Raw genomic sequence first — 134690 nt, 5'->3', positions numbered from 1 at the left:
CTCATTGCAAGAGGCCCCCCCCCCCATGGCGACGTCAGAGGCATCGACCTGGACCACAAAAGGTTTTTCACAATCAGGGTGCGCAAGAACGGGTTCGGACGAAAAAAGCAGCTTGAGCGTATCGAAAGCCTGCTGGCAGTCCGAAGTCCATTGCAACCGAGCAGAGGGCAAGGCGGCTCCCGCCCCTTTCCCTTTCGTGCGCTGGAGCGAAGTGAGGGGGAGCGCTACTTGGGCAAAATTAGGGATGAAGTTTCGGTAAAAGTTAGCAAAGCCCAAAAACTGCTGTAAATGTCTGCGCGTGGTGGGGGGGGTCCCACTCCATTACCGCCCGAACCTTCTCGGGATCCATCTCTAAGCCTTGATGGGAAACCACATACCCCAGGAAGGTGATGGAGGGTTGATGGAAATCACATTTAGAAACCTTAGCAAACAGTTTGTGCTCGCGCAGCCGCTGCAGCACCTCACGCACCAGTTGTACGTGCTCCTTCATGGTTTTCGTATAAATGAGAATATCGTCCAAGAAAACCACCACCCCGCGGAACAATAAATCATGAAGCACTTCATTAATTAATTGCATGAACACACTCGGAGCCCCCGAAAGTCCGAACGGCATCACTAAATACTCAAACATTCCAAAACAACTGGAGAAGGCAGTCTTTGGTTCGTCCCCTTCTCGTATGCGGACTCGGTGGTAAACCTCCACCAAATCCAATTTGGTGAAGATTCGGCCCTCTTTCAATTGTGCGAGAAGGTCTGGAATGAGAGGGAGAGGGTATGCATTAGACTGAGTGACAGCATTCAGTCTACGGAAATCAATACACAGTCTTAAGTCTCCCGTCTTTTTCTTGACAAAGAAGGCGGGGGCCGAGTATGGAGCCTTAGACGGGCGGATAAAGCCCCGCGCCAAATTGGTGTCCAAATAATCTCGCAGCACCGCCTTTTCATTAGGACTCATGGGGTAGACCTTCCCCTTGGACAATTTGCCATCCCCCACTATCTCGATAGCACAGTCCGTTTCCCGGTGGGGGGGCAGTTCGTCGCATTCCCTCACGTCAAACACATCGGCAAACTGGGAATACTCGTTGGGAAGCTGGGGCAGCGGAATCCCGACAGAAGGGGCCCCTACGAGGGCGGCTGCGGGAGTGTGCAGTACTCGGTCTTTATCATGAAGTTCACACGGGTTGCGGGGAAAGGTGAGCGTCCGCTCAACCCAGTCTATGGAGGGATTGTGCCCCAGCAACCAATTCATCCCTAACACAATGGGTGCGGTGATGGGGGCAATGGTAAAATAAAGTCGTTCCCAATGCTCCCCTATAGCCATGACGACCGCGGCGGTGCGGTGAGTTACAGGTCCTTTTTTAAAGTCACTGCCATCCATCTGGGAAAAGCGGATGGGTTCAGGTAGCCGCTTTCGCTTAACGAGCAATTGTTGGGCAGCCTCTTCGCTTATCAGGGTGCGGGCACAACCCGAGTAAACTAGGGCCGTAAATTCTAACGTGGGCCCCCCTTTAGGCAGTGAGAGATTGACCTTTACATACACATTGTCTTCCTGAGCGCTTACCATCAGTGGAGCTCCTTGCACAACGTTCGGAGCGGTCTGCTGAGGAGCCCCCTTTACAGCAGACCGACGGCGTTTTTTGCCGGCATGTCCCAGTCCTCCTCCTTGCTGGAGGAAGCAGCTGCGGTATTTGTAATCCGTGACTCCGATGAGTCAAAGGCTTCATTTGTAATCCGTGGCCCCGATGAGCCAGCAGAGTCCGAGGTTTCGACCTCGGCGCGTGCGTGCAAGGCCGAGGGTGTGCTCCGGCGGCTCGGTGCACTGCTCCGGCGGCGAGGTTGCCCCTCGGGAGGGGGCTTCTCAGGTTCGGTCGTTGCCGGGCGAGACGGTCCCGGACGTCCGGGTCGTGAAGGGCATTGAGAAGCAAAGTGTCCTTTTCCCCCGCAAACGAGACAGACCCTGCTCTCAAAGCGTTTGCGGCGTTCGGTCATTGCAACATGTCTGGTTGTCAGAGGTGAACATATGAGGTTTGACTGTCAAACAAATTTGTGGCAAAATTTGTAGCGTCTCTTCTTTTGGGAGCTCTTTCTCATCTGGCAACCCTCCCCCCCCCCCACAAAAAAACCTGTTACGGCTAGATTGATTGATACACATCTCATTTCCAAGGCACAGTTAAAAGAACAAAGATTTAAACCTCTGAAACTCCTGAATAACAAGGGCTGGGATTTCGAACGTTTGCATAGGTTCTGCTGTAAAAGAGAGGGAGCACGTGCATTGTTTCAAAACATGATTCTGCAGGAGGCAGGTTGCACCAGTCATCTTCTCCACAGGACTATCTTGCCAGAGAGCCATTCCAAAAGAGCCCCCCCCCACCTCCCCCCATGGCAAATATGAATTTCTGGTTGTCTGAGAGGGCTGTGTGTGGCAGCCCCCCACCCACCCTGGATTCTGAATTGGCTTCTTTGCAAGACCTGAACTTGGTTCACCTTTGAGATCTCAGAATGAAATTAGGGCAGTGTTGAAGGTTATGAGGACAGCCCGGGTGTGTCCCGAGACATCATTTCATTCTGAACATGCCCCTCAGGCTCTCCGCCTATTTGTGGGGGAGAGCAGAAGGTAACAAAATGCATGGCAAGTAGGGTTGCCAACTCTGGCTGGAAAAATTCCTGGAGATTCAGAGGCAGTAGCAGGTAGGGTTGCCAATCTCCAGGTGGTACCAACAAAAATCAGGGTGCACGCAGGCTCTTTTTTCTATCTAAACACTTATATTAAACACACAATCAATTCCTATATATACCATATACAAAAGTGAAGCTGGAGTAGTTCAAACCAACATATTTATAACCCATAATACACATACAAATAATACATTCATAAATTGCGTAAACATGCAGGAAACATGCTAGTAACAACAGCCCCGAAGTAACAAGTGGATGCAAAGTTCAACGGAACAAGTCCCAGGTCCGCAACATGGATCCCTTCCAGAAAAGGACAGACACAGATTCTAAATATTCTCCTGCGTTTCGATAATCTTCAGCTGTCCGTTATAAGATGCAATGGTACAAAAAATTGTCTCATATATGAATCCAGTTTATTCAGACCTCCGAAGGTTCCAACTGTTCCTTTCCACAGGAATATAGTGTGTTCCAGGTGGTGGCTGGAGATCTCCTGCTATTACAACTGATCTCCAGCTAATAGAGATCAGTTCACCTGGAGAAAATGGCCAGTTTGGCAATTGGTCTCTATGGCATTGAAGTCCCCCCTCCCCAAACCCCATTTTCCTCAGGCTCCACCCCAAAAACCTCCCGCTGGTGGCGAAGAAGGACCTGGCAACCCTAGTACTGAGGGAGGTGCTTCCATTTCTCCTAGATGCTTTGGTGTACCAGGGAGTACCCTCGGATGCTGCCATTTTCTCCAGGAGAATAGATTTCTGTCATCTAGAGAACTCCAGACCCTACCTGGAGGTTGGCAATGGCAATGGTGAGATACTCCTGAGTCAGACCAGGCTTTCTGGGCCTCCAGCTGCAGGAGGGCTGCCCCAGTAGCCGGAGCAGAAGCTGCCTCTCCACTTTCTCTGGGCAATCTTTGCTGCCATCTCGTGGCCCGATCTGAGCAATTAACCAGGGTTGAGACCAAAATGTGAAAACGGATTGGATTCCATTGTTCTCATTTTGAATTTGTGAAAAACAAACCTTTATTTTATTTTCTGACCAGTTGCTCTTTCCTTCTATTAAACAGTTCCTGTAAGATGTAACATTTTCCAATGTTGTTTCTGAATTTAAAAGGCATAACAATTGTGCTTAAATAGGTGTCTCTGTGTGAAAGAATCCACCAATAGCATCAAAAATGAAGGGTACTGAAATTCCCCTCTCCCAGGCCCAGCTGTGCCACACACACACAGTCAGAACAAAGGGCCACATTCTTTTGTCCCTAATGAAGAAGGAGCTGGAAGGCAGAGAGTAAGGCCCAGTTTGCTGGCTCCTGTTTTTAGGGTAAAAGCAGAATTGGAGGAGGAGCTTTATGTGTACCCCCCCACAAGCTCTCCAATTGTACAAAAGTTCTCCCCCTGACAAGTGTCTGATGAAATGGTTCCCTCAGTCCGTACACTTCAGGGTTACAACAATTTGGCTAATTCTTTAGCTGAAAACCTAACTGAAAGAGTTTTCCCCAACAAGACCTTAAGATCTTGTAGAATAAGAACAAAGTTCAAAGAGTCACTCTCTTCACTGAAAGGTCACGTGTATCTCACTCCCCAACCTAGGAGAAGGCATGTGCTGGTGACAGAAATGACACAACACTCTTATCCTAATTCCATAATTACCTTAGGATAGAGAAGACCAGACACAGAGGGATCCGTCCATACGTTGATTGCAATCAACGGGAGTAGACAGGCACCATTCAGATGCTACCTGGTACTCAACATTTCAGAGGGTTGGTCCCTCTTTTATAACCCTACTAGCCCGAAACGCCAGCCCTCTTCAGCTTCCCATTTGCTGGTCCACCGAAGTTACAGCCTTTCCCGTCCGTCCTACAATCCATACATGGTCATTACATACATTGACATCATTCAGCCACCCACTTCCCATCTAAAAATGGTTACTGTATTGCTGATTTAAACACTTTTGGTTCCCATGTCTCCTTGTTTATGGCCATGTGTGCTTATCTTTGCAAAACATTTTGCTGACAGTACAGGTTATTTCTGATGTTTTATGACCTTGTGATTGTCTGGACCCTTTGCTCACTTCCCCTTTCTCAACTGCCATCTGTTAGATTCTTTGGGTAGAGTCCAGATTCCCCCCTCCCTTCTCTGATCATAACCTGCCCTCCATGTATTAAGTTTGGCTGTACTTCTCTGTGTACCTTCTTATTAATCCTATATGGGACACTGGAATTTTTTAGTGTCCTATTGCTAAGTCCAGAAAACAATAGTTGGTGGTATTTGAAATTGTCTCCTGACCTAATCAATGACACAGCAAGCCTTTTCCAAATTCTGCTCAATCTTACTTTCCTCTCATCCTGATCAATGAGATTCCAGGGCTTAAGCATAATTGTTTTATACCTATTTAGGGTATTGCCAGCCTTTCCTTAATGTAAGCTAGTTTGGTTTCTCTGGGAGTTAGGACAGGGTGGCCAGATCTCACCTCTAGTGATTTCTCTGGCAACCTTTCAGGGTGGTAGTCTTTAATCAAGGTCGAACAACTCCCTTTCCTACATATTCCTAGTGTTTACCCCTTTCCTATACATCCTAATGTTAGTACTTAACCTGCATTTTGTGTAGAAGCCTATTAGTTCAAATCATTCCCCTTCTGCCTTGGCTGATTTTAACTGTCATCTCTGTGAAGCAAACCCCCCCCTTCTTTCCCAAACAGCTCATGCAAAAAGAGGAAATTAACTCTGCTCAGTGACAGTTATCTGCTTTTGGTCTGCCTGTTCCCAACTCCCTATTTCCTATAGAAGTCTTAATATATATAGATCCTAAGTATAATTCTGTATTATCCTTAATGATTGCTAAGCTTATATTTTAGTGAGCTATTAGATTCAATTCCCCTTCTGCCCTTACTCCTGAGTCAGGCTGTGCGTGCTTCTTAACCTTCTGGGTTGGTGGAATCCTGCCGTCTCACGATGAAGACCAGAGACCAGTGGACAGTGACATCTGGGATGAAATGCCCCCGTCCAGTAATTGAACCAGGCCATCCCCCCCACGCCTCTGTTATCTCTACTCTGTTGGCTCTCTAACTCAGTGAGACTTTCCCATGCTTTGCATGTTAACCAGTCAATCCTTTAATAGAAGTCCGCATAGTCTTCAGGCATGGGAAGAGGGGAACCTCGTCTACATTATGTTTTATGCCCTTCCTATATTATTCTTAATCGATATATAAATATATGTAAAGCATTCCCATTAGGTTTGAGTATACTTTAAAGCAGACTAAGTCTAAATATTATTCCTTCCCCCCTCTCCCTATTTTAGATTCCCTTTCTGCTATCATGTGCTCAGAGCAACAGGAAATCTCTAGCTTAACTGCAAAGAAGAACTTTCAAGGGGGCCCAGTCCAGTTTCACAGACTATAGACAATTTCAGCTCTTTGACCTTTTGCCCTCTCTAAAACCTTGGTTCATGTTAAAAGCCATTTTTATATATGCTGCCATAGGTGAACAAGTAACTGTCTCTGTCAGCTGGTAACTGGGGATTCCCTACAGAGAGGGGCAGAAGCTGATGTGTGCCAGCTGGACTTATCGTCAAGAGGTCTACCAGGTACACGAATCCATGTGGGAACAAATTATACTGCCTGGCACTGCCCAGAACATACTAAGAGATTGTGAGGCTCTGGGTAAAAAGGTGAAGGACCTGGGAGCACAGATTATGTTTTCATCATTTCTTCCTGTTGAAGGCTATAGCTTAGATGTGCACAAGATCTTATCTTAAGTAACGTGAGTAATTCTGTTCTTTGTGAGTTACGAGAGGCTGAAACTGCCAAAGAGATGATGAAAATAATTACAGAGATGTTTTCCAAGAAAGGTTGGCCCTATTTTCTCGGCTTGAGGAGAAAATTAGCCTCCCTGGTGTACAAGGACGGAGAAAATATAAGGGAACATATCTACCAACTATAATCTCAATTGGTCTATACATCGACAAAATACTATTAAAGCCACCAGGATTTCCTTAAATCAACCCAAGCAGTTTTTCTACGCGAAGGGGAATCAGTGTGTTCCTGCAGTGATAAAAATCCTGAATTTGAAAATATTCCCCCAACTTCTGTTTGGAGTTCCCTTATGGCTTGGAACTCTTAATCAAGAAGTGGAGAAAATCCAAGCCATATTTCTTAGACAAATATTGGGGATACCTAAATCTGTCTCATATTTCACAATTTGTCATGAAACTGGGCAAAACTTGATTGCCACCAAAGCCTGGATTCAAACAATAAGATATTGGCTCAAATTATATTTTCAAACTGAGCCAGGTTCCCTTTTATATTTCTTGAAAAGTGAACTTCATTATTTCTCATGGGACATATTGATTAGATCTAGACTCTGTCAAATTGGAATTGATTTAGATAATCTTGCTCTGGCCAATGAATCTTACATCTTTAAAAGAATCAAGCAACGTCTCCTTGATGTAGAATTGCAGAATTTTAACCCAGCTCTTCCCCCCATCTGCTCTCCGGCGGCCCTAGGCCTTAATAATGGATCGGGTAAAATGGCTAGGTATCTAGATAACCTAGAGATACCTTCTCAACGCCGCGCTTTTCTGTTAGCTAGGGTTAATGCATTCCCATCTAGGATGCTCTTAGGCCGATACCTCCAGATCCCTAGACATGAACGCCTATGCACATGAGGTTTAAACTTGTTAGATACAATTGACCACATCCTTTTAGATTGCCCCTTCTATGTGACTCTGCGGAATAAACTGCTATCTACTTTGCTCCAGTACAAGACATATAGGAGTAATGAAGCGAAATGCAAATTTCTTTTTAGTGACCATGATCCCAAAATTACTGCTACCGTGGCTGAATTTCTTACAGGAGTTCTTAAAGAACAAGAAAAGTTTTATTAACCCGACTGTAACTTATATGTATTGCCCTTTGGAGGTATTTTGTTGTTGTTTTTTTCTATCTCTGTCTTTGGTATGCCAATAAAGGTTAATGAAATGAAATGAAAAATATCTACCAACTTAAGGAGTTGTTAGCACAAATTGAGATGGCTGGTATGCCTGTCTCCCAAACAGAGAAACTTTGCTCCCTATTTATGAGTCTCCCAGAACAATATATCCCAATGATTGGGGAACTCGAACGCAGACTTGATATAACTTTCAAGGATGCCTGCCATGAGGTTACGATGGAAATTATGAGAAGGGGGCTTTGGAAAGAGAATAGCCGCTCTTTGCCAGAAGAAATGGCGCATAAACCGACTGTGAAGGATGGCCACGTCTCTAAGAGGGCTTCATCTCCCAAATTTCGAAACAAAGGGATGAGCCATGAGGGAAGAAGGGAGGGGCTGAACAGGGAGGCAAACGGCCAATTCAAAGGGAATGGTTTTGGTGCGTGAGCAAAGAGCCCCTCCCCCCAGATGGGATCAAGAAATTCTCCTACAGTAGTATGTTTGGTTGTTCAGAGATTGGCCACAAGGTGTCACACTGTCCCCATAAGCAGCGTGAACAGGAGAGACAAAGAGGCTCAGAGTGGAAGCAATATGATAGCAAACCCAGACATTTTAACTATTCAATTGGAGGAGAAAAATCTTATGAAACTCCATATTTCCTACTAGATTCGGGGTCAACTGTACACATCTCAAATAGAAAAGAATTTTTCATTGACTTAGAATGGATTTCCCCTCAGGAAGTACTAATGGGCAACGGAACTAAGGTAGTAGCCCACCAGAAAGGGACTGGAATCCTACACTGCCAACTAGAAGGTGGCGATGTATGTGAATTCCCCTTGAAAGATGTTTTGTATATACCTGAATTCACAAGTAACCTCATTTCTTGGAGTACATTGGCTAAAGAAGGATATGAGAGTGCTGCAAAGGGCAGTAAATGTACAGTTTCACTGAATGGAAACGTTTGCATGATCACAGAAAACTGCAATGGTTTGCCAGTTGTTCAAGAGGAGAAGGATGCTGACTTCCATGAACTGTGTGCTGATGTTCCCAAACAAGAAATTAATGTGGCAAAGTTCTGTGAGAAAGCAGAATGTGTCAATCTACGGCATTGTCGCCTAGGCCACACTAATTACCAAGCAATTGAGCAAATGACAAAAGAGAATCTAAGTCAAGATTTTTATTTTTCAGACTGTGACTATGATACTGTGTTTGCTGCATTAAATCCAAAGGTGTTAACAGACCCTTTCCAAAGAAGTGAAAGAAGGACCACAGAAGCCCTACAACTAATCCACAGTGATCTCTGTGGACCTCTGGAACCAACACTGGGTAATTTTCGCTATTTTGTGACATTTATTGATGATTTCTCACGATATACTGTCTTGTACTTACTCTCTGAGAAATCCCAGTTTTTTGAAAAGCTGAAGGAGTATGCAGCTCCTGTGCAGAACAAGTTCAGACAGAAATTGCAAGTTCTACGTTCAGATGGTGCTGGGGAAAACACATCTAAGGCGATGGAGCAGTTCCTGAGAGATGAAGGCATCGAGCATCAACTGATGCCACGCAGAATGGCGTGGCAGAGAGGATGAACAGGACACTGATTGAAATGGTGAGATGCATGCTTAATGACGCACAACTTCCAAACAGCTTTTGGGGCGAAGCAATCATGACAGCTACATACACATGAAACAGACTGCCCACAAAAGCTACAGGGAAGACACCTTTTGAGCTTTGGCACGGCCACAAGCCTCCCATGCAGCATCTGCGCGTTTTCGGCAGCAAGGCCTATGACTATGTTCCAAAGGAAAAGCGCAGTAAGCTGGATGACACAACACATGAGGGTATTTTTGTAGGCTATTCAACCAGGAGCAAGGGTTACAGAATCTTAGACCCAGTCACTAAGAGAATCTCTGTTAGTCGAGCAGTCTACTTTGATGAAAGCCAAACACCGCCAGCTTCAGAGGGGGTAAAGGCAGAAGTGGACAGCACACTCAAGTACCCTGGTGACTTCAGCCTTAAAGAGGAAGAAGCTGAGGAGACTGAGGAACCTATGGCGAACCCAGAAAGGGAAGAGGCCACAGATGTCCAACCAAAGAGGGCTGCTGAACTGGAGGAGCCTGACGAAGCAGGAGAGGCCACAGAGTGTGCAGTGAGGAGGTCACAATGCACAAACAGAGGTGTACCACCACCAAGATTGTCCTACCTCGCAAGAGCAGCGGACGAACTTGAGCCAACCTCCTGGAGTGATGTTTCCAAACTGCCTCCAGAACAAGGGCAGCAGTGGAAGCAAGTTGCAAGAGAGGAGATCAACTCTCTAGACAAGAACAAAACATGGACTTTTGAATTGCCTTCTGACAGAAAGGCAATAGGGTGCAAGTGGGTCTTTAAAATCAAACGTGATGCCAATGTGAGGTCCAGCGCTACAAAGCTAGACTAGTGGCAAAAGGATACTCACAGAAATTTGGCGAGGATTATGACCAGACATTTGTGCCTGTGGTTAAACATATCACTATTAGGACTCTCTTGAGTGTTGCAGCAAGCATGTTGAACACATTGATGTGAAGACTGCTTTTCTGCATGGTGAGCTGGAAGAAGAAATCTACATGCAACAATCCCCAGGTTTCATTCAAAAAGGACAAGAGGGACGTGTGCAAGCTGCAGAAAAGCATCTATGGACTAAAGAAGGCTGCCAGAGCGTGGAATGCTAAACTGAATGACATGCTTCTTCAAGCAAACTTCAAGAGAAGTGAGAATGACCAATGCCTGAACACCAGACATGAAAAAGGTAAATGGATTTTTATTTTGGCCTATGTTGATGATTTGATTATTGCATATGAAAACCCAGCTGACTGCAAAGAACTGGTGCATCACATAAGAAAAGAAGTAGAAGTGACGCAGTTGGGACTTGTCAGCCACTACCTAGGAACACAAGTCCAGAGGGAGGGTGATGGGAGTTTCCTGATCAGTCAAGAATAAAGAGCTGATATCATTCCTGAGAACGGACCAAGCTACCCCATCACCAAGTCCAATGGAAGTGAGTTATGTGAAACAGCTAGACAACAGTGCCATGCTGCCACCTGAGAACATGTACCGTGAAGCACTAGGTAAGCTGCTATACATAAGTACACTAACTAGACCAGATATCAGTGCAGCTGTGGGCATATTGTGTAGAAAGGCTGCAGCTCCAACTAACAAGGACTGGAATGCAATAAAGAGGGTTGTGAAATATTTAATTGGCACAGTGAACTATAAACTTAAGCTCCCTGCCAATGAGAGGCCCAAGCTTGTAGCATACGTAGATGCAGACTGGGGTGGAGACTTAGAGGACAGAAAGTCCACCAGTGGCCACATATTTTTCTATGGAGGTGGAGCTATAAGCTGGCTAAGTAGGAAACATGTCACTGTAGCCACATCCAGCACAGAAGCTGAGTACGTCTCCCTTGCACAAGGCTGTCAAGAGATACTATGGCTACGCAGACTTCTGACAGACCTAGGGATGGATGCATCTGACCCCATAGAAGTGAATGAAGATAATCAGAGCTGCATATCCCTAGCAAAACAAGAAGACACAAACAAACGAACCACAGATTGACGTCAAGTACCACTTGGTAAGAGGGATGCACAAAGTTATTGCGCTGAAACACTGTCCCACTGAAGAGATGACTTACCAAGCCACTTGCAAGAGTGAGATTCGAAGATCTCAGAAGAAAGATGAACTTAATAGAGTGAGCCAAGTTACACCGAGAGGGGGTGTTGGAAAATGTGCCCTTCTAGACGGTGTCACTTGCCTGCACATTTAGAGGGGGGGGACTGACCAGAGAGTCAGATAGATAGACAGGACATGGGAGGTCATCTGTAGTTGCAGCTCACCCTCATTTCCTGTCCCCTTTGATGTTTAGAGATATATTGTCAGGGAAACTTCCCCCCTCTCTCTCTTCCCCTTTGCCCTTCATCCAAGGAAGAGCTAGAGCCGGGCGCTCCGCATGTCCAGGCCTTCCCACCCCAAGATGGAGTGGAAGGCAGATACCTTTTTATACCTAGAGAATTAGCAAGGTAAATTAGGATAGGGGACCCTTGTTTGTCCTTTCCTATCCAAAGTGTATTTCCACAATAAATGTTCTTTAGTTTGATTAGAGCAAACGACTGATGCTCCTTTATTTTCACACACGCACGCATGTGTAGGCTTCTGCTGTGAGCTAAACTTAATGCACTCTGCTAAATACTGGAAATATCACTACGATAGATATTCCCAACAGTTTGGTGTAGCAGCTTCAGAAATGCTTCTGGAAGAGGCCTGGCAGATGCAGACAGTGGCTTCGTTGGAACAATGCTGCAAGAAGGAATGGCGATGTTTTCAGTGTGCACAAAAGGGTTTCCTCAAAAAATGGGGGCTCCTTAATACATACCAAAGCTGTATCCGCATGGAAAATATGCACATTTGTTCTACTCACACAAAATTATTACTGTGTGCATCCCATTATGTACAGCTGAATTCCTAACAATCAAACATGTAAAAAAGAAGGTAACGGAAGATGGGGAAGGAGGTGTTACGGACGGATCACAGATCAGTTGAACAAAGGCGGCTAATAGCAAACAGTTTTATTCAGGATACATGACTGCAGTTCATGGAGAGAAAGCACAGGGTGCTGTCTCTGACGTCTGTGACGCGGCACAGCAATATTTATAGTCCCGACGCAGCACTCTCTCTCTTCCCCTTTAGCCAATGACAGGCCTCGCGAAGGGGTTCCATTCTACCTATCACGACGCTTATACAGTTTTTCTGCCTGGATACAGGTTGGCTCCATTTCACTTACATGTAAACTTCACAACTTGAAATGGCGTTGCCTTGTTAAACTTATCTAACATAACATGGTGGCGTTTTTACAGCCAAATACGCATAACTTTCTATGTAATTTCAAAATGTCATTTCTTCCATATCAGAGGCAAATCCTGTTCCCCCATTTTGGGGAACTGGGTTTGGGTTTCCTGAAATGGCTTTATCTGAAGTGCTACAAATATGTGCAAAAGCTGTGACTGGAATTCGTGGTGGGACACACACAAAAAGTGAAGCGCAGAAAAGCTGCAAAATCCTGCTTCCTGAAAATCTCACAGATCAAAGTTTCTACTTCTTAAAGTTTGCAAAGCAGTTTGCATGCCTGGAGAATCTGAGGTACCTCAGTGAAAAACTCCAGGTTCGTTTTTTACCCTGGAATCCATAGAGGATCCAAAGGATCTGTCTGCAGCCCAAACTGCATTTGACCCTGATCTGTCCCATTAATTGTTTTGTTAACACCTATCTTGGAGAGATCTCCCTGAAGCCAGGGCTGATACTTCTTCAGTCCACATCTGCCCCCCCCCCCATGGTCCCAGTGTGCCTAGTCTGCAGCCCCCAGCAGGGCAGATGGAGACCGGCTCACTGCCAGCTTGAGCATTCCTCAGGCAAACTTTGCAGAATGGCCTCCAGATTGAGTCTGTCGCTTTGGATCTCCTCCAGGTCCCTCTCGAAGGCCTCAATCCTCTGCTGCTGCTGCTCGGCCTCCTGCTGCAAGGTGCTCAGTTTCTGCCCCAGGGCTCCGGGCCCAGCCAGGCGCAGTCGCAGACGCTCCAGCTGGAACTCACTCGCATTCAGGGCCTCTTTTTTCTGGCTGGTGGGATCCAGGCTGTCTGCACCAAGCATAATGAGGGTATTGCAGTTTACACAGAGCTGCATCTGAAAATGGCATCCCTGTGTCCAAGCCCCCCTCCCCCGAAATGTGACCACTTTCCATTTTGTTCTAGTTTCACCCTGCCTCCCATTTTCCTGGCTCTGCTCTGTGGTTTGTGTGGAAATAAATGATTCTTCTGTTGGAGTAAGTGACTCAGCATGCCTGGAAATTGGGAGGTGCTACCTCACTCTAAGGGTGCATAAGTGTCCCTCTCTTTGTCTTCTGGGAGCTGCCCTCTGACCCCTCTTCTCTCTCCTTTGGTTTCTCCCACCCTCTGCATGGCTCTGCATAGTCACACGTCTCTCCTGTAGAAACAATGCCTCATCCTTCCAGTCCCATGATGTCGGATTTAGCTGGCCTCTTGTGATAAAGTACTATTTAGATGAGGCTTCTCTCCTTTTGCCTGCAGTGTGAATGGGAACTGAATCTTATTGAAAAAATGTTTTACTTTTTGCAATATACTGCTTTTGAGATTTATTTGTTGCACATAATATCACACTCCTATTACTGATAAAACTGCTATATTAACCAAATATCCCAGTACCTTTATGGCAGCAGCAACATCCAGCCCTATGGCATTTTCCTTCCTAAGAAGACTGAAGCCATCAAACAGAAAGTCTAGAATGTGTTGCAGCTTTGGATAAGGATCCGGCAGCCCACATAAGCCCTGGAACCACCAACTTTGTAACAGCAGTATCGCAGTCAGAAATCAAGCTTGTATTCACACTCCATGACAGAGAAAAAGTCTCCATCTTAATTTCTGCATACCAAGCAAAGGCAGAGGAACAGGGCAGGTGAAGGGAGAGGGGCTGCCTCTTGTAGCATCAGAGGTTGCTGTCTGCATTGTTCCTACAAATGTTCACTCAGATCTAGGCAGAGCAGAGCACGGGCATCGGTCAGAAAAATGCGCTATTCGAAAAGAGGGTGCTGCAACCTAGCGGACATGAATAGTAGTGCTAAGAGTTCTGTGAGAACAGAGGTCGATCCTACCTAGGTAAAGGCCAAACTTCACATTGGTGCAGCTTTTTGAAAACATTTTCTTTTCTTTAAAAAAAAATTACTGTAAATTTGATCAGAGATGCTAGAAAGCCTGCTTGGCTCTGGCCAGTTTTGCAATCACAATCCCCCCCAGCAAATCACTGAATCTTTCTCTGTGTGGGTGGGAAAGAAGCTTTCTGTTCAACTGCTTGCAAACAAGCAATCTTCCTGATGGACTCCTAGAAGCCTCAGTATTCTGGTGTTTTTCTCTTTCACACTGCTGGGGCTCACAGACAACGGGAATGAATGTGGCAGGATATCAGTGGCTCACCTAGGCTGAGGAGCAGGTCATTCAGGGTGGCAACGTCCCTCTCCAAAGAGGTCTGGGCTTCTCGTAGGCTCTTCTCAAGATCACTCATCTCCAAGCCAACCTTGAAATGAGATGCATTTGCACACACTGATGCTCAGCTCCAGAAATTTCCCCATCACCAAATCCAACTAGATTAATCTCACAAACTATTTCTTGACTCTGTCCAAGCACACTCCAAAAGGTGCAGATGTTAGAATTAGAAAATGTTGTTGATATAATTTATTTGTATATTCATTCCTAGTGGAGGTGGGGATTTCTCAGCTTTTGGCTCAATTTGCAGTCATTTGTATTGTGCAAAGCAGATGCTCTCCTACTGAGCCACGGTCTTTCCCCTTCAAACCATCAACCCATAAAGATGTTCTAGAGCTGTCCGGGCATTAGAAACAGACCTCAAGGTGTGAGTGTAAGCATTCCTGGAAGAAGCCAGAGGTGGAAGGAATGGACTGCCACCAGGGAATCCCTGCCCCAAGGTCTGCAAATGGAACTGACCTGGCCAGATGCCTCTTGCTTGCTGCCAACATCCTCAGACACTTGCTCTTGCCCGGAGATTTCTGCCATGGTCAGATCAACATGGGTCTGAAGTTTACTGGCACGCTTCTTCTCTTCCTTGGCATCTCTGAACATGGCCTGGACTTTCTGCACAAAGGATCAGAAGGAGCAGGTGAAGGGGTTTGCATATGGCACAGCTGACCACACTGACTGTTGACCTGTGCCAAAGAGGCTGGGGAAGTCCAAGAAAATCTGCCTCCTGCTTTTGGATCCCCTCATTGCTGAGGCCAGTGGCAGGAAGAACTCCTTGCCCAAGGTCTCCTGAGCCCAAGGGCAGTGCTGCCAGGCTCTGCCTCTTTGAGAGGGGCCAGCATCTTGGGAATATCTGCTTGCTAACAAATAAGCAGCCAATCCTGCATCAGGATGTCCAAGAGAAACTGGACTCCGAGGTAGCTAGAGCTTGAGAAAGCTATGTGAAAAAGTCGCATCTCTCTCCCTCTCCAGATTAAAAGGGTAACTGCTTCTGTTCCTCTTTCCTGCCCTAGGCTCTGAGACTGAGGAACGGTGAGTCAAGAGGAGGTGCTTTATCCTATTCCCCACCAGTCATTTTTCCTCTCCAAATCCTGCCCTCCCAATTTGCTATTCTCCATTCAAGAGATAGAGTGAAGCTATGCAGAACTGCCAATAATGTTTGCTGGGGGAAAGCCCCTTTTACTTTAGAACAGAAATTATAGGGAAAATGTGTGTGTGTGTAAAGTGCCGTCAAGTCGCAGCCAATATAGGGTTTTCAAGGCAAGAGACTATCAGAGGTGCATTGCCATTGCCTTCCTCTGCTTAGCGATCCGGGACTTCCTTGGTGGCCTCCCATCCAAATACTAACCAGGGCCAACCCTGCTTAGCTTCTGAGATCTGACAAGATGGGGCCATACCATGCTGCCTTCCCTGTAGGAAAAATACCCCGACGATAAATAAACCAATAAATAAATGGAAAAAAGGGAGGGAACCCAAAGAAATGGCATTGAGTTCAGGCATGTCTCACAGACCTCTGAATCCTACAGGCTGTTTCTGTTGGGTATTAGATAGCGAGCTTTGTTACATGTCAGACAGTTAAGGGTTAATATTGTAACTGACCAAGTGGTCAGTATGGTGGCCATTGCAGCCGTGCTTAAGGGTCACGTATACAACAATTTGCATGTTTAACTGCTTTCGATATCCTTTGTTAGAAGCGAAAGCAGTTACCCTCTTTCTCTGAACGCCAGCCTGGAAGGATGAGAGGCTTTCTTGCTCTCAAGAATGCCTACTCATGAGAAAGCTTAGCGCCTGCCAGAGGATTCTGGCAAGTCTAGGAAACCTAGAATGTAGACAGAATTTCTTATTTTGCTCCCAGTGAATTTACCCTCTACCCTGAGTTAAAGATTGTTTATTACAAAGACAAACGTCTTGTGTCTTTTGTGCGTGTGTGTGATCAAGCTTTATTCTCAATAGACCAAGAGGAAAGATCCAATCCCTCTGAATGGTAGCAGTAAGTTAAGTTCTCAATGAACTTCAATGAAATCCTTAACAGTTTCCCCAAGTGATGGAGCAAATTGCTTCAGGGGTCCTCAAAAGTACGTTTTGACCCACTGTGAGGAAGCCCAGAGACTCCACCTCCAAAGCCCTGGATTCTGAGGTTCCCATCGAATATCTGGAGTTACTAACTTCGTCAGCCTAGAGTACATTAAACGAAAGTCGGGTTGGCAACATGGCCATTTGCTGCCATAATGCCTGGGTGTCCAACATGCAGCCTGTGGGTCAATGGCTAGCACTGGGCCCTTTGGGATGAATGAAGGTGCTTAAACTGATTTTGGACTGTTTTTATATTAATACCAAAAATCCATCAATCAGAATACCTAGTAGGCTATACTTTACCACTGTTCTCAATTTTTAAAAAGTTCATGTGGCCAGTGCATGTAAGGATTTCTGATCGTGCAGCCCACTGTTGAGAAACTGTGGAACACCCCCCCCCCCCCGCTGGAATGGGGCAGGCCTTATTTTGCCATAACAATGGGATATTGCCTGAAAGTGCATACCTGGTCTTTCTATGGATCTTGTGATATATGCAGCAAAAATTACATTTGGGATATATTGGAAGCCACACTCTTTAGTGAAGTATCTGATTTTTGACGTAACTCACATGTTGTGTCCCTTAAATATATACTTTGGGTGTGTCCAGTCATTTGTTTTTTTTTCTGGAAGTTATTACTCAAATCAATTCTGTATTAGAATATTAATTGTTCTTTAAGGATCCTTATACACTTTTAAACTATCTCTCCTGGAGGCTGATGGACCCTCCATGCTAAAGGACTTCTGTTACAACATTGGGGAGGTAAATATCCACCTCCCCTAAATTAATGGATTGAGGACCTTAACACTTTATCAGTATTTGAACACATGTCATACAGATGACAACTGAGTATGGACTAGTTTTTAGATATTTGGAAACCTTTGGTAGAAACTTATGTATAGATTTGTACAGATCTGCCAACACTGTTGTGATATTTGTATTTCTGCTCTCTCTATAGGTCCTTCCTCCCCTTTTATTAGTTACTGGATTTTGAGTTTTCCCCCTTCTTATTCTTTTTTCCTGGTTTTGGAAATTTAAAAAACAACAACCCAAAGGCCTGCTATTCAAGAGCCACCTGCAGCTGGGCCCTGCGCACCTCAGCATCCTCCTTGGTGAGTGACTCCACTTCTCTGGCAGTTTTCTCAGCCTTAGAAGAGACGGATACAGAATCTCCCAGAATCTTCTGTGCTTGCCTGGCCTTCCTCTGGGCATCCGCTATCCCCCTCTCCCGAATGGCTGTCATTCTCCTCTTCATGAGGCTGCCCTTGTGCCTTTTCATCCCTTATGAGGAAGAAAAAAAGAAGTTGGCCATTCCCATTTGGAACTGTGAACAGGAAAACAGGCACACATTGGGGACTGCACGTGCGCAGGCCTGCCGCTGCAAAGATTACATAGCTTCTAAAGGCTAGAATAAGGGGCGCCAAACGTGCGTCATTTTCCCACCAAAATGGATCCCTCTAGAGGGCGGCGAGGAGCCTCGTGGCACAAAGTGGTAAGCTGCAGTACTGCAGTCAAAAGCTCTGCTCATGACCTGAGTTCGATCCTGACGGAAGTTGGTTTCAGGTAGCCGCCTCAAGGTTGACTCAGCCTTCCATCCTTCCGAGGTCGGTGAAATGAGTACCCAGCTTGCTGGGGGTAAAGGGAAGATGACTGGGGAAGGCACTGGCAAACCACCCCGTAAAACAAAGTCTGCCTAGTAAATGTCGGGAGATGTCACCCCATGGGTCAGGAATGACCCGGTGCTTGCACAGGGGACCTTTACCTTTACCTTCTGTGCAGGCACACATTCCCTCAGTTCTTTCTCCTGCCAAAGATGATCTGAAAGTAAGCAAAAACAATAAGTAGCTCACAGTGGGGCAGGAGGGAGGGAATGTGTGCCTGCACAGAACACCTTGGACGAACAACAGTTACAGGTAAGTGCAACACTGTTTTCGTCTATAGGCTTCTGTGCAGTCCCACATTGGGAGATTAGATAGCTACACAATGGGAGATTAGATAGCTACAATAAATGTAGAACTGTTCTCCCAACTGCAGCATCTTTTCTGCTTTCAAAATCTATGGCATAATGCTGTACGAAGGTGTCCAGGGACGACCACGTGGCTGCTCTACAGATGTCGCTCAATGGCACTCCACTTCGAAACGCAGACGATGATGACTGCGCTCTGGTTGAATGTGCTCTGACCCAGGACACTGCACACCTGCTTGTTGGTAACAGACCTGGATTGTCTGGACTATCCACCTAGATAAAGAAGCAGAAGACGCAGGCCTACCCTTCTTTAAAGCATTTGATTTTCTAAATTCTCTTGTACATTGTGGATAATATAATAAAGCTCTTTTAACATAGTGAACTAACTAGAACATTCAAAACCCTATTAGAAAATTCCTGCTTTAGTGGATCAGCCAAGCTGATTGCCCCCTACTTTAAAACACAGATATTTTTGATGATCAGGATGGATTCCAATATGGAAGTAATAACAGCAAACCACCAATCAGCCAAGACATGTTAACATATGAAACACATGTTAACATATGAAATTTTTTTATTAACCAGGAACTTGTTCAACTTTCTGAAAACAGTCTAGAATAAAAACCAAACCCAAGGGAGAAACCAGTTCTTGTAAAGCTTGCCCCAATGAGGCCACTGGAAGAGGAGAGGGGCATGGTGGGGCCATAACTTGGGGAAACTCAACGAATTCCAAACGGTAACCACATTCAATAGTAGTGTTGTCACACCAGGAGAAAAAAGGTCAGCCAATCTCCAAATTGTGCCAAGCCAGTGCAACCCTCCTTCCCCAGTCAGAAGGCTGACTTTTGGCCTTGCTTGGGAGAAGGTCTGGTTGGTGCAGAACGAGGCTTATTAGGCCTATGTTTATTGTGTTGGTAGGGATGGTAGGGTCTGTTCTACCAATACTGTGGTTTTGGCCTTGTCTGTGCGACTGGCGCTCTCTGTAAGAAAAGCGTGGCCATTGAACTGCTTTAAGGCCTCATCTGTCAAAGCTGCAAACAACATTTTACCATCAAATGGCAAGTCCTCCTTGTGATTCTTTACATCTCATGAGAGGTTAGTGGACCGTAACCATGAGAAATGTCTCAAAGATATAAAGTCCACTGGGCAATCGGATCCATGCCGACCAGCATTCATCTGGTTGCTTGCCAATTTAACTCCCTTGGATAAGTGCTCCATAATGCTGGCCATACGGTTCTATAAGAACCCCTGATAGGCAGCCATAAAAGCTTGTTAGTTCCCTATGAATCATCTGAATAGTCTTTGCGGCTAAGCACATCAATCCTTGTCAACAGGTGTCGAATTGATGCCCTGACGCTGTTTTGCCTGGACCTCCATCACTATCATGGAGGAAGGTGTGCGAACAGGGTGTGTGAACAGGAATTCACATTCTTCAGGCTGAATCTTGTAAACGTTCTCCACTTTCCTAGATGTAGACAGACAAGTAGAAAGCTTTCCCCAAACCTTCCTGTCATTATCCATAAAATCCACCAGTACAGGCAAGGAGACAGTGACAGGGGACTCAGAGTAGATGGGTGCCAAAATCTTGTCCTTGGGCTTCGGGGGCGATGAGGTGATATGAATCTCCAACGACTTGTCCAGCCGAAGCATTTGCTCTGCAAAGCCTCTGACATCCTCATTAGGAGAGCCTGGCAGTAGACTACTAAACACCTCATGGATCCGAAGGGGATCCATGGATCCGAAGGGGCCTCGGAACCAACATCGGACTCTCTATCAGATCCACTCCCTTGGGCTGAAAACTGTAAGTCCCCTGCTGGCCCAGGAACTGGAGGCTGCATGGTGGGCTGACACATAGGAGGTGCCCATGGAACTGACTGTTGCTGGAAATTAGGCGAGACCCATGGCATAAAGTAGGGAGGAGGCGGATTGAGGAGGATTCTGCATAGGCCATTGTTGAGGCCATCACGGTTGTGGAACCTACTGCAATGGTATGCAGTAGGTATCCCAGTAGGTATTCCAGCCTGCCCTGCAGTAGGTATTCCAGAATACCTGCAGTAGGTATTCCAGCTTGCCCTGGAACCGATGGTGTGAAAGTCAGGAGGAATATTGGCTAACTCCAAGTCTGTCATGGAGAAATCTGGAAAAACGACCTGGGAACCAGATTCCGAGCCCAAAGGAAGCGATGTGTAGCGACATCCTCCAAGACAATGGGTTCAGTGGCAGAGGGAGCCAAAGAGCTAGCAATACGTTTACTACTTAACTGTACTTAACTGTTACTTAGTACTTAACTGTTACTTAGTACTTAACACACAGTGGGTAGCCGTGTTAGTCTGGTTGCAGTAGTCAAAAAGGGCAAGAGTCCAGTAGCACCTTAAAGACTAACAAAAATATTTTCTGGTAGGGTATGAGCTTTCGTGAGCCACAGCTCACTTCTTCAGATACAGCTAGAATGTGAATCCATCGGTCTTCAAGTAGAGGAACAGTATGTAAATGTGAATAGCAGGCTTGATGGGATTAGGTGTGATATGCAGAAGAGTCTGTGATGTCCAGGGGAGAGATGGGTGTGGAGAAATCAGCATTGGTAATGGGCCATGAATGCAAGGTCTTTATTCAGCCCAGGTAAATGCATTGACTTTAGTTTGAATATCAACTGTAATTCAGCAGTTTCTCTTTCCGATCTCCCTTTAAAATTCCTTTGTAAGAGAACTGCTACTCTTAAATCTGCAACAGAATGTCCTGGAAGGTTGAAATGTTCTCCCACTGGTTTTTGAATATTGTGGTTTCTGATGTCAGACTTATGTCCATTTAATCTTTGTCTAAGAGACTGACCTGTTTGTCCAATGTAGATTGTGGAAGGGCATTGCTGGCGTATGATGGCATAAATCACATTAGAAGATGAGCAGGAATATGAACCTGAGATAGTATGGCTGACATTGCTACTGGACTCTTGCCCTTTTTGTTTAGTACTTAACAGTACTTAACTGTTTTCTCCAAATGCTTAGACTTAGACTTGAACTTGGCCTTCTTACCAGAAGGTTCAGAAGAACTTTTCTTTTTCTTTTTAGGTTCCAACAACTCGGAACGAGATTTGGAACCAGATGGCGCTGGATCTGAGTGCATGGAACCCACTGGATCCGATGGAACCAATTGCTCACACCTGGCGTCTCTTAGCAGGATAACGCTTTTTCATACAACCAAGCCTTAAGCCTGGCAGTTCTGCCATTCCTGGCACGAGGTGTAAACTGCAGGCAGATATGGCAGGACGCCATATTGTGTGCTTTGGCCAAGCAGCACATGCATAAGGTATGATCATCAGATTTAGGCATTTTTGTATTACATTTCTGACACTTCTTGAATAACGCTGTGTCAGAAGACGACATGACGACAATAACAATAGGAAAACCACCAAAATTCATGTTACTAGCGATCTGCTACAGACTAGAGAAAGAACTGAGGGAATGGTGGCTGAGAAAGAACTGAGGAAATGAGGGAGCGGCGCCCTCTGGAGAGCTTCATTTCAGCGGGAAAACGGACACGTGCAGAGGTCGTGGCACCCCTTATTCTAGCCTTTAGGAGCTATGTAATCTTCCCAACGGCAGGCCTGTGCGTGCACAGTCTCAATGTGGGATGGCACAAAAGCCTGTAGATAATACCTGGCTTGCCCTGTAGGCCAGCAGACCCTGACCAAGAGAAGCAATTGGGGTCTGCAAGCAGGATCTCCTGCTTTTGTTCATCTTAAAGAATCAGCAGTGGCGTATGGTGGCTTTGAAGATGGGGTAGTGGCGAACCCATGAAGATGCCTTGGGCAGAGTCAGACCGGGGTTCCTTTCAGCTTAGTATTGTGTATTCTGACTGGCAGCAACTTTCCAGGGTCCCAGGAGGAAAAAGCACCTGCTTTCCAGCACCTGCTACCTGAGATCCTTCAGGTGGAATGCTGGGCATTGAATTGGGGACTTACTGTGTGCAGAGCAGGTGCTCTCCCACTGAGCCATGGCCCCATCCCATAATTTGTTCTTTCCTCCTCCTGTGGTTCCCCTTCCTGTGGTATAGTATTCATTTAATAATGCAATGGTGCTTTACTTAGGATAGGAAGACAGGTCTCTGCTCCAAAGAGCTTACAATCAAAAATGGAAGGGGGGGGGCAGGAGATGGGAAAGTGTTTGCCTCCACTGCATTAAAGGTGCTTTCGCACATGCCGAATAAGGCACTTTCAATCCACTTTCAAAGTACTTTGCAGCTAGATTTCACTGTGTGAAACAGTGAAATCCACTTGCAAACAATCATTAAAATGCATTGAAAGTGGATTGAAAAAGCATTATTTAGCATATGTGAAAGCGAGAGACCAACAAGAGTTTTGGGGTATAAGCTCTCAAGTGTCAAAGCTCTTTTTGTCAGATACTGGTATCTTCATCAGGTATCTGATGAAGGGAGCTTTGACTCATTAGAGTTTATACCCCAAAACTCTTGTTGGTCGAATCTAGCTCTTCTACTGCAGACCGACACGGCTACCCTCTGAAGCGAGGCGTTATGACTTTTAACGAGACAGGTATGGAGAAACTGCTGTAGGTCAAATTTTGATTGGACCACTGTGATGGAAGGGACCCTGCCTTCCCCCTGTGCTGAAAGAGCCTCAAGGGGCAGGATTTGCATGTGCAAATGGTGCAAATGACGCCACTCCAGGGGCATCTGTGTCTCGGGTCAGCAGCTCTTTCAGTTCCCTGCACCTCCCGTGTGACTGTGGGGAATGCATGTTGGGTCCACGGGTGCATGTTGGGTCCATGTATTAAAGATCACAATGTCTGATTTGAGCCATATAAAACTCAATTTTCCACACAGGAGCAGGGCTAAAGAGTCATGCCCAAGGGTGTGTGTTGGAACAGGGTGAGTGTTGTGGAGGCACTGACAGAAGGTGCCTCCACCCTACAGGGAAGAAAAGGCAGAGATGTTTGAGGGTGGAGAAGGTTCGGGGGGGGAGGGTGCAGCTGGAGGAATGGTGGTCATGAGCACAGAGCCCTGGGGAAATCAGAGCAGCAAATCGCTCCAGGATGCTCTGGAATTCAAACTTGCCTCTCCAAAATTGCAAAGACAAGGACAGCGTATCCCTGTATCCCTACTCCATAGTGTGTGTGTGTGTGTGGGGGGGGATTAATTACATGGGCCTGAAGGCTTAATCAGGTTCCCCCAGCACCACTTTCTCAGTAATTCAAAGAAGCCACTTAGAGCTGCTAACTGGGGGTGGGGGAAGCACACTCCAAAGCACACCCCTCCTTTTCACTGTCTAATTCGAGCCCTAAAAGCAAGAGGGTTGGGGAAACATCTTCTGTGATCTGGCAGATGCAAGCTATCCACCAGCTCTCCCTTGACCAGCCCTGTTCTCATACTCAAGGTAACACACCTCTTGTTTCCTTTCTTTTTTCCAGTTTTTTTTTAAGCCCATCCAAATATGGGCAGTTTTTGATCTAAACTTTCCATTTTTGACAATTTATCCTGGCCAAGATGTAACATGCAAACCCACATAGAAAATATATGCATATTAAGTCACAACTGGATAAACTATACATTAGGGCTGTTGAAAAAAAATTCGGTAAAGTTCAGCTTTGGCAAAATTCGGCCCTTTTAAATTCGGGACGTGCCGAAGTCCGAACTCCCCCGCTTCGGATCCGTGAAATTCGGTGCGAGATCCGGAGTTCGGGGAAAAATTCTGCCAGGTTTTTGAAGAGTCGGGAAGCGGGGGTCTTTAAAGAGCCCCCCCCCCCGTGGGCCTTCACGGGGCTTCCATGAAGGCGCTCGGGAGGCTCTTTAAACAGATATGCACCTTCCAGCTGGAAGGCGCAGATCTGTTTAAAGAGCCCCCCGTGCGCCTTCAGGAAAGCCCCCTGAAGGCGCGCGGGGGGGGGGGGGACAGATCTGCGCCTTCCAGCTGGAAGGCGCCTTCCAGCTGGAGGGCGCAGATCTGTTTAAAGGGCCCGAATTTGCTGAATTTATTTGCGAACACCCCGAACTTGCTGAATTTGGCTCCACGTTTTCCTGCCTATTTTTAGTTCGGTTCAATCCTAACCGAAAAACCACCGAATCGGGGGAAATTCAGCTGTTTTTCAGTTCGGGACGAACCGAATCGACAGCTCTACTACACATCAATCTGAAACCCAAATATAGAATTTTGTTACAGAATCTGCTGTTTTCAGCATCCCATTCCATGCCTCTTGGCTGTCAGTTCTTACCAATAGGAGTTAAATAATTTTTTTAAAGCAAGCCCTAGGGTTGGGTGGGAGTGTTCACTGCTTTGGCTATCTACTTTTACCATCCAGGCTAGCCAGCAAGGTCTTGGCTTCAGAGAAGACAGCCTCTCCATTTGAGAGCGATGAGGCAGCCAGCAGGTCGGCCCTTTTCGCTCTTTGCCATAGCTACAAACAGAGAGAAGACAGGAGTGAGATTCTGCAGGTGGGTAGCCAGAAAGAGATCCCATCCGTGACTTGGTTAACATCTCTGGCCAGCAAGGTCAGTTCTCGTGTTAGAAAGTCCTTGTGTCTGCTGCTGCTCCTGTTTGCAGTTCTGTGCTCAAACCTAATCCCAAACCACCGAAGAGGCTGCAAGATCCTCGACTGGTCCTTCCCAGAGAGTCAATTGCAACTGCAGCCCCCCCCCCCCAATGTAGGTGACAGCTGCAGTGCTGCACAAAAGGGGGCTTAACCCTTCCCCTTGAGTTATTTCACTGATCAAAACTGACCTCTGAAGGCCATTCACAACTCAGAAAGTTATAAAAGGAAAGGGAAGATGCGGTGCTCATCTTTTTTCCTCTTCCACAGGGGAGGAAATGGGTTTTGATCAGTGAAATTGATCAAAGGCGAGAGTGTCAAACTCCAAGATTATTTTCTAAACCCACACAAAAAACAAGAGAGTGCTAGTGGAGTGCATGGTACTGAGACCTCTAGGGGAATCATCCTATCCCACCTGCCAATGTGACTCCTCAATCTCAAGGGAATGGGGTTTTTGGGATGCACTGAGAACCACACTCTTTGCCCCATGCAACATCATGGCTGGATCTTGTGGGGAGGCAGGAATGCAGGCGGGAGTTCCAGAAGGGCCTGGAAGGGAAAGTTGAAGCACTCCTGCTTGGAGAGGCTGAAGGAACACTGGCAAAGCCAGCAGAGAGGCCGAGACTGTGGGGAAATGGTAGGAATGCTGAGGCATGGAGGTGCTCGGGAAGAGTCTGGGGTGCCTTACAGATAAAGGCCTGGATCTGACCTAGATGCCATCCAGAAGCATTTAGAGCCATGCTGTGTGAGGGGCAGCCAATGGGCTGCCAGGCTGGGTGGGATTATGCAGGATCCCAGAAAACCTGCTATTTCTGCCGTCTCTCTGACCTCTTCAAAGGAGCAGTGGAAGCCAGATCAGAAGGGTCCCAGTTCTTCTTGGAAGGAAAAGGAAAAGGGGGACCAGACAGGAGAGCTGCACAAGAGCCAAACCGGTCCTAAAGAAAATGTTCAACCTAAGAAAATGTTCAACTTCAGGATATCTCGGGTCAGGATGACAAAGAGCTGTGCCGGCCGAAGACATGACCTCTAGTGGAATGGAGGGCAATTCCAGCCCTTAATTTTTTTACATTTGCTGCCCGTATTGCAATTCCTGTTTTGCATGTGTGATTTATGAAAATTTGTCCACAAAGACCTGCAAACATGGATGAATCAATATTTAAAACGTCATGTCCAAGTGTTAACTCTGTCCCCAATGTTTGTAATACTTGCTTCAGTTGATGACTGGATAAAGAGCCTTGGACTACTTACCGTGAAGACGCCTTCTGCTTTGGGGTACGGAGGGCATCTTCAGATTGGGTTATTTTCCTTCTCTTGCAGGAACAAAAAACTAAACACTTCCTGTCTCCTGAGGGAAATGACCCCTCCCTCCTCCTTAGCTCCAGTAGTTTTTGAGCTGTGAAAACTAATAAAGACAGGAAGGCAAAAACAGAAAATTCCACAGGTCCAACCAGAAGACCCCAAATGTGCAATAACAGGAGTTTATTAAAACATGCATGACAACATCTAGAGGACTATAAGAACAAGAACTTAGTTGTAAGAGTCAAAGAAGGAATGGGAGGCATGTCATTGCCTCATCCTTCCTGAATACAGTGTAGTCTACTGTAGATGAGTTTTAGATCAATACTGGCTGCTGCGAGTAACTGTAGGGAGGGGAAGATGCTCTCCGTACCCCAGAGCAGAAGGAGCCTTCACCGTAAGTAGTCCAAGGCTCGTTCTTGCTCTGGGTAGGAGGGCATCTTCAGATTGGGATTTACAAGAGCTCCGTCCCATGCCTGGGTGGGTCTAGTTACTCCCTCCTGTCAGGTCTTTGCTACCTTGGAGTAGGAATGGGAGGCATGTCATTGCCTCATCCTTCCTGAATACTGTGTAGTCTACTGTAGATGAGTTTTAGATCAATACTGGCTGCTGCGAGTAACTGTAGGGAGGGGAAGATGCCCTCTGTACTCCAGAGCAGAAGGAGCCTTCACGGTAAGTAGTCCAAGGCTCGTTCTTGCTCTGGGTAGGAGGGCATCTTCAAATTGGGATTTACAAGAGCTCCGTCCCATGCCTGGATGGGTCTAGTTACTCCCTCCTATCAGGTCTTTGCTACCTTGGAGTAGGAGTTTGGCAATTGCAGGCCAGATGTTATGACAGATGTTATTACAGAAGTGTAATTGATTATGGAATTTGTTCCCCCAGAGTTTTACCTTTAGTTAAAGCGGTTAATATTGACTTTCACACAGAGCGCGATCATCTCCCGATTTCAATCTCCTGGCTCTATCCGATGGAAAATTCCTCCCCACAAGAATCGTTTCCCGCACAGCAGGCAAATATGATCTTGAAAAGAATTAAGTTACCTCCCTTTTTAATACTAAGGAAATGCTTGCACTGAAATCAACTATCTTAAACTCTGACTCGCACTCCGATGGCCAGCTGTAGATGTTGAAGAAATTATTGAGCTAATAGGTCATTTGAAGCCCGGCAAAGCCCCTGGTCCTGAAGGTCTCCCTTCCGACTTGTCAGCTCTCTGTCTGATTGAACTACATTGTTTCTCACTGGCTGAACCTATACAGTCTAACCCTAATAAATCTGCCTCATGAGCAAATCCATTTCACCATTGTGCCAGGGATTAGGTACCCAGTGGTACTTGGAGTAAATTGGCTGCAAGGACATAGCCCCACCATCGATTGGGCGGCCAGGACTATTGCTTTCACCCAACCACAGTGTGAGCGCCACCGCAGAGAAGTAGCCATGTGGAAGTGTGTGGCCATGGTTGCGGCACCCAAAAAACCTGTTCCCCCCATACTGCCTGAGGAGTACGCAGCATTTGCTGATGTGCTCAGTGGAAAGGAGTGTGATGTTCTACCACCCCACCACAAGACGGACTGTACTATCAAACTGGTGGGGAGAGCAAGTTGCCCAAGGGAAAATTTTATCCCATGAGTCCAAAAGAAAAGACAGTGTTACGGAAGTTTTTGGACAAGAATTTATCCCATGGTTTCATTCGGCCCTCCACAGCTCCTAGAGGGGCCGAGATTCCCTTTGAGGTGTAGACAGATCAAAAAAACCTGGAGGCTTTAAAGGGGACACATAAGCTAACTGCAAAACAAGTGCGTTGGGCAGACTTTTTCTAGAAGTTCCGTTTTGTGTTAAAACATGTTCCCAGCAAACAAAATGAGTTGGCAGATGCATTGTCTCAACTTCCCCAGTACCAGAGTAAGGTGGAGCGCCCAACCAACTCTCTCTTCAGGTTCGGCAGTACCCTGCCATAAATGGGGGACCAGACGCAGCGAAAGACCCTCCTCCCGGGGATCAACCGCCAGGTGCCTTCTGAGAGAAGTTGCCGGTTTCTCCCGAAAGCGCTCAAGGAGCACCTTCCTTAGAAAGGCTGCCGGACCCGTTCAAAGTTGCCTTAACCCAAGCCTACCAAACAGAAAGCACCACTAATATTCTGCCAGACAAGATGACTTTGAAGGAGGGTTTCTGGTTCAAGAACACCCTGCGGAGGGAGGTGATGGATCGGGCCCATGGTTCTAAACTAGCGGGTCATTTTGGTTTTGTGAAAACTTTGCATTTACTCTGCAGGCAGTTTTGGTGGCCAGGAATAAGAACGGAGTTGGACTCTTTTATTCATAGCTGTCCCACTTGCGCCACTGCGAAACAGGTGATGGGAAAACCACCCAGACTATTGAAACCTTTGGAAATGCCCTCAAGCCCCTGGGAAGTTATTGCCATGGACTTTATAACCGATCTTCCCCCCAGTTGGGGGAAAACAGTACTTTGGGTGGTTACAGATCTGTTCTCCAAACAGGTGCACTTGGTTTCGTGCGCGGGGCTGCCCACAGCCCAAAAGTTGGCCCGGTTGTTTGTGTCACGTTTTCAGATATCACTCGTTTCCGCGCAAGGTGATTTCCGACCGCGGGATCCAATTTGTGGCTAAGTTTGGGAAAGCATTTCTCAAGCTAGTGGGGGTGGAACAGGGTTTATCTAGTGCGTATCATCCCCAAACTGATGGACAAACTGAACGTGTCAATTATGTGTTAGAGTGTTATTTGCGTTGCTATGTAAATTACCACCAGGACGATTGGGTAGATTTACTGCCTTTTGCGGAGTATGCCTACAACAATGTCCACAACACCAGTCCACAGGGTTTCAGCCCGTTTCAAGTGATATGGTAAAGAATTCAAGCACTTTGGTAACGTGGATCTCTCGGGGGAGGAGGGATCCACTGAGATGGTGGACTGGGCGAAAGAGGTACAAGACACCTGGCCGTGGCTACAAAAGAATCTTGAACATGCCAAAAACAAGTACAAAACACAGGCAGATAAGCATCGTTGCCCAGGTTGGAACTTTGAGGTGGGGGACCAGGTCTATCTGTCCACAAAAACCTGCGTTCCTTACGCCCATGCAAAAAACTGACTGAAAAGTACGTGGGACCCTTTCCAATCTCACGGCTCATAAACGAGGTCACAGTGGAACTCAATCTTCCTAAGTCCCTGAGGGGAGTTCATCTGGTTTTCCATGTCAGTCTTTTAAAGAAACATGTACCCTCTCTTGGAGTGGCATCCTGAAGCCCCTCCCGAAGTCCCGGTGCTGGTGGGGGGGGGAAAGACATTTTGAAGTGTCAAAGATCCTCGATTCCCATATCCACAGGGGGGTGCTCTATTATCTGGCCCGGGTCATGACGAGTGGGTGCCTTAGCACCACGTGGCAGCCCCCCCCCGACTGGTTCACCAGTTCCACGCAGCCTACCCTGACAAACCTCACCTGGTTGAGGGAAGCGAGGGGGCCCCTGGTGGGGCAGAATGTCAGGTCTTTGCTACCTTGGAGTAGGAGTTTGGCAATTGCAGGCCAGAGTCTAGCTTCCTGTCAAGGCCAGGTTCTGGCTGCTAGTCAAGGTTTTGTTCCCATGCTGCAAATCCTGTGTACTGTTTATTACAGATGTTATGACTGCGATTCTCTGGGAACCGTTCCCTCATAGTTACTGCACTGTGGTTTCACTTTGTTTTACTTTCTTGCCTAGAATGCTTTTATACTGTAACCTCCCTGCATAGACCCCATTAGCAACCTCTCCTGCGTGAGAGGCAGTCAACTTCTTAAATCTGTCTTTTTGCTCCTAATAAATTAGCATTGCTTCGGTTCACCTGCCTGAGCGTGTCTGTTTATGGGATGCTAGGGATTGACGCCTGAACTGACACCTTCACATGGTGCAGCACTTTTCTTCCAAATGAAGCATCTGCAGACGAAAAGAGGTCAATAAAGAAGTGGTGCACCAACGTCAAAAAGGGGCAACCAAGTAGCTGCACGACATATATCCACGACTGATACATGATGTGGTTGAATACGTCTGAGGTGACTGTGGTTCTAATGGAGTGAGCTGTGATTCCTGACGGAACCAGTGAGCTGCTGGATTTGTAAGCCTGTGCTATGATGTACTTGATATTCTAGCTGATGGAAGCTCTGGACATTCCCTTATTGGGCACCGTGAGTGTGATAAAGTGCCACTGGAGATCTGTGGTCACCTAATATATATACGCAGGTCCCTTCTGAGGTCTGAAGAGTGCCAATCTCTTTCCCGCGCTCACCTTGGGTTTGGAGAAAGGATGGCAACATGATTTCCTGTTCCCAAGAAAGCAGGAATTCACCTCTGTGATGAATGTCAGAGGACCACTTTGTCCCTATGGAACTCACATAAGTTGGGCCTGATGGATAACGCTCCTAATCCTGAGATTCTGTATGTCGGTTATAGCGGTTAAGATTAGGACCTTCATCCTGAGCCACTTGAGGTCTACTGTACAAAGAGGCTCAAATGGTGATCTCTTGAGAGCTGAAAGAACAATATGAAGTTTCCAGGGGAAAACCTATGGACCACTGCTGGGGAAGTGGCCACAGCTCTTAGAAATGCCTTTACATGAGGGTGTTTTGGTAGAGGGTATCCCAAAACAAGAGGAACCAGTGTAACGATGGCCGCCATCTGTCTACGCACTGTTGTGGCTTTTAGGCCCAGTCATTGGTCCTCCTGGAGAAAAGACAGGTTACCCACCTTTGGTTTGAGTGGACCTATCAACCTGCTATGTCACCAGGAACCATGTCTTCCATTGTGGTCCATCAACTGAGGCTTTGTCAAAGGAACCACTGCAGAGATCAAGCATGGAACTGCCAGAATGCAGGAGATCCTAAGAAGGCCATGAGTCAAGCAGCCTTCAAGTCTGTCTGGCTATGGCTACTTTTTCTTGCGGTTGGACAAGGGAGATTTCGTTGTATCTATCAGGACTCCCAGGTGGAGAAGCCTTTGAGAGGGCTCCAGATGACTTTTGTCCCGATTGATTGAGAACCCGTGATCCTCCAGCAGTTGCGTATGCGAGTAACTCTGATCCCGGGATAGGACACATAAGTATGTCCTGTTAGTGAATTAGAGCCACCATCATCACAAGAACAGATCCAGAATGGCATGCCAGCCCCCAGTTCCTCTTGGGGATTGCAGAAGGCACGGAGTATACACCTAAGGAACGTTGAGATGGAATGATGTGTTCAATAGCCTGACTGTTCCCATGCTGTTCCCATAAGGTGTTTGCACTGCAGCGGTGGTGCGAAAAAGCTTGTCTCTTTTGAGAGGTTGGGGAGGGGGCACGAGGCTATCCGGAGGGGTATGGGAGAATTCTATTAGATATCCTTGATATCTGAAGTTCCCAGTGGTCTGCTTGGGCAGCTGTCCAACAAGTGGAGAAGAGGTTCAACCATCCTCCCATTGAAGGTGGGGTGGCATCACTGTTTTGCTGGACAGGAGCTGCTGGCGCATCAATCTGTCTGGAACTGGGTGTAGTGTGATGTTCTAGAAAGTGACCTCTCCTGCAAAAGCATCCTCTGGAAAGCATCCATTGACCCTTTCTTTGGTCATAGCAGAATCGGGGGAGAGAGTGAAAGGAGCGAAAGGAATGAGAGGAGTAACCCTTGTGCTCCCTGTGCACACTTCTGGGCAATGACTTCTTCTTATCCTTAGATTCCATGAGTATGGAATCCAGCAGATCCCCAAAGAGCTTGCTGCCTTGGCAAGGGAACTCCGAAGCTCAGCTTTGGATCATGGGTTGGCTTGCCATGGGCGAAGCCTTCCTGGCTACAGATTGTGTGGCCAATGCCCGTGCTGAGAAGGACACGGTGTAGAGAGTAGAGTCTGCCAGGAAGGGAACCGATCTTAGTACTGTGGAGACTCCTTCTAAAGCCCTATTGCTATCCTCTGAATAAGATGACCCAACATATGTGTCCGCACTAAGGCAGCTCTGGAAATAAGGGTGGAGGTGATGGAGGCGCTAATTGCAGAGGCCTCATGTGCCCTTAGAAAGATGAGTTCCGCAGGTCTTAGATTGTCCCCAGGTCATCTCTGGCAAGGAGACCAAAGGAGTGGAGTGCTGCACAGTCTGCAACAACTGTGTGTTGGTATTGGATAAAGAGTAAAAATTTTCAAGGCCTCCACTAGGGGGGCCTGCAAAAAACTGTGTGTGGAACTTAATTTCCAAGGGCTTCTCCCCTTTCGCCTTTTGCAGAGTAGTGAAAAAATCTGGCACTAGGGTAGACCTTGAAGGAGTGCAGTGCCTAAGAAAAAACTCCTCAGATCCTTATAATTTGTCAGCAGAATGAAGGTTGGAGTCCTCAGAGAAGTCTAGAGGCGGCAAGAGCCTTAGGTTGTAGGGTCTGGAACTCCTCTTGAGCAAATAACCTAGTTTGTTTTCCTCTGTAGGTAGGATGTTTTCCTGAGGAGAAATTTCCCCTCCTCCCTGTCCGAATTATCTGAGGGTGTAGAGGATATGCTAGGCTCTGAGTGTCTGGTGGGGGGGCTTTTGGGGGGGGCTATAGAGGGCTCCCATTAACCCTCACACCCTTGACATTCATGGTGTACCGTACTGCTTTCCACCCTGGGTGCCTGTAGTACAGGACCCATGTACTGAGGAGGCTGAGGAAGAAATTTGAAGGGCTTGAAGCCCGTCTGCAAAGGCACTCCTTACTAATTCAGCCAGCTCTCATCTTAGGGCTGAAAACACCTCCCTCTGTCTGAGGAACCGCCAAGGGGTGTACGTAACCCATCTTCGTATGTTTGAGGTGGGTTGCTCCGACGAGCCTGAGAAGATCTCGTGCATGAGCTCATGGCCGGCCAATAAGCCCTGGATGCCAGCTTGTAAAGGAGGCTTTACCGAAGTATTGGAAGAGGCCCAAGGCGCAAGAGGTGTAAAGCTAGGAGCATAGACGATTGTCTTTGTAGCAGCCTCGCCGCCTGCGGGCCCAAGGCGCAAGGGTGTAAGACTAGGAGCTGCGCCAGTTGTCCTTGTAAGTGCCTTGCCACCTGCCACGCCACCTGATTTTAAAAATGCAGGCACACCGATCGTCTTTGTAGCAACCTCGCCACCTGTGGACCCAAGGCACAAGGTGCTACTGTGAGCTCTTGACCCATCGAACCAGAAATCACCACAGAGACAATCAGAATCCAAGCAGATGGCTTTACTGGTCAAATAGGCAATACAGTGCATTGAAGGCAAGATGACAGCTATGGTTTGTCTTGCCCGTTATTTGGAAATATAAGGCAGAGAAACGGCGGGAGATTACAAAGCATAAACAGAGCATTATTTCCCAGGAGTGGCGTTCCCAGGCTTTGGTATGTGTAGCCGTCCTTGAAGTCTGGACGGTTCAGCAGAGAAACGAAAGGAAACATCTAAACCGAGATAACAGCCTGACAGCTACCTGATTTTAAAAGTGAGGCTAGAAGCCGCAGCACTGCTTTTTGGGCCGCTCGCTACGTTTTGGGCTGCTAGGCTTTGGACCATCAGAAGGTCCCTTTTTCTGTCTGTCTGTCTGCCTGTCTGTCTGTCTGTCTATCTGTTTGTTTTTGGCATCTTTTGATTTTGTCAAGCCGGATCTTACTTTTGGAGCCAGGCTCCTTTCCCCTCATAGTCAAATCGCCTCCATAAGTATAGGAGGGTTGGTCTTGACTCTACGTGGTTGCCACTAGCAAGCCTGGATCTAAATCCACTGGCGAGATATACTCATTGTTGGAGGCCTCCACCATTTTGTTTGGGCGGGAAAAATTAGTTGCCTAGTCTAGGCATGAGGCAAATAGGAGGCGAGAGCCACACCAAACTTACGATGGGATGACAGACTAGATATGAGAGACACAAAGGACGAATCCTAAAACAAGAAGAATAAGCTAAAGTAAATTTCCTAACATCTCTAAACCCAGAAGAGGGCTGTGCAAGCTGCCTCCCAATACAAGGCAGGAAACAAAACTGGAGTTAAGGAGGAGGGATCATTTCCCTCAGGAGACAGGAAGTGATTACTTTTTTGTTCCTGCCTCCCTGAGCAAGAGAAGGAAAATAACTAGGGCTGTCAAAAAAAAAAATTCGGTACAGTTTGGATTCGGCCGAATTTGACCCTTGTGGGTTCGGTACGTGCCGAAGTCCGAACTCCCCCGCTTCGGATCCCCGGTAATTCGGGGGGATCCGGAGTTCGGGGGAAAATTCGGCCCCCGCGCGCCTTCAGAGGGATTCCCTGAAGGCGCGCGGGGGCCCTTTAAACTGATCTGAGCCTCCCAGCTGGGAGGCGCGGGTCAGTTTAAAGGGCAGCCCGCACCTTTCAGCGGGCTCCGCTGGAGAGGCGCGCAGGGCCCCTTTAAACTGACCATCAGTTTAAAGGACAGCCCGCCCCCCTTCAGCGGGCTCCCCTGAAGGCACGCGGGGGCCCTTTAAACTGATCTGAGCCTCCCGGCCGGGAGGCGCAAGTCAGTTTAAAGGGCAGCCCGCACCTTTCAGCGGGCTCCGCTGGAGAGGCGCGGGCTGCCCTTTAAACTGACCTGTGCCTCCCGGCCGGGAGGCACAAATCAGTTTAAAGGACAGCCCGCCCCCCTTCAGAGGGATTCCCTGAAGGCGCGCGGGGTCCCTTTAAACTGATCTGAGCCTCCCAGCTGGGAGGCGCAGGTCAGTTTAAAGGGCAGCCCGCACCTTTCAGCGGGCTCCCCTGAAGGGGGGCGGGCTGTCCTTTAAACTGATGTGCGCCTCCCGGCCGGGAGGCACAGGTCAGTTTAAAGGGCAGCCCGCACCTTTCAGCGGGCTCCGCTGGAGAGGCGCGCGGGGCCCCTTTAAACTGACCTGTGCCTCCCGGCCGGGAGGCACAGATCAGTTTAAAGGACAGCCCGCCCCCCTTCAGCGGGCTCCCCTGAAGGCGCGCGGGGGCCCTTTAAACTGATCTGAGCCTCCCGGCCGGGAGGCACAGGTCAGTTTAAAGGGCAGCCCGCACCTTTCAGCGGGCTCCGCTGGAGAGGCGCGCGGGGCCCCTTTAAACTGACCTGTGCCTCCCGGCCGGGAGGCACAAATCAGTTTAAAGGACAGCCCGCCCCCCTTCAGAGGGATTCCCTGAAGGCGTGCGGGGTCCCTTTAAACTGATCTGAGCCTCCCAGCTGGGAGGCGCAGGTCAGTTTAAAGGGCAGCCCGCACCTTTCAGCGGGCTCCCCTGAAGGGGGGCGGGCTGTCCTTTAAACTGATGTGTGCCTCCCGGCCGGGAGGCACAAGTCAGTTTAAAGGGCAGCCAGCACCTTTCAGCGGGCTCCCCTGAAGGGGGGGCCGAATTTGCCGGATTTATTCGCGAACTCCCGAACTCGCTGAATTCGGCCCCCCCGGTTGCCCGCCAGTTTTGAGTTCGGATCCGTCCGAACAGAAAATCACCGAATCGGGAAATTCGGTTGATTTTCAGTTCGGACCGAACCGAATTGACAGCCCTAAAAATAACCCAATCTGAAGATGCCCTCCTACCCAGAGCAAGAACTTTTGTTTTTATTTAGTTAATGTACATGCCCCCTGCTTGTGATGGCTAGCAATAAAAAACAAATAATTCAAAATGATAATTAAAACAACATAAGAAAACTAACTTCCCAAGCAATAAAAATGTTCCAAGCAGTTACCGGCAGTATACATCTTAACAGCCTGGTCATAAAGGCATCAGTAAACAGGAGATAGACCATAAAATGCGGAAACAGATGGGCTAAGCCTTCAGTTAAAAGATTGCATCTTCAGGTACTCCTGCCTCAAGCCGTTGAGGACTTTAAAAGCTGAATAGTTCCCTGTGATAGACCCTCCCCAAGGCCTGCACCTTTCGATCTCAGCACTCAAGGTCGCTACCTGACCCTAAATCTGTTGCTTGACAGGGCCTGGCTCTGATAAATTACAACTGGATCTTGAAAAACATCAACCTTTTTAAAAGCAAATTTGGCTAATCCCCTTGATCTCTAGCCAGCAAAGGCTCAATTTCAATTCCAACGGGGTAGCCATATTCACAGGAATCTTCTTGTGGCAACTCAAAAACCATTTGACACTTTAGTGGACTAGATCCGGCTGCTTCAGACACATCCAGTTCATAAATGTTTCTAGCACAATAAAATTTTGTTCATGTTTAAAGTGCCACAAGTTTCCAGATTATCAATGTGAAGTTCCAGAATGACTGGACTTTCTACTTTGGTTCAAAACTTTCCTTGGATAAGTGCAGTAGGTCTCCCTTACCTTTCATTTGCCAGAGGAAGCCAGTACACACCAGGAACGTTGTGCAATGTATGCAGTAGGGTTTGTGTTCAGACATAAAACAATTTTAGCAATGAGTCCACTGTGGAAGAGCATCTACCACACTCTGGGTACATGTACTGACTTCTCTAGAGACAGCTCAGGGGAAACTGGCTTTTCAAGTCTGAAATTGTAAGGGCTGTGCCCAGCACTGACTGGCTGATGCTTATGTCAGTCACAAGGCCACTTTCCCTACCCCTTTTCTGAGCAGTTTCTCCTTTATATTTATTTATTATGTATTTTATTTAGTTCATTTATACCCCACCTTTCTCCCTAATGGGGACACCATTCTCTTCCCTTCCATTTTATCCTCACAACAACCTTTGAGGTAGGTTAGATTGAGAGTGTGACTGGCCCAAGGTCACTCAGCAAAGGTCACTCAGCAAAGCTTCCATGGCAGAGTTAGGATTCAAACCTGGGTCTGACACTATACCACTACACTACACTATTCTGCCTTATTATTTTTTTAAAAGTGTTGGGTTTAAAAAAATAATAATAACACAATGACAAGCATACACAGAAGATAACCAGAAACAAATCCTGTCAGCCAGTGATCAACCCTCTTGAAATACGAGGGTAAGGATGACGAGATCAGAATTTGCTTCCTGGGCTGTATTTGGGTCATCTGAGGAGTGATGGCAGAAGGAGGCAGATTTCACTCCCCAGCAGAGAAACCTCCAGCCATTCTTGCTTCCAGCAACAGCTACGGCATCACTGCACTGCCAGGTTTGGTGTGTATGTGTGCGTTGCAGCGGGGAATGGCTTGAAGGCACTTCCAACATACATGGAAGTGGGTCACCATCAGCTTTTATCACTGTTTTTAAAGTTTACAGTTCAAGAAGTCAGCCCATCCCACAAGCTCTACAGGTTCAAAATCAGACTCCTCTCCACTCACATCCCACTGCCCCATCTAGCTTTCAGTGGACTTGCCATTTCATTCTTTGATAAATCATGGCACTAAATTCCCCTCCTTTTAAATTTCAGTCTCACAGAATTTCCAAAATTAATTGCTGAATTGCAGCATGTGCATTTGGCTGTAGCTTTCTTTTCCTTTCATTCACTTTGAATTGTTTTCTATGTTGGCGGTGGTGGTGGAAAGCGGCAGACGACTAATGTTGACCCCGTAGGGTTTTCAAGGCAAGAGACATTCAGAGGTGGTGGTTTGCATTGCATTGCCTGCCTTTGAATAGTGACCCTGGTATTCCTTGGAGGTCTCCAATCCAAGCAATAACCAGGACCATCCAAGCAATAACCAGGACCTGCTTAGCTTCTGAGATCTGATGAGATCAGGCTAGCCTGGGGCTATCCAGGTCAGAGCACTTTTATGTTACTGATGTGCAAATGTGCATTGACTGCAGAAAAGCAATCTCAATACACCTGCACCTGTGGCAAGTGTCTTTCGTTAGGTCTTCTTTTTGTTGCATGTGCACTCCTCCAGCACATTGGTAACATACCACACAAAAAGAATCCTCACCTGTGATTGTCTTTTTGCAAGGTTCGATGATGGCACATTGGTAACATAGAGGAGAGGAAAGGAGCATATAAATTTCAGGAACAGAAATTTGCACACACACACACACACACACACACACACACAATGCTCTGTACAAAATTAGGAAACAAAATTCGGAATAATTCAGGATTCCTAGCACACCGGTTCCATTTTGGAAACAAGAGCTGGATGTTCAGAACTCCAAAAACTGGGAAGAAATTTAGAAAGGGAAAATTTCAGAAGGATTCCTAACCTGTTCCAGCTGCTGCATCATTCGTTGCTCTCCCTCTAGGCCAGCTTGGAGGGCGAGGGATCCATTCACCACCCGCTCTGCCATGGACTCCAGCAGCTGTTCCAGGCTTTTTGTAACTTGAGTAAGATTTTCTGCTTGCTGCAGCAGAGGGCACTGTAGGATCAAACGCCAGAGCATTTTAGCCTCTGCAACTACAGGATTCTAAGTGATGGTTTTTAAAATGGTGCACCAGGCTGCCACAAGTCTTTGATTAGAGCACGTCACTTTTAATAAGCAAAGGAGGATTTCAAACTTCAGGAGACGCTTAGGAGAAGCTGCAGCCAGAGTTAAGCACTCTGAAGCCCACTTGGTTTCTGTGAGAGATATCTCACCATGTGGTTGACACTCTTGTCCAAATAGCGAGGGCTTCAGACTGCTTAGCTTCAGATGGATAACGCCTTTCCGATCAAAATATTGTCGAAGGCTTTCACGGCCAGAGTTCATCAGTTCTTGTAAGTTATCCGGGCTGCGTGACCGTGTTCTTGGTATTTTCAGGAAAGGAAAATACCAAGACCACGGTCACACAGCCCGGATAACCTACAAGAGCCTTTCCGATCCTTTCTCTAGAACAAACAAAGGCTGATTCTGGAAAAAACGCAGCCAATGAATACATTTCTCTTCAAGAATGAAGCCTCCACTGTCTGGCACAGTAGCTACCTAGCCCCTCCCCTTCTCAGAGGGTTGCCATATGCCTGGCAATTGCCCACCAATTAACCAGGCTGCATGTGGAAGCGCTGCTATGCTGCACTTGTGATGTCATTGCGGCTGCATGCGCGAGGTTGCCGCCTCCAGCCCCCCTCTCAAGTGGTAGAGAAAGTTGGCATATAAAAACCAACTCTTCTTCTTCTTCTTCTTCGCAGCAAAAATGGCAGTCAGCACAGTAGGCAGGGGCAGATCGGGATATTAAAACTGTCCTGGAGTAAATGGAACCAAGTGGGCTCTGCAGAGCTGGCAGCACCCCAGTGACCCCTCAAGAAACCAGGCAGGGGCAACAATGACAACATGAACCATGCTTGTTGTGGCATCAGCTTGGCTCTGCTTGACCCTGGCCACTCTTGGCCCTCCAAGGCAGTGGCCCACCGAAAACTCTCCCTGGTAGCAGAAAGGCCAATCCACCCTGTCACAAAAAGGCTGCGAGGTCACTGCCTTCGAGATCTTCTGGAAACAGCCACATTCAACTGGCAGGTGCCTATCCAGTGGCCTATTTTTTGGGAAGGAGGAGAATTTCCCCTGTGGCTGCTGCAACCCCAGCAGACCAATGCCCAGACTGCCACCAAGATTTGAATTTCACAGTAGAATCCCTCTAAAAGGTTTGCACAACCCTACTAAAATTCACCTGTGGGAAAATACATTCTTATTGCCTTTTCTATGCATTGAAATGTTGGTATGTATCAACCACTTACAGTTTGCTCAAGATTAAGAACAACCAGTGAGGAGGGGCAGTGGCTCAGTGATAGAGCAACTGTTTCAATCCCAGGCATCTCCAGTTACAAGGACCAAGTAGGCGGTGATGTGAAAGACCTCTGCCTGACACCCTGGACAGCCACTGCCACTCTGAGTGCACAATACTGACCTTTATGGACCAAGGGTCTGATTCAGTATAAGGCAGGCATCTTCAGAGGAGTAACACTGTTACACAGCTGCTGGTGAAATGTCAGGAAATAAAATACCAAGACCACGGTCACACAGCCCGGATAACCTACAAGAACAAATTAATTTCCAGCTACTTTGGTAAACAAGAAATACGATTGCATGGTCTTTCCGCTGCCTACCAGCTCTGAAGTGGTGATCCATGAAAGGTTCTTTGACATTTCTATGTTGATTTGCTGGACTGAAGTGAAGGTCTTCTTGGCTGTATCCTTTTCCATCTCAGATATGAGCTCTTGCTGCACCTTTTGGATTCTCTGATACCTGCAGGGAGAAGTAGCCGTCTGTGTAGCAAGAGGAGCAGCAAGAGACCATCTCTGCAGCAGGTTCCATGCCCTGGTTCCTCTTCAGAGTCAGGCTCTGAAATTCTGCAAATTCTGCACCCAAAACTGGCTTTGAATAGCATCAACTGGTTAACACCTGTGATATCACTGAGACAACCTCCTTCCCAATTCATGAAGCAGAGTTCACACTGTTTTAAACATTTTCTCTCCCCCTTTTTAAATAAAGCTATAGATGAATGTGTAAACAAAAAATCCATATTCATATCTATGATACTTAATTACTTTTTTAAAATCCATCTGCATCAATGAGGGAAGAGAAAGCCAGACAGCTAACTCAGAACTCATCTACATAATATGTACACCTCTCATTCTAATTGCAAAGCCAGGCTCATACTGCAGCCAAAGAAGCAGCTGTGTTTTCTTCTGAGATATTCTGTCTGACTTCTCCCTGCGGGGTTTTCCAAAAAGATGTTTCTCCAAGGGGATTCCAAGGGGATTCCCATCTCCCTCAAGCTCACCTCTCTTCCATCTGCTTCCTGAATTCCAGCGTCATGTTGTCTGTCAAGATGCTCTGAAGAAGGAAGCTGGCATTGGACATCACCAGAGCTCTCCTTGCAATATCCTCCACCAAAGACACTGCCTCCTCATGGCTGTGGAGAGAAGGCCCCAGTGCAGTTACAGCCCATGTTGCCAGACCCATGTCCTCAAAACAAGGCTGTTTCCAGGTTTTGGAGAGTGCTGGGCAGACAGTGTCCACCACAAGGCGCCCCTTCATTCTCCCCTTTCCACCCCCCGGATCTGCCTGTGCATCCTTGTCCTGCTTGCAATCCCTCTTCTTGCCCATGCTCAGTTTGCCTCTACCACCTGCACACTCTTTCCCTAAGAGGTGTGCAGGTGGTGAGCACCATCCATGTGCCCTTCTTCAATGACGCTGCGCAGCTGGGAGCATGGGCGGTGGAGCCACTGAAGCGAACTGATGGGAAAAGGCAGACAGGTGGCAGGGGAGGTGGCATGGGTGAGGGCCAGCAGCAGTGGGGGCCACTAGGAGCCCTGGGCCCTGGCAGTGATGAAACTGTCTAAGTCTGTGCGCAACCCTGGCCACCAAAATTGCCTGCGCAGAAGGTGCAAAGTTTTTACAAAACCGAAATGCCCGGCCGTCTTAGCTCTTATCCTGAGAAAGTTTATCATGTGTTGTAGCTGCCTGTGTACTTTGCCCTATCCATCTCCAAAGTCTGAACTGTATTTTAACCCTGTATCCTTGCCTTGCTTCCTCATTAGTAGCCTTCTATGCTCGAAGGCAGCCAGCTTCTGACTTTGTCCAATTTTGCTCCTAATAACGTCTAAACTGCTTCAGAGCCTTGCCTGATTAGTTTTGCTTGCAGGAGGCTAAGGACAAACATCTGAGTCTGACAACAATCACCTTCCCTTCCCCTCTCCACAACAGACACCTTGTGAGAGTTAGGAGAGAACGGTGACTAGCCCAAGGTCAACCAGAAGGCGTCATGCGGAGCAGTGGGGAAACCAACCCGGTTCACCAGATTCAAGTCTTAACCACTACACCACGCCGTGAGGGAGGCAGGCGGAGAGAGTGAGACGGGTTGTCAACCAACCCAAGAACCTTTGCTACAACATTTTGTTTAACTGATTACCTGAGAACATTTAAAAGCTTTTGCATATTACTAAAAACCTCAATATGGGCACCAGTTTGAGTTACCATAGAAAGTGTGAGACAGCTTGCAATTTAATAAACAAAAGCTATCTATCATTGGTTGTGAAAGAAAATATCATGATTTTGTTTTGTTTAATTCCCTATCGCCTCCAATAAATAAGTGTGCTTCTAACTTCCAGCCTTGCCCATTAATCAAATATGGCGTTAGTTGATTAATCTGCCACTTAAAACAATTGCCAGCAGCCAAGTTGGAGGAAACAGAGACCACAAACCAGACACCATTCCACTTTGCCCAGATGCACTAAAATTATATTTGAACAGAAATTTGTATTAGTATTTAATTGCTGTAAACTGGTTTAAGAGCCATATATTGAGGCTGAAAAGTGGGGTTAAAAAAACAAATATAGGAAAGTGTGATGCTCTGATAACAGAGCTTCTGAAGTCCAGAGTGAATGTACAGAATGTACCTTCTGGCCAACAACTTAGACTCCAGGGCCTGGCGACTCCAGTTCGTAGGTTCGTGTGAAATCTCAAGAAGAAACTCCTAGAAGGTTGTAAAAAGGAACAAAACAGCAAAATGTGTCTCTTAGGCTCAGACATATGTTTTCCTCTTTGGGAGGCAAGAGAGCTCCCAGAGTTGTATGAAGAGGCTGAATGCTGACTTGAAGGTGATCTAGTGGCAGTGGCTGCTCAAAAGGGGAAACAACTTGGCTTCTCAAGTCCTTCTGTGCTCAGAAACAGGCATGGTAAAATCCATGGTATTTGTCAATATATATAGATTTTTGGCAGGTAGCTCAGTTTCCTTGAGCCCAATTTTGAAGCAAATTCAAAAACAATGCAAAAATTATATAGTAGAATCCTACTTACAGCAAGCTATCCACAGTAATGCAGACCACAGTCCCTAATCATTTACCCAAGTACCTTTGTGAACCATTTTGTACAGGCAACCCTATTACCTGTGTAGAAAAGCCCTCTTGAATAAATGTACCTGGTGAAAGGGTCCCAGGATTCACATCTTTCAGGTATGAGGAAGGAAGCAAATTGGTGTTATGCTTCTTCAGGAACTTGGCTGCCCCCACCCCCACCATTAAATGAGAGAGACAATGCGCCTGGATACCATTGCAGACAGGGTTTCTGTGGCCAGCTGGATCTCTTGCTGTGTGGACCATAGGGCAGAAAAGATGCTGGAGAAGAGGATGCAGGCCTTGGTGCCCCCACTGCCTTGACAGCCCATCACACCACTGACGTTCCTCAGCTGCCTCCATGCACGAGACACGGAGCTCTCCAGCTCTGCAGCCTCTTCTAGGAACACAGCCTTGGCACCTGCAAGCAAGACGCCGACCTTTACACTCATGTCACTGGGCCATAGTTCAAGCATGGATAAAATATGGTTAATGCTGGGTACCCTGAAGGGTTTGGCATGCTTCCTTTTGTAATAGAGGGAGAATGGCCAGGGGGTGAGAGGTTACCTTCATCCTCTGCTGTGTCTCCGGCATGAAATAAACAGCCATAGCAAAAGCAAAACTCCTATTGGTTCAGATGCCCCCAGCATAGGGACTGTTTTTAAGGGCCTGGAGCTCACTCTAGAAGTGATTTACATGTTCAAGTGAGGGAGGTGGTCCATATCTGATGTGGGAGACCTGATCGTACCACTTCATTCGGACTGCAGGTGGGGGAAACCAGACTTTGGAATTCTCCTTTACAGAACAACACCAATTACCCCTTCCCTCGCATATATTTAACTAGCATATCAGTATAATAGTTACTGAATGGTGTGATTTTCCTGGTTTGATTAGCAAGTTGAAGTTTCTTTTAGGGTTTCTCCTAACTTGGAAAAAGAAGTCCAGTCAAACGGATTTTGTGGTGATTCATGTTGTTCCAAAACCCTCCGAAACTGGTTTGATCAGGGAGATGGAAGAAATGCATGCGCGCCCCAAGGAAAATGGTTGCTTCTCCCAAATAATATTTACCTATCTTAAAAAATGATTGCTCGTCTTCATCATTTTGCAAATGCAGCATGTGAAGTATGCAGAGGACCCCACCCAGTGAACACAGGGGTTCCCTGCTGGGTACCAAAGTCCCCCAGATCTCTACTTGGTCCTGATAGGAAGAGAGGCCCCTCCGACTCCCACCATGCTCCGTACCTTTCCTCAAGAAGCGGCTTTGGGTGCTGTCTTCCCATGGTGCCTCTCCCAGCATTGTGTAATTGGCCTTGTGCCAGCCACAGCCCGGTTTCTGCAGCCACAACTCCATTGTGGCCAGCTGGTCCTTCAGCTTGTCTGCCTGAAGGGGAAATGAGTTTAGAGGAGGCAGCTTTGGAGGAAGACAGAAGTTATAGAAAATGTCACAGGGCATCCCTGAGCCCAGCTTTGCAATAGAAATTACAGACAGTGAGTAAGATGCTGGTTCCCTGGCCAGGATGACCACTTCATCTATTGCTTCTGGCAGGCTGTCCCACTTGTGTTCACTGATAAAATTGCCACATTAATATTCTTGCATTTCTCTGTCCATTAATCCTTTAAACGGGTGGGGCGGGCGGGCTCTGGGAATGGGTGGGGAAAGTTCTTGATGACATCATCAGGGGACAGCCAATCCACACCAAACACAGCCAGACTCTTCTTCTAACTACAATGTTATTGTTTTTAAGCTGTACCATTTTGATGCTTTTATGTGATTTTATGCTAGTTTTGATTTTGTAAATTCCACTATAAATGTTTAAAACTGTAATATTAAGCAGGTAGGTTAAGGGTTTCTAAGTTTCATTTTAATTGTAATACCAAACTTGTAGATTGTGAATTTGTAGCAACCTGAATAGCCCAGACGAGTAATTGTAGCCACTGAACATGGTATGTTCATTTGTCATGTTCACAGCATCGCTAGCTGTGACTTTTTGGTGCAAGCCTTAGAAGTGTCAACTTTTTATAATCTCAGAAGCTCAACGCAGCACATGGGAGAGGGTGAATTTAACATAAAAGAGTAATCGACAGCCCATTCCTGAGCTTGGGGGCCGAAAGTGCTTAGGAGGTCTGAGGGGCCTCACGCTGGGGCATTCTGCTGGGGCATTCCCGGGTGCGTTCTTGCGGCTAGGAGGCCTCCTAAGGGCCATTTGGCCTGGGAACGCCCCCTTTTGCCACCAAAAAGTTACACCAGGTCTCGACCTGGCGCAGCCTATAGACCGCCATGCAAACGCTCCGGACCCTCGTCTCGCCGCCGCACCCAAGCACCACCCATCTCTGCCTGGCGCCTCTGGAATTTGCCTAGAGGACGGCCAATGGGGCCAGGGCAGGAAGTGGTGGCACCCCACTGGAGGAGGGGCCTTGGAGCCAGGAAATCCCCCCATAAACGGAACTTCGCAGCTGGCGCTCACTTGACAGGTAAGCCTCGCATGGGCCGGCATGATGCCAGTCTGTGCTGGGGGTTTGGACTTTGCGGTTTTCTTGCTCCAACTCCCCTCTCTGCGGGGACTGTGCATGGTTCTCCCTCCAACTCCCGTCTCTGGGTGGGGAATGATGCTATGGCTCCTCCAGCTCCCCTCTCCGGGAGTGTGTGCTTCTCGGGGGGGGGCACTCGAAGCACTGCCGTTGTCGAGGCGCACACCTGGCCTCACTCAAGAGAGAGCATTCGTGGGAGGCTGGGGCAAGGTCGCCTCTCATCCCTCTCTGTTTTTTTTCTCCAGATGCCACTGCAGTTCTGCCCAGGCCAGGGCCTACATGCCACTCTGCCTCTCCCTCAGCACCAATGGCTGCACCCCGCCCGCTTGCCCGCCACTCACACCGCCCTTGTCCTCAGCTGTGCTCCAGCCTCCACGGACTGCCTTCTGATGAGACTGGCGATGTGTGCTACAGCCATGGCCCAGGACCAACCCCATGCCATTGGAGCTTGACCCTTGGCTGGCCACCATGCCGCCCAGGGGTCAGCTGCCCACAGACCCGCAGACCATTCTTTCTTGCTGCAGGTCTCTCCAATGGCCACCCGGCCACCTTCACCCAACCTTCACCCAACCGACACACAAGGACAGAAGGAGGACTGAAGCCGACACACAAGGACAGAAGCAGGACGGCGAGGGAGCACTGCCGTCGCCTCCAAGCACTGTGGCGACTCTCCAACTTGGTGGCTATACTCTTGGGAGGCTGAGATTCAGCGGCTGGCCAGCTCCCACGGTGGTGCAGAGGCGGAAGGGAGGCAAGAGGGCATGGGCTGGCGTCACTGGACTGGCAGCTCCCAGACCTCTCCGTGGACATTTGCATAGAGTCCCCACTGTCCTTCTCTGGTCGTTCGTGGCCAGCCTTTGACTGCTGGTGCTACCGCCGCCAGCGCTGATATGGCCCCTCGCTTCCCCTGGTGGCCCAGGACCACCATGATAGGTCAGAGTGCCGTTCCCACATAGGTGGCACCGCTGCCGCTCATCCCAGCTTCATGTGATCTGGCAGCCTTCCGAGGCAGGTTCTCTTACGCATTCGCTGCTGGGATCCCCGGGGCCTTCACGGCCACAGGAACGGCCCCTTGTGAAGATGAGCCATTCCCGTGACTCGCCCTGGTGGCTTCAGCTAGTCCAGCGGAATTCTGTCTGCTCTTGCGGTTCACCCCATGGAACGGCAGATAGCTGTGTTCCCCCTCCCCTTTCACCTCCCCCCCTCTCAGGGGGACAACCTTTTCTATGGTGTCAAGAAAGAGCATGTAGCCGCCCCTTCCTGCCGCCCACCCGGATCTCATGGCCTAGAGTTGGCTCCCCAGCCCTTCTTGTGGTGTGTGTGGGGGAATTACTGGCAGTCCCCGGCCAACCCTGGAGCTTGTGTCGATGGAAAGAGTGGTGCTTGGGTGCAACTGGGAGGGTTGTGGGGACCCTTGCAGGTGGCGCTGGTGACTACTCAGAAGTCGTTTCCGGGCCAGCTGCTGCGTGCCATCGCCCTTCTCCCGTCCCCTCCGGGAGCTCTCCAGTCCTCCTGCTCCCGCCCTGCTCTGCTCGCCTCCCTCGTGGCCCCCGCCCTTCTCCCTGCACTCCTCTCCCTGAGGTGGCCTCTCCCCTCTCACGGCCTGCCCCTCCCATCCCCATTCCATGGCCCGCCTCACCGCAGCGAAATCCCTCCCCTGGAAATTGCCCTGTGCACTCCATCGGCCCAGTCCCAGCGAAGCCACCTTGCTCCGCGGCCTCTCGCTATTTTTGAAACTTTTGCCTTTTTCTTGGCGATGCACGCCACCGCGAAGCCCTTTAGGAGGCCTCCCGGCTGCGCCGTTGCTGCACCCAGGCCACCGCAGCCCGCCTGCAGCCCCAGGAATGGGCTGTTAACTGTCTGGATGACGAAAGCAAGCAATGGAGGGCAAGACCCACCTCCTCCTTCACCAGACTATAGCAGATCGGGCATTCTTTGCACTCAGAGCTCTCAGGGTCGAAGAAGTAGTTCTCTTCACACTGGTCACACTTGTAGCCCACAAAGCCCCTCTTGCACATGCATGTGCTGTTCTCGTGGCACTGGAGGGAGACAGAACCTAAAAGGGAGCAGTTGCAGGCTGGAAGGGAAGAACATGCCCATCAAAAGGTGAGCTGCAATTTCTCAGCAACTCATTCATGTAGAATGCTGTATAGTATCCTATTCCAAGTGATGAGAATGCAAGAAGAGTTCTGCAGAATTAGACCAAGGGCCCATGGCATATAGCTTTCTGTTTCTAAGGGGCCAGCCAGCTATTTCTGGGAAGTCAACAGCCCCTTGGTCATTGATTTGTCCCCAGTGCCTGGTGTTCAAAGGTATACTACCTCTGGACATGGAAGCTCTATTTAGGATTGAAGACTCATAGCTACTGCTCCCCTATCCTCTGTGAATTTGTTTAATTCCTTATTAAAGAAATCCAAACTAGTGGCTACCACCATGCCTTGTGGAAGTGAATGTCACACAAGTTAATTCCACATCAGTTGAAGAAGGCTCTCCTCTATCTGTAATTAACTTCTGGCATTCACTGCTACAACAGCCAACCACTAATTAACTTGACCGAGTGAGTGTGGCAAGTTTTAGTATGAAGAGAAAGGGGCAAAGTTTTCTCTCTGTCCCATTTCCGCATCATTTCCATCACGTCCTCTCTTAAGGGCCACTTCACACATCACAAAGTCCTTGTGACTCCCCCATGTCCTGGCAATAGATGTATTCTGGAGTTCCAGGGTTGGTACTCAATTCCCAGGCACGCATAGGCCAGATTCAGACTGAGGTGCCAGAAGAGGAGTTTTAAGCCTTCCCTACATGGCTTTCCTGACCTAAATTTGGACCCAAGGAGCCCCAATTTGCCCTATTGGGAAAACTGACATTGGTCCTCAGGACCCATAATTGAGTATATTGAAATCGAAATGGATGTGTTTAAACGGCTGGAATTGGCTATAAGCCGTCCTGAGCCTTACTTAGTCTGGAAAGGGTGAGCTAGAAGTCAAAAGAATAAATAAACAAGGGGGCTGTGATAGGCAGCTGATTGCAGATGCCTTACACCGGTTTGAGAACCCTGACTTACAGTGGGTTCAAAAACAATTTGACTGTTGACCTGAGGGAGTGGTAGTTACAAACACATGTCGGTAGAACAAAACAGCTACATTTTTATGACAAACTAGTTGTAATAGCAGGAGATCTCCAGCTACTAACTGGAGGTTGGCAACCCTACCTCCAGGCCATGTCATGTTGGGAAAATGTCATGGGGGATGGGAGAGAGAAGGACTAGGCCTACTCTCCCCAAATGCCACAGTTCTGGTCCAGTTTGGGCTCCTGCATGCCTGGAAACTGAGTTCTGAATGTGGATCTCCCAAAAGACTTCTGTCGACAGAACCTGTGCGGACATGTAGGGGACAGGAGGACTTTCTAAATGTTAGCAATCTTCTTTCAAAATTAAAGTGCCCCAAATACTTTAGGCTTCTCTACAGAACTTCTTGAGCACTACGGCTGCCCTTTGCTAGCTCTACAATATTCTTTTTGATGGGATTCTCAAATTCAGCAGCAGCAGCATGCATTTATACAAAGGCATTACAAGATGGCTGATCTCACCTCCAGTCCCTTTCTTAAGAAGACCTATCACAGAATTTTCACCCCTGCTGAATGCTGTCATTTTCCTTCTGTCTGCCACAACCCAAGACCTTTCCCGTAGTCACTGCCACTTCAGACCCCACCAGACAATGGATAAAGTCAGGATTGCTTTTTCCTCCCATTTGCTTTTTCCTTCCTCATATGCCATTTTTGGCTCCATTTGGATAGAGCCAACCCCACCCCCTGCAAGAGTGTGTGTAAATTTCCCCATCACAGATGATCTGACATCTCCTACACAGCTTTGTTGGCACAACAGATCTGTTATGAAAATGGTCCATTGATTCCTCATTGGCTTCCTAATCATTAAATAGTTTGTGATCCATAAGAGGACCTTAGCTCATGGCTGCTCAGTTTACTTCAGAGGTTTTGCAGATGGAACAGCTAGATCTGAGCCTAGTAGCACCTTAGAGACCAACAAGATTTTTGGGGTATGCGCTTTTGAGAGTCAGAGCTCTCTTTATCACAGCTTTGATTCACCAAAGTTCATACCCCGAAAATCTTGCTGGTCTCTTAGGTGCTGTTGGACTTGAATCTCGTTTTACTGCAGACCAATCCGGCTACTCTAAAATGATCTCCTTTAGAAAGGGACTTTTAACTTTGATTTTTACCTAGAGCTGATACTGTATCAAAATAAAACTTGACTTGACTAGAAATGGACTTTGTCAAAAACTTTTGGAAGTTGAAATATATACTATTTCCTCGGTCACTCTTACCCACGTTTGTTGATGTTCTCAAATAATTTAAAAGGTTGGAGAAGCAGGACTTCCTTGGCAGAAGTCATGCTGATTCATCTTCGTCTATGTTTGTTCACCCTAGCATGAATAATGCTTACACCAGTTTACCAGGGACAGGTGAGGCCTGTATTTTCCTACATCACCCCTCAACCCCAGGAAATGGACACCAGAGTCAGCCCTGAGTCTTCCTATGACCCATTATTGATGGATCCTCAGATTCAGTAGCATTACGGAAAAAACTGGCCAAAGGCGCTCCACCTGTGAAGGCCCTGACATTACCTCGGCATCCCTGGAAGGAGAAACCAAAGAATTCCGCCTGGCACCGGTCACAAGACAGTCCTTCTACACCCATTCGGCAGACACATTGCCCCGTGAGCGGGTGGCAGTGGCTGTGCTGGGACCCAACTGGGTGGCAATAGCAACTGAAAGAAAGACAGAGAGGGAACACCCATTTGACATTATTAGGTTAGGGTGAGGGATGGGGTGGAAGGACAACCCAGCTCCAGTTGCTGTCCAGAGGACCAAGAGCTGCTGGGATGTTGGCTTCCCCTTCTTTCCCAGCAAAGGGATAATGAGCCTTGTTTCCCAAGAGGGGAACTTGCTTGCTTGATCTGACCAAGGATCCATCTAGTTCAGCATCTTCATCCTAACAGTGGCCAGCCAGATATTTCCCAGAACCTCAGAAGCAGGACATTGCAGCAAAAACCTTCATTTTGTGCCTCCAGGAATTGGTATTCCTGCCGCTAAACTTGTTCCATTCATCTGTCATGTAATACCTGAACTCTCCCTAGAAGCTAAAATGACTAAACTGCGGCTATTTTACTTTGGTCACATTATGAGAAGACAAGATCACAGGAAAAGACGCTGCTAGGAAAAGTGGAAGGCAGCAGGAAGAGAGGAAGACCCAACAAGTGATGGATTGACACAATCAAGGAAGACACAGTCTTCCGTTTGTAAGATCTAAGCAAGGCTGTTAATGATCAGACATTTTGGAGGTCATTAATTCATAGGGTCAACATAAGTGGGAAAGGACTTGACAGTACATATCACACACACACAATACCCTCTCCAAACCTATCTTCTGTGAATGTAAGGTAAAAGGTAAAGGTAGTCCTCTGTGCACGTACTGGACAAGTACTAACCCATGGGGTGAGGTCACATCCCGACGTTTTCTAGGCAGACTCTGTTTACAGGGTGGTTTGCCCTTGCCTTCCCCAGTCATCTACGCTGGGTAATCATTTTACCGATCTTGGAAGGATGGAAGGCTGAGTCAACTGGCTACCTGAAACCAACTTCTATCAGGATCGAACTCAGGTTGTGAGCAGAGCTTTTGACTCCAGTACTGCAGCTTACCACTCTGTGCCACATATCCTGCATTAATTATTGGTAAAAGAAAGATATTGAAACTTCTCCAAGTACATTCATGGCTTGTGTTGTTCAATTTGTTGTGGAATACAATGGTGGCCTCAAGCCTCTTGAGTCAGCAGAAGGGTCCTTGAACCAGAGAAATGTGTTGCCATTAGTGGAAAAGATCTGCGGGAACCAACCCAGGAAGTTTATCGGCAGAACCAATTGCTCACAATAGAAGAGTGAATAAAATATCCCACTTTGCTCTTCTCCCCAGACTAACCAGCACTATATTCAGGTTTAAAGTTGTGAAACACAATTGCCTCCTTGATCCTTTAGAAACATTCCAGACAAGGATAGCAAAACACCATCTTCGTTAGGAGCAACCCAGAACCTCAACTTAGTACGTGACCTTTCAAGTCCACCACTCTTTGTCAGGATGGATTAAAAGCCAACCAAAAAACACCAAAGTCAGGGGGTGGTAGGGTTGTCAGGTCCCACCGCAACTGGCGAGAGTTCTTTGGGGTGGAGCCTGAGAAGGGTGGGGTTTGGGGAGAGGAGGGACTTCAATGCTATAGAGTTCAACTGGGGAAGGGCTGAGGCTCAGTGGTAGAGCATCTACTTTGAATGCAGAAGGTCCCAGGTTCAATCCCAGTTAAAGGAATCAGGTAGTAGGTGATGTGAAAGACCTCTGCCTGAGACTCTAGAAAGCCCCTGCCAGTCTGAGTTGATCAGGGATCCCCAACCTTTGGGGAGGGGCTGTGGCTCAGTGGTAGAGCATCTGCTTGGCATGCAGAAGGTCCCAGGTTCAATCCCCGGCATCTCCAGTTAAATTTGGGACTAGGCAGGTAGGTGATGTGAAAGACCTCTACCTGGAGAGCCGCTGCTGGTCTGAGTAGACAATACTGATTTTGATGGACCGAGGGTCTGATTCAGTATAAGGCAGCTTCATGTGTTCATGTGCCAAAGTGGCCATTTTCTTCAGATGAACTGATTATTGGCTGGAGATCAGTTGTAATAGCAGGATTTCTCCAGCTAGTACCTGGTTGGCAACCCTAGGGGGGTGGGGGGATGGGAAGAGGAAGAAATTAAAGCCATTAGTGGCTAAGATGGGAGGACCAGCGTTGACTTTGTAACTATCTTAAGATGCAAAGGAGGAGGCATTCCACAGTCGTAATGAGGTTAGGCTGCGTCTGGCCTGCAGAACTTATTAAGTCTGCAAAGAACGCCTCCTGCATTCCATTTGAGGACTGGGGCTTCCATCGTGTTCAGAAACATTCTCCCCTCTTCTTTTTTGCTTAATGTTTTACAACCAGTCTGGAAAAGAGTTTCTAGGGAACTCTCCATGCTAGGTTGCGATTTTTGATTGGCTCAGAGACTTAATTTTGCTTCCCTCGCATGGAAAAAATTTAGATTTGCATCTTTTCTGACGTTTATTTTCATTTAATAACATTCTCTGGCAACTTTAAAACTGTACACCGGTCCATGTGAGGGCATGAGATCTGACTGTTCTGGCCAGCTTGGACACGGTTCCAAAGAATTAGAAACTGACCACAGACATGAAACACTCTTCTGCCTCTGTGGGCTTATTCCACAAAAAGAGCCTTTTCTGTTTTAAAGGATGCCCACAGTGGTGTCACAAGGACAGCACAAAAGTATACCATTTATAATTTTCTGCATATATGGTAACAAGATGAGAAGATTAATTCTCCGTCATCAATCAGCATGAATGTAAAACCTACAGAGATGTAAAGGCTAAGTAGACACTGTGGTACAGAATCAGACTAGGACAGGAGAGACTCAATTCCAAACACTTGGATTTTGTGCAAGTCTTTGCCTTTTCTGTCTTTAGAGACTTGGCTTTAAAATCATAGCTAAGAAACATGTAAAATGATAGCTAAGATAGATGGCCCCCTGAACACATCCAAAATGTCTCTTTATTAATTTTTTAAAAATTATGCCGCCAGAGCATAAAACACTGAGCAGCTTAACATGAATTTAACAGTGTCCAGGCTAAAATCATAGTGTTTAAAAAACAATTTCTAATTAAAAGCAAGATGAAGAAGAAGAGTTGGTTTTTATATGCCAGCTTTCTCTCTCACTTAAGGAAGAATCAAACTGGCTTACAATCACCTTCCCCTCCCCACAACAGACACCGTTAGGTGGGGCTGAGAGAGCTCTAAGAGAGCTGTGATTAGCCCAAGGTCACCTAGCTGGCTTCATGTGTAGGAGTGGGGAAACCAACCCAATTCACCAGATTAGCCTCTGCCACACATGTGGAGGAGTGAGGAATCAAACCCAGTTCTCCAGATCAGAGTCCACTGCTCCAAACCACCACTCTTAACCACTATACCACACTGGCTCTCAGAAATAAACAGAAATGTTTTGGCCTGGTGCCTAAAAGTGAGCAATGTCACAGAAAGGGTATTCCACAATGAGGAGCCACCCCTGAAAAAGCCGTGTCTCTGGTTGCCCCCAGCTTTACTTCTGAAGCTAGGTCTTGGAGGCTGAAATAGCTGGCTAGACAATATGGGAGGAGGCGGTCCTTCACTATCAAGACCCACACCCTGTATTTCTCAGATACCTTTTCTGCAGAGATCCCTCTCCCCCCACCCCACTCCTGTTACCTCTGGCAGCCAATTCCCGTCTGCAGGGCATAATAGCCCTCTTGGCACTGGCTGCAGTCCCTCCCAGTCACGTGTGGGAGGCAGGAGCACTGGCCAGTGACACTGTGACAAGCCTCCGATCCACGGATGGAGCCTCCGGGATGACAGTCACAGGCTGGAAAGCAAGACAAAAACAGCAGGGTATGACTAGCGGGCATAGGGTTGCCAACCTCCTGCTATTACAATTGATCTCCAGCCAACAGAGATCAGTTCGCCTGGAGAAAATGGCGGCTTTGGCCATTGGACTCTATGGCATTGAAGTCCCTCCCCTCCTCAAACCCTGCCCTCCTCAAGCTCCACCCCAAAAACCTCTTGCCAGTGGTGAAGAGGGACCTGGCAACCCTAGAACCAGCCCTGATTAACCCACCACCACCACCACGCCACATGTCCAATGTGTCCAGGGTGACTCTCCAGACGGAGCTGAAAGTCTGTACTCACGTGCACACTTCCTGGCAGGGCTGGCAGCCAGTGGATTCCCATAGAAGCCCTCTTGGCAACTCTCACAGTGCTCCCCTGCTGTGTTGTACAGGCAGCGCAGACACCGGCCCGAGATAGGGTCGCAATTGCCAACGGCATTGGGGTCCACATTGTCGTTGCATGCACAGGGACTGCAAGAGCGGGCTAGTCCGTTCCTTCCCAGGGGGTCTCCGAAAAAGCCATCGTCACATACCTCACAGAGTCTCCCTGGGGAGGAAAAAAAGAGGTTGGTTTTTGACCAGTGCAGCAGTATACATGTGACACTGAATTTCTGTGGCTGGAACTCCAGATATATTATTTTTGCCTAAAATCCATCTGTAGGAGGATGGGCTTGATGTGAATTGGGGCAAAGTAAGGGAAACTGAATGCTTCCCACACATGCCTTTCTCTTTTTCAGAAATACCCCCTCCCAGTTACTTTAAGCGTTGGCAGAGAAAAAGATGGTCACAACAGAGGTATCTGACTTTTCCCCCTCCGCAAGCTTAAAGTATCTTGGGGTGGAATGGATCATTTTCTCTCAGGGAAACAGCTATCCAGTGCCCTGATACATATCCCCCCCACCGGCACTGTTTAAGTCCATATAATACACCTGTCGTTTCAGTCACAGAAACATATCTAAATTAAAAATAAAATATGGATTGTATACAGGTCAGTTGCTAATATTCCCAGAGAAATTTTGCCAGACTCCTGGCCCTGCTCCAAGACGACCAGAATCCCTGCAATATAGTATCTTCGGTCCAGCCCCAGGAGCTCTGAGGAGAAGAGGAGGCAGCAACGGAGCAGCCAGAGGCTGATGGTACATAGATTGTAGCACAGATGCTATAGACACAAGTACGTCAAAACCAGAGCTTAAAGCACTCTGTGGTCCTCCTAATGGATATCTGTACAGAGCTGAAAGCGGTCTGAAAAAGGTTTCCCACATGGTATACTGCTGCCATTACCACTGCTACTCAAAGAGGTGATGCTGGCTTTTTAAAACCATCCCAAAGCCTATTCACCAAAAGGGGAAAGCAAGAACACCTGGCAAGCTGCAATGCCTTCAGTTCTCTGTCTTCAGTTCTCTGGAAAATAATGCTGCCTGCTGCCATATACACCAGCACGCCATTGGCCACTTTCCTGTGTTTCAATGTTTGCAATCATTAAATGGCTCTAGAACTCCCATTCCACTCACAAAGGGGTCACGGTGTATTCTTCCTTCCACCCTGAAAAGCTTTCCCATTCCACAATGCTCTCTAAATCTGGTAATCAAAACATTTAGACAGAGTTGCCTAAATTTCACCCCCAGTCCCCGGAATTTCAGTTTGCCACTGAAAGAGAGGCAGAAGGGGAAAGGCATGGAGAGGTTTCCCAAGAGGACTAGAAACTTAAAGAAGTCTTTTGATTCTTAAGGATTCTGGAAACTTTGGAGCATGGCAGATTTCCTATCTGTACGGCAACATCACACATACAAGTAATATATACAGAAATGCCAACGAGCATGCATTAAAACACTGGTGATGGAGATGTAATTTCTATCCTTTTTTCTCGGGGTAGAACGTACTCTCTGCAGGCAGTTCAACCCACCTCTCTGTCCTGGTGGGCAGTGGGTACAGACCACCTCTCCACTCTCCGGAAGGGCTGTGCAAGGTGTCTGGCCCGGGCAAGGGCAAGGTTTGCAGTCATCAGGGCGGCCTAGTAAGGGATTGCCATGGAAACCCGGAACGCAGCACTCACAGGAAGGCCCCTCTGTGTTGTGCAGGCATTGGCACACTCCTGTGGGAGGGAACAACGAGAAAGGAAGGCAGTTCATGGCTCTCCTGACCCCAGCTAATGTTTCTAGAAAGGACGTAACAGACTGCAGCCATTTTAAGACTGACCAATGGTCCATCCTAGGTCAGTAAATGGCCAATCAGGTATCCCCATCCTGCTCTCTACAGGCAGCCCAGAGAAATGGTAACAGTCCGTAAGTGTATATTCCAGGATTCCTGTGCAAGCCCTCCACACTCTGGCCTACCTGTAGTATACATTTCCTATGTCAGACCTGCCAGGGTTGCCAACCTCCAGGTTGGGTCTGGCTCTCCTGGAGTTACAACTCATCTCCAGACTATGGAGAGATACTTTCCCTGGAGGAAATGGCTGCTTTGGAGGGTGGACACTATGACACTATACACCTCTGAGGTTCCTCCCCTCCCCAAACCCCGCCCTTCCCAGTGCCGCCAAGAGGGGGGACCTGGGGGGACAAAATTCCCCAGGGCCCAAGTCAGCTGGAGGACCCCTGAAGCCAGAGCCAAGCTGCATTCAGAATGCAGCTCCATTTATTTTCCTTCTAATGCAGTTCTGCACTGCAGCCACTAGGGGCACAGGGGAGGCAGAGCACAGCAAACCTCTGCTTTTGGCTTTGGGGCAAAATTTACTACAGGCACTTGCATATCCTGCTCAAACCCATCAACCTATCCAGCACAGCTCATGGCCGCTACCATCACTGCCACTGCTAGGCTGCAGCCTCCTAACAAGGCTGTTGTTTCCAGAAGCCACTCTGTTTACCTCTTCCTTTCCTTCTACTCAGGTTCATCCGTTTGTCTGCTCAGCCAGATCTTCCGTTAGTGGGTTGTAAAAAATAAAACAACCTTTCCTATTTTTGTAACGTCTCTTCCTTTCTTCCACATTTACTCCTTCATTTTGCTCTCTTCTTTGCTCTCATTCTTTTCAGAGCTCCCACTCTCCCCACTTCTAATTCCCTCCCCTCTTAATTTGTCTGTCATGGTCTCAACTCCTGCTCATCCCTTGCTGGCAATTTAGAAAGCCCTTGTTAATATTATGAACAGAAGTGGAGGGGAGTTAATGATGTATCAAAATAGTAAAAGGACACTCCCCTCCCTTTACATCACTGGTTCCCAACCGGGGGTCCGTGGACCCCCAGGGGTCCGTGAGAACTAAATTAAGGTCCGCGAAACAAAGTTATAAACCCATAATAAATTAATATTTTCAATTAAAAGTTCTCTATTATAAAAATATATATTCAAATTTTATTGTAAGTTTAATGTTTAACTAACAGTTATGATTAAAGTTTATTTTCAAATTCTTGGAATTTTTATTTTGAACCTTGGGGTCCCTGCACCGAACAAAAAAGTCCTAGTGGTCCCTGGTCAAAAAAAGGTTGGGAACCACTGCTTTACATGCATGGTAATGGAATCTTAATCTGTCTTAGTGGCTACACGTGTGGAACAGGCTAGAACTCTTTCTCTCCCCCCCCCCAGTAGGTTTAATTACATTGTAAACACTGTTCAGGCCGTGGGTGGTAGTTGTTGTTGTTGTTGTTGTTGTTGTATTGGTGGGACATCTAGTAGTATTTCTTTGTAAATGCTACTTTGCTAGTATAGACATTAAGCTTCATGCTATATGACAAATGGACATAATCTTTTGAGAAAACATGCCAGCAAAACCAGTCCCAATGATCCTAGTTTTCTCATCCAGTACCACTCCAATTTGCCACTGCTTTTGTGCGAGATAGAGGTACAAGGGTAAACTTACAGTACATACATTTCTTACTGATTCACTTACTAAAGATTTCTTGTGATACCAAGTTTTTGTGAACTACAGCCCACTTCATCAGATGTAAAAAATGTGCCCTATATTGGGTACATATATTGGTACACATGTGTGTGTGGACCACAATATAAAATCACAAAATTAGACAGTGGTTTGGATCATGGTCATACAGGTGCCCAGGTAGAATCTTTATCTGGGGGTCCCGGGGGGCTGTCGGCAGCCCTGATAATCTTCCCAAGGGGCTAGTTTTCTACTTGCAGGGAGGAGTTTTTGCTTGCATGACTAGCAGCATCTGACAGCAGACAAGACTAACATGCGAAGGCAGAAGCCCCCTGAGAAATTCTCCTGCCCAAAATCTCAGATATTAAATCAGCAATGTCTGCTGCAAAACAAGCAAGGTTCTTCAATGCCCTCAAAGAGGCTCAACTGTTGAGCCTCTATGGATCTATGGATGCAAAAATTCTGAGCCGTTTGGGCTCCTGCAAACCATCAGCTGTTTCACACTGTCAAACAAAAGAAAAGAGTAAAAAAGAAACAATGCCTTTTTTGAATCAGATGAAAGTCTCAGATGTCAAGTCCCACAAAACCGTGAGACGGGGCCTGTTTTGGTCTGTAGCTTCACAACTCAGGCCTGGCTCCAGACATAGGAAAGCTGTTTTCAATATGAAGTCAAAACTGTATTGGAAATAATCAACAACACATTTTCTGCAGGCGGACAGAAGTGGTGTGTCGCCCAGACAAGATTTCGGAAAGAGTGCAAGGGATATTGATTTTCTTTTTAAATGTAAAAAAAAGACCAAGAATACAACAGGAAGGTCACAGTGAAACAACAAACCCCAAAACATTACATTAAAAATAAATCTGTAAAAATAAATCTGTTCAGAGTGGCTGGGCCGGCACAGAGGGGAGTTCCGGGGTGGGTGGGTGGAGGAAACGCCGGTTAGGTTGTCCTGGCTGCCGCAGGCCCTGGTTGTCCTTGGCTGCCGCAGGCGATAACAAGGCCCATTAAAACAAAACAAAAAAACCCTGCAAGACAGCTTTTTTGGGTTTTCCGGCGTAAGCGAAACGGCTTAGGAAGAGGGGCCGCTGCGCCTCTTCCCCACCGTCTCCGTATGTCGTCAGCTCAGGTTTGGGCTGAGAATGTCGTAAGCCTCTTTGGGCCTCCACTGGGGAGAAAAGCAGGGGATCGATTAAGTAAATAGATTATGTCTGAACCATAAATTCATGTTGGCTCTACCCAGGAAACCAGGGGGAATGCGGGTCTGGAGGGCAGAGAGCAAATCATATTTTGGGCATTATGGAAATCTTTAATTTGGGAGCCATTGAAATGGGGACCTGGCAACCCTAGGGTAAAAGTCTGAGGACCTTTCCAATAGGTTTGTTCCTGTAAAGAGAAGCCATGATTTGGACTTCTAGGTGATGTATTTTAAAGGAATGTATTCAGCCTTGCTTCCTTCCTTCCTGCCTTTCCACGTGGGGTTTTCCCGTATGTGAGAATTCAAATATGGGTTGCCCCCCCAATTCCCTCTGTGGCACAAAGTGGGGCAGTCCAGAATAAGCTAACCACTTGATTTTGAGGAATGTCTAATTGGGCAGAAAAGGAATGGGTGAAAAGAGAGAAAACGTTCTATGGATAACAACTTATTGGTGGTCCCCAGCCCCAGGAGCATGCGGCTGTCCTCGACAAGAGCCGGGACCTTTTAGGCTCTGGCCTGGTGGAACTCCCTTCCTAGTAACATCAGAACCCTGTAGGACCTTAAAGATTTCTGCAGGGCATTGAAGACAGTTATTCCACCAGGCCTATAACTGAGGGCAGCTGCGGGTGTTATCTATGTTGCCCTTCTTACCTTCCCACCATCTTTTACTTTAGTTATTTTTACGATCTATGGGAGGAATGTCTGGCTGTCATTCTTTTCAGCAGCAACTGTTCTCTACTGAGCCCCATCTGTTGTTTTAGTACAGTTATTTATAGTTGATTTTATTGTTTTAATGCATATGTATTATGATTGTAAGATGTTTTAATACTGCTAGCCGCCCTGAGCCTGGCTTCAACTGGAGAGGGCAGGACAGAAATTTAAAATAATAAATAAATAAATAATAAAAGGGAGCATGCCATTTTCTGAAAGATGCAGAACCATTTTATAGCTATATTGAGAGAGGGGTGAACTTGGAGTTCTTGGAGAACTGGTCGCCAATGAGTGGGACAAGAGAACTGAGAAGACAGGAAAAGAGTCAATGAAGATAGCAAATAATAATAATAATAATTGAACATCTGATGGATCTACAGTTTGATTGACAGCCCTCAAACTGGGAGATCAAAGCTCCAGAATTGCATCCGGCGATTATGTGAAACTAGAAAAGGAAACCAGGCGTGGTGAAGTTCCATCATAATAAAACACACTGGGGCAGTGGGGTGGGGAGACTGTGTGGAACATTGTGCCGTTCCCATTTGGCAAAGCTCAGGAACTTGTTAAAGACTTTCCTTTGAAGAAGCCTTTGCCGTCTCAGCTGCTCCCTGGCAAGAGATCCAGATGTTGCAGCTGCAGAACTGAAGAACAAGCAGGATGCTGGCAGCCTCTGGGGATGCTGTGTGCCCTGCCTCCAGAGGGGCCAAAGCAGACGCTCCACCCACGCCAGCCAGCCCTGCCTGGGCCCTCAGAAATGGGATTTCTTCAAGGGCTCATAGCTGGGCTTCTCACAGGCCTCTCTTTTGAGAAAGTAAAGACTGCCCCAGCTCCCTTGACAGTGTTCTGAGAACATAAACCACATTTGACCCTCATACTGGGGCTCCTCCAGAGGAGTAGCTGTGTAAATCTGTTCCAGCAAGAACAAACAAGAGTCTTGAGGCACCTGGAAGAGTCACACGTTTGTATTCTAGCAGAAACTTTCATGGACTAGAGCATACTTAATCAGATGTATGAAGCAGAGAGAGGGCCTATTCAAACTGCCTTTATAGTTCGTTTAAGCAGCAGGTTGCGAATGGATTTTTTTGTGTCAGTTCAGACACAACCAGTTTGGCTCCTGGCTGCTAACAAATCTTTTTACCAGTTCAGACAGCCACTTACGTCTCATTCGCAAAGTAAGGCTGAGCTGGTTTTTATAGAAACTGCTCTCAACCGTTTTTAGGTGATTGTAAACCGGTTTGATTCTCCCTTAAGTGGTAGAGAAAGTCGGCATATAAAAACCAACTCAACTCCTCCTCCTCTTCTTCTTCTCACCTCTGAATTGCTCCAGTGTGGTGTTTGAATTGCCTGGGCCCTGGAGCATTATTTATCCCACCCAACCTCAACTTTATTGCAAGCCCCGCTAACAGCAGGGAGACCCCGGCAGCCACACTTCATCCAGCTCTAACAGGCCAAACACCCGTTCTCTGCTCTGGCTGCCTGGGGCCTGATCCTTTGCCTGCCATGGAGTGTGCTGAGGTAGAGAACATCATAAGAGAGATAGACAGATGATAGATAGATAGATAGATAGATAGATAGATAGATAGATAGATAGATAGATAGATAGATAGATGATAGATAGATGACAGACAGACAGACAGACAGACAGACAGACCGACAGACCGACAGACCGACAGACCGACAGACCGACAGACCGACAGACAGACAGACAGACAGACAGATAGATAGATAGATAGATAGATAGATAGATAGATAGATAGATAGATAGATAGATAGATAGATGCTGGAGTTCTCTCCTGGCCTTGGGGCTCTGAGCCTGAGACCGCTTGGAACTGACCCACAGCAGGCCAGCTGTTCCCACCTCTGTGGCATAGAGAGCACAGCACATGGCTTCCAGTCCCAGACTCCATGGCTCAGGGCCTGGGTCTTTACAGCAGGGCAGAGTCCATGACATTGGTGGAGGAGGACATGACTTGTAGGAGGAAGACTAATGGAAAGGTCTATAAAGGGGAAGGGATGTGTTGTGATAAGTGCTACTGCAACCCCACTAGGGGCAGCCAGGGCTAAACTCCCTATCCCTGAACCTATATTGAGAATTTATTTATTTTAATCTATTTTATTTATCCTACCCAACCTTGGGTACCCAGCTTCTGTTTTTCAGATTGGGTCACACTCCCCTTCCTTTTTTCCCTTGATACAATTGAGGTGCCATCTCTGGGACACACAGATCAACCCACAACTCCTTCGTCAGGTGCAGGAGCCCTAGCAGCTTTGCAATCTCTGCTGTGCTTCAGCGCCCCTGACATGAATGGCCATTGCAGCTACTGGCTCAGTAGGGGTCAGGCGGCATAATGGGCTGATTGGGTTCCAGCTGTTCCTATCCAGCTGTTGATTCTGACTCTTCAGCCTGATCGACTCACACAGTGTCAGGGACAAACAAATGACTCGGGCAGCCCTTCGCAGGCTCGCCTCTGGAGCACCAGCTCATTCCTCCTTCTCCCTTTATAGGCTTATAAAGCACACTTCTGCTGCTATGTTCGTGAATTATTCTCAGCTATTGTTGCCATGATTATAGCTCTGTGATTTTTTTCCTTCGAAAAGAAGAGTGCAATTGCTCCCTCTGTCTCTCACACATACACCCCGCTGCAATTTCCAAGGCGATTAACCTTTTGCACGCTGGGTATTATAGCTTCAAGTACTATTCCCAGCTTCCTCCAAGAAGATAAAATTATGCAGATATATTATGTGCAATTTACAGTGTAATTGTACGGTGATTAGATAGATAATGGGGCTTCCAGAGATGAACCGACGCTGCCTTGCTTCTTTCAGGCAGGAAGGGTTAAGTAGGGATCAGCCAGTGTGGGGATAATACCACCGGACACCAACTGGAGGAGAGTTGGATTCAAATCCCTGCTGGGTTAGCCTGCAGATTGGGTGGTCCTGGAGCAAGACGCTTCCTTCCTCAGTCTCAACTCTTGGCTTTGTGATCCAGAGGATGAGGCTATTTGCAGAATGAATGACAGCTGCGTAGAATGCACAGGGCAGAGGGTTCAACAGGGAGGGAAAGGGGCTTGCAAGGAGAAGACCTTTGGCATGGGCATTGGGATGACACAAGGACCTTTTCATTGGAGCCACCTGGGAGGGCATGGGGCTTTTAGGAGTGTAGAGTAAGATCATCTCGGGTCCTGAGATCCTTGGAGGAAAAGGCAGGGTGCAAACACGAAAGGCAGGCAGCTAGGGATTCTGACCTGTGTTAGGATCGCAAGTGCCATGCTGGTTACAAGAACAAGGGATGCAGCTGGTAAACGGACCGGCAAAGGGAACCTCCCGCTTGAAGTCTGGAGCACAGGCCTCGCAGAACTGTCCCACGTACCCATGCGGGCAGTTGCATTCCTCCACCCAGGAGGCAGGCTGGGAGAGACCTGGGCGAGCAGATGTTAGCTGGACCTCCTTCAAGGAAAGCCTGCCTGTGGAAATGCCAAGGGATCGTCAGAAAGAAAACAGAGCCTTGGTTACTCACTGTGAAGGCTTCTTCTGCTCTGGGATACGGAGGCCATCTTAAGAGTGGGTGTTTCCTCTTCCTCTTGTTCCGGGAGGCAGGACCTAAAACTTTAACTGCCTATCCCTGGAGGGAACGCCCCCGCCCTTTTCAGTCAAAAAACTTTCCGAACAAGGAGCTTAACCGTTAAACATAGAACAGTAAGTAAAGAACAGTAGACAGATATAGTAGTAATGCTTTAGTTGTAACTGTAACTATAACCATGCTAATAAAACTGTACGTAAATCTAACCTGAGATCTGTGTTAAATCATTTCAATTGAGCCAATCAATTTTTTATTTGAGCCAATTTGTGTAGCGTCCTCCTGAATCTACTTAGACGTCTGGACGGGCAAGATGGCCTCCGTATCCCAGAGCAGAAGAAGCCTTCACGGTGAGTAACCAAGGCTCTTTCTCGCTCTGGGAGAGGAGGCCATCTTAAGAGTGGGACTTAAAAGAGCTGTCCCTGCCCGGGTGGGATCAGACGTCGTGGAGAACACTCTGAAGAACCCGCCTGCCAAAGGCAGCATCAGCTAAGGCATAAAAGTTTATTTTGTAATGCCTCACAAACGTAGAGATAGAAGACCACGTAGCGGCCTTACAAATCTCCTCTAACGGAGCTCTGTGGTCGAAGGCTGCTGATGTGGCTGCGCTTCTGACTGAATGGGCTGTTAGACCAGCAGGTACTGGGATTTTTGTTGCTTTGTAAGCTTGAGTAATGCATTGAGTAATAGTGCGACTGATGGAAGTGCGGGACATGGGTTTACCCTTGTTTGGAGCTGTTAAATTAATAAAGAGGGCATCAGACACTCTAACGTGCTCTGTACGGGCAATGTATATGCGCAGGGCTCGTCTGAGATCTAAGGTATGCCAGATTTTCTCTTGCGGAGCTTTAGGATTTGGACAGAATGAGGGAAGAACTACATCTTGGTTTCTGTGAAAATTGGAGTTGACTTTAGGGATAAAGGAAGGGTCAGGAGCAAGGACTACTTTGTCTTTGTGGAATGTGCAAAGACCCGGTCTGATGGATAGGGCCCCTAACTCTGAGACGCACCTGGCTGATGTGACGGCTGTTAGAAATAGAGTTTTCATCCTTAGCCAGCTTTGGGTGACGTGCTTTAGCGGCTCAAAGGGAGGTCGTGTATGGGCCGTTAAGACCGTATGTAGGCTCCAGGTAGGGAATCTGTGTTTAACTGGAGGAGAAACCAAGGTAAGTCCCCTTAAAAAGGCCTTAATATGTGGATGTCTAGTTAAGGTATAGCCTGATATCTTTGGAACAATAGTGGCAATTGCTGACAGCTGACGGCGTAGTGTGGCAGGGGACAGGTTCTGTCTTCGTCCATCTTGCAAAAAGGACAATACTTTGGAGACGTGTGGTTTGATGGGGTCAACGTGCTTCCTCTGGCACCATCTAACGAAGGCCTTCCACGTGGTGTTATAAATTCTTTTTGTAGAAGGTCTTTGAGCAGCAAGGATAGTTTCTGCTATCTCTGTGTTGTATCCCAGCTTTAGGTGGTGACTCCTTTCAATACCCAGGCGGTCAGCTTGTACCAACCTGGATCTGGGTGATGGATCGGTCCCTGGTCGAAGTGGAAGCGTCCATGGTTTTGTGATGGACATTTCTAGCAGAGTGGGGAACCATGGGCGACGCGGCCAATAAGGAGCCACCAGGATGACTGTGGCGTGAAGCAGATTGATTCGCCTGAGGACTCTGGGAAGGAGTGGGAACGGAGGGAAGGCATATAGCAGCCCTGATGGCCATGGCGCCGTGAGCGCGTCCATCTGCTCCGCTCCTGTCTGGACATATCTGGTGTAATATCTTGGGAGCTGATGGTTTTTGTTTGACGCGAAGAGGTCTACCATGGGCGTGCCACACCAAATTGCCAGGAGTTGGAAGACTTCCCGGTTCAGGGACCACTCTGCTTCGTTGAGGTTTTGCCTGCTGAGCCAGTCTGTGTCTACGTTGAGAACTCCCTGAATGTGTTCTGCTGTTATGGAGCATAGGTTGGTCTCCGCCCAGAACAGGATCCATAGAGCTTCTTTGTGCAGCGCAGATGATCGAGAGCCCCCCTGTTTGTTCAGGTGAGCTTTTGCTGCCACATTGTCCGTTCTCACCAGTACGTCCGTCCCTGACAGATGATGCTTGAAGTGCCGGAGGGCATAGTAAACCGCACGGATCTCCAGGGCATTGATGCTCATCTGCTGCTCTTGAGTTGACCAAGTGCCCTGTGCTGGAATACTCTTCAGTGTGGCTCCCCAGCCTTTGAGGGATGCATCCGTGAACAGCTGGATTGGTGTCTGTCATATGTAGTAAACCCCTTTCTGGAGATTTTCTGGGAAGGTCCACCACTTGAGGCTGTGCCTTGTCGCTGAGGAGAGAAGCAGGGATTTGTTCCTCTTTAGCAGGATGTCCTTCTGGTAGATTTTTAAGAACCACTGCAGAGGTCTGGAGTGTAAGCGTGCCCACTGTACCGCAGGGATGAAGGAGATCATCAGACCCTGCAGCTTGGCCAGGGTCATGAGACGGACTGTGGTTGCTTGCATGGTTGTCTTCGCTAGTGCACAGATTTTTTGAATTTTGTCTGGAGGTAAGACGAAGGAGTTGTTGACGGTGTCGATGTACACTCCTAGATGGCGCAGACGTCGAGTGGGTTGAAGATGGCTTTTCTTTTGGTTGACTAGAAAGCCGTGGTTGTGTAATAGTTGTAGTACAATTCTTGTGTGTCGGATGCTTTGTTCTTCTGATGACGAGCAAATTAGAATGTCATCGAGGTAGGGGTGGAATTTTACGCCCTCTTGACATGCTAGGGCAACCAAGGTCACCAGGACCTTGGTGAAGACCTTAGGAGCTGATCCCAATCCGAAGGGAAGTGCCTTGAACTGATAATGATGTCCGTGGTGCTGGAACCTGAGAAATCGTCTGTGGTCCGGATGAATGGCGATGTGTAGATAGGCCTCTGTTAGGTCCACAGAGGTCAGGAAGTCTCCGGGTCTTAAGGCTTCTGCTATGGAGTGTAAGGTCTCCATCCTGAAACGTCTGTACATTACATGTTTGTTCAGGTACTTCAGATCGAGGATGGCCCGCCATCCTCCATCTCTTTTTGGCACTGTAAAGAACACTGAATATATGCCCAACAATTGTTCTGATGGGTCCACATATTCTATTGCCTTTATTTCTAACAGGTGTTGTATTGCTGCCAATGTTCTGAGCCTCTTGTCCGATTGACGGGACACGTGGGACACCACCAGCCGATCTCTTGGTATTTTGGAAAACTGAATTTGGTACCCGTGAGTGACAATCTGTAAAACCCAATGGTCTGGATGGGAGGTAGACCATTGGTTGTGGAATAGACTGAGCCTGCCCCCCACAGGTTCGTGTTTGGCGTCACTGCCTTGGTTGACGAAAGGACTTGTCCCCTCTGTCACTTTGAAAATTGTTAGTTCTGGAGTTCCTAGAGAAGCGCCCTCCTCTACAAAAGGAACCCCTGCTATAGCTCCACTGGCCTCTTCTCTGTTCTGGCCTGTACCTTGAGTACAAAAGGAAAAGGAAAAAAGGAAAAAGGAAGTAGGATTAGAGGATCCCTTTGAATCCTTACGTAGGCTTCTGGGAAGGTACTTTTTCTTATCTTTAGATTCGACCAATATCTCCTCTAATTTCCCCCCGAACAATTTCTTGCCCTGGTGGGGGTATCCCATCAGTACGGATTTGGATCTGTGTTCGGTTTGCCATGGGCGCAACCATAAGCCCCACCTAGCTGAAGTTGCGGTAGCTAGGGCCCGTGCCGAGAAGCACATAGTGTCGAGTGTGGAATCAGCCAAAAAGGATACAGCCTTCAGAATTCTAGAGACTCCTTCCATAGCACTTCTGTCCTCTTCTGGAATGAGCTTTGCTAATTTTCTAGTCCAGACTATAGCTGCCCTAGACACTAAGGTGGATGTGATGGAGGAGCTAATGGCCAGAGCTGAGGCCTCATGGGATTTTTTACAGGCCAGTTGTCTTTCTATCAGCTGGATCTTTTATTGAAACTAGACCCTCTTCTGTGACTGCATCAGAAGAATGTAAGGCAGTAATGGGGCTTTCCTCTAGGGGGAGTTTCAGTAACTCAGAAGCATTAGAGGCCACATTATACAGTTTTTTAGTAACTGGAGGGAACTGTTTTCCCCCCATTGGTTTCTCCCATTCCCCCTGCAACAAGTAATCTGGCACAGGAACCACTCTATCAGTGACGTTATGCATATGAAAAAATTCTTTTGCACCCTTTTTCTTTTCTTGAGAAGGGTTTGAGTCATCAGTCAGGTCAAGAGCTGCTAAGGCTTTTGCTAAGAAGGGTTGAAAATCCTCATCCTCAAAAAGTCTGGTCTGCTTGGAAGGCTGGGGCGTAGGATCTTCCCCTTCAGAGAACTCGCCCTCCTCCCTGTCTGAAACGTCATTATCAGACGAGAATGGTGAAGTCACCTGTACTAACTGTTGGTATTGGGAGGCAGAGTTAGCCTTTAAGGCTGCTTTATTGGGCCATCCGCCGCCACTCTGTGACGTGCGCGGATCATTCTGCTCCCCAACACCCAAGTGTTTGCCCGAGGGCCAGAGACATCAGGATTTGGAGCTTGCATGCCGCTGACTGAAGGAGGGGGGAGGGAAGTTGAACTGCTCTTAGCCCATCTGAGAACGCGTCTCTAATTAATGACGCCAGCTCCGCTCTAAAAAGGGCAATTTTGCTTGCAACAGACTGGGAGGGTAAGGGGGGGAGTACATTACCAGTTTCAGACGCGGCCAGCACGGGATTTTTGGATGGCGAGACGCCAACAGCCTGATCTGCGGATCGTCCGCTTGTGGAGGAGATAGCGGCCAAAGCCGTTGTTTTTCCCCGGCTGTTCCCGGCTGCGGAGCTCTTGTCTTTTCCTTTGGGTTTTGCCGCTGCCGCAGCTGACACACAGGCGCGAGCGGCCGAGAGGAGGCGTTTAGCGCTACCTTGATGAGAGGAGCCTCTCTTGCGCTTGTTACTTGATTTCTTTAATTTGCCTTTTGAGTCATCAGAGTGACTGTTTGAAGGCAAGTCCCGGGCAACCGGCATAGCCTGAAGTAATTCCGGGACCAAATCCCCCTCAGAAATATAATTGTCCGATCGTTCGGTCGCCATTTTGTTTTGGCGGCAAGGAGCAAAAACTGTTCTATACCTAGCCTCAAAGACAGATAAAGGCAGAAAACAAGAATAGAATAGAATAGAATAGAATAGAATAGATAGAAATTAGAAATAAGGATTTTAGAATAGCTCAAGGAAGAGAGCCGTGATTACACTGCTCTCCCGGACGAGGCAGGAACAAGACTGAAAAGGGCGGGGGCGTTCCCTCCACGGATAGGCAGTTACAGTTTTAGGTCCTGCCTCCCGGAACAAGAGGAAGAGGAAACACCCACTCTTAAGATTGCCTCCTCTCCCAGAGCGAGAAAGACCATGTTCACCTCTGCAGAAGTGCCTATCTTTTTCTAAGGGTGCAAGTTGTGTCTATTCATTAAAAAAACAAAATCAAAATCCAACACTCCAAAGCCAACATGGGCTCTTGAGGTGGCTTGCAGAACTGTACATCATTAAAACATAAAGGAGCATTAAAACCAACCAGCATTAAAAGGAAGAATACTGGGTAAAATTGAAAGTCTTCAGCTGGTCTCAAAAACATGGCACTGGTCAGGTAGATGACAGCATTTCATAATTGAGGGGGGCACAACTGAAAAGGCCCTGTGTCTTATTAAGCCTTGTCTCACCTCCAATAAAGGGAGGGAGATGGCTGGCCTTCAGGTACCCATATCCCCAGATGTTTAGCTTTCAAAGGTTGCCTGCATGAAAGGTGCAAGGACCAGAACTAGAACGTGACTAGAACTAGAAGACTAGAACTAGAAAGGACTAGAACCAGAAAGGTGCAAGCCTACCTCTGAAACCAACAAACCTTCCTAAAGCAGGACCTAGAGTTCAATCAGTTTCACACCCACACTTCTTAGTACAGTCAAGTCTCTTACAAATGTGGTGATTTCACACATCTTGAAAATTCACTTTTAGCACATTAGGGGGAAGGATTGTTCCCCTCTCCAGCCCAAGGGCAAAGTATTCCAGCCAACCCAAATCCATCTGACAGTGCTTAGCAGAGCCTCCTTCTCCTTAGAAGAGCTGCCACCCTAGCCCCATTGATCCCAGTGTGCCAAGAACCATCTTGCCTCCCTCAGCTCCTCTGATCCAGTACCCGGTCTATCGCTGCTTTCAATCCGGATGTGAAGCGCTGTCAGGTTGGACAGGAGGCGCTGGAACTGAAAAGACGACAGTGTAGCTTGCATCTCTGCTTCAGTCTCATGGAGCCTGTGAAAGACCAATCCAGAACGGAAATGAAGAGCTCTTTATGCACAGGCTAAAAGACCGCTGTTCATTCCAGCTAAGGAAACCTTCCCCGGTCTCTGCTCACCTCTATTCCATGCCTCAGTTCCTGACTCTTTGATAACCGTTTATACCCCCCTGAGAACTATCAAAGCATTGCTAGTCCAACCTCTCTGGTATTACCAAAATTTCATTAGAGTTAATGGAAGGGCACCAAAGTGCACTGAATATCTTTGTCTTGTAATTTCTTTGTCCAAAAAAAAACCCCACAGTCAATATGACAGTCATATATCTATAGTTCTACCTATCTATTTTTTTGTGTGCACAGCCAACATGGTGACCCTGTAGAGTTTTCAAGGCAAGAGATGTTCAGAGATGGTTTGCCATCCAAGTACTAACCAGGGCTGATCCTGCTTAGCTTCTGAGATCTGACAAGATCGGGCTAGCCTGGGCCATCCAAGTCAGGGCAAACACAGATTTTTTCTCCTTTTTATTTTGGTGTTAAGTGTTCTAAGCCAACTGCAGTTTACTCTTCTGTTACCTGTTGGCTGATTGCTGTGATTCTACTGTTTCAGATTTGCATTCTTCTGAATTTTAAAACATTGTAAAAATAGCACCTTGACTTGCCACAGGAGAGGTGAACTGGAGAGGCAGAAAGTGAAATACCTGAATTGCACCATACGGTGCGTGTTGTTCATGTGCCCTTCCACACTGGAGTACCTTGCTGATACCACAATGCCATCCCCCTCTAAAACCAGCCAGATGGGAAATAGAGAAGCACTGGGGGCGTTGACCTGTATGCGAAACAGCACTGAGAGCTGCTGCCCGTAGCTGAAGAGCTGGTTATGCAGGAACTTCTCTAGGAGTTGGGAAGAGAATGAAAACAATTAGCAAAATGGAGGTTACGAGAAGGCCTGTTGGTGACGAAGGTTCATTGTGGCATTTCATCCATTATACAGGGAAAACACACATTTCCCTTCCTTGTGGGTATGCATCTCAGGGACCTGTGGTGATTCAGAACCTTTCCATGGTGTCTGGTTGTATCATCTTGAAAGGACATAGTTTGGACCACCAAATGCAGGGCTGTTAGTTGGCCTGCTTAATTGCTTAATCACTTAAACACTTTCGGTTGACTGAAAATCACTCCTGATTAATTTGGCAACACTTTTTTTGCTTTTAAAGAACATGTTCATTATTTTAAAGATGTCCTTATAAAAACTACAGCAGGCAGATTCCGGTTGAGAAGTGGTACCCTTCCATCACCCCCACACAGAGGGAATGCTTCACACAAGAGGGAATGCTTCTTCTAAAAGGGGACCTGCTGTGGAACGTGGGTGCATCATGCAAAATCAAAGGAGGTATCCTTTTTCTCATCTTGGAAATTTTTGCTTGAGATGTATGCAGGTGTAAGCAAATGTAATTGATTAACTAGAGTGATTCATCAATCACTTATGTGATTCATCAACAAATATTTCTTTAATAGGCTGAGAGGCCTCGTTTGTACCGTTTGATAGGCATAAGCTCCCAACATCAGGGAACTCAATCAACTGTCCCAGGGCTTTCTGTTTGGCTCTTAACACAGGTTGTTTATGCATGGGAGTTTTACCTGGGGTTCGATGCTCGCTTGGCCCATATGTTTCTCTTGTGAATTAAAAAATTGCTATGCACCAGCCAAAGTCACTAAGCTCAAATCTGGAAGCATCTCCCCATCCCCTGAGAATGCTGCTTTATAAATGGCTGTAGTGCTTAAAAAGGTGCAAGCACCAAGTCGTTGGTGTGCAAGCACCCCTGTGCAAGCACCAAGTCATTCCTGACCCATGGGGTGACGTCACATCCCGACGTTTACTAGGCAGACTTTGTTTGTGGGGTGGTTTGCCAGAGCCTTTCTTAGTCATCTTCCCTTTATGCCCCAGCAAGCTGGGTGCTCATTTTACTGACCTCGGAAGGATGGAAGGCTGAGTCAACCTGGGTCAACCTGAAACCAACTTCCGTCGGGATCGAACTCAGGTCGTGAGCAGAGATTGGACTGCAGTACTGCAGCTTACCACTCTGTGCCACGGGGCTCATCTGTAGTGCTTACTGTGAGAGAAATGTCCAGTTCCCTCACCTCCCTCCCCGTGGAAACCCAAGTGCCATGGTAAAATCCATTTCACAAAAAGGAACTCTTTTAAAGAAATGGACTGAACGGGGGAGGGAAACCCAAGTGTCTTTTAAAACCCATTTTTATGTAATAAAGAACTCTGGGAGACGAAAAACCAGGAATCATTTGAGTCCCCGCCCCCTGAAACACTGCTTTGTAATTGGCAGCAGTACTTACTGTAAAAAAAGTTCCCCCCCAGGCTGATCTCAGGAGAGATCAAAGAATCAAAGAATGGACGAGAAACTCAGAATCACTTTATTTGTAGTCATAGACCATCAAATATCCCAAAAAATTGTAATTAATTATATACACAAATAGTTCTGAACTGATAATACAAAAGATAAAGATGTAGTGGAGATTAAAAATTGGAATAAAGGGATAAAATCCTCCAAAGTATACATAAAATAGGAAAGATTCTAATTATACATTGGTTATTCTAGAGCCGTAAGTGCATTTTGTCTTATTTTAGTTGCCAGCAAGGCAAATCTAGCCATACTAACAGATAAATTTGGTATTGTGTCTGACAAAAGGAGCTCTAGACGATGTTTTCTGAGAAGTCTGGGACAATCCACTAACAAGGGAATCAGAGGGCCTGATCGTATATGGTCATACAACGTGCCCTCAAAACGTAAAGGGAAGAGCATTATATCGAAGGAGAATAAAAGCCCTATGATATTCATGATTTGTAATATCTAACAGATAAGGCACAGTGGTGTTCCTAATAAGCAGGTCCTTTCTAAAAAGGGGATTCTGAATCTTATTCAGATCATGATGCCGCTCTACCTCAAAAACTCTAGTCTTAATAAGTTCTTTGGCTGAATCATGAGTCACTGATAAGATGGGAAACTCATGCATAACTCAAAGGAACAACCGAGTCAATCTGAGGGCGAACGTGAACCTAAGTACCCATGCATAAACGACCACAGCCTCCCCAATCCCAGGGTCTCACTCTGTTATTATGCACCTCAGCCATTTTCTCCCACATGAGCCTAGAGAGGCTTTAACCCCTTCCTCCCTAGTGTGAAACAGCAACCGAGGCTTTTGTTGTCCGGGTGGGGGAGGACACACGAGGACGGAGACAAAGTTCCAACAACAACTGCTTTATTGAGAACGAGAACAGAACTGCAATACAGTAGACTGACCCCCGCTTATATGCTCCTCTGGCCGCCTGCAGCCACTCTCCCCCGGTCCGTGATTGGGGGGGGGCAACGACCCCTAGTGACCAATGGCGCATACAGTTTTAGGAGCCTCGGAGAACCCCCAGCTCGGTGGGGTTTCTCCTGCCTCCTGTCAACATACATACATAACACCCCTCCCCCCTAAGTTCGCAAGACCCGCCTAACATATAAAGTCTTTAAGATGGCTCGGCCGCGATCGTGTCCGCTGGGAGTGGCACGGCGCTGGGATGGGGGTTGCCAGTCGCTCTGCGAGCGCTGGGATGGATTCGCTCGCGGAGGCAGGTCCTCCCTCCCTACGGGCCCCGGGAACGTCCGCCTCGCAAGTCGGTGGCGGGTCCTCGGGTTGCTCGGGCTCCTATGTCTCAACTTGTTCCTGCTCCGCAGCAATGGAGAGCGGTGGTGTCTCTGGAGCGGTGACAAGGTCGGGCAAGTCTGCCAGGTGGCAGTGCAGTTGGTTGATGTGCTGCCGCAAGACTCGCCCCTCCGGGGTGGTGACCCTGTAGGACACCGGGCCTGTAGCTTCCTGGACCGTGGCCAGGATCCAGGCTGGCCCCACCCCGTAGTTGCGCACGTAGACCGGGACTTCCTGTTCCACGACTCTTGGGGCGGCAGTAGAGTCCTTGCTGGCGGGTCTCTCTGCAGCAAGGTCAGGGTGTAGCCGGTCGAGCAGTGTCTTCAGCCGGCAGCCCATTAGGAGTTCTGCGGGACTCCTGCCCATCGTGGAGTTGGGCGTGATGTGCTGTGTTAGCAGGAAGTCTGCCAGCCGCGCGTCCCAGTCTCTGTGGACAATGCACCGTAATGCATCTTTGGTCGTCCGGACCATTCGCTCTGCCTGGCCGTTGGTGGCGAGGTGGAATGGAGCCGAGGTCACGTGGCAGATTAAATTCTTTGCCATGAAGTCCTGGAACTCGGCGGACGTAAATTGAGCCCCGTTGTGGGAGACCACTGTCGGAGATCCGGCGCAGCTCCCGGACGACTACTCTCGAGGTCATCGAAGCAAAGGCTACTATTTCCAGCCACTTGGAGTAGGAGTCCACAATGACTAGGAACGTTTTACCCTGAAAAGGCCCCGCAAAGTCAATGTGAATGCGGGACCAGGGGGCGTCTGTCGATTCCCATCATTGGGTCAGAGCGCGCGACATCTCGGGTTGTGACTCCTGGCAGGGTTGGCATCGTTTGACCCATTTTTCTACAGTGGTGTCGATGCCCGGCCACCAGCGCCTTCATTCGGACTATTCCCGGTGTGTTACAATCATCTGCGCCTCCGTGGAGTCAGCATCCACCGGTAGCTGTTGGTGTGCCTGGGCAAGGTCCAGCTTCGCAAACACCCAGCCCCCGGCGAGGGAGGCCAGGAGGTGGCTAACGGTAGGCGTGACTCTGGAGTGCCTTGTTTATAGTGCATTTGTAGTCCACGCAGATATGAACGTCCCCGTTGGCCTTCAGCGGAGTCATGATTGGTGTCTTCCACCTTGCATTGGGGACAGGCTGCAGGATGCCCTGCGCGATGAGGCGGTCAAGCTCCGTGTTGATACTGCCCTTGAGCGCAAAGGGGACCCGGCGGGGCTTGAGGCGGATGGGGTGGCGGCGGGGTTGATCTGCAGCCGAACTGGCGGTCCCTTGTAGCGGCCCAGAGGGGCACGCCACACGTCCTCGAACTCAGACCAGATGGAGTCGAGCTGAGCCTGGTCGATGCGATGCACGCGTATCAGGTGGATCCCTAAGGCCTGGAACTACTCGAGCCCTAGGAGGCTGGTGCGAGGTCTGTCGACGATGACGAGGCGAAGGCGGTGCACAAAGTGCTTGTGCCGGACGTTAATGAAGGCGACGCCCCGGACCGGCACCTGACGACGTTGGTAGTCGGTGATGAGGATGCCCGTCGGCTGAAGCTTGGGAAGAGTCGTGTGAGCACCCAAGGCACGAAAGGTGTCCGCCAAGACAATGGAGAGCGTGGACCCAGAGTAAACTTCTGTGATGGCACGGGGCGCCCTTGATCTGGATGGTGATGGAAACCTTCTCCACGCCGTGGACCTTGTGCAGCTCCACACTCTGGACGTTGTGGCAGCAGCAGCAGGGCGGGGAGTGGTCTTCGTCGGACAACTCATGGAAGGGCTGGGCGGCGCCATCTTTCTTTCCCGGGCCAGGCGGCCATCCCTTTTTGGCAGAGCGGCAAACCTTAGCGATGTGGCCCACCCAGCCACAAGCCCGGCACTCGGCGTCGCAGAAGCGGCACGTGCGGCGGTCAAGTGGGTTGCCGCAGCTGGAGCAGGGCCTGCCCGCTAGGCCCTGTGACCTGGGTGCCCTGGCGGACATTTTGTGTGCCTCGTCCTCGGAGTCTCCGTCGCTGGTGTCCTCGTAATGGACGGGGGTCGCGGTGCAAGCCAGCGGTGCGGGGCCTCAGTCGCCAATGCAGTCCGCCCACGCTGAAGACTCAGCCGCCGTGGCCTCTTCGACGGCAGCAGTCAGCAAGAAGTCCTTTCAAGCCACAAGGCGGCAGCGCACCTTCTCGTTTCAGTCCAAAAACAAGCCGGTCCCGAAGCGTGCTGTCGAGGTCCAGAAAAGAGCAGAACCTCGCAGAATGGCATAGAGCCGTGAGGTACACGGCGACGGACTCTCCGGCCTCCTGGTCTTGCAGGTGGAAGTCCAGGCGTGGGGGCTGGGGGGCGAAATGGTTCCCCAGCGCAGCCATGATCGCATCGAACGGCGTCTCGCTCAGTTTTGCGGGGCCCAACAGGGTTTGGGCCAGCTTGAATGTTCGAGGGCCGCACACGCTAAAGAACAGGGAGTGTTTCTTGCCGGCGTCGGTAATATCATTCGCATCCAGGAAAAACGTGAGGTGGTTGGCGTAGCTTTCCCACTTCCTGGGGTGAGCTGTATCGAAAGCTTCCATGGAGCACTTGGTGGCCATGGTGCAGTGCGTTGCGTCTCCCACGTGTGTCTAAGTGATTTCACAAGGCAAGCCGGGCTGCCTACCGGCACCGAGAAATCAGCAGAGGCGAGAGTGATTTCAGCAAGGATTCAGCAGGACAGCCTACCAGCCTTTGTCACCACTGTTAAGTCAGCGTGGGGGAGGACACACGAGGACAGAGACAGAGTTCCAACAACAACCGCTTTATTGAGAACGAGAACAGAACTGCAATACAGTGGACTGACCCCTTCTTATATGCCCCTCTGGCCGCCTGCGACCACTCCCCCCCGGTCCGTGATTGTGGGGGGCAACGACCTCTAGTGACCAAGGGCGCATACAGTTTTAGGAGCCTCGGAGAACCCTTGGAAATGAGGAAAGAACAATCAGGATCCCCATGCAAATGCAATGAATGAAGCTGCCTGCACACAAAAATTGCTTCCTGTTTGCAGACTCTATACCTGGTGCCAAGAAATCAGCTGCTTCCTGCTTGCCTGGCTGAAGGAAGATCTCTCCTTCTTCCCAGCTCAACAGAACCTCCTGGCCTGCTGGAGTTTCTCCTCTCCATCCTTCCAGCCCTGGTTGCACAGAGAAAGAAAAGAAGTGTGGCTGATGGTTCCATGTGGATCTTTTGAGGCCCTACTGAAAAGGGGCAAAGTCCACCCTGTATTTTTCTGTGCGCAAGTCAGCACTATAAAGGTCCCCACTTTGGCTGGAACCTCTGTCCTGTTGGCAGCCACAGATAAACAAGACCTCCAACTGAATAGGCGGAAAGAGGAGGTTAAAATGCGCCCTTCGCTCTTTTGTACACGGCTGTTGTCAGCCTTTTAGTTCTTTGCTGGTGTTCTTGATTCATTGGCATCTTTAATGCCATCTATATCAATTGACACAAACCCTTGCTGTGCCTGCCTTTGTTTCCAAGCTGCACTTTAGACTTTCAGTGAACTTGACTCTTCTTAATTGGACCTGACCCCCCCCCCCACCTTTCAGATTTGCCCTCTATTGCTTGACACCTTGGACTCTGCCTTATCTGTGTTTGACCTTGGTTGTACCCTCTGACCGTGCTCTCTGTTGCTTGTCAAAGCTAGCTGCCTCACTCTGGACAATCACAAACTAGAGCTGAGCTGCTCAACTGACAGACGAATGTTTGTAGTGAAGCGGGTCGTGCTGTTCAGATGATAGGCTCTTAGAATGCTTCACTTACTGGGAAGTGAAGGTATCTTATTCAGCCAATCATCGAGTAAGCAGGACTCAACAACTTTACTTACTTTTAAAAAGCAAGTCTTTTATTGAAATACTTCTAGTAAAATATATGTATAAATGCAGATTATCAAGTCTTTCACACTTCTATAAAAACTCTTGTCAAAGTACAATGTGTGTATTACAATGTATGCAGTATAAGCAATGTATGCAGTAAAAGAAAGCAAGTCTTTCATACTATTCAGTTTCAAAATCCAACTTATAAAATATAACAGTCAAATTATTCTGATTCAGTTCAAAGTATCTAATTCACAAAGTCTAGAGTAAAGTATTTAGTCATACATACCATTCAGCCTTTTCTGAGAGCCTTTAGGAAGGTTCTAAATCTCTGGGCTAACTGTAGCTGTATTTATACTGTTTCTAGACTCATTGAGAGTAAAGAGAGATTCTTTTTTCCCCACTGAGAGATCTGGTGGGGGAGGGGATTCAGTTATCTTTCAACACCAAGCAACACCAAGTAAGTGAAAACCCAGAGGACACGTACCCACCTCTCTCAGACAGTCTCGGGGGGTACACATGGAGGCAGCTCTATTCCCCCTCCCCAAATGCAAAGTCCTCTGCAGCCAGACAAAGCTCTGCCTGGCAGCCCATACAACTTTACACTCGGGTTGCCAAATGACCAGGAGAAACTCCAGCCTGCCCAACACCTGTACCTTTAGCTTAGGTTTCATCTGCAACAATCAGGAAGGGAATCTGTTCCAAGCCTGGAGACAAACCGGATTCCTGCCTGGCTGTCATTCCAGTCCCAGAACACTTGTGCAAGTCCCAGGGGTCCTCATTCCACTCTGGATGCTGTCAATCCAGTCCCAGAACCCTTTTGCTAGTTCTGCTAGTTCCAGGAGTAGCGTTTCTGGGCTTGGAGACTTTACTGGAAATTCCATTCCACTATTTCTTTGCAACTCTTTTTGTGCTGTAATGTATTTCAATGGAGCCCATGCAAGTCAATTGGCAATCCAGATTCCCATTATTTTCAATGGGCTGTGCAGCCTCTCCCATTGCTTCTAATGGACAATCCTGTCATTTGTTTCAGTACATCCCAAGAAAGGGAGAACCAGAGAGAGAAATAGATAGATAGACAGATACCGAGAGAGAGAGAAAGAGAGGGAGAGAGAAACACAGAGAGAGAAGGGGGGAGAAAGAGGGAGAGAGAAAGGGGGAGAAAGAGAAAAAGAAAGAAAAAAGAAAGGGGAGAAAGATAGTGAGAAAGAGAAAGAAAGAGAGAATGGGGGGCAAGAGAGAGAGAGAGAGAGAGAACGAACTAGAGGGGGGGTAGAGAAAGCAAGGAAGCACCAGAGGGGTGGGAGAAAGAAAGAAAGAAAGAAAGAAAGAAAGAAAGAAAGAAAGAAAGAAAGAAAGAAAGAAAGAAAGAAAGAAAGAAAGAAAGAGAGAAAGAAAGAGAGAAAGAGAGAAAGAGAGAAAGAGAGAAAGAGAGAAAGAGAGAAAGAGAGAAAGAGAGAAAGAGAGAGAGAGAACGGGGGGGCGAGAGAGAGAGAGAGAAAACGAACTAGAGGGGGGGTAGAGAAAGCAAGGAAGCACCAGAGGGGTGGGAGAAAGAAAGAAAGAGAACCAGAGAGAGAGGGAGAAAGAGAGGGACAGAGAGGAAGAAAGAGAGGACAGAGGAGGAGAAAAGAAAGGAAGGAAAGAAGGGAGAGAAAAATAGAGAGACGAGGAGGGAGAAAGAGAGAGAGAAATGTCCCTTGGCGAAGAACCCTTGAATCCCCCCCCCTCAATAATCGCATTCCAGGTCCAGCACCAGATGCAAGGATGCCAAAGCTTGCCTGCCCTCCACCCCCTACTCACCGCCAGGGGGGAGGAGGCCAGGAGGGACCCAATTTTGCAGCTGTCCCTAAGAGCAAGGAGGCAGCAGGACAGGCGATAAGCAGCAACTCAAAGGCAGCCACGCCACCCGGCTGGATGACAGCTCCTTGCCTTGGGGGCTTGCGCAGGGAGCTGGGTCCCGCACTGGCCCTACTACACTGCACCCAGGCGGCCCAGCCACCCTGCGACCAAGCAACTGCGAAGCGCGGCGCCACGTGCGACCTCGTTGTGCTGGCGGGCTGCATGCTCTAGTCAGCCCTGGCGGCACGTGAAGCAGCTTGGGAAGGTCCCTCGCGCCCCCAGCACAGCCAGCTCCCCACTCTGGGCTGGAGCGTGTAAACCACTGGTTCCCAACCAGGGGTCCATGGACCCCCAGGGGTCCGCGAGAACTAAATTAAGGTCCGCGAAACAAAGTTATAAACCCATAATAAATTAATATTTTCAATTAAAAGTTCTCTATTATAAAAATATATTCAAATATTATTCTAATGTTTAACTAACAGTTATGATTAAAGTTTATTTTCAAATTCTCAGAATTTTTATTTTGAACCTTGGGGTCCCTGCACCGAACAAAAAAGTCCTAGTGGTCCCTGGTCAAAAAAAGGTTGGGAACCAGTGGTGTAAACCGAGCTGTTCGCAGGCTTGGGGCAGCTTGCACGCTCCAGCCCGGATTGGGGGAGAGGGGTGGCGCCTTGCCTCCTCGGGCCTGATCAAGCCCGGGGCCCTAGGATTGACGCCCCTGGAGCGCTTGGCGAGGGGGGCTGGGGCTGGTGACTTTTTTGCGACCCCAAGATTCAATTATGCGACCCCCATTTGGGGTCGCGACCCACACTTTGAGAAGCTCTGATCTGGAGAACCGGGTTTGATTCCCCACTCCTCCACATGAGCGGCTGGCTAATCTGGTGATCTGGATTTGTTTCCCCGCTCCTACGCACGAAGCCAGCTGGGTGACCTTGGCCAAGGTCTCTCACCCACCTCACAGGGTGTCTGTTGTGGGGAGGGGAGGGCGATTGTAAGCCGGTTTGATTCTGCCTTAAGTGGTAGAGAAAGTCGGCATATAAAAAACAACTTCTTCTTCAACTAGCAGTGCTGGTTTATTTAACTGAAGTTCATATGCTATAAAACTATTGTTTAGGTAACTAAGCACAATTTAAACTGTTTATTCTGAAAATATAAGATTTTGAGCAAGGTCTGTAAATCTGCACTAAAATATCAAATTGCTATAAAACTATTGTTTAGGTAACTAGCACTGTATTTTAACTGTTTATTCTGGAAATATAAGATTTTGAGCAAGGTCTATAAATCTGCACTAAAATATCAAATTGCATGAAACAGTATACAAAGATTTTTAGTTGCTTTTTCTGGATGCAGGTTTTCCCCTTAATTTTGCAGAACTCACAACTTTGATCCATCTGGACAGTAGATCCTGGGGGATGGGGATAGGGAGCAACTTTGGGAGAATTGTATGAACTTAAGAAGAGGAAGCTGAGATTCTGCAACACACAGATTTCCAAACACCATGGAAGTGAAGCCTGCCTCAGATTTCTAAAAAGTACATTGCACAAATTTCCTATTTCAGTCTTATCAAAGAAATTCAGTCTTATCAAAAAAGTTCCCTGGGGCAAGATGCCACAAGACTTTTTTTTTTTTTTTTTTTTTTTGCTTAATGACTGGGGTTGCCAACCTACAAGTCAGGGCTGGGGATCTGGAACTACAACAGATCCCGGGTTACAGAGATCGGTTCCCCTGAAGGAAATGGCAGCTTCAGAGGGCAGACTGTTATGGAATCACATGCCTACTGAGCTCCCTCTCCAGGCTTTGGCCAACTAGTGGTGCTGGAAAATGCCCTGTCTGAGACTCTGGGAAATCACTGCTAGTTGGAGAAGGCAACAGTGGGCTAGTCTAGAGAGGCAGTCCTCATATTTCAGATTTGGAACCCTTCTTTAACCTGCCCTACTACCCACTTTTAATTTTTATGGTATTTGTCAGTCTTTCTGGTCTTCTATCCACCTTTCTCTTTTATTTTCTCTCTTGAAAAGATGCTGTTGGCAAGGGTGGGGATGCTGCTGGTGCGACCAGAGACCAGGGACTCATAGCCAGGGACTCAACCCAGTTTTGAGTCACCACAACCCACCAATCTGGCAGGGAAAGTCTGGTCCCCAACTTTTAAAGAGGTTGGTTACCATACAGGTAAAGCTCCCTTACTGGAAAAGCTGTTGGTCGTAGATGGCTGAGTCTGATCCAGGATAACAAAGCTCCACACATTTTGACATGTACTCAGAATTGACAAGATTCCATTTTTAACTATGTTGTGATAGGCATGAAACCAGGTTTTTTTTCATAAATATGATTTTGTAAAAACTCTAAAATCTTGCCATTATGCAGCCAGAAACCGTATGGAGTGAGCATCCTAGGCAATTATACAGTGTAATGGCCAGATCCAAAATAAACTCTGGGAGCACATTAAAATTAATGTGGCAACTCAAATTCTATTTTAAACACAGGGTAGATTTTAATAGAATTGCTTGTCACACCATCTCCTTTAAAAAAAGAGGAAGAGGCAGCAGCTCAGTAATGTTATGCCAAGGTCAAATTATATTGTCAATAAATGTCAACACTGACAGTGCAATCCTTCCTTATAAATCAACAGGCTTAGAAGGGCATAACTCTGCTTATCACTGCACCATTAATCAAGGACAAATCAGTACTGGTCCTGACCTGGATGGCCCTGGCTAGCCTGATATCAGATCTCAAAAGTTAAGCAGGGTCAGCCCAGGTTAGTTCTTGGATGGAAGACCACCAAGGAAGTCCAGGGTTGCTATGCAGAGGCAGGCAATGGCAAACCACCTCTGTCTCTTGCCTTGAAAACTCTACGGGGTCACCATAGGTCACCTGCAACTTGGGACTTCAATCCTTTCCTCTTGGCATTTGGGGACATTGTAAGCCGGTTTGATTCTTCCTTAAGTGGTAGAGAAAGTTGGCATATAAAAACCAACTCTTCTTCTTCTTCCAAACCCCACCCTCCTAAGGCTCTGATCCAAAATATCCAGGTATTTACCAACCCAGAGCTGGCAACCGTACCCTGATGAATGGCCAGTTTCAGCTTTAGAGGGGTCCCTCTCTTTAGCAGACCCAGGCAGGAGGGGAAACCACCTTCAACTATCTCTCTCTCTCCCACCCTCCCTAAATCCACTCACCAATCCTTCAAGTTTTTACATGATCCCTTCCTCACAACAACCCTGTAGGCACCCAATGATATCTGTGGCAGAGCAGGGATTTGAATGCAGGTTTCCCATATCGCCTAGTTTTCTATCCACTGTACTGTACTAGCAGTGGTGTGCATGTGAAAGAGGGCGAAGCAGTGGGCAGTCTCTCTCCCACCCCTGTCCCCACGCAGAAAGAGAGGGCAGAAGACTGTGATCAAAGCTGTGGCACAGCAGGGCCCCCTTCTAAGGGCCAGGGCCCTCAACAGCAGCCCAAGAAGGCCCACTGGCTGACGTCAGCATTACAGAGGGCAGATTTTCCCAGCTGCCTTTTCCGCTTCTTGATCCATCTGGAACCTGAGGTTGGTTCCTGCAGCCTGTCAGAGGAAGGGCAGTTGCAGTTCATTTCCATGCTGTCCTCCTCGTACAGTCCCTTCTGACCCCAGGGTCACATGATCCTTGTGGATTAGGAGCCAGGTGGGCTGGGTATCCATAGTGTGGAGCGGGAAGGGGATGAAATTGCCCTTCTTGCCTCTTCCATTGGAGTAGCTGCACCGGAGGCTCCCCGGAGGGAATGTTGACTTTTCTCCCTTCATGCTCCTCAGAGCTGATCCCTGACCCCCTCGGCTATTGATCCACCTGGGTCCTAAAACTCCAGAACAACGCAGCATTTCACATTTCACTTTTCCTAATTACCTTGGCTGAAGTCAGAGGTGACATGGTGGACTTCGTATCCAGGAGCTACTTCGCAGGCCCTTGAGTGTCCAAAGCAGAAGCAGCTGGTGCAGCCAGAAGGGTTGTGGGGCTGCAGGTTAAAGGTCCCCGGCTGGCACCTGGACAAAGAGAAAGCAGGTGCTGGAGGGTTAGATTCTTTTGTTCAGATTTATACTCCATCATCTTCAGAACGACCCAGAAAAGAGCATCAGTGCTGGGCAGCCATAAGAAGCTTGCTTGGCACTGAAAGATGATAATCTCAGGAACCTGTATGCTAAGAATACCACATTCCTGTTATCTGCATCCAAATCACAAACTTTACTTAATAAGCATGTAAGAAATAGATATTACCCCAGACTTGCAGCAATCATTGCTCGCCCCACCCAGTTTGCTGTCTACGGCCAAACTAAATGGGTGGGAGATCCCTAGCATTTCCCCCTCCTCCCACCCCAGTTTGGAACAGCAGCCACACAATCCCTCAATTCAGACCTGGCTTGTGATAGATATAAACCGAAGCAGCCTTAGTCAGCGGGCAACAGAGGCAGCTGACCCAGACCCATGCCGGGGTGGGGGTGGGAACCAACCAAGCCCCTTTTTAGTCCAGCCTCAGGATTGGCTTTGGGACTGAGACAGATTTGAGAGATGATTTCCACTGACAGTCGCAATGAGCTGTTCTTAGATATATTGGCACACAGAAGTTAGGGAGGATCCAGAGGAAGTTCACCTGCTCTGCTGCCTTATTCTGAAGGCCCTGTCTTCAGAGTCAGTGTGGTGTGGTGGTTAAGAGTGGCGGACTGTAATCTGCAGAATGAGGTTTGATTCCCCACTCCTCCACATGAAGCCTGCTGGGTGACCTTGGGCCAGTAACAGTTCTCTCAGAACTCGCTCAGCTCACGCAAGCAATGGAAAACCACCTCTGAAAGTCTCTTGCCTTCAAAACCCTATGGGCTTGCCCAAAGTCAGCTGTAACGGTGGCAAAATTACACACACACACACACACACACACACACACACACACACACTGTCTTCAACCTTATAGCACCTGCAGCATTTCACATGCATTCACTCGGGGGCTAACCCACCTGTTGCACAGGTATCCTTCTACTTTGTCCTTACAGGTGCAGTGCCCTGTGTTAGGGTCACATGTCCCTATGCTGCCGGCTGCATCACAGGCACAAGGTCTGCAAAAGAGGAAACAGAATGAAGCCAATCTTGGCATACTTTGTGCCCCAGAAAGGTGGTTCCAGAGGTTTGTATTGCTGGAGATATTTGGCATACCATACCCATTTTCCCTTTGTGCATAGCACCAGAGGACGTTGGAAGCTGTGTGAGAGAAGTGCACAGGTTAAGGGGGCTCACTTTAGGCTGCCTTGCCCAAAGACCACCCCCTCTAAATCCTGGAGCTGAGCATGGCCATCAGCATCATGGCCCTGATCCCTCCTCCCTGCAAAATCCCTCCTCACAACTGTCCTAGGGGGTGCATTCCCTTCCTTCCTTCTCACCTGCACCCGCCTTCGCTGAGGGAGTGGAACCCCTCTCGGCAACGCTCGCACTTCCAGCCGGTCACTGTGGCTCTGCACTGGCATGCCCCTGAGCTGTCACACTGGAGACTCCAGGAGCCTGGGGAGAAGCAAAGCAACAGGCAGACGGAGGAGAGACAGCCCAGACAGCCCTGCATGGAGCCCTGAGTATGGGCTTAGGGAAGGGGCCGAATGGACTACTCATAGGGCTCCAATGAAGGGGGCCAATGGACGTCATGACTGCTGCAAGCACAGATGGCTTTCAAAGGGGGTTAGACTAGGGTTGCCAGGAGGCTTTCAAAGGGGGTTAGACTAGGGTTGCCAGGACCCGCTTTACCACTGTCAGGGGTTTTTTTTTGGGTGGAGCCTGAGGAAGGTGGGGTTTGGGAGGGGAGGGACTTCAATGCCATAGAGTCCAGTTGCCAAAGCAGCCATTTTCTTCAGGTGAAGTGATCTCTGTCGGCTGGAGATCAGTTGTAAAAGCAGGAGATCTCCAGCCTAGTACCTGGCGGTTGGCAACCCTAGGTTAGACAGACTCATGTAGCAGAGGTCCACTACTAGTTACGGCGATTAAAGACTGCAGGGCTAGGAGGCAGCACTAGGGGAAGACCTGGGCTTCTATGCCCTCCAGGGCAACTGTTTGGCCACCACGTGAGACAGGATGCTGGCCTGGATGGATCAGTTGTCTGATCCGGCAGGCCTCTTCTTATGTTCGTATGAATGAATTGCTGCTCGCAGCAGTGGTCAATGAAAGGCTGCCCCCTCGCGTCTTTGGATTCAGCACAATCATTGAGCTTTAGCACTCATTCACAACTGGATTTTTCTGTGTGGCCAAGAAAAAACCAGAGGGATTATTATAATGCCACAGCAGGGCAACATCCAGAATAGGGTTTCCAGGTCATAAGATCTTGGCCCTGCTAGATCAGACCAAGGCCCAGCAGACCAAGACTGTTCACACAGCAGTCTGTTCACATAGTGGCCAACCAGGTGCCTCTAGGAAGCCCACAAACAAAACGACTGCAGCAGCATTATCCTGCCTGTGTTTCACAGCACCTCATATAACAGGCCTGCTCCTCTGGTACTGGAGAGAATAGGTGTGCCTCATGACTAGTATCCATTTTGACTAGTAGCCATGGATAGCCCTCTCCTCCATGAATATGTCCCCTCTTAAAGCCCTCCAAATTGGCAGCCATCAACGCATCCTGGGGCAGGGAGTTCCACAACTTAACTATGTGTTGTGTGAAGAAATACTTCCTTTTATCTATTTTGAATCTCTCACCCTCCAGCGTCAGTAAATGACCCCGTGTTCTCGTATTTTGTCCACTCTTTCCACACCATGCATAATTTTATAGGCCTCTTTCATGTCTCCCCTTAACCACCTATTTTCCAAGCTAATCAGCCCTAGGCTTCTGGGTTTACTCCGGAAGTGACAGGGGCACTCTAGCACATTCACCACCGGCAGGAGCTTTGTTAATGGTGTGTGGGGGGATGATCAGCGCAATAATGTCACTTCTGGGTTTCTGGAGGAATGTGCTAGAGTGCCCCACTTCCAGGGTAAACCCGGAAGTGATGCTAATACCCCACTTCAGCTGGCCTGCTTTTGCCCACCGGCCAGCTGATGGGTGGGCAGCTTTCCTAATTGGTAGGCAACATTACCTGGTATCTGGTATCTTAATTGCCCAACATTACCTGATATCTGGCAACCCTAGTCCTGAAAGGTGTGGGTCACAGACTTTCCAGAATCTCATCTGGTTTGGGATTCCCATGTCAGGTGCCATAGGGCTCCGAAGCCAGAACCGGAGTCCAGCAGCACCAGAACCTTGCTCCGTGTGCCAGCTGAGCCGCTTGCCTTCAGAGAGAGCTGCTGACCCAATGCCCTATGCACCACACTGCCCTCCTCAAGCTGGCCCGCTGAGAAAGCACGCCCTACCTGGAGGGGGCAACGTGAGCAGCTTGGGTCAGCCGACTGAAGCATCCAATCAGCATCAGGCTGGAGGTATAAAGTAATTAACTCCAGGCTGGGCCCTTCAGTTTGAACCTCACATCCATGGTGTGTGTTAACCATACGTCCAATGAAGAGAGCTGACTCCATTCAGCCCCTTCACTGTTGGAAGCTCTACGCAAATCCATCCAAATTTCAAACACATTTTCATGTTTTCCTGACATTGAGGGCTCCTCAGTGGATTTCACTGTACGCTCAAGAGATAGTTCTAGACGCTGGTTTTTAATCCCCGTGAAAAACCACTGGTGGTATCAAGTCTGGAATGCCCACCTTGCCATTTCGTCCCTTCCCTCTCCAACCTCTGAGTACCTGCTGGGTTACAGTTGCAGGGCTGACACGCCATCTGGGTGTCCCAGCGGTAGAAGTTCTGGCGGCAGCGTTCACAGTGCGGCCCGTCCGTGTTATCCTGGCAATTCTGGCAATGGCCACCATGCCCAGTGCGCCGGTACAGCTCCCAGTCGTAAAAGCACTCCTCCGACCTGCCACTACAGTTGCAAGCTGGGTAGGAAATGTTGTGACAGCAGGTCAGAGAAGGCAAGAGCCAGCCATAGCATGCTTTCTTTTCATGCATGCCCGAGCCCCCGCATCTTAAAAACAACAACAACTAAGTGCTGCCTCTGTTATGCAGTTTCAGTTTCTCAGTAATTTCCAAACTGGGACTCTGTAGGTATAAATGGCTTTCAGTTTTGCTACAATTTGTCTGAAGTACTCAGGAGGAGAGGGAACCCAGATTCGGACACAGAGAAATGCTTGTTTTCTGTACATGTTATAAATCTGCCTGGACCTTGTGAATTGTTAATCTCAGAGGTGTCTCCCATGCTTGTTCTCACTACACAACAGCCCCCTCTTCCCTTGGGAAGTTTCTGAGAGCAGAAGCCAAAAACGTTTTTGGAAACATTTAAAACAGGGGTCTCCAACCTTTTTCAGTCTGCAGTCACATCTGGAATTCTGACACAGGGTACAACCACAAAATGACTGCTGGAAGAGGCAGAGCCAGCTGCAAAATGTCAGGGACTGAGGGTATGAGTAAATCTAATCGCAAGTCTTCGTTTCAGGCAGAAGCTCTGTTTAAAATGCACATAATGTTTTAAAGTTTTTTTTTTGCATATACACTTTCCATCATTTAGTGAGGGGTCTGGAGACCATCCTATGAGGAAAAGTTGAAGGAGCTGGGTATGTTTAGCTGGAAGAGGAGAAGACTGAGAGGTGACATGATAACCATCTTCAAGTACTTGGCCTGGTGGAGGGCGGGGCCAACGTTAGTTGGCCTCCCGAGCCGAAACGGGAACGCCCCTTTTTGTTTTTTAGAGGGTTGCACGTTTTTTTTTGTTCAGGGCAGAGGTTTCGGTGGTGCCGTAACCTCCTTAGGAGGCAATGCTGCTGGGTTGCCTCCTAAGCCCAGCGCAGGCATTCCTTTCAGGAATGCGCTGTGAGTCATCTTCTGGGTCACTGGGGGTGTGGGGGGGAGAGTTAGTGGTGAATTTCCTGCATTGTGCAGGGGGTTGGGCTAGATGACCCTGGTGGTCCCAACTCTAGGATTCTATTCTAAGATCCTTATGTTGTGGTGGCAGCTGCTACCAAAGCAACATTTTAAAAAATCTGTACAGTCAATCAGATCTCCAGTAGCCTATCAGAAGCCCTTCTGGGCAAAAATCCCTTCTAACAATGCCCACTTTCTAAAAACACTTGGCAGGCAGTAGGAAAAGTGTCAGTGGGTGCCATGGTGCCCACATGCCCCAATTTGAGGACCCTACTTTAGAGCTTACGATGGTACTGCTACTGTACCCAGCTTGGGTACCTGACTGTACCCAGTCCCTTCACCAGTGACAGATATCAACGTATTACTCACAGAGACACTCATTGGCAGAGTCAGCTGTGCCCCGTGCCCATGGGTGGTCCTGGTAGAAAGGCTGGCACAATTCACAGTCCACTCCAGTGGTGTTGTGCTCGCAGAGACAAACCAGCTCATCTTCTTCATTCGGGAGACACTTGCTGGCATGACCATTACACTTGCACCTACAAGGGGCACAAGCAGGGGAGAGAAACCCCCTCGATATCCAAGTTCCCCCATTCAGACAGCAGCAATAGGCTCGGTTCAGATATCATATCAAACCATGGTTCAATTAAACAATGTTTAGCATGTTTGTCCGCACGTGGACCATTTCTCTAAGTATGGTTAGTTAGAACACATCAAACAATAATCTGCATCTATGGATTCAAGTTGGTCTATTAACCACTGTATAGCGGAGCTATGATTTCATGCAATGTTTGGTTGCAAACATCACCGTCTGCAAACTGCCCTCACTATAATGCAGGTCAGGATAACAACTGGGCCTCTGTGGGAGAAACAGGCAGCACCGTTTTCTCCAGTGGTTCACCCCTTTCTCTGGCTCTGAGTATCCTTCCTAGGATACATGGAGCCAGAGAAAGGGAGGACTGCCCCCCCCAGCCCATTTCCACTGGTGAAAACAGCACAGTAGGGAAGCTGGACCCCCCCCCCCCACTTCAGTAGCACTCTGGAACTGAATGGAGCAACAGAAACAAACTTTCAAGTAAGTTTCCCAGTTTCCCCACGTGACAGCCAGTCGAGTTGGGCATCCGTGTCCCAAATCCTGCGACACGTAACGTCTAGTTTGGCTCTGAAAGATACCTTGGGACACTGCTGCCAGTTAAATACTGTGCTAGCTGGACCAGTGTTCTGACTCAGCCAGAGGAGCATCATACCTTATGCCATAATATAGAATAATAGAATCATAGAGCTGGAAGAGACCACCAGGACCATCTAGTCCAACCCCATGCACAATGCAGGAAATTAAAAACTACCCCAACACCTCCAGTGGCCCCTACACACCCTGAGCATGCAAGAAAGGACCACGAGAGCCAAGCACTGACACAAACCTTCCCACCCTCCCTCTCGTGATCTGCCTAAGGTCATAGAATCAGCCCTTTTAAAATTCCCACATCCTGCCCCTCTTGAGACTTTCTGGAAAGGATAGATTATAAACCAATAAAATATGTTGTTGTTCTGGAGAAGAACAAACAATAAGCCAAGCTGGAGAGTATCACAACAGAAATAAAGCTGCAGAGCATTTCTTTCCCCTTCCTCGTTCAGGTCTAACCCTGTCCGCTTATCCCCCGACACCCTATCTATGTCAGCTGGGGTTGGGCCATTGCCTCTGCGGGTGGCCCACTCATGAGATAACACATCCCAGCTGTCCAGGACAGATAAAACCTGCGCGGTTCTGGTTGTGTGCTTGTCTAAGTCCCCCTCGCTTCCCCTGTTTTTTCTTTCAGCTCTGTGGCATAAATTGGGAGAACCAAATTCCCCGATGGGGAGAGCAGAGCAGAGCAGAGGGGTCTGGGCAAATGGGGTCTGGGCAAATGGGAAACATCTGCCCCTTCACTCCCCTCCCCAGAGAAAGCTTGTTTGCTTATTTATCTAGTAATCACGACCCCCACCTTGTTTGAAATGTTCTAGGTGGCTAACAATAAAAGTAATTTAAAACCAGAGCAATGTCAGACAGTGAGTCACAGCCCAAAATTACAAGTTTGGAAGCCAAAAGTATCAACCCCCCCCCCCCCCGCCCATCATGTTTGCATGGTTTGATTCAGCTCTTGGGCAGGATCTTTGGCAAAATAGACCACGAGGTCTCTCTCTAACGTCTGGATCATGGTGTGACTAAAGTTGGCAGTGTTATTACAGCAAACTATGGAGCCTCAAACAATCCTCCAGTTGGTTGTAAGGTGAGCCGAACTATCATACTTGCTTACTTGAAAGGAAGATGACCCTGAATGTAAGACTATCTTCCTAAAAAGGGAGGCGGGTTTGACCTCAGGTCACAGCTGACTTATGGCTGTAGGGTTTTCAAGGCAAGAGATGTTCAGGGGTGGTTTACCATTGCCTGTCTCCACATCACAGCCCTGGTATTCCTTGGAAGTCTCCCATCCAAATACCAGCCAGGATCGGGGCTGTGTGTGTGTGACTGGCCCAAGGTCACCCAGCAAGCTTCCATGGCACCAGTGGGGATTTGAACATGGGTTTTCCAGGTCCTAGTCTGATACCTCAACCACTGCACCACATTGGCTCTCAAAAAGGATAATTATGAACATTGTTTTAATGCTGTACATAACCATAACTTGTATGTGAATTTAAGAAAGCCTCCTCTTTTTCTTGATGGTACACGTGGAAGAAAAACACCCCAGTTCCACCCCAGTTTTCCTTTTAGGAAAATGTATTAATGTCACCCCCTTACCAACAGAGGTGGTTTTCACTGTTCAGACATCATGGTGAAAATGACCCTTTATTCTTCAGCCAGCTTCTTCCCCAGAAGATGGATGTCTTTCGGATTTAGGAATCTTCAATCTAACCATAATTTGTTGTCATCCAAATGTGCACACTTCAGTAAACCGGAGTTTTTTCTTGCCCACAAAACAGGTTTCTGAACTGTGGTTTAATTCCAGTTTGGACTCCCGGTTTGTGAGTAAGAAAAAAATTCTATTTGTCGAAGGGCCTGAATTTGAACACAGCAAGGAACTGTAGTTAGATTGAAGATTTCTTAAACCTACAAGTCTCCAATCTTGACCACACATGAGGGGAGGAGGGAGGGAGCCTAACAAACCAGGCTCTTTCTTGTCATGAATGAACCAAAGGTTGGTTGTGGTGCAAATACTCCTTCTTCAAATACTCCCTTCACACCATTTATTTGACAATTTTAGAATTCTCTAGACTAAGGCTACAATGATTGACTAAAATGATGCTCCTGACTGGGGTGGGAGGTGCTTGAAAATAGGGTTGTTTTTTACTGATCAGGCTGCCATCTTGGAAAAGGAACGCTCTTTTTGAGCAAGAGAGGATGTTGAATTACTCAATGTCTGGGAAGATTCTATATAAATGCTCTGAGGTTCTATACAAATGCTAATTATTTTTATCAACATCACCTCCACAAAAGACACAGGCAAACTATGGTCGGAGCCATTTCACTGGATATTCCACTATTGTAATCATTCACCTCCTGAATTCTTCTGTCCAGAAAGGGAAAGTCAGAAGTAGTGAAATGTCCAGCCATGTGTGGATGAAACCGAAATGTAGGGTTGCCAGGTGGGTGGTATTGGCGAGCAACTGGACACACCACCCAGCTGCTCTGGGCAATTGGACACACCACCCAGCTGCTCCAGGGCAGAGGCTGTGTGCACGCGCGGGTGCGCACATGCAGTAATGGTACTTCTGGTTTTACTTCCAGAAGTGCTGCATCGCTGCAGCTGCTTTTGCAGTCAAACCCCCAGCCACGGCAATGTGGTGCTTCTGGAAGTAAAACTGGAAGTGCCACCAATGCGTGCACGGGCCTGTGTGCGCCTGTGCCCACTTCAGCCCGGCCCCCTAAAACCTCCCTCTGATCGGGGGACCTGGCAACCTCACCTATATTCAATGTGTGGCCATTCCTGAAAATGGCTGACATATGTTTAGCTCCACCCTGCCCAAATTCCAGGACAGTTTATTTTCCCATAACATACTACCATGTTCACCTCTCCCTCCCCCTAACCCCACAATGGCCAATAATTTATTTATTTTTAGTTATTTTATTTGTACCCTGCCCTTTCCCAGCAAAGCCAGGATGTGGAGAGTGGGGTAAGGAAATGCAAAACATTTTGACATCATGATGCAGGTAACTTCTACTAGGTGTTATCGAGGGAGAGGGATGGGAAAGGAAGCATATGGCTGCCATTTCAGCAGCCATTTTGTATTTAGTGTAACCTCCTTCCACTCTCCAGGATCTCCTCTTTCATTCCCCAGGTCAAAGCAACCACCTTCCAAATCATCCTTTAGCACACCTTCTGTGAACTTACCTGCCCCCTACAGAAAAATCTGAGATGGCATAATAGTAGGACTGCAGCACTTTGGGGTCCTTGAAGATGTCATCCCCAAAAGTATTGAGCCGGTCCAGAGAGATGAGCAGATCTGTGCTCGTCACCCACTCCTAAGGAGTTAGAAGTGCAGAGTTGACAAGAAGCTAGGATGGAAATTAACTTTCACAAACAAGGATTGCTATTCTCCTGAGGCTCAGAGAGTACTCATGTATTATCAAGTCCTTGAGGCTGCCAGACATGTTTCTATCAGGCGTGTGCTGGGAGTTCCCTATTGGGAATCCAATTTCCAGGCACATGTTTGTCTGATTTAGCTTGGCACCAGAGGCAGAACAGACTTCAGCCTCTCCCCTGCCAGTTTCCCCAGACTTAATTGGCCTCAAGGAGCTGCTGTTTACCCTGTTGGGGAAATTTAACAGGTACTGATGGCTACCCATAAATTTCCCCAACAGAGCATTGGGGCCATTTCTAGTTTGGGAAATGGGGCAAGGGAAAGGCATCAACTTCTCTTTCCTGTGTACAACGGTCCTAACCTGAATCAGGGCCCTACAAGTCTAGGAACTGAATGCCCAGTGTGACAACATATGTAATGTGTAGCTAGTCAGCAGTTTGGACATAGATTAGACTGATCTAAAGTGACAGCTAGTGTCATGTGACTAAGGCAGCCAGAACCGTTTAGGTGGCGTGAGCAGCCTGAGAAGGGAATTTCCAGAATGACTCACCATGACACAGCAATTGTATATGATTGGTCAATTGTATGGATGTAAATGTATATAAGTCCATGATATATGTACAGAAGTGTGGTGGAGAGAAAATAGATGTTTGGCGGAGCAGTTTGTTGGAGAGAACTGTATCCTTACTGTGTAAATATTGTAAATAAATTGTATAACGCTGTCCTGGTGTGGACTGAATTGCTGCCAGATATACTCCTGCATTCCAGCTCAGCTGCGCGCGTCACAGGGGAGAATCGAGGGAGCAGAACAATTTCATAACATGTGAAACCATCTTCAGATCCAAAGTATGGGGGAAAGTTAAGTTCTAAGAAATGGTGCCCTATCGTCCAGGGGATGTAGCTAGGAATGCAGTGTATGTTCTGGCAGAGTGGGACTGTGATCCAGAGGAAGATGTGTTGGGGGGGTTTGCTGTCAAGTCACAGCTGACTTATGGTGACCCCGAAGGGTTCTCAAGGCAAGAGACGTTCAGAGGCGGTTTGCCATTGCCTGCCTCCACGTCATGACCCTGGTATTGCATGGAGGTCTCCCATCCAAATACTTGCCAGGGTCGAGGCTGCAAGTTTCCATGGCAGCGTGGGGATTCGAACCTAGGTTCCCAGATCCTTAACCTCCAGGGGAAGATACTAGGCATTTATAGGGGCTGGGAAGTCAAGCATACGGAACACAGAGAAGCAACAGCCTTTTGTGCATGGCTGTTTCCCTCATGGTCACCCTTCCCCCCGACTTCTTCGGGGCTTTGTTTTGATCATGCATTTTCTGACCTTCAGAGGAGAGGGGCCGTTGCTCAGTGGTAGAGCATCTGCTTGGCTTAATCCCTGGCACCTCCAGTTAAAGGGACTAGGCAAGTAAGTGATGTGCAAGACCTGAAACCCTGGAGAGCTGCTGCCTTTCTTAGCAGACAATACTGACTTCGATGGACCAAGTATAAGGCTGCTTCATGTCATCTCGCTCTCTCTGCACATTTCCCCCATGTTTTCTGGATGCCAGCATCCAGAAAACATGGGGGGAAATGCGTGGAAACGTGCAGAGAGAGCGAGGCGACCTCTGAAGGTTGGAAAATGCATTCATAATCAAAGCAAAGCCCCAAAGTAGTCAGGGCGTGACTGCAAGAGCCATGTGTAGAAGGCCTAAAAGGTGGGAAACACTTGAAGATCCTGGGAGAGAGAAATGGGCTCTTCCCTAGGCTTGACCTAGAAGCACTTGCAGCCATGCCAGGGGGAACCAATAGGCTCCTTGGGTATGCTGGAGCTATGCTGGAACGAGGGCTGCTCTCAAATTTGCAGCCCCGCCATTTCAACTCAAAACCCCCCAGGTTGATTTAACTTCTTTCTGCAACTCAAACCTGTTCATTTTATTTTTCATGCCTTCATATTTCCTTCATAATACTTTATATTTACTTAATGCTTTTCCCATTAAACCTACACAACTTTTACCGTTACTTTGCATATAAATGATATAGAAAAAGCGCACAATGGCAAATGAACAGGGAAGGGACAACAGCAAAGGAAGCAGGCAAATCAGAAAAGGTTCACAGTGACAACAAAATGACACAAGAAAGGGCAATACAGAGAGTTTAGTCTGCGGCCTTGAGTCAAGTGGCTCATTTCAAAAGGTAGTGGAGCATAAATCAGATGTCCCCAGGTTCATGCCCAGGCCACATCTTTCCATCAAGAATCTAGCCCTCCCAAAACCTGCACCTGGAGAATGAGGCTCTGGTCAAAACTGTAGGCACTTGGTCGTCCTTCCAAGGTGGAGAAGGCCACATTGCCCCCATTCAGTGGGGAGATGTCGCTGAATTCTGCCGTGCAGAAGGCCACTCGCTCGTCTTCTCCAGGCCGTAAAAAGTGGCGTTCTGGTCTCCCATAGGTCTCTTCACAAGAAGCACTATAGTACTGATACGGGATCCAGGGTCCCTCAGACTGACTCCGCTTGTATATAGCAAAGCTTTCTGGGCGGCTGGTGCGGAACTTCAGCCTCACATAGCTGATTTCATAGGCCTTTCCTAAAGGAGGAGAAGATGGAGAATCAGAACGATCTCCCGATATGAACATGGTCAAGGAAGCTGGTCAGTTAATTGATCAAGAGTCAAGTATTTAATATATTTATTTATTTGAGAAGTTTCCACCCACCCCTGGAATCATAACAGATGGCAAAACTTACTGTTTTTCAGAAGACAGTACAGTCCACCCAAACAAATTCCCCAGAAGTTACTAGCTTGTACAAAATAATTCACCTGGAGAAAATGGCTGCTTTGGCAATTGGACTATGGTACTGAAGACCCTCCCCTCCCAAACCCCACCCTCCTCAGGCTCTGTCCCAAAAACCTCCCACCGGTGGCAGAGAGGGACCTGGCAACCCTAGAGGGGAGAGGTTCACCTCTGTAGTGGCGTGCCACATGCTGGAGCCACATCCACCAGCTGCCCTGAAAAAGCAATTCCCCTCCTAACATTTGGGACACAACTTTTACCTGAGGCACAAGAGGAGAGAGAGAGAGGCATGCCCATGGTCAGCAAGAGTCCAACACCCCTGATGGGTCCACCATGTTGCTTACCAACGAGGCAGGGCCAGCTTGAGAAACTAGAGGGGAGATGGAAGTTGAGGCGGGAGGTGAGCTGCCTTGCCTTCCAGCACCAGAAGAAGAAGGAGTTGGTTTTTATATGCTGACTTTCTCTACCACTTAAGGAAGAATCAAACTGGCTTACAATCACCTTCCCTTCTGTTGTGACCCAATTATCTATACGTCCAATGAAGACAATAGGGAGGAGGTTGGATAAACTACAGCTCTTTATTTTGGCCAAAGCAATAGAACCGGGTGCACACTCCAAACCAAACAGAGTCGGGAGAATGCCACACCCGAGCAATGGGAGAGCAGTACTTTTATACCCTAAGGCAGTAGCATTCCAATAAAAGATACATTCAAAACATACGAGTCTCAGCATCATCATTCAGTATTGCAATACATAGTCAGTGATTCTCTATGTGCAAGCGCATCTTAACTAGCCTTACGTGCTCACAGAAAACAAAGCGATCTATATCAGATCAGAGCGTTCCTTGTATGCTGGAACGGGGAAGGGAGGGAAGAGATTTGGAAAGGAGCAGTATAATTGGGTGATGTGTGTGTGTGTGTGTCCTCATTGATACTGCAAGGGGGGGTGTATGCATGGATGCTGTATGGATGCTGGGGGTTTTCTCTGGTTGCTTTGGATGCCTCCAAAGCGGGAGATATGAGATGGCTAGGAGGTGGAACTATACAGAAGAGATGAAAGGATAAAAGATTCTTTCCAAGAAGAATCTTTTGAAGAAGAACCTACAGTTTTAGAAAGTGAAGTGAAAGCTGCATTGACGGCAATTGGGAGAAACAAATCACCAGGAGCAGATGGGATATCAATAGAGCTATTCCAAGCCACAGAAACGGAGTCCATCAAAATCTTGACAAGAATATGCCAACAGATATGGAAAACAAAACAATGGCCCACAGACTGGAAACAATCCATTTACATTCCAATTCCCAAGAAAGGAGACATCAAAGATTGCAGCAACTATCGGACCATCGCATTAATTTCTCATGCAAGTAAAGTGATGCTCAAAATCTTACAGCAAAGGCTGTTACTATATATGGAACGAGAAATGCCTGATGTTCAAGCTGGTTTCAGAAAAGGAAGAGGCACTAGAGATCATAATGCAAATATACGCTGGTTACTGGAGCATACGAGACTGAACATTTCAACTGAACATTAGGGAGCACTTCCTGACAGAGCGGTTCTTCCATCCATCCAAACCTTTATTGGCATAGAGACAATATTAACAATCATAAGCAAGAATTCATATTTACAAAAAACACATAAAATCAGATAAATACCATTAGGAATGTATACAAATAAAAAAAATCGGCCCATCCACTAATGGGCGGTTCTTCAGTGGAGCAGGCTTCCTCAGGAAGTGGTGAGCTCTTCTTCTTTTCAGGTGTTTACGCAGAGGCTAGATGGCCATATGACAGCAAGGCTGACTCTGTGAACTTAGGCAGACCATGAGAGGGAGGGGCAGGAAGGGTTGTGCCAGTATTTGGCTCTTGTGGGTAAAGCTAATTGCCACTTCAGGGTCAGGAAGCAATTTTCCTCCAGGCCAAATTGGCCAGGGATCCTGGAGGGTTATTCTTTTTTTTTTTTTGCCATCTTCTGGGCATGGATAGGGGATTATTGGAGGTGTGTGGGGGGAGGTAGTTGTGAATTTCCTGCATTGTGCAGGGGGTTGGACTAGATGACCCTGGTGGTCCCTTCCAACTGCATGATTCTATGAAAAACAGACTCCTCCTATTCCAGGGTCAGGCAGTCTGGTCTTAATTTGTCTTACAAGATGTCATCAGCTTCAGAATACCTCACTACTAGAGAGCTGGGACAAGCAGCCGCAAAAAGCGAGTTCCTCCATGGCAAAATTAACAGTGACAAACGTCACTGGAGAGAGTTGTTCAACACTATGATGAATCCAAGATGTTGGAACGAATAATTATTCTGGTACATGGGGGAGGGGGGGGACACCACCAGAATTGAGGCCACATGTGTAATGTCTGAGGAGCTATGAGCCCAAGAACACCATGGTGGGGGGAGGGGGGACTGCATGTGTGTATGTTTTGAGTTATCCAAAGCTACTGAAGGGCCAGTGTTAACATCTGCCTTGGATCAGCGTGGGATTCACGTCATCTTACAGGCGCCCGAAGGCCATTTTCCTCCTCGTGCTAGAGGGGAGATTGGAGGAAAGGTTGGAGAGAGCCTTGAAACTGTTTGGCAGGGCTTCCAACCTGGGCCTGGACCTGAAGGCAGGGTTGCCAACCTCCAGGTACAGTATGGAGATTTCCTGGGATTACAAGTGATCTCCAGACTACACCTGGGGAAAATGACTGCTGGGGGGAGGGTCTATGTACCTCCCCTCCTCAAACCCTGCCCTGCCTAGGCTCTACCCCAAAATCTCCAGGAATTTCCCAACCTGGAGTTGGCAAGTGTGCCTGAAGGAGCTGTGCCACCATTCAGCTCTAGCCAAAGGAGGGAACGGAGCTGGCTGAAGATTTTCACTGCCTCAAGTCAGGCACACCCTTCCCCTCCTGGCTGGTGGCAGCACGGGCCCAAGAGGGGAAGCCGGTGTCCTTCAGTTTTGCTGATGGCCGTGAGCAAGACAAGCCCCTGGGGGGCAATGGTGCCCTCTGCACTGTGCGGCCCTGAGCCGGTCCCTGGCTGGCTTGGTTGTGGAACCGGCCCAGGGAGGTAATGATGAACCCAGAGGCTTCCGTTAGGACCTGCTGGATGCTCAAAATGGGGACGTTCAGGTTATGCATTTATGACTGCAAAATGCAAGGGAAAGACAAGGTACCACTGGAGGATGGGGCAGGCCTCAGGAAGCAGGCTGTGTAAACAGAGTCCCCCCAGAGAGAGTCGCAGGTCAAGGTTCAAGTGGAAGGAGTAGAGAGAAGAGCAAATATCAGGAGCTGTTTACCTTGGTCTCAATCAGGGGCGGGGAACCTTTTTTCTGCCAAGGGCCATTTAGATATTTATAACATCATTCACAGGCCATACTAAATAACCAATTTAAAAATTAGCCGACCAAGCCCCAAACAGGCAGCTGCCCCAGACGACCCCCCTCTGCGCGGCAAGTAAGCAGGCATCCAATCGGTGGCACACTCACCCACCTGGTGGCACAAGATGGTCTGTTGCACCAGGCAGGCATAGCCATCCAGCCGCACGGCGGAGTTGTTCCGCATGGTCGGGGCCGGATTCTACAGTTGGCTCCTGCTACCTGCGCCTTCGGGGTGAAATGAGGACACACTGGCAAAGAATTCCCCCCTGCACATTCTGGCCGTGCCCCCTTTAACCCCTCCATTGTCGCCACTTCCACCCCCTGCCCTCTTATAGTTTCTCCATGGCCCGGGTGGGAAAGGGTTAAAACAGTTTCTTGGGCGGTCCTAGCAGCTCCATAGCTAACGAATCTTCTGCAAGGAGGGGAAAAGGTTCCCTTTCTTGGCAAAACAAACTCACATCTGCCTTGAATAGAGGCTATTCCTGTCCGCGGGAGGGGGAAGATCCCCAGCCTTAGATCCTTCTGAGCTTGAGATCTGCCAGGACCCACGAAGGGCCAGACCAAACGATTTTGCGGCCTTAAACGGCCCCCGGGCCTGACCTTCCCCACCCCTGGTGTAAATGATCCCATTTCAACATTGTTCACTTATACACGAACTGTTTGCCATGGCTCGTATGCTTCTGGAAAGTGGGGTCCCCCCACCACTTCCCCCACCACATTGTGGTGCTTCTGTGCATCTCCCAGGTTTTCTCCTCCTCTCCTGTGATCTTTTCCAAACTCTGATGCAGAAGGCAATTGTAACCCCATCTTGGCTGTCATTCCGGCAAAACTGTATTCCAGGAAAACCTCACAATCAGTTCTCTATATGTTCATAGAATGAGGCCACCTCCCACAACCTAAGCATTGCACCGCTGGATTAGACAAAGTCCTCCAAATTCACCATTTTGTTTCCAACAGTGGCTAATCAGACTCCTCTAGAAAGCTCAAAAATAGTGCCTGGAGTTTCTTTCCCTTGTTACCTGTCTCCAGCACCTGGGCTTCAGAGTTAGACTGTCTCTGAACATGGAAGTTCCATTATTAGCTCTCATGCATGATAAGTTGCTGATGAAGCTGTCCATGGTGGCTTTATTAATCTGTCATAAGAACAGCCAAACACCCAACAGTCCATCCAGCCTGGCATCCTGTTTCCAACGTAGCAGCCAGCCAGAGGCCTCTTGTAAGTTTAGCCAGCAGGGCCCGAAGGCAGGAGGTGGCACCAGCGACCAGCATTCTCAGGGATGGGCTGAGGCCCACGACCCAGCAGGGGATCTCTTCAGCCACTGTAGGTGCCGCCCTTCTTTTCTCTCTGCCCATGTGGTGTAGTGGATGGAGGGTTGCCAGGTCCCCCCGGCCACTGGTGGGGGATGTGGGTAGGGTTGCAAGATCCAGGCTGGGAAACCTCTGGTGATTTGGGGATGGAAGCTGGGGAGGACAGGGACCTCAGTGGGGTACAATGCCATAGAGTCTGCCCTCCAAAGCATCCATTTTCTCCAGAGGAACTGAGCTCTGCAGTCTGGAGAAGACCTGTAATTCTGGGAGATCCCCAGGTCCCACCAGGAGGTTGGTATCCCTAGCCCTAGCCCCCTCAATGAATGGTGGGCACTCTAGGTGAGGTTGTCAGCAGTGGAGAGGAAGGAAGAATGTAGTGTAGAAGCAGTTTCATCTCAAGGTGAGATGTTGGAAGGGACAGACAATCCCGTTGTTTGAGCCTCTTGGCTTAGGACAGAGGTCCCCAACCTTGTTGAGCCATTGGGCACTGTTGGAATTTTGAGAACTGGTAGTGGGCAGTACCACCAAATGGCTGCCATGACTGCTTCTAATTTGAAATTTATTATACATCTTATACACATGCCTGGGCTTGTATAAAGTTATCTATTTATGGTCATACATTTGTGGGCATTATATGGGTTTTTGTGGACCACCGATGAAGGCCTAGAGGCCCAAACACGCATGGTGTGTGGTTTAAGTATCAACCTTATGAGTTGCCATTGTGCCTCGTTTTATCATTTTTAATGTTTTTAACCCTGTTATAAGCGTCTTAAAATAAAAAATATATATTTTCCTATTATATAATTTTATCTTCTCCACTCAACCTTGGGTACCCAGCTTTTGGTTTTTTAAGGTTGGGTTTCTTCCCCCTATTTTGTTCAGTGCCCGTCAAAAAATGACAGCAAGTTCCACAAAAACGTTGGGAGGGTCGAAGACAAGCATCTTCCTGCAATGAAAGTGTTTGTTTATGAGTGACAGCTGTGGGCAGATGCAAAGATGCTCCATTGAGGTGGAGGAAAGGCAGGGCTGACTGGCAAACTACAACTTCCGGCATCCTTCTGGTTGGACAAAGGAAAGCTACGAAAGGCTAGTTTGCTCGTTGCCTGTGACAGATAAACATTCCTCCGGGCACTAGGACCCCTGACAAAAATTGTTTCCTTGTTTGGCCATAGATGAGTATTGTAATTATAGGTGAGTAAATATTCTTATCGGCTAGCACATTGTGAACATTGAGAGGCTGGTTAAATGGCATAAAACGGATATAAACCTGTAGTGCAGACAGTGCAGTTCTACCATTAGGTGAACTAGGCGGTCGCCTAGGGCACAGGCCTCAGAGGGGTGCAGAACTGGCCTGAGGGGAACAGTTTTAAACAGTTCTTGAAAAAATAATAGAATCATAGAGTTGGAAGGGACCACCAGAGTCATCTAGTCCAGCCCCCTGCACAATGCAGGAAATTCCAAACCACAATTGACAATTTATATTTTTTTATTTTAAGATAAGTACCACAACAGTGCTATGGAATATAATGTCTTATAAAAAGTTTTGTGCTTTCATTTTTCTACTAGTAGGGTTGCCAGGCCCCTCTTCGCAATTGGCAGGAGCTTTTTGGGCGGAGCCTGAGGAGTGTGGGGTTTGGGGAGGGTAGGGACTTCAATGCCATAGAGTCCAATTGCATCAGCTGGAGATCAGTTGTAATAGCAGGAGATCTTCTGCTGTTACCTGGAGCTTGGCAATCCTATCTACAAGACATCTGTTTTTGAAAATTGTTTAGTAATTGGGGGGGGGGGGGCACAAGTAGTTAGCCTTGCTTAAGGCGCAAACATGGCTGGCACCGGCCCTGAGTTCAGAGATGCCCTAACAACGTTTTTACTGCAGCAAAAACTACAACAAATTTTGTTTTGGTACATTGTGCCTCATTCCCTGAAATACCGGGAAAACACAGCCGACCTTGGGTATCTTGGCTTATGGCTTCCAGAGGCTGGCTGAAGAGATACGTTGGCACACTGTCCTCCTCTTGAGACACAGGACAACGTCAGCAGAATGAAGTCCAGACGAACGAAGGTGTCGGGGTCTGGAACGAGGCCGGCTCCACTCTTTCCGTGCCGCCTTTCATCCTCGGCAGGAAGGCAGGAAGCCCAGTCCAAACTTCTTGTCAATTGGGAACAGATGTCTGCATGTTCACAGGGGGCTGGGAAAGGAGTGACCTCTCTCGGAGACGCGACGTTCCAGCTTCTCTCAGCCTGGACCCCTCGTCCCCTTTGGGACGTGATGGCCATTCCTTGAACCTTCTAGTCTCCGCTCGGACGTCTTGGCCAGCTGGACCTACTGGGGGTGGGGAGCAACAACAAAGGCCCCAGAAGCATGGCCCACCCTAGAGAGAGTTCCAACTTTGGAGGATCTGGGGAGGCTAGCACCATTGCCAGTTATTTGTTCAGCGCCCACTGGAGGTTCTCTTGCAATCCCACGGAGGCAATGCTTGGGAGGGCAGCAGGATATAGAAAATAATGAAGTCACTTAGGGCTGGCCAGGTGCCAGAATCTTTTATAACGCAAGGAAACAAATCCCGCTGCAAAGACAGAACGCAACAAGGCCCAATTTAACCATTGCAAAAGGAAAGGCATCTGTTCACACAAGGAAATAGAATTCAGAAAAAAATACTTAGCATTAAGGATTTGTGCTAGTGGAGGAAATCAGAATATTGGACCATCTGGGTTAGCTCTTCGGTTTTGTCTTTTAGGAAAGATGGGGGCAACCGGACTCCCTCCCTGTCTTTCAGACCATATGTGAGTATTCCACTGGAACGCCAGGACAGCTAATTTATTCCACACATTGACTATTTTTATAAAAGTGTCCTCCATACTAAATGAGAATACCAAAGGCGAAACAAAAATTCACAAACATATGAAGTTTGTTACACTTTCTAACTGTGCTGTTCAAATTTTTAAAATGTAAGTTTTTGAATTTGAAATGTGTATTTTGAATGTCAAATTCTTCCTGTGAAACTTGTGCTTTAGGATTGTCAGTGTCTCCTGATGGCTGTAATTTTTGTCAGGCATCAAATATAAAATGTCCTGTCAGCTGTCATGAGGGACAATTTTCAATTTCTTATCCCTGATATTTTGTCCGGAAAATCTCCATTTTGATTTTGCTTCTGTTCTGTGAATAGTATATGTGATCCTTTATTTTCTTTGTTTCTTTGCATCAACCTTTTCCTGTAATATGTATGTATTTTTCAATGTTTTTTTCTGTAAATAAATTGGCACCATATATGCATGGTAGGGTTGCCAACCTCCAAGTGATGGCTGGAGAGCTCCAGCCGACAGAGATCTGTTCCCCTGGAGAAATTGGACTCTATGGCATTTAAGTCCCTCCCCTCTCCAAATCCCACCCTCCAAAATCATAGAATCCACCCCCACAATCTTAAGAGTTGGAAGGGACCATCAGGGTCATCTAGTCCAACCCCCTGCACAATGCAGGAAATTCCAAACTACTCCCCCCCATAGCCCCAGTGACCCATACTCCATGGGTCATAGAATCAGCATTAGAATCGCCAGGTATTTCCTCCCCCCTTTTTTAGTTTTATTGTTAGAAAATACAAACAAAAAACAGAACATCACAATTAAACATAAAAAAGATACATAAATTTACATAGACCAAAGGGAAAACCTAAAAACTACAAAGACCAAAGAAAGAAGCCATGCATGAACTTCATTTGCTAACCCCAATGGGGGCATCAATACATTCAATTAAATTCTCTGCTCATTAAGACATAAATTATTGGTTTACCTAATTAAATTACTTCTATTACAGAGGTTCTCCCGAAATGAAGTAACAAATTACCCCACACCTTACTGAATTCTTCCTTCACCTTACAACGTTGAATTACTCTGAATTTTTTCCACAATCATAAACATTTTTATTTTCTGTTGCCACCAAAATAATATTTTCTGCCATTTTCCAATTTGCAGCAATTACCAACCTCGCTGCTATAATAATAAAAAAAAACTTACTAATGTTTTCTGTATACAATTCCGATTTTCATTCAAAAATAGATTCAAAAGAGCAATCTGCACTGTGGGTTCTATTTTTTCTTTGGTAATCGCCTCAATTTCCTTAAAAATTTCTTTCCATATGAATAAATGTATCAATTTCCCCACATCCTCTCCAACAATTTCTATTTACTTCCTTATTTATACAATGTAATTTTTGTGGGGTAAAGTACCATTTCTGCAATACTTTTATACCATGTTCCTGAATTTTTATGGATATCGATTTAAAAGGGGGTCTTTTAGATCCTCACTCAGATTCATTTGTAGCTCCCCTTAGCATATCACCGTGTTGGCGAACCTATGGCACGCGTGCCGCAGCTGGCACGCCGAGCCCTCTCTGTGGGCATGCGCGGACCGTCGCGTCTGCCTAGGGCTGTGCCGTGTTGCCGTGGTGAGGGCGCTGAGGGTGGTGCTCCTTCTCCCCAAGCCCATGCTCCCCAATCCTGCGCTGGCACCCTCCCTCTCCTTGCACCCAGGGCAAGCCCCTCCCTCTCTGTCGGCCCCCCCTGCCCATCTTCAGTTTGTCTGGGGCCCCGCCCGTCTAAAAAAGCATTTAGAAAATTCTACAACATTTGCAGACAATCCTACAAGCCATCAGGAAATCTACAAGGAATTTTCTAGCATTGTAGCAGCTGCAAAGGTGAATTTTAGTAACAGATTTTTACAGTTCCATAAGATGGAGACAACCCTGTGTTTTCTTACTTCTCCAGATAAAGCCAAATTTGAAGAACGATCTTTCCTGCCTACACTGGTTAGATTTAGAAAATCTGGAAATGGAGCTAATAGAATTTCAAGAAAGCTCTATCTGGAAAAATAAATTCTATGACCTGCGTGAAACACTTGAGAAAATAGAAGGGATGCCAAAGGACAGCACAGTTAGTTCTGAAAATGAAATCGTTAAAGTGTGGAATTCTCTGCCAAATAATTTTAAGTCAATGAAAGCACTTGGGATTGCTTTCCTTACTTTGTTTGGATCATTTTATGCTTGTGAGCAGCTGTTTTCAGCTTTGAATTATATCAAATCTGACACCAGAAACAGGCTAACAGATGACCTGAGTGCTGCATGTGTTGCTCTCAAACTTACAAAGTATGAGCCAAGGGTAGACAAATTATCAGCATGCACACAACAGCAAAAATCACATTAATTGTTCAAAAAATTTGACAATGAATTACATCATGGCTCGTGCTCTGAATTGTCGACAGTTTCAAGCACTTCTTGAGGAGGTTCAGGCACAGTATAATTGTTTACTTATGTACAATAATGTCCAGTGGCTGAGCAGAGGACGAGTCCTGGAGAGATGCATGCCAAATGCAAACTTTTACCTTTCAATAAAAAGTTGTTTGTATCATTGAAAGCTCTGTTATTGTGTTTTTCTTTTAACGCAAAATATGTGAATGTATGAGTTGTTTTTTCTAAACTAAAACCTCAGTATTCAGGTTAAATTGCCGTATTGGCACTTGGAAATAAATAAGTGGGTTTTGGGTTGCAGTTTGGGCACTCGGTCTCGAAAAGGTTTGCCATCACTGCCATATCATCTTTAATGATGATGCAGTTTTATATTCCTGATCGATTAATATCTTGTATATTCTTGAAATCAATTTCTTTTTCTTTACATCAATCTTATCAACAAGTTCCTCAAAGTCATTCAACTGCTTTTTCATTTGTTCTTGTATTTCCTTCTTACTCAAAAAAGAAGTTATTTGATATTTCCATAGCCAATGACTTTGTTTAGGGAGGAAAGCCTCAAAGCCCATTAACTCCCCCTCCTCTTCTATAATTTTCTTAATGTTTTTTTAAAATCCTTTTATCAAGAATCCTTTCAAATTCCCTTCCAAAACCTCTTAAGACCTCAAAATTTGGATGGAAGACAAAAGGGGGAAGAAGTCAGATATAAATTCTTTTTCCATTTATTCCAACATATAATCGGGCTATGTAACGTAGACCAAGGAGTTGTATTTAAATTCTTCCCTCTCTTATTTTGAAACAGCGCTTGAAGACCACCTACTGTCTCTAAATAATACAGATCCATATTTAACTTATTTCTTTCTTTAGACAAAGAGACCAATGGTATGCTGTATAATATAATGTAATATTTGGTATACCAGGTGTACTATATCTTAAAAACTTGGCAGATCTTGGATTTTTAACCTGAAAAATATACTGATCAATTTGTTTTTGCCAATCCCTCAAATTATTCTCCTCTATATGCCACGGCAGCAAAGATATAATATCTTTGGGATGATAAACATTTTAACCCATGTAATTCATGTGAAAATACTACTATTTTTCTTTTTCCATTCCTTCAAATCCTGATTTATTTGGTTCCAGATTTATTTGGTTCCAGATTTATTTGATTATAATTATATAATTTATTCAGATTTTTTGGTATAGATCCCTAAATATTAAAAACTTTTTTGCACCGGTGGAATTTTTAAACTATGAGACGCCTCTAATTGGACTTTCAGAATAATATTTAGACAGATTTAGACAGATTTAGCAAAGTTTATTTTTAGACCCGAGATAAGGGCAAAGGTTCTAAATTCCTTCTTTAAGGGGTCAATTGCCAATTGTTAGTTAGTTATTGATAATAACATCATCTGCATACATAGTTACCAGATTTTCCTCTCTACCACATTTCAAACCTTTTGAGCCCATTCTTGAGAATGAGAGGCAAAAGTGCTTAGGAGGCCCGAGGGGCCTGGCGCAGGTTTAAACGGCACTAATGCCTGGGTGCCAGCGTTAGCCCATGTGCGGCAGCGGTGATAGTAGGCGAAGGAGAACGGCACGGCCATGCCTGCGCAAGGGCCGCGCCAGTGCCTAAGTGGTGCAGAGGCAGTGCGTTTCCGGGGGGCGTTCCCATGGCTAGTCGGCCTCCTAAGGCCCATTCGGCCCGGGAACGCCACTTTTGTTGCCAAAAAGCTACGCCAGGTCTTTACCTGGCGCAGCCCATTGACCGCCATGCAAACGCTCCGGACCCTCCTTTCGCTGCCGCGGCCAAGCACTGCCCCTCTCTACCTGGCCCCTCTGGAAGCCGACTAGAGGCTGGCCAATGGGGCCAGGAGAGGAAGTGATGGCACCGCACTGGAGGAGGGGCCTCGGAGCTGTGAACTCCCCTCAAAAGACGCACTTCGTGCCCGGCGCTCACTTGACTGGTAAGCCTTGCACGGACCGGCATGATGCCGGTCTATGTCGGGGGGGGGGGGGTTGGGACTTTGCAATTTTCGCCCTCCTGCTCCCCTCTCCGAGGGCACTTTGCATTTTTTATCTCGCTCCCACTCCCCTCTTGGGGTGCCACTGTGCATGGTTCCCGCTCCTGCAGCTGCCCTCGGGGGCGGGGGGTTCTGCTGGGGGCCCACCTCTGAAGCCCAGACCCAGACCTCCCCCCTCCACTCTAACCATTGCCCTTGTCCAGCCTCACACCTGGCCTCACTTCATGGAAGGCCCAGGTAGCTTCTCATCCCTCTGCGTGTGTGTTTTTTTCCAGATGGCAGAGCAATTCTGGACAGGCCAGGGGCTCACCACCAACGCCAGGCTGCTCCTTGTGTGTCTCCCTCAGCACTGACACCCTCACCCTGGCTGCCAGCCAATCACGTTGCCCTCGCCCTCAGATGGCCTATGGCCGCCACGTACAACCTTCTGATGATGCTGCCGAGTTGCCCCACCAGCATGGCATGGGACCACCAGACTACCACAAGAGCACGACCCCTGGGCAGTTGCCATGCTGCCCAGGGGTTGCCTCCCCGTCTCCTCTATCTTGTTGCAGGTTTCTCCCATTGGCAGACGGCCGCCTTCGCCCTGCCGCACACATGCCGTCGCAAGGACAGACGTGCTTTGGCCACGGATCTGAGGCTCGACCCACACCCACGGCCGCAGCTGCTCACACCCAGGCCCCACGGAGACCTTGGTGGACACCTTTCTCGGCCCTTGCCGCAGACCCCGGCTCTCACTCCTCCCCTTGCCAAACACTGTTTCAATAAAAGATTTTCTGACACCTCATCCATCTGCATGGTGGATTTGGGCAGGGCACAGGAGGACAATGGATGGTGGAAACTGGAAGGGCGGCCACGGGGTCATTTGAGGGCACCATCAGGTGGCCTCGGCCCCCACCCTCCACTGAGTCGCCATGTCTTGGGTGGGGACTCAGTGATATGGCTGTGGGCATGCTGGGAGGGGAAAGGTCGGAGTCAGGGGGGCTGGGTGGCCACTCATGAGCTGCTTGTGCGGGTGTCCAAAGGCCAAACAGGAGGCTGAAGTTGGTTCCTTATTCCCAGTTCGTTCCCTATTCCCAGTTCCTTATTCACATTTCCTAGTTTCTGAATGATTTTGAGGACATTTCAAAAGCTCTGCACCCCAAGATATGAATTGGACCACCACATATCATACACCCCCACATTCAGGGGACTGTGCCCTTCGAGATGGCGCATGCTGGGTCCTGGTCCAAAGTTCGGTTCTTGTGCCAGCGGCTCCCAACTGGGGTGACCCAGGACAGATGCCTGTACAGACACTGCACCCCAAAATAATCTTTGGACCACCCCAAATGATACATCACCACACTCCAGAGACTGTCCCCTCCAAGAAGACATACAGCGGTGCCCGGTCCAAACACCGGTTCTGGTGCCATTGACTTCTTTTTGGGTCCACCCCCCCCCAGAAACCTGTATTGCAAAGAGGTTTTGAATAAGGAACTGGAGCTCTGCACCCCAAAATATGAATTGGACCACCACATATCATACACCCCCACATTCAGGGGACTGTGCCCTTCGAGATGACATATGCTGGGTCCTGGTCCAAAGTCCAGTTCTTGTGCCAGCGGCTCCCAAGTGAGGTGCCCCCATGACCAAGGCACATGCAGACACTGGGGCTCAGCTGCACCCCAAAATATTCTTTGGACCACCCCAAATGATACATCACCACACTCCAGAGACTGTCCCCTCCAAGAAGACTTACAGCGGTGCCCGGTCCAAACACCGGTTCTGGTGCCATTGACTTCTTTTTGGGTCCACCCCCCCCCAGAAATCTGTATTGCAAAGAGGTTTTGAATAAGGAACTGGAGCTCTGCACCCCAAAATATGGATTTGGACCACCACATATCATACACCCCCACATTCAGGGGACTGTGCCCTTCGAGAAAGCGCATGCTGGGTCCTGGTCCAACGTCTGATTCTTGTGCCAGCAGCTCCCAAGTGAGGTGCCCCCAGGACCAAGGCACATGCAGACACTGGGGCTCAGCTGCACCCCAAAAAAATCTTTGGACCACCCCAAATGATACATCACCACACTCCAGAGACTGTCCCCTCCAAGAAGACATACAGCGGTGCCCGGTCCAAACACCGGTTCTGGTGCCATTGGCTTCTTTTTGGGTCCCCCCCAGAAACCTGTATTGCAAAGAGGTTTTGAATAAGGAACTGGAGCTCTGCACCCCAAAATATGGATTGGACCACCACATATCATACACCCCCACATTCAGGGGACCGTGCCCTTCGAGATGACGCATGCTGGGTCCTAGTCCAAAGTCCGGTTCTTGTGCCAGCGGCTCCCAAGTGGGGTGACCCAGGACAAATGCCCATACAGGCACTGCACCCCAAAATAATCTTTGGACCACCCCAAATGACACATCCCCTCCAAGAAGACATACAGCGGTGCCCGGTCCAAACACCGGTTCTGGTGCCATTGGCTTCTTTTTGTGTCCCCCCCCCAGAAACCTGTATTGCAAAGTGGTTTTGAATAAGGAACTGGAGCTCTGCACCCCAAAATATGGATTGGACCACCACATATCATACACCCTTAGGGGATAGTGTCTGGAGTGTGGGGATGTGTCATTTTGGGTGGTCCAAAGATTATTTTGGGGTGCAGTGTCTGTATGGGCATCTGTCCTGGGTCACCCCACTTGGGAGCCGCTGGCACAAGAACCGGACTAACTGTTCTAACACAACCTTCACTGGCAAGGAAACATTCCCAGGGACAATGAACTGATTGCTTTCATATTACCTTTGAACATTTAGTTAGAAAGGACAGGTGATAGAAATAGAGAGGCACAATACCCAGATTATTCGGAAAAAGTACTGTTAAGTATTCGCTATACATTTCCAGATGAGTGAAATGGTTTTGGGGAGAGTTTTCCCAGGAAGAAGGAATGACTCCAAGACCCCTGAATAGAATTGTAATTACTTAGGTAACTGCTGTCAGTTACTAATTGACCTGCAAGTGGACCTTTAACACATATGCTAAGGGAGCTGATAACTTCTCATTTGTCCTGGAGCCACCACACTTAGGAGCAGCTGGCAGAAGAATTGGCCTTTGAACCAGGACCCAGCACATACCCCCTTGAACTGAACAGTATCCTGAATGTATGATATGTGGTGTATGATATGTGGTGCTCAAAACTTAATTTTGGGGTGCAGAAGGCTCACCAATGTCCCAAACACTTCTTTGCAATACAAGATTTTCACAGGCCACCACAAATAGAAACCGGTGATACCAGAACCAGTGTGTGGACCGAGCACTATTGTATGTCCTCTTGCAGGGGAAAGTAGTTCCCTATTCAAAAATTCTTTGCAATACAGGTTTTGCGGGGGGTGGGGGGACGACCAAAAAGAAGCCAATGGCACCAGAACTGGTGTTTGGACCGGGCACCGCTGTATGTCTTCTTGGAGGGGACAGTCTCAAAAGTGTGGGGATGTGTCATTTGGGGTGGCCCAAAGATTATTTTGGGGTGCAGCTGAGCCCCAGTGTCTTTATATGCATCTGTTCTGGGTCACCCCACTTGGGAGCCGCTGGCACAAGAACCGAACTTTGGACCAGGACCCAGCATGCGCCATCTCGAAGGGCATGGTCCCCTGAATGTGGGGGTGTATGATATGTGGTGGTCCAATCCATATTTTGGGGTGCAGAGCTCCAGTTCCTTATTCAAACCCTCTTTGCAATACAGGTTTCTGGAGGGGGAAACAAAAAGAAGCCAATGGCACCAGAACCAGTTTTTGGACCGGGCCCTGCTGTATGTCTTTTTGGAGGGGACAGTCTCTGGAGTGTGGGGATATGTCATTTGGGGTGGTCCAAAGATTATTTTGGGGTGCAGTGCCTGTATGGGTATCTGTCCTGGGGTCACCCCACTTGGGAGCCACTGGCACAAGAACCGAACTTTGGACCAGGACCCAGCATGCGCCATCTCGAAGGGCATGGTCCCCTGAATGTGGGGGTGTATGATATGTGGTGGTCCAATCCATATTTTGGGGTGCAGAGCTCCAGTTCCTTATTCAAAACCTCTTTGCAATACAGGTTTCTGGGGGGGGACCCAAAAAGAAGCCAATGGCACCAGAACCAGTGTTTGGACCGGGCACCGCTGTATGTCTTCTTGAAGGGGACAGTCTCTGGAGTGTGGGGATGTGTCATTTGGGGTGGTCCAAAGATTATTTTGGGGTGCAGGGTCTGCATGTGCTTTGGTCCTGGGGGCACCTCACTTGGGAGCCGCTGGCACAAGAACCGGACTTTGGACCAGGACCCAGCATATGCCATCTGGAAGGGCACAGTCCCCTGAATGTGGGGGTGTATGATATGTGGTGGTCCAATCCATATCTTGGGGTGCAGAGCTTTTGAAATATCCTCAAAATCATTCAGGAACTAGGAAAAGTGAATAAGGAACTGGGAATAGGGAACGAACTGGGAATAAGGAACCAACTTCAGCCTCCTAGGCCAAACACAGGTGGGAAAGGCAGCGGGGCCACACCCCGACAACTCACCCTCGCCAGAACGCCACTCCCCCCCCATTCAGAAGCACAAACACCATGCAGCTGCGCGGGAGTCCATCCCACCTGCTACCCCTTTTCATCAGCACACCTGGCCCCTGCAGACACAGATGCTCGCCTCTCACAGGACGGAAGGGGCATTTGGGTCTGGCCTCATCAAGCTCGCCGGCTGTCACATGAGCTTCGAGTAACCATCTCCACGCCAGCCCTAAAGCTCCGTCTCTCTTTTGTCAACAGGAGTGGCAGCCCCTCAGCCTTGCAACCTGCAGGAGCATCCAGCGACCGGTCCCCTCCCACGACAGGGCGTGTTCCGGGGCTGCTCGCAAGCCTGGTCCAGGCAGGGCTGTTTGGTTGTGGAGGGGCCTGGTTAGCGTCGGCTGCTCCACTCCCCCTTCCCATGGGGCGAAGTCCCCTGCGCGCCTGTCTGGAGGTGACCCTTCCCTCCGTCCCATTGCTTCAGCCCACCCATCCCTCCCCAGACCGACTCATGATGGCCAGAGAGGCATGACACCGGGCTCTGGAGGGCTGTGATCCCCACCCTGGCAGGAGGGAGGGCTCCTCCGCTGTCCATCCAGATTTCTCGGGGTGCAACGCCCCTCCTTCCCAGCTACCACCTCTTCATCCCTGAACCCCTCAAGGCCCCCTAATAAAGGAAGCGGCAAGCTCCAGTGATCTCCCAAATCTGGCGTCATGGTCTCTACGTGGGGAGGGGGTTCGGGAGGAGGGGGCTGCATGGGTGGAGGGGAAGGGGGCCCCTGAAGGGGGCGTCAGTTGGGAGGTGGGACCTTGTCTGAAGCCTGTGTGGCCACAGGCTTCTCCCCGGCCTGGGGCTGTGTTGCCGCTGTCCCACGACCCTCGGGCCAAGCTGCGGCCTCTGCAGTGGGGACTCCAGGGGTCGTGGGGCCCCGGAGACAGAGGACGGGTCTTGTGGTGGGGCAGGTGTCACGTCTGTCAGATGGGCTAAGTCTCTGGGTGTCTGCAGTCATCCCCCTCCCGTCAGGAGCCTGCCCTGGTGTCCTGACCCTTCACTGGGAGTGAAGTCCCGTCTCCCCACCATGAAGTGGGCCCATCGCCACCAGAGCCGCTCTTTATGGCGAGCGGCCAGTAAGGGGGGGTGGAGGCTGTGCAGGGGAAAGCACGCGCCCCCCCACTCGCAAGTCGTCTCGCCCACCTTGAGAGGCCCATCACCCAATGACGTCGCGACTCTCCCAGAACGGCAGGGACCACACATGGCCTTTAATCATTGCAGTGGTTGCAGCCTGCCTGCAGTCTCAGGAATGGGCTGTTGATCTCCTGGTTCTCTCTGCTTAATAGCTAATGGTTCTATAGCCATAATAAAAACTAATGGTGAGAGGGGGCATCCTTGTTTGGCGCCACAATTTATTTATTACTTTTCCGGAGACATTATTATTATTAATTGTTAGACTCGCCCGGGATTTTGTATAAATGGCTTCTATTGCATTATTAAACCTTTGGCCAAACCCATACTGTTGTGTTACCTTTCTTAAACACCTCCAGTTTATTGAATCAAATGCTTTATATATATCTAGTGATAATAAGGCTAATTTTGTTCCCTCTTTTTTAGCATTATATAATAGTCCCATCACTCTCCTCACCGCATCCACAATATATTGCTTTGCTACGAAGCCATATTGATCTTGTGTAATTACCGAGGCAATGCATGATTTTAGCCTGCTTGCTAGAATTTTAGTGAATATCTTATAATCCATATGCATTAAAGTTATCTGTCGATATGATTCCCTAGATCTGTATTCGGTTTAGGGATTAGCACCAGTTTAGACTCTAACCAAGAAGGTGGCAAAGGAGTCCCTTCCATTATTTCATTAAATAACTTTACTAAATAAAGAGCCAACATTCCCTTAAAATGCTTATAAAATATGGATGTGAAACCATCACTCCCAGGAGCAGCTCTATCTTTTAAAGAATTAATTGCCCTTTCCACCTCTTCTAATGATATCTCTCTAACATTTCCTGGCTTTCAGGTTTAAATTGTGGGATATTTATTGATTAACAGAATTGATTAACCTCCTCTTCCTTTATCTCTTTATCAGCATATAATTTGTCATAAAAATCCAAAAAGGAATTGAGGATATCTTTTCGTTAATTTTCCATTTCTTAACGCTGAGATCCATTTCTTCTTTTGGACTCCTTTAATTTTATTGGCCAATAATTTTGTTGCTTTACCATCCCATTCATAATTTGTTTGCTTCATATACCATAAATTTAATGTTGTTTTATTTATTTCCAATATACTCAGTTCTTCCATTTTCCTCTCTAGGATCACCTTATCTGCCCGATCCCCCAGAATTTTTAAACTTCTCTATACATATGCTAATTTCTCTCTCCATATCCTTGATTTTCTATTTTTATGTTTCGTTAATATTGACCAACTTTGTATATATTCCTCTCTCAAAACTGTCTTCATTGCTTCCCATCTCATTGTGCTTGTAATGGAAATCACTATTTTCCTGAAAATAATTTTCTAATTTTTAATGTATTTTTTATGTTACTATCCATAACGAGCATAGGATTAAATCTCCAGGTATTATTATATTTGCCCTTCATCGTATTAAGTCTTGCTATAATAGGTGCAGCCCTGACCTGGATGGCCCAGCTAGCCTGATCTCGTCAGATCCCAGAGGCTAAGCAGGGTCAGCCCTGGTTAGTATTTGGATGGGAGACCACCAAGGAATACCAGGGTTGCTGTGCAGAGGAAGGCACTGGCAAACCACCTCTGTTAGTCTCTTGCCATGAAAACCCCAAAAGGGGTCGCCATAAGTCGGCTGCGACTTGACGGCACTTTACACACACACACACACACACACACACACACATAATAGGTGCATGGTCAGTAATCTTTATCATCCCAATAGAGATATAATTAATCCACTGTATTGCTTCCTTTGAGATCATTATTGTATCTAATCTAAAGAAGGAGCCGTAACTGGGTAAAAAGTATGTGTTTTGTCCTTGGGAAACCTCTCAGACCAAACTTCTATTATACCCTGTGACTCCAATATTCATTTCAATTTAATAATTTTCTTCTGGGCTAAAGTGTGTGTCCATTTTATATCTTCCCACTTGTCCACTTCTGAAATATATTGTAAATTAATATTAACATCCCCTACTATTTTCTTAAGTGAGGAGGGTGAGAGCTTCTTCAATTTCCTAAAAAAAAATATTTGCAAACTGTATTTGGTTCCTGTTTGGGATCTACTGAGACCAAGGTAAATAACTGTGCCCTCCCAGAGTCCCTTCCACAAAAATGAATCTACCATTTGGGTCAGATAGTTCTCTTTGGGTATAAAATCCACCGTGGAGTTAATTAGTATTGCAACCCCCCTACTTTTAGAGGGACCTGGGGATACAAATTTATTGGACCAAATTGCCCCCGGAATTATTACATCCTGTTTAGTGCATTTATGTGTTTCTTGTAGACATAATATTCCTGATTGTAAATCTCTGACATACCCCTAATCTTGATCTTTTAATAAGGTCGCCCAATCCTCTTACATTCAACGAGACAGAGATAGGTATTATTCCTTCATTTCTTTCTTTTTGCCCTCCTATGAGTGTTAATATATTCACTTTTTATTACATACTGTTCAAGACAGAGCCAACATCTAACATTTAGTCCCCACCCCCTTTCTACACACGTGTGACCTTTTTTCATGGTGCCTGAGTCTGGCCAAGTCCACCCAGGTCCCTACTGGTCACCGTTTAGAAATTAGAAAAACAAACACCCACAAACCCCAAACTACCCAAAACCTTAAAAGAAAGGAAGAAGAAGCAAAAGCACAAAGAAAAACAAAAAAACCACCGCTGGGCTTGGGGGGGACAACCCTTGCCTTTCTTATTAAAAAAAACCCACCACCCCTCAGAGCTCCAAGGACCATAGTTAACCTTTTCCCTACTGTTTATAATACTGCTAAGCAGATCGTGGTAAAGAAAAAGAAAGAGGGAAAGGGAAAAAATCTATACGTGCTTCTGGGGTATTACTTTTATCCCACTGTTATTTACATTTAATTATACTCCCAGAAGTCCCAAAACCAACTCCTTCATTCTAATTAAACTATTTCTTTAACTGACTGCGAAGCTGTCGGATGTTTTGTCTTCTTTATTATTATTCTTCCTCCTCTGCTGCCTTCTCTGCATGTCTGTTGTTAGAGCTACCTTGTTCCGCCTTCTCCAGCCGTTCCTGTAATCCCAATTCTTTGAAGAGGTTGGAAATTTGCTTGAAGCATATAGGGTCTTCCCCTATTTATATCTTATATTTATATCTTATATTATTTTCTTTCAAAATGTCTGTATAACACTTCCATTCAAATCTTCTTAATAGCTCTGGTGCTAAATTTTGTAACACTTGCAGATTAGACCCATTCTGCTGCAATTGTTTGGCTAGTTCTTTAACCTTCAAGGCGTTAAAGAGTCTCTCCTTACGAGTAAATCGATTAAAGCAGATAATGATATCTCGAGGCTTTGGCTGTTGTTTCTGTTGTTGCTGTGCATGTTGGTAACCCTGTGCACTCTTTTGAAATCTTCTTTATTAATGGGGCATTCCGGCACACATTCCATTATCCATTTCGCCATTCTGCTGTCATCCCCCTCCACCAATACTTCCATGCCACAGATTCTCATGGTACATCTACGTTGTCTATTTTGTAAATCCATTAATTTGCATTCTTTAGTTTGTTCTCATTTTTAATTGCCATGTCTAACGCATCCGACGCTGTATTCTCCACGTCCTCTAATTTCTCCATAACTGGGCTTAGTTTATCGTCTAACAGCTCTGAGACACCTGCCAGAATCTGTGTTTTTATTTTAGTAATTGCAAGCTTGATATCTCTTTTACAAAGCTGTGTTGACTTAGCCTGACCTTGCTCCAATGAATCAAACTCTCCCTCAGATGCTTCAGAGGAGGAAGAGATGCCTCCCGTTGCCATTATTCAAGGCTTCAAGATTTCTTGCTCATTTACAGTTCAAAGGGAATGCAAGCAACTGCTCAACCGTAAACAGTATTTCAAACTGCTTCCTTTTATAACTCTGACCATCTACTTCCAAATATCACCTTATTTTCAGCCTGGAGCTCCAAAAGAGTGTGTCACTCCCATAGCCACGCACCCCCCAGAATCACCAGGTATTTCCAAACCAGGAGCTGGCAACCCTAACTCTATGGCATTATACCCCCCAAACCTCACCCTCCTCAGGCTCCACCCCCAAAATATCCAGTTATTTCCAGCCCAGAGCTGGCAACCCTAATGCATGGTAAGTATAAAGGACATAGGGCTGGATCTAGCAACAGATTTTTATTGATGGAAGGGGGGCAATTTTTGCTGATCCTCCCACTGCAGACGACCAATTCTCCCCTCGTGCTGGTCCAGGAAGTTCCCTGTCCCCCAGAAGCAGGATTTCAGAGGAAATTTTGGGCTACAGCAGGAGTAACTTTGGGTTGGGAAATTCCTGGAGAACTGGGGGAGGAGCCTGGGGAGGCTGCAGTGATAGCGTAAAGTCTGTCCTCTATGGGAAAATGCAGGTTTTTTTCCAGGGGAAGTGATTGCTGTAGTCTGGAGATCAGTGGTAATTATGGGGGATCTCCAGGCCCCATCTGGAGTAGGGTTGCATGCCAGGTCCGTCTTCACCATTGATGGGAGGTTTTTGGAGCAGAGCCTGAAGGGTTTAGGGAGGGGAGGGACTTCAACGCCATAGAGTCCAATTGGCAAAGTGGTCATTTTCTTCAGGTGAACTGAACTCTATCAGCTGGAGATCAGTTGTAACAGTGGGAGATCTCCACCTAGTACTTGGAGGTTGGCAACTCTAATCTGGAGGCTAGGAACCCAAAACAGGAGGTGGGAAGTGAGAGTCCCATTCTACTGACAGAAACCCCTTCTGTTAGCATAAATTATTGTGAGATTCAACCCATACATTGGGTTGGGATTCTGCCAACTTTCTCATTCAGTCATGCCTACCTCCCCTCCTTATTACAGCCCCCTTCACACCTGGTTTTGCCCATGGAGGACCCACAATCCTCAGCACAGACCTTTTTGTGGTCACAACAGGCCTCTCATGCCTTTTTCACCAGGGGAAAATCTGGTTGCATCCCAACCCACTATAGGTTTAAATATCAAATAAATTGGCAACGCAAACAAATCTTTCAAATCAATCACTGAAGATCCCTGCTTGTTTTCTTCAAATGCTGGCTGAGAATAAATATCAGTACTAAATACCATTATACACCAACTATTATGCAAATATTGAAATCAAATATCCTCAGACATCAAATATAAATATCACATTTGATAAATATTCAGTCATTCAGATATATGTTTACAAAACAAACATCTGACATCAACATTTATAAAGGAGAATTTCTGAAAGTAAATACACTTCAGCTTTGTTTTTTTTAAAAAGCAACATGCATCTGTGTTGATAATTTTTTCTCTTGTTATGAGCTATAAAAATATTTTTAAACACAACAAACTATTACAATGTATTGCTTCTTTGCAATTTAACCATGGATCTATCAAAGAGTCAGCTTTTGGGTCTTGCTATGAATAGGGTTGCCAATCTCCAAGTTGTGGCTGGAGATTTCCCGCTATTACAACTGATCTCCAGGTGAACTCAATGGTATTAAAGCCCTTTGAAGTCCCTCTCCTCCTCAAACCCTGCCCTCCTCAGGCTCCACTCCCAAAATCTCCAGGTATTTCCTAACCTGGAGCTGGCAACCCTAGCTATGAATCACTCCCTTCCAAAACATCTTTGATCCAGCCCATCTAAAAAATTCTCAAACAGTGCCCCTTCCCAAAGGTCTTTTGAATGAAACCCTTCCCCTTTTTCCCAAGGATGGGCAAAGCAGATTCTCAGAAGTTTCCCAGCAGCCCTTGGAGGTGGTGGAAAGTGCCATCAGTTGTGGCTGACTCATGGCAACCCCATAGAGTTTTCAAGGCAAGAGATGTTCAGAGGTGGTTTGCCATTGCCTGCCTCTGTGAAGTGACCCTGGACTTCCTTGGTGGTCTCTGACCCAAATACTAACTGTCCCTGCTTAACTTCCAAAATCTTACAAGATTGGGCCATCTAGGGCTTGGATTACAATCTCACAAATACTGTGCTAAACAATCAACTACAAATAGATTCAACCACAAACACAACAACCACCCTGAGTGTGCCTGGATTCCTCTTCACAGCCCAGTTCCAGGAACTTAAAGTAAGTGCCCCCGCTCTGAATTCCATGAGACCAACTTCCTATAAATGTGCATTGGGTTGCAGGTTTAAACAAGCATGTGGCTTTTGCAAGCAGCCATCAGTTTACTCATAATGCCAGTATGTGCCACCGCCACTTTCTCTCAACCGGAGTTGATATGTAGGCAAAGGGCTCTTTTACTCCAGAGGTCTAAATGAACAAGCAAAATTATTTGTGACACACAACTGGAGAAATATGGATTATTATAGGATCCTTACACTGGGGTTCTAAATCACCCTACTCCAGGACCAGGGTATCTCAAGGACCATCTTCTCCAAAATATTTGTGCACTTTGGGAAGGGTAGACCATGTTCTGCATTCCCTCACTGACAGGGACAATGTGAAACAGGGCCTTCTTGTTGGTGATACCAAGGTTCGAGAACTCTCTCCCCAGTTAGACACATTTGCACCATTATCTTTTGGGTTTCAGAAAACTGGTTAAAATCGCTTTGTTCTGGTGGGCCTTTGGTTTAAACGCATTACTGGTTTCTACTGAACCTAAATGCCTGTTTTATTTTACATGGTTGATTTTCTACCAGCTGGTTGTTCTCGCTCTTTGGGTTCATTTTCTTCTGATGCTCTCTTGCAGCATTTATCAATGTCCTTTGATGGCTACTCTCATCTGCTGGAGTGTGTCACACACCACCCATCTAGGTGGTTTGCTAAACTTAACCATCTGAACTCTGAGCAGCAGAGAGGATAATCAGGAAGTGAGCTGGAGCAGAGGGTGCCAAGAAACTTCTGACTGGCAGAAGTCACTTCTAAGATACAGAGAAACTAGCACTTCCCACTTTCCCCCCACCTACTGAACCTGTACTGTGGTAAATAAAGAGTTTATTAGAAAAGGCACTGGAAACCTCCTTGGAAGGAAACTGCTTCTGTTAGTCTACCCTTAGGATTTACTCTCAATTGTCAAAGCAATAAGAGATGCCTCTGAGATTAGTATTCCTCAGCACCATCCTAGAGATGGAATGGCTAAAGCCAGCTCAAAATGCAAGTGCCAAGACTCACCCAAATGGAGAGTGAGGTTGACCAAGTTGGGGTGCTGGATTCCAAAGGCCATGGACTGGCTCTGCCACCAGGTGGGCTCCTCCTGGCTGTGGAAGTCTGTCAGATACGTGGCATTGTGGTGGTGCAAAGCCTGGCCAGCATCACAGCGGTGGCACAATGTGCTGGAGTCCCTGGTGCCCATCTGGAGACAGTAATCCTCCGGTGGGGAGCCGCATGTGTTCGACACCTTCACTTGCTTCCCAAATGCTGCATTCTCAAAGATGGGCATGCATCGCTGAGCAAGCCCCTGAGCATTGTAGCAGGAATCCATGGCCCCCGTTGCCAGATGCAGCTCCAAAAAGACTATGCTCAGGAAGCAGAGGACCTCAGCCATGATCAGCCTCAAAGGATCCTTTGAACGGTTTCTGCAGAGTCCCAGCCTCTGGAGATACTCGCAGGTCTCTCCTCCTCCAGTTGAGTACAGGAGCCAAGGCTGATCTTTTCTCTCCGGTTCCATCTTGTGGACAGTGATGGCACTGCCTGCCTTATTACTTGGCAAAGTTCAAACTGAGCATCCAGCATCCAGAAGCCCTTTTAGACAGCTAGCTTGGTTTTTGCTCCTGGGAGAAGAGATAGAGGGAAAGACCTTGCCACCCTCCACAATGAGGGAGAGGGGCCTCCTAAGGCTAAAGTAGGCATACTTCTTCCACGTAACAAAAGTAACAAAAGTTAGGGCTGAGCAACAACTGGTGTGTAGATGGGAGGGCATCTCATCTTGCTCAAAAGCAGCCTGTGAATTGTGGCCCCCTCTTTGGTGATCATTCATAAGTGTGCTCAAAAGGGAGTGAAACAGAGGTTTGTGGCCAACCTCTGGGCTAAGGTTGCCAGCCTCCATGTACTAGCTGGAAATCTCCTGCTATTACAAATGATCTCCAGCCAATAGAGATCTGTTCACCTGGAGAAAAATGGCCTCTTTGGCTATTGGACCCACCCTCCTCAGGCTCCATCCCCAAATTTCCCAACCTGGAGCTGGCAGCCCTATTTGGGGCAGTGGCAACAACCCATAGCTGGTGGCAGCACCCCAAAAGCAAACTTCTTTGCACCCTTGATCGGCTGCTTTATTGGGCTCATGGGGCTCAAATTGGTCTCTTCTCTACCTGCAGTGAAGCTGTTGTGTAGCCAATATGTTTTGGCTACACAAAACCACCTCTGTTAGTCTCTTGCCATGAAAACCCCAAAAGGGGTCGCCATAAGTCAGCTGCGACTTGACGGCACTTTACACACACAAGGGAGGGGAGTGCATTCACTTTCCTAGGACATTCTGTTGCAAACCTTGAATTCATATTCTTTAAACACAAAAAGTTTTAAAAGATAGTACCAGCATAAAGCTGGGGAGATGGAATTAATTAGCAAGCCTGATACTGTAGATCAAGGTTCCCCAACATGCTTCCCAGGGGCGCCATGGCATCCACCAATACTTCCCTTGGTGCCTGCCAAGCTTTTCAGACAGTATATGTAACCATTGTAAGGCAGGGCTTGTTTTGGGCTCCTCCCATTCAAATGAAAGGGTTTCCTAGGGCTGTAAAGGCCATTTTTGGGTGGGGCTCTCCACTCAAAATTGGTGCTCCATTAGTGCTCACAGGCTCAAAAAGGTTGGGGGGCCCTGATGCAATGTTGGGGTGCATCAATAGAGGCATAACATCCAAATCACAAGATGTCATTGTTCCACTGTACACAGCATTGGTCAGGCCGCATGTGATGTACTGTGTGCTGGAGGCCTCACTTTAAAAAGGATGTGGACAGAATGGAGCGGGTGTAGAAGAGAGTGACAAGGATGATCAGGGGCCTGGAGACCAAGCCCTACAAGGAAAGGCTGAGGGACTTGGGAATGTTTAGTCTGGAGAAGAGGATGTTGAGGGGGGGACATGATTACTCTAAGTATTTGAAGGACTGTCACATAGAGGAGGGCAGGGAGCTGTTCCTGTTGGCAGCAGAAGATAGGACTCACAATAATGGGTTTAAATTGTAGGTGGAAAGGTACTGGCTGGATAGTAGGAATTTTTTTTTTTTTTTACAGTAGGAGTTGTTCGGCAGTGGAATCAGCTACCAAGGGTGAGCTCCCCACCCTGGCAGTCTTTAAGCAGAGGCTGGACAAGCACTTGTCAGGGCCCTTCCAACTCTATGATTTTATGATGTAGATCAAGGTCAGTCCTTGAATTAATCTACGTTCTGTGCAGAACTGCCACAATCCCGCCAGGCCTTTTGGCCCTACTGTATAATTTTTTTTAAATCTACCCTTCAACCAGTACCAACCAATTAATGCCATCATGCATCCGATGCAGTGGGCTTTGGCCCATGAAAATTCACACCATTTTTGAGCCTTGAAAGGGCCACGGGAGTCCTTGATCCATGGGAGGCAACACTCTCTGGAACCAAATTAATCTCTTCTCCCCTGGCTTTGCATCTCTTTATGCTGGGAACAGGCCAGGCAGATGAAATTCTACAACCCCAGGGGAACCACACGTCTCCTTCGATGAGCATCCCCTGAAGCCTTTGGAAGAGCAAGGCAGATGAGACGCCAGTGTCAGGGCTTCCTTCAACATTTCAAATGTGCACAAGCTGACACCATTCTGGCAACAGTTGTTAGCCAAATTGCGCTTTAACTTGGGGAATTAGCAAGCAAGATGGCAAACTACAATATTTATATAGCGAGAGCAACCTTTGTATACCAGAGCCGGTAACTGTGACCTCCAAATAAAGACAGAAACAAAGGATTCCGAATTAAAAGAGTTTATGTTATTTTCTTTCAAATCAGTGATGCATACACACATACAGAGAAATCTAAGAAATTCAAAGAGAGTAGTACAAGCACAGATGCCAACGTGGCAGGGATCGTTGGTGGGGAGATATTTACCGTTCTTGAAGAGGTGTTGTCCAAGTTCATGTAGACTAAGACAGCAGAAATTAATAGCAAAGGTGTGGGCAAGGGGTTCCCGTAGACTTGGCCAGCAAGGCGGGAGGGAGCGTGGTCAAGCTGCACAAAACCAAACCAACAGAGTAATGGCAAAGATGCCAGGAAAGACCTAAGGTAACATAATGGGCTGGGGGCACCCCAGATATACTGTTTTTCTGGGGCCGGGGAGAGGGGGTTTACCCCTCCTAGGTTCCCAGGTGACAAAAGGTGACAAAAGGATTAATCTGTGGCTGGTGGGTGGGGATGGTGAGAATTTGGAAATCTATTCTGATTCCAATCTCCGGGAGGAACCGGGAGGAACCGGGAGATCTCTGCTGAAGTGATTAACGTTCTGGAACAATAGGTGCGTTCTCTGCAAACGTCTGGGGATCGCTGCTGCATAACTGGAAGAACGACTCATCACTGATATCAGGATCGCTGCTGGTTGCCCATTAAGTTGATGTTGCAATGGGAAAGGGGGGTGTTGGCACTGACTACGTGACTGTCTGCTTTCCACGACATGGCTGCGGCTGGAACAGAGGTTGCACAGGAACATGGAGTCTCTCAGGTTCACTGGAGTCTCTCAGGTTCACTTGCTTCTGCTTCCTAGCTGCTGGCTGCACGGAGCTCGCAGGAGTGGCAGTGTCAGTTTCAATGGAGCGCGCAGTGGTCGTCCAGTGGCGTTTGGGACGGGTGCGCGACTGGGACAGTAGTCGTGTGCCTGCATATCGGGTTGCCAGGTCCAGTCTGGGAGTTTAGGCTGCCCGTATTCTTTCACAGTTGTGCTGCAAAGAAAAGAGAATCCTTCATCTGGGCCACATCATTTTTACAGAGAGCCTAGAACTTGTGGGTTTGCCGGTAAAATCTTCTTTGTCCTCCTCACTGGCACCCATCACTGAGACTGAAGGACTGCATGTCAGGTGACCCAATGACTGTTATGGACACCTTCTAGAAACATTACCCCCCCCTTCCTTTCTCCGCTCTGCACTCAGTGGCACACAGGTCAGGAGGGTCCTGGGCTGAAGAAGAAGAAAAGTTGGTTTTTATATGCCAGCTTTCTCTACCACTGAAGGAAGACTCTGTGAGGGAGGTGGGGCTGAGAAAGTGTGACTGGCCCAAGGACACCCACCTGGCTTCATGTGTAGGAGTGGGGAAACAAATCCAGTTCACCAGATTAGCCTCCGCAGCTCATGTGGAGGAGTGGAGAATCAAACTCAGTTCTCCAGATCAGAGTCCACCGCTCCAAACCATCGCTCTTAACCACTGCACCACGCTGGCTCCCTGCAGATTCATCCCAGGTAAGACTGCAGGTAGAATCAGCACACCGTGCCCCCCACCCCCTGTTGCTCAAAAGAGAAGCATCTGTGATGGTCCCAGATCTTTCCTGGCAGGACATAAGGGTGGCCCATAACACATTTCTCCAGTAGATGGCAGAAGTTGATCATTGCTGAGAAAAGCCGATTGCCTCGCCTCAGAAAAGAAGATGCTCAATGAATTAGGGATTTGTTTCCCAAGAGGAAAGGTCATCAGCTTGCTGGAGCAGAACTCTCAGGGGTTAGGATGAAGCACAAGGCAGTTGCTGGGGAATAAACTTTGCTTAACTGCCTTGTGTACTACATGGGGGTGGCAGGAGCCCCTCTGGGAGGTGTCTGTAGAGAAATCTGCACAACTAGGACTCTCTTGTTTGAGTTACTTCACTTACACCTTGCATTTCTCCCCAGTGGGGATCCCAAGTGACTTATATTATTCTCCACACCTCCACAACAACCCTGTGAGGTAGGTGAAGAGATGTGACTGGCCCAAGGTCACCCAGGGAGCTTCCATGGCAAAGTCAGGATTCAAACCTGAGTCTCCAGGATCCCAGACTGACACTCTAACCCAGGGGTCCCCAATGTGGTGCCCGTGGGTGCCAAGGTGCCTGCCAGCACCTTTACTGGTGCCCGTAAAGTGCTTTTAGAAAGTGGGTGGGGCCAGTGGCTTCTGGAGATTTGATTAGCTGTGCAGATTTTTAAAAATGTCAATTTTGCGGCAGCTGCCACCACTGGATCGTCACTGTGTGACTGAAGGTAAGCTGAGGCAGCCATTTTGTGGCTGTGCCCACTACACTGTGTCAGAACTCCAAAAGTGCCTGCGGGCTCAAAAAGGCTGGAGAGCCCCTGCTCTAACCACTACACCACACTGGCTCTTGTGTCATGAATCCGGGGGGAGGGTGTACATGGCATAGGCCTACCAAATTTCAAGCGGGGCCTGGTGATCTCCCGGAATTATGCTGATCTCCAGATGACAAAGTTCAGTTCCCCTGGAAAAAATGGCTGCTTTGGAGGGTGGACTCTTTGGCCATTCTGAGGCTCCACTCCCAATTCTCCAGGGATTTCCAAACCTGGAGCTGGGAACCCTAACATGACAGCAGCAGTTCCATGTATTGGAAAATGGGTCACCCTCAAGCCTGAACATAACAGTAAACAGGAGAAAAGTCATATCAGCTTGGGGCAAGGTTTGATGTAGCAAGAAGGAGGGGGTTTGAATCCTTCCCCTGCCTGCCAATATTGCCTGGCAATCCCCCGTTGTTGGCTTCTGGTGGGCTCCAAAATGGAAAATAACCCACACTGCCAGAAAAATGGCTAGGGCAGGTGTAGGGTTGCCAGGTCCCACTTTGCAGCCAGCGGGAGGTTTTTGGGGCGGAGCATGAGGAAGGTGGGGTTTGGGGAGGGGAGGATTACAATGCCATAGTCCAGTTGCCAAAGCGGCTATTTTCTCCTGGTGAACTCATCTCTATCGGCTGGAGATCACTTGTAAATGCAGGAGATCACCAGCTACTACCTCAAGGTTGAGCAAACGAATATATAACAGCACGGTGGCCAAAAATTAACAGTGTAACAAGGACTCTGCTATGTATAATATAATTCAAGATATATTGTGGTATATTCTGCACAGGGTTGATTCAAGACTTAAACAAAGGTCTGTGGCTCAGTGGTAGAGCATCTGCTCAGCATGGAGAAAGTTGCTGGTTCAATCCCTAGCATCCCTATTTAAAAGAATTGGGAAGCAGGTGATGTGAAAGACCTCAACCTGAAAGTTTAGACGGTCGCTGCCAATCACACCAGACAAGACTGACTTTGACAGGCCGATGGTGTGGCCCAGAATATGGCAGATTCGTGTGTTCCAGGTATTTTGTTGCGCCAAGCAAGATGTACCTGTTGCCTACTCCCTTGCAGCCATGGGCCTGATACAAAGCAAGCCCTTGTGACAATGGCTGATGGTCCAGGAGTTATTACACATTGGTTTTTTATGCGGTGGTGGATCTACTACGAAACTAATGAAACTTAAGCTTCAGGTCTCATAATCCCGGAGGGGCATCAAAGCAACTTTTTTTTTTAAATGAGTGAATTTTTCAACAAAATTGATGGTTTTTTAAACAGTTGGTTATCAAAATAAGGCTATTTTAGTGATAGAATCATAAGCCAATGGGTTGAAGTATTTAATATTGACCTTAGAATATGCTCTACTACCCATTTCGTGTGGCCTCAAAATGTCTGTGTAATAGGTCAAATTTCAAATTTTTCTCGGGGCCTTGCAGTGCCCAAACCTCTAGCTGTATCAAACTTCAGGGTCCCCAAAATGTAGGTCTGCCACTACTTTTATGCATTTATTCAAAGAAAAACAGCTTTTGGCAATTCAATTGTAATGTACAAAAACTCACAAATGTTGGCAAGGTATATTTAATTCTTCTATGTATTTACAAAGGACAATTAAAGTATATTTCTTCATATACTTAGAACCATTTCTTACAAAAAAAAAATTCTGTTTATACAGGTCAGCCAAGTAAATTTTACATGCAATACAATTTAAGTCACAACTCAATATTCAATATAAACAATTCTGTTCAAGTCTCTTTTGAGAAAATCTGCTGGGCAGGACAGGCTCCGGTGAAGAAATCCTGTTTCACTGCTTTCTTCAGCACCCCAAATGCACAGAAATAGAAGATATTTGGAGCGTGAGCTGAATTTTGTGATGCTTGAAAAATACATTGCTAGTTTCTCTTATTTTAAAGGATCCTTTCTCTCTCAACGGTATCCTCGATGAAACCCATCACCCGTCCAACAACTTCGGATCTTTGTGTTGATTATGCTCTCTTTGTCCAATTGACAAAGCAGCCATTTTCTCCAGGTAAACTGATTTCCATCAGCTGGAGATCACTTGTAATAGCAGGAGGTCTCCAGCTAGTATCTGGGAGTTGGCAACCCTAGAGCAGCCCTTAGTAGGTCCTCTCAGATGTTTTATTCCCATTTTATTCAATAGGGCTTCCTCCCAGGAAAAAGAAGTTTAACTGCTGAACTGCACCCTTTTTTGCAAGTATTCTCCGTAAACTACATACAGTCACAGCACTTACACCAAGCTGACATTCATGGTTCTTGTTCATAACCATCACAATACAAGAGAAATTACACAACACAAAATTCGCAGATTAAAAGGCAGCATTTTGGGAGGGGGGATTTCAAATTAGGGGAGAGCAAGAAAGGTCTCCATAGCAGTCAGACTGAATGATCATCTGTACAACACACAGCAATTGACGGGGCAGTTTTATGTCAGATTTTATAAGCTGCACCTGCTAACACAGATGTTTTACAAGTGACACATTTCTCTTGGGCAGACAGCAGGAACCAAACCTGAGCATCCTCTGAGTTTCCCCATTCTTTCCACTCCGGGAGCGAAGCTCCAAAGGGTCTCTGGAAGTCGGCTTGTTGTTTTTGTGAGCTCCAGGCTGGGAGCGCAGCTGGAGTCAAGGACTCCATTAGGACTCAAGTTCCTATCACCCGCATAATTAATGAAGTCACAGCGGAGCTACAACTCCCCAAAAGATTGAAAAGGGTCCATCCGGTTTTCCATGTCAGTTTATTGAAACAGTACGTGCCCACATCCCAGTGGCATCCAGAAAAGCCCCCTGAAGTCCCTGAAATGGGGGGGGCAGGAGTATTGTGAAGTTTCCAAAATCCTTGATTCCCGCGTTCATAGGGGAGGCGTGGAATACCTTGTACGATGGAAACATTTCAGTCCAGCCCATGACGAATGGGTTAAACATCGTCACATCTCCGCCCCTCGCCTACTACGTCTATTCCATGCCACGTATCCAGAGAAGCCCGCCCTGTCGACTAACGTGGGGGGGGGGGAGCTCTAAGGGGGGCAGAATGTGAGCTCCGGGCTCTGGAGTGCAGCTGGAGTCAAGGACGAGTAGCTCTGCAGTTTGTTATGACTGTAGCTGTAATCTCTCATGGGAACCAGAGTCAGCCTAGTATCTAACGGTGCCTTTCTGATGTATAACGGCGCCCTTCTGATGTATATGTGTTCAACCTTCTCGCCTTTTCCCCACTTGAGTCCTCGCCCCTTTTTCCTGTAAGTTGCAGCTTTCCATCTTATGCTTCCCAAATAAATAGCTTCTTAGACAACTCTGTTTGGATGTTCTCTTGTTTGGGACCCAGACAGGTGGACCCAGACCTTACAGTTTTGAGGAAATTAATGAGGATTGGAACTGGTTCGCAGCCTTAATATAGAACTGCACCCAAATTAGGGTTGTGCATATCGATAAACTGAAAATAAACCCAAAATTAGACATTTGGGCAATATTCAAGTTTTGGTTTTTACTGAACGCCAAAACCTGGGGATCTCCCCAAAGTCAAATCAGCGATTCCTGAAAAAGTCAAATATTCAGCTTTTTTGGGTTTAGCGATTTGCCTTTGCTCAGAGGCACGGCTCTATGCTTCCTCCCATTTTTCTATCTTTTTTTGACTGGTTTTGTTAGGGCACCATAGTTGGGGCCCTTTTGAGGTAGGGGTCGTGTAATCGGAGCCAACTTGGTCTGACCAAACATCCAACCACACAGTCATCAATCCATTACCATTCAGTGGATTAATTTGGATAAAGCATAAGGGTTGTTTAAAAGAGTCCTGTCCTCTCCAACTAAAAAGAACACACATGAACACATGAAGCTGTCTTATACTGAATCAGACCCTTGTTCCATCAAAGTCAGTCTTGTCTACTCAGACCGGCAGTGGCTCTCCAGGGTCTCAGGCAGAGGTCTTTTACATTATCTGCTTTCCTAGTCCCTTTAACTAGAGATGCCAGGGACTGAATCTGGGACATTCTACATGCAAAGCTCTACCACTGAGCCACCACCCCTCAACCAGTTTCAACAGCTGCTCCCTCCACCACACCGAAGGAGACTTCCTTACCTGCGAGGATGAGCAGTCTCCTTCAGGCGGCCCCCGTGATTGAGACTTCGGCTGGCTGGCTCCAATATCACCCACCCCCATGAAAACCTGCTCTCAAACTGAAGGTCGCCCTGAGTACAGGCTTCATTTCCCCCCACTGTGGCCATCTCTTGAAATCAGAATTTTGATGACAGCAATAAAGGACTGTTCACAGGATGTCATTTGCCACCAAAAGAAATGTTTTCCGTGCCTTATTTTTCTTACATTTAAGTCTTTTCCCTCAAATTTGGAAGCGAATTTGCATGGACATCATGCTATGCGCCCCAGATCCGAAGGCAGCCCCCAGACCTTGAGGTGCCAGCCTGCCAATCGGCTCTTTCCGCCAGTCCTCAGCAATGCTGAACTTCTGAACCTGGCTCACAAATGCCTGGCGGATGGGGGTGACCCTTTTGAAGGACCATAAAATTGGACCCCCTGTCCCAAAGTTCACCAAACTTTGGTGACCATCTAAGAAGAGTCCCTTGTAGCCACGCTACAAATTTGGGGACTCTACCTCCCAAAATGCCCCTACAGGAGCTTTGAAATAAATCCCCATACACTATAATGCACCTGAATTTTTCAGTAGACCTGATAATAAGCCGAATACTGATAGTTACTGGTATGGGTATTCAGCTTATTCCAGGTTTACTGAAAATATCAGGCCCAATGAACTCGAACCCGAATTAACTGATTTTTTTCCACAACCCTAACCAAAATACAAAACTATTCCTCTCCATCAACTGCAAAGGAAAAGTTGCTTGCAGCCCCATCCTAAGCCCCCAGCCTAAAGGGCTTAGGATGCCGACTATGCGTTATGCCAGCATGTCTCTGAGCAATGCTGGTACATCCAGTGCCATGACAGTGCCACAGAGGTAGTTAGGACCGGGCTGCCCATCATCTGTCTTAAAATGTAATAACAGCCTGAGCGCATCTCTTGCAAATCAATGATCTGGAGTAATCCAAATTTTCCATACTTCCAGTAAGTTTTTACAGCAGCTTTCTAGGCAGCCCTCCTTCCTTCTTTGGCTGGTTGTTGTGTTCTCCTAAGCTTTTCCCACAAGGACTGCCTGGTGGAGGAAGCCAGCATAGATGACCGATGGCTCTGACATGGCCTCCCCGAGGACTAGCAGCCCTTTCAAGGAGTCTCCACCTTTTGGCCTCCTTTCAAGGCTCACTGCTTCACCTAAAGCACCAGCCTGGAAAGCCGGCCACTTTGTGCAGACGGCAGAAAACAAAAGCTGACAGCGAAGCTAGGGAGGTGTATGGCAGACAGGCTCTTGCTTTGCTCAAGTTCCCTAGTGCGTTCTATTTCTTTATTGAACATCTTGATAGCCCGCCCTTCCTGTAGAGTAGGGTTGCCAGCTTCCAAGTGGGGCCTGGAATCTGCAGAGATCAGATCCCCTGGAGAAATATGGCTGCTTTGGAGGGTGGACTCGATGGCATTATACCCCACTGAGATTCCCCTTTCTCCAAACCCCGCCCTCCCCAGGCTTCACCCCCAAATCTCCAGGAATTTCCCAGTTTTGAGTTGGCAACACTAGAGTCAGGGACCACCAATGCAGCTAGTAGGCAGGAATCAGGGGAGGTTGCCCATTTGGCAAATCATTTCCATTTTGCAGAGGAAGATTTTCATGTGGATGGCTGAAGTCCCACAGTAAGAATCGCAGAAACCCTCACTGACCAAGCAGGGATGTACTAGTTAAGTGTAGCAACTGAACATCATAGTGCAGCAAGGTGCCTATATTAAATCAGTCCTTTTTCACTAGGATAGTGATGTGAATACCCCTCGAGAACCCCCAGAGGGTGGGGAACCACACCCTCCTCAGCCAGTATAGGGCAATGAGGATGCAATGTGACTGATCTGCTTTTAACTTGGCAATCTAGGAGGGATAGTGATGCGGGGGGGGGGCATAGAAAAATTCCCCCTGCCAGTGGAGCTGAAATTCATCCCCCATGGAGCCAGAGTGCTGCCTGCGAACAAAACATTTGACGTTGGGCATTCAGTCGGGATGCAAACAGATTTATCACAGGATGACCCCTTTGTCAGAAAATGGGTCACTATAGGAATCAGCAGAAATTTCCAGTTTAGTCTGGACCCAACCCTATTGCACTTCTGTGCTCAGGACAGTTTTCCAATTTTGCACACACATTGCACCAACGGTCCTGGAATTTGCAACAGTGTGAAGCACTTGTGGCTGCTGCCACCAAACACCCACATTCCTTTCCCTGGATTTAACAGCCATTCGTTATTCATCTGCCATTTCACACTTAAAAAAAAAAAATTCTCAACATTATACAGAGAAAATTTCCACATCTCTCATGCAATTCACTGATCTACTTGATAGCAGATAATGCCGTAACCAATTCTCAGAAAAGGTCATTAGCTGTTCTATCCAGGGAGTGATATATTTATTTCGTGCAATATTATTTTGTGGGATAACTAACACAATGTGGGCTAGGGAGTCTATTTGATCTGGACAAAATGCGTATTTGCGTCCTTCTGCAATAATTTTATTGTATATCCCTTGTGTCTTGACTGAGTCTAAGGCATTATGCCAATAAAAAAGCTCATCTAAATTTAAGGAATTCTAACCAGTGGAAACAAGGAAAATGTTCTGTTAAAGGGTATCTGGAAAAAGAGCACATTTACAATTTGCATCGTTAAGCACTAAGAAGCAATCCGCATGTAAGATCTTATTTTGTAATTGTTTACAGCTTGCTTTCTGAATACTATTCCTTGCAGCTTTCAATCCATCTATTGGGAGGGGAAATCTTTTATCTAACCTACTAGTCCAGGAGGACACAGAGAAATCTGAGATTAACAACTGAAGTATCAGTTGTTCATGGCTCAAAGAAGTACCAATATTTAATGACAGATTGATATATAACAGATGATAGGTTTGGGAGTCCCAGTTCTAATCACAGAACTACTCAGATAGAGGGCTCCTGCACAGAAGCTGTTGTGCAAAGACAAAAATCTGGTTTCTTCAGGTCACCTCTGAGGTTTTTCCCACACACACTACGCAGTAGCCGAATGTGCTTTCCTGTGTGCCAGAGAAGCCGCAACTGCATTGCTCTGCCTGTCCTGCTGCCCTTGCTAAGCCTATAATGCAAGCTGGGAGCTGGTTTTTTTTAATCTACTGACTTTGAAAATATGCTGAAATACTTCATACTGAAATGTAAGGAAGGCTCAAAGAATACCAGCTTTGCATAAAGAAAGTCACAAAGTATCTCATTTAAGAATTATTACATTTATTCTGTAAGGTTTTTTTTAAAACTGGAATGTTTAACTAGGTCCCTGGTAAAACCAGGGCAAATTATTATTATTAGTATTAGTATTATTATTATTATTATTATTATTATTATTATTAGTAGTAGTAGTAGTAGTAGCAGTAGTAGTAGTAGCAGTAGTAGTAGTAGTAGTAGTAGTGGTAGCAGTGGTAGTAGTAATAGTAGTATTGGAATATAGCTTTTGAGGCAAGCTTAAAGATTGGATGCATTTCTTAGAAGGAGCACTGTGTATATTGCAGAGTAGGATGTTTGGGTGTTTGGAGGCTGAAAAACCAGGCACTACAAAGTACAGACTGGTCTTGAATTCCGAGCATGCATTTTTTTAAAAGTATGTTAGTGTCATTACAATTTTGCTGATTTCCCCAGAACATAGAGCAGTGAAAAAGTAATTTTGTGGTACTACTTGAACATACGCTGATAGATTTTGTGGTGTTTTTGTTGGTTGCTGTTGGAATTTTGAAACAAACATTCCTTTTCATAGGCACTGATGTGTCTGATACAGGCCCCTGGTTGATTTCTGGGCACATTTTAAAATGCTGTTTTATAGTGTTGTGAGAACAATGCAAAAAGACATTTACATGTATAGTTGACCATATTTTAAAACCCATCTGGAAGATCAAGGGGCCAGAGATGGCACAAATCGATTACAAAATACCAGCTTGCCTTTTTCAAGCTGAGCTCTTCCTGAGCCTTTTAAAATAAAACAGCAACTGGCTGCTGTTTGTATCTCCTGCTGAAGCACTGCGCTGCAAACCTGCCGTACAGCATACAGCTGAAAAATGCAATGACAATACTTTTAAACTTTAGACGTCCTAAATGATCTGGATCTAGGATACCTCAAGGATTACCCCTTCTCATACAAGCCTACCTGGGCACCTAAATAATCCTGTGTCCCTGGCATCAAGATGCAGCAGGTGCCGAGTCAGGACACGCCTTCTCAAGGCACCACTGAAGCTGGTCATTGCGTTTCAGTTGACTATGCTCTTAGAACTGACCCCTTCCTGACAAGTGGTATGTTATCTTATTCAGTTAGTCACCTACTAAGCAGGACTCATTTACTCACAAAAAGTAAGTCTTTTTATTGAATAGCTTAAATGTAATAAATGTGTATATATGTGTATATGCTATTACAGTCTTAAAAGCAGTAACAATGTATACAATAAAGCAAGCAAGTTTTACATACTATTTACTTTTTAAAATCCAATACTTTAAATATTACAGTTTAAGAAGTCTGATTTAGTTAAAGAATCTGATTCACACTATCTAGAATAATATATATATATATATACATATCTACCCAAAGCCAATCTCTTCTGAGTCCAAAGTCTTAGTCTTAGTCCAAAGTCTTAGTCCAAAGACTTAAGAGAGATCTAAAGTTCTAGCCTTTCTCTGCCTATATTTATACTGTCCAAATCACCTTGTGTTGGCCTGGGATTATTTTTCCTGGTGGAATCACCTTGTGTTGGTGCAGGATTTGTTTTACCGCATATTATGGACAACTGGCTATTATCTTCCAACTGGCTATTTTGCTATTTTCTAGACAGTTTTGGGTCTTGTTATATCTCCATTATAACTAATTTTACCAGCATTCTCATCTCCTAAAGAACACGATAAAAATGAATATTTTGTTGACTTTCTACCATCATTCTTTCATATTAAAACCTTAAAACCCAACATAACATCACATTACATCATTAGGTAACAGTTAGCAAAATGCTACCAGGCAAAAAATACCCAGAGTACAGGGGAAAAGGCCAAAGGAAAAATATTTCTGAAAGTTGAGTCATCCAAGGACAGAGAGTGCAACAATAATTCTGGTACATAAGTCCTCGGCAAAGAATATCCAAGCTTGTTCACTTTTAAAATGAAAGTCAAACCTCTGCAGGGTTTTTATGAGAAGTTGGGTTTTACATTGAATAATTCTGCACATGTACAACACGAATATGTTGTACTAAATGCCCTAATATGTCAAAGCCTGTAACACCACAATCATGGAACTCCCTCACTAGGGAATTATGCTCACTAGTGTGTAGGCAGCAGGCAAAGGCCCGGCTTTGGGACTGCTCCAATTTACTACTGTGCCTTGAGGCCCTGACCTGGAGGGCCCAATGCTAGCCTGATCTCGTCAGATCTCAGGAGCTAAGCTGGGTCAGTCC

The 134690-nt window shown here is 47.4% G+C and overlaps 1 protein-coding gene across 1 annotated transcript; it reads right to left on the bottom strand.

The window, feature by feature from the left end:
* Positions 1 to 13004: 13004 nt before the first annotated feature.
* Positions 13005 to 120376, bottom strand: LAMC3 (laminin subunit gamma 3). Its single transcript, XM_056860189.1, has 28 exons — positions 120067 to 120376; positions 94829 to 95133; positions 92380 to 92510; positions 88385 to 88551; positions 86845 to 87033; positions 84516 to 84633; positions 84096 to 84194; positions 82996 to 83132; positions 76480 to 76596; positions 70465 to 70657; positions 69664 to 69783; positions 63152 to 63372; positions 56035 to 56223; positions 54433 to 54678; positions 53956 to 54109; positions 50261 to 50403; positions 47522 to 47700; positions 44337 to 44475; positions 43310 to 43515; positions 42660 to 42736; positions 41042 to 41173; positions 40365 to 40503; positions 38554 to 38691; positions 25004 to 25106; positions 17833 to 18017; positions 15134 to 15280; positions 14606 to 14705; positions 13005 to 13255 (listed from the first exon to the last, which is right to left on the bottom strand). The coding sequence occupies exons 1-28, from the start codon at positions 120374 to 120376 to the stop codon at positions 13005 to 13007; spliced, it is 4635 nt and encodes a 1544-aa protein (XP_056716167.1).
* Positions 120377 to 134690: the final 14314 nt, after the last annotated feature.

The sequence above is a fragment of the Euleptes europaea genome, chromosome 14, assembly GCF_029931775.1.
Source record: "Euleptes europaea isolate rEulEur1 chromosome 14, rEulEur1.hap1, whole genome shotgun sequence".
NCBI lineage: Eukaryota > Metazoa > Chordata > Lepidosauria > Squamata > Sphaerodactylidae > Euleptes > Euleptes europaea.
This window is presented reverse-complemented; position numbering and strand designations above follow the sequence as displayed.

Excerpts from the sequence above, each read along its gene's own strand:
- LAMC3 (XM_056860189.1), bottom strand. The coding sequence starts at position 120,376 with ATGGATTCCTGCTACAATGCTCAGGGGCTTGCTCAGCGATGCATGCCC. Across the intron at positions 95,134-120,066 it reads CAACCTCACTCTCCATTTGG|GAAAGGCCTATGAAATCAGC; the intron begins GTGAGTCTTGGC and ends CTCCTCCTTTAG. Across the intron at positions 69,784-70,464 it reads CACCGTATGGTGCAATTCAG|GCTCCATGAGACTGAAGCAG; the intron begins GTATTTCACTTT and ends GGTCTTTCACAG.